Below are 144,179 nucleotides of genomic sequence, written 5' to 3'. Positions count from 1 at the left end.
TACAAGCAGCAGCCTGATTGTCAAGGGACTCCCTGCAGTGTCTGCACCGGTGTAGAGCAAAGAGCACATGTTCTGGCTGGTGCCCAACTTGTAAACCTCATGTCATGCGGGTTTGTGCACTGCTGATGACAGAGTTCACAGCATGCGTGTTAAACACTGCAGTCTGTCATTTGGTTTCCAGATTAGACTGTAGACTGCAGTCTCCCCTTTAACCACCAAGCAGCTACAGCACACAGTCTGTCAATGTACCTGGATTGTACGGTATGCTTTTCATTAGATTTGGTTACTGGCTTTTAGTTGCCAGCCTTACTGACATACCTGTGCCTGTCTGTTAGCACTAATTAGAATGATCATTTTGTGCACAGGATGTGCTGGAGTTGGAGGTCAGCAAACATTTTGCTTAGGAATTGACCAGGGTACCAGTTTCGTGCCATTTAGCTTTTTGTTCCCAATTCCTTGTTCATTTTTACTTTTTTAGTAGGCATATCATGAAGGAATTTGATGGAAAGAAGCTGAAGCACGTGGCAGTTCATATGCATTCAGAGCCAACTGCTGTTATCACTTGTTGTGGCACAAAGGCTCACCAAAGCAACACCACAACAGCTCAGAAGACTGAAACACTGAAAATAAGCTGTATCGACAAGGACACTGTATGTAAAGTTTTGTGTAAGCTTTGCAAGTACTGTGGTAGTTGTATCAAAACACTGTTGTGTCACAGGTTTAGTTGAGCATTTAGATCATTGCACACTTACAGTAGGTGTTTCATGAATTCCTACTGGAATGGGAATAATACACTAGCATGAAGTAGGTTTACATATAGGATTTAATGTAGTTAAGTGCAAGGAACTGTGTAACAGGACTTTTCTCTCTATAATTTAATGAAATAGTAAAGGTCAGAGAGTTTCCGTTTTTAGGTGGTAAAAAAGGTCCATGATCTTAAAGTGCAGGCAGACCAATTAGAGGACATTAGAAACTGTAATCTGAGGTCATATAGAGTGGTCCTGCAGTGTAAGCAAATGCTGAATTAGTGAAGTCGACAAATTGTCAGACTCCCATTTTTATTCTGACGCTAACGAGTCTGAGAGTAGTATCCATGTTTATACTATACTGCTTTAGTACACAAGTGCTACTGCCATTCAGAAGTGTGTAAGTAGGATCGTAAAGCAGGGCATAGCTGAACCCAGTAATATTGACAGTGTATATCCTTCTGCCACAGTAAAAATGTCAACTTCATTGTTCTAATAACAAAACACGTTGTTTAAGCAATTTTACAACCACATAACATCACATTGTTGATGCAATCTAAATGAAAACATGTGCAGTGTGTGACTGTATCAGAAACCTGGACAGATGGACAGTTGGACAGTTTTGGACCGGTAGCCATAGAACTGAAGTTTAATGGCCCCTAGTCAAAACCTGTCCTATTAACCTGTTTAAAAAATGGGACTTATCACGTACTTGCTCTGGTGGCATTCATTATTTCATACTCAAATGGCTGTGGAGCAGGCAGAGCACTGAGGAAATATCATACAAGAAACTCAGGACAAGCATTAGGGTTTGTATCTCCACTGACTTGCTCAGCTGTCAGAAGACAAACTATTATGTCAACATGACCTTTACCAGTAATTGAGGCAATCACAGCAAAGCAGTTTATGTGGATATGTGCTTCATGGTCTGTCAGACATGATATGTTTTTCACCTCCACCGAGCAAAGAGAGAGCCTCCAGTGTAGGTTATACTGTAAGCAGGAATCGGGCGGCTTCACTGGACACATCCATCAACCGCTGACCACACTGTAGCTAAGATACCCTGAAGTTGATAGATTTGGCCATGCGTTTTATATAAAAAATTATAAAAAAAAAAAAAAAAAAAAGTTAAATGTGAATTTCAACAGCAAAATGAAAATTATGCCACTTCAATTTATTATGTGAATTCCATTTGATTAACAGCCGCTGTTAAACTGTTGTGAAATTGCAGTAAATTGTAACAAATGCAGACTGCATTTACGGAACAGTCCAGCTACACTTAAAGGTGTGCAAATGTACAAGCAAACACAAATATATATATAGAATAATAGATGGGCGTCAGCGAGTTACAGGAAAATAATTTAATCCAGGGTTTCTGTGACGTCATAAATTACGAGTTTATATTTATAAACTGTCACAGAAACCCGAGATGGAATTATTTTCCTGTAACTCACTGAAGGCCCAGCTATTATTTTGTATACTACATGGATACCCTTGTAATGCTTATATTAAAGAAGACGAGGCTCAGCAGTACAGTTCGTTTTTTTTAAAGTAGTGTTGCAGTGCGTACAGACGTTCTATGTCATTATCCGTTTCTGAGATACAAATGTACCAGCTTTACATCTTTTTTTTTAACGTATTCTCATTTTTTTGATCATTAATGAACATTTCTCTACTGTGGGTGTTGTCGAGTGATTGGAAACAAGACATTTTGTGTTTGAATTGAAAGTGATGGTCTCGAGGAGTCGAATGTGTCAAAGTTCAAGTATATTTTCCTCTAGAGGAATTATCACTTTTTGATGGTACTTCTGTGGTATTATGCCTTTTTTTTTAGAATGGCTCAGGATGCAAATATAGCCTTCATCCATGTATTTATTATATATATATATATATATATATATATATATATATATATATATATATATATATATATATGTATATATATATATATGTATATGTATATATTTTTTTTATTATTTTTATATAAACATATAGATGTTGCCCACCTTGGGCCCCAAGAATGAATAGGGTTATCTGCAGTTTTGTACTTGAGTCAAAAACTAGCAGTAACTGCTGATGGGGATTGTCTTATCATGTTATACTGTTCGAAATTCATCATTTAAATGTGCCACATATAAAAAGCATCCCTGTTTTAGACTTGTTTTGTGCATAGGTTTGTGTCTGTGATTTTGACAGGCTCGATATCCTTTCGCTGCTATGCTTCTGCAATAGTTCTGAATCATAATAACCTTGAATCCCACTGCTTGGATCCACGCCAGCAAAGTGCTATTAGAGTTCAGTGAGGTCAGCTGAACTGAAAAGGTCAGGGTTTAATGTGTTCATTTGCATGAGCCATTACACTGAGGAATGAATACTGATGTGTTCATACCCGCTGTCACATTGTTTTCATTATCCTGGATTTCTAGATTGTCATCTCTCTCTCTCTCTTTGTATTTTAAGAGCTACTTTCCAGTTTTATTAAATCATCTACATAAATAATAGCATGGTGTACAAAATCGAATTACTAGTGGGGGGTTTATGGTTCATAGGTAATTTAGCTAATTAGGATCCCTTAATGCCAACCACAACTATGCTGAACAGTTAATTTTTATTTTATTTTTTTAAATCAAGTTATTGTATGTATTCCTTGCTGCATCTTGTAAGAAATTACAGTGCATGACGCATCTGCTTTGAAGTTAAATTAAGTGCTGGCCTGTTTTGAACCTCAAAACCTGTTTCAGGCTCTTACTGTAGGTTGTTGAAAGCCAATTTTAAAATAATAATAGATGCTCATGTCATCATTTTAGTATTAAAGTTTGACAGAACCCCCTGCAGTGTTCACAAGAAACTCATTACTTTACGCTTCTTGTGAACTATTTAAGGTGTTCTGTAACATTTTACGTTGCTGAAGTGACACTGTAGATGGCTAAAGCTAAGCATACTGTATGAAACAATAAGGAAAAATATTTCAAAATATTCATGGTGATGTTGAAGTTAGTAAGACTGGAAAAGTATCCAGTATCCACAAGCAAGCTCATTTTATGGCGACTGTGTGTTTTAACGTGCTACAGATTTTTTAAAAAGATACTTACTGTAGAAGATTTATTTTTATTATTATTATTGATATTTTATTTTAAAATGGTCATTTTCCAAGCTAGTACATTAAAATGGCATATCTCTAGGTACAAGTACTACAGTACCTGACAGTTAAATGTATATTGTCATAACTGATATCTGCGGTGAAATACTAATATTATTGCAGACCAGGCAGTATTCGCTCAGAAGGCCACACACGTGTAAATTCCTGGTAAACCAAATAAAAAGCTATGTGTGAAAGATTCATATGGACATACATACATACACTAATTGCTTTTTGGCTTGACAAAGCTGTTATCTTGAATAGGTTTTCAGTACCTGTATGCCTTCTCATTAATATTTTATTATGTTTTGCTGTGCCTCATAGTTCACAACTTTTTTCCATGATGCAACAGACAGGATATTAATTTTTCAGTACAACAGAATACAAAAACAGTACAGTGAGTATACACAGTGTGTATATGAAATTTAATTTAACCTGAAAAAGAAGGTCAAAAGAAAAAATGATATATATATGCATAGTTCTATTTGTAATTTAAAACCACAAATGTTGAGAACATAATAATCATAATCATAATAATAATAATAATAATAATAATAATAATAATAATAATAATAATAATAATAATAATAATAATAATAATAATAATAAAAGGCAGGGAACTGTTTTACCACAGAAATCCCTGGACTAGGAGACCTTCAGTAAAGCTGTCTTCCTTAGAATCATGTTCGCACTTTAGAAGAACCCCTGTTGTGTTCTTTCTTTGCCTTTTCCATTTCTCTTGATGCTGTGTGAAGGTTAGGATGACATTGTTCATTCAGTTGCTTGTATATACAGTGTTATAAAACTACAGTGTGGCTAATTAGCTCTCGATAACAAACAACCTATTTGGCAGGGAATTTCTCCGGGACTCTTCATGTGTTTATTAAAGGCAGTCACACAGGGAAACTGAATCTTTTTCAGAAGGTAAAAGGTGATAAGCTCAAAGCAATGGTGGCTTCAGTTTTTCTGGTGCTCTGCTCAGGTCAGGCAAGCCTGCTGTTAAACATGCTCTGAGGGCAGTTTGTTTAGTCCTAGGCCATTATGAACAAGGACAGTCAACTTGTCTAAATGGGCAATGGCACATTTTTATATGATAAAAGGACCTGTGTGTGTCACATGACTGTAAGACATTTGCCCCAGTTCACTGATATACTGTAAGTTATTTATTAGGGGTTGGGGGGTCTGTGGGGCAAAGTCACACAGCTCGGCTGTTCTAAATGTTGCTGACCTTACAGTTTTGGCACTGAGATTAGACCAGCAACTCATACAATATTTTAACAGTGTTCAAGATGTGAAAGTGTGTCAATTAGCCATTTGATCAATATTAATATTCAGTTCAACCCTATTTGAAAATATTAGTGTATGTATATTGCCTCTTACAAGGCAAATGCTTTCAAAGTATTTGAAGTCTTTCCCAGTCCAAACACAGTCCGCTGTACTGTAGAAACAGAAGAGTTGTGCAAGTGCAATTAATCCTGGGCCAGTTCATTCCAGGTGAAAGTTGCTTCTTCTGTGCCAATAGATTTACTGCCAGCTGCTGAAGGAAAGTCTCACCCAATTCTTCCAAGAAGTGGACGTGTACAGTATGCCACTGTCTCGTTTCCCACCTCTCCTTGGGTTGACATCTGATCAACATTCACAGATATTTGTTAAAGTAATTGAACATTCTATCCATGAGAATCTCAACACTGGAGAAATGAATGAATTATTGTGTTTGCTAAGGATATATATTATATGTTATTTACACATATTTAGACTAAATATTATACTGATGAAGGCACTAGCTGATGAAGGCACTTGTCTAGTAAACTTTTTTATGGTAGAATTTTAAATCAAGTTTTACATTAAAACGTTAGTGTCTGAAGTTGTGGATAAAACAGAAAATGGCACATTTTGAAGTTTGTAATTTGATCTCTGGATGGTATTCAATAGCTACAATAGGAATGCAACGGTTATGATTCTCCGAAACTGAAACCTAACAATACTGTAAAAGATAAAACCGAACCATGCACTTTTCTACAGGTAGACGGTTAATATTAAAATCCCTTAATGCGTTTAATATATACCCTTCAAAAAAAGAAACGCATAGCAGAGATTTTTTCTTCAATGTCTTAAATTGCAAAAAAAACTTGAAAGAATTGTATTTTATTTAAACACGTTTTGCTGACAGAGTGTCAGCAAAACGTGTTTAAATAAAATACAAAATGACAAAACACGTGAACATTCCCAAAATGAACACCATTTGCTTCAGACTTGCAATATTCACATGCTTTCACTGCACGTGCAACATGCCGGGATGTGGCTGTAAAAGTGGAGGGTTCTCAGCTTGCATGTCTTATTAGTGCTCACTGTAGACACACTTGAAGTTATGCCTGGACTTACCGAGGCTCAACGGAATAATGCTATTGGACATTTGGAAGCCAGCGAATCTCAGTCCGCCATGGGCAAGGTGTCTGAATGTTTCCCAGAGCACTATAGGACGACTTTGGCACCGATACCAGCAACGTGGTACAACACTTGACCGGCCAAGATCCGGTAGACCACGTGCAACGACTGCAGCCCAGGACAGATTTATACATCTATGTCATTTTACTTGACAGGTTCACCACTGCAACCTCTACAACATCTGCAGTACCAGGAATGTGTAGAATTTCCAACCAGACTGTATATACATTATTTTATTCTTTCTACATTGTGTCTAATTGTATAGTACATTTGTATGAGTGATGCAATAACACTGTTTTCAGCTTATTTGCCATAGTTTTTAAAAAAAAGACAACATGTATTTAATAATGCTATGTCCCATTCTCTTGGCTGCACAAATTCAGTCCGGTGCAGTGGTTTTAAATTTTCAGTTTGATTGGACTTCAAAAACAGCTGAAAAAGTTGATTAAAAAAAAACCAACCGATCATAACTGACTTGCATCCCTAGCTACAACTATATCCTCAACATTTAACAGACAGAAATACACAAATAAGGGAATGGAATGAAATGGTGTGAAGGACAGCACATTGCTTTTCAGTCTCAGTAAATACTGCATTCCTTCAAATTTAAGACGCCCTCACACTTAAGGTGCAGCCCACATTTCACACCCTCAATGTGAGGAAAAAATAAAACCTCAAATAAAGATGCATTTACAAAGATACAACCTCAATTATGCATATAAGAAAACGACGTATGGAGGCAGTTTGCGGCCATCTGCTGTCACACAGCATTACAGTTATGCGCTGCTTCTCATTTCCAGTCATGATTACTCACACATGTTTTTCTCCCTTTTTGTGAACTGTGGTATTGTTTGGCAGGTTAAAAAAATACGGGGGTCTGATCAGCATTTCTGATCAGAGCCTAATAATGAAATTATATGAAAGCTTCTCTTTGAATGAATGAGACTTCTTTGAAAATGGCTGCCTGTATGTCATGGGTGATTTGAGATCGGGCAGTGGCTACTTTTCTCAGCAGCCAGTCACGTTGCTGTTTGTGTACTCTGGTATTCACATATTTTTGTTGATTTTAATACACACATCACTATACTCAAGTTTAATACGCAGGCCATTTTTTTTAAAGAAAAAATTGGTTTAGAAAGTATGTATTAAACTTGGTAGTTAAAGCCTACAGCACTTCAAATGCTTTGTTATAGAAAGTAATATTTTTTTAGAAACGCTATTTCATGTGAATTCTTGTAGCATTCTAGGTTCCTGCTGTTTTATAAGAACATAAGAAATTGTACAAATGAGAGGCCATTCGGTCCAGTTCCTAGTAGCTGATTGATCTCAAAGTTGGGTCTTAAAGGATCCTGGTGGTTCTGCCTCAACAACATGACTAGGTAACACAATACATAACTTTATCACTCTCTGTGCTAAGTTTACTGTATCTGTCCTAAGTATATCTCCAGTCAATGTCAAACTCTCCTCTGGTCTTTCTCTAGTGTTGTACCCCCGTTTGGTATTTGAATCTTACATTTTTATGACCAGCATGTGACACTTGTCTTGACATTACATTTCATTTGCCACGTTTTTACCCTGTTCTGTATGCAGTCTCAATCTTTTTTAATTTCCTGGATGGCTGAAAGCGTGTCGGCCACTTCCCAAGCTTTGTAGCGACTGCAGATTTGACACGTTTGCTAGTTATTCCTGATCTAGATACGAAACAAGGGTCCAAGCTTTGTCCTGTGGCACCCCACTGAGTACATGGCCCCAGCATGCATTTCCTTGTATTCCCACACTTAAGGAATAGTCTTTCATGCGGCACTTTGTCAAAGGCTTTTTATAAGTCTTAAGTATATGATGTCATAAGTTATTTTATATCCATCCTTGGAGTGACTTCTTTAAGAGGTTTGTCAGATGGGAGCAGCCTTGTTCTGAATCCATGATGGCTGTTTCCTATGATACCGCTGCTACAGCACTAGATATTCATTGAGTTTCCCTATTACGATTGCATGCTATGTTTTTACATGTTATGGAGGTGAGGCTGATGGGTCTGTAGTTTTCTGGTTTCACCTTATCTTCCTTTTTAAAATATGGGTACTACATTTGCAACATGCCTGTCTTGATTGATTTGCCAGCAGCTTGGCGATGACGTTCTTTGCTTCTGCACTCTTGGGTATGTGCCATCCTGATTAGGGGATGTGTTAGTCTTGAGAGCCCCAAAGCCTGTTAGAACTTCGGCTTGATTAATACTAAATGCGTCTAAGATTGTTTGAGGACTCTGTGTCAAGGGTCATGTTATTGACATCCTCGCTGGTGAAAGCTCCACTACATTCCATGGTTTCTATTTTGCTCACTTGGTAATTTGAGAATACTAGGCCGAGGCAAGAGTCCTCCCTGGTAGGGGCATTTACAAATTGTGTTAAGAAGCAATCATGTGCCACTTTTACCATTTCAAGCTGGGTTGCTCTGCAATCTGTGGGGTTGTTCCAGTTGATACCCAGGAAGTTGAATTCCCCGTCCTTGCATGCATCTCTAATGTTGATGTATAAAAGAGTGCTGTAGTCCTGGTTTAAATAGCAGTAGGCATACACAGTTCTTACAAAAGATACATACAAAAAATTATTTAAAAGAGAAAACTTTTTTTTTACCGTAAAACTGAAGCAGTACGTTAAATCATGTTTTGTTTGGGAGTAAGATAGCTCCAAATTTGTGAGAGAGTCCTCAGAATGGAGCAATTATTGTATGATGACCTAAAAACATGCCCTGTTTGCTATGTGAATATAATCTACTTGAGAACAAAGCAATATATTGTACACATTATAAGCTTTTCAGAACACTAATATCCCTAGACTGAGACTGTACCATTCCATATTTTTACATTAGCCTTTACGAATCTTTGTGTTGTATGTTTCTACCACCTGTACAGTACCAGTCAAAATTAGCAATTTGCGAAGACATCTAAAGACATGTGGAAGTTGCTGGTTGTCTTTATACCATAGCTCTCCAGCAGTGTAACAGTACTGTAAGACACAGACAGAACTGAACATGGGTAGCCACAGCTGCCGCAGAATATTTCTAATTGCTTTGGGCAGGTCAGTGCCTAATATTTAGCCTGCTGGTGTCCAACCTTGCTGCCAGCCTCCCTGCGTCCGCCACCCGTCCGCTCCAGCTCATCTAGAACTCTGCTGCTCGCCTGGTGTTCTCTCTACCTCGCTTCGCCCACGCTACTCCACTACTCCGCTCGCTCCACTGGCTCCCGATCACCGCTCGCATCCAGTTCAAGACTCTTGTACTAGCCTACAGATGCCTTGATCAGACTGCACCCAGCTACTTCCAGACCCTCATCTCTCCCTACACCCCCACTCGACCTCTCCGCTCCGCCTGCACTAGAAGACTGGCTCTACCTCCGCTACGCTCCCCTGCCTCCCGAGCCCGCTCCTTCTCCACCCTTGCTCCGCAGTGGTGGAACGACCTTCCTACAGATGTCAGGACTGCCCAGTCCCTGACCACATTCCGGCGCCTCCTTAAGACTCACCTCTTCAAACAGCACCTGTAGAACTCCTCTGTTGTATCCTGGGACACTATCACCCTTCATTTAAATGTGCTTTATTTTGCTCTTATCTGCCCCCTATTTTACTGCATTTAATCCTGTACCTCAGAATATTGTAATCTGCCAAGTGTTTAACCTGTAGTATTTTGTACTTAATCATATCCTGATGTAACTATCACTATTTAATCATATCCTGATGTAACTTTCACTATTATCTGCTGTATTATTGAATTGTGGTTTGTCACACTTGAGAATTATTGTATTTCTTGTTCTTATTGTATGACTTATATTGTAACACTTGAATGTATTTGTATTTGCTTGCGATTGTAAGTCGCCCTGGATAAGGGCGTCTGCTAAGAAATAAATAATAATAATAATAATAATACACAGTACAGTACAGTACAGTATGCCTGTCTTACAATTCATTTGCATGTAGAGAGTGCTGGCTCCCGCATCGTGTTGTACTGATTAGTTGACTGAGCTGTACAGCCTTGTAAAAACTTGAACAGATGTGATTGCTTAAAATGTTATTGATCAGATGTGTTTGCAGAGGCAGACATATTTTCCAATTAGCCACAGACTATAAATATGGACAGTCTAGAAGGATTTTAGGTGTGCTCCTGTGATTAAAGTATATTTCATTTGGGTGAGCACTGTCGATATAGGTTTGCTGCACAGTTTCGTCCGTGTAATTGCTGTTTTCATAGGTCATTAATATGAACTGAAGGCCAGGCATTGTTAATCTGATAATAAACGTGTCATTGGTCAGCATCAGAGCTGCATTCTCTGTTTTAAAGGTGCCGTATCTCTACAGCATTCTGTCCCGTGTGCTGGGAACCTTTTTGCAGAATTCAGCTAAGGCAAGCATAAAGGGAAATCAGATTTACACTCTTTTTGTATTTCAATGAAAAAGGAAGTTCCGAAAGAGGAACTACAGATAGTTCCCTTAGTAACATTTATAATAATGTGAGCACACAGTGCACGTAGGCATACAATCATGTTGTTTATAAATCTACAGGTTGTATATTTATTTATTTATTTATTTATTTATTTATTTATTTATTTAGTAGAGAACTTCATCGAAGGTGACTTACAAGTGGTATAGGGCATTACATAGTTGCAATGCAAGGCAATATTTAAATACAGTATAGTTTACAGTAAGTGCAAATTCTACTACTACAATACAGTGGAAGATAAGATGCAACAAGTTAGGATTAAACAATATATGTATATACTTTATCAGCATTTAGTGAAGAACTAAATCCATCAGCTTCAGGAAGTCCAATTGTTATGCACACACCATCTGCTCAAAGATCAATCAGTGGATATAAGATCAATTAAAACCAGCTCAGGGTTTTGTACTGGGCCAATTCCTACAACCAGGGCTGAACCCCCCATTCATTAAGTTACTCCCACAAGCCTATATTTAAGCGGAGTTCTGAGGTAGACACAGCAGCACTACCAAGTCTGCACTGTCTAGCCACTGCAGTAAGCAGTTCCACATTTCATTAAAGACACAGTATCCCCTTTGTTGGCACAGATAGGGGCACTTTTTGTGCATTATGATCCTATCCCTGAAAATGCAAAAACTCTGCAAACCAGCTGTTGCAAAGTACTTCAAAAATGAAACCAACATGGTAAACCAAACACAAAAACCAGACTAACCACTTTAGGGCACGTGACTAACAATTGTCTTATTGTCTTAACTGTCTTTATATTGCTATATAATACTAAAACACATCAGTTTTCTTTCTTACATCTTACATTGGGTCAAAGACTGAATACATCCATTTTATGTTACCCTATGTACAATTCAAAACTTGTTGCATTACATGTGTTAACATGTTCTGTTTTGTGGACATTTGTATACCATTGTATGCTGACAGTTTTAAAAAAAACATTGTGAAAACCTTTTATTTAAATTCCGTTATAAGAGCACTCAGACCATTTTTTGATAACTTGAATTACTAGCATGTTGGGTTTCAAATTTTGGATTCTTAAAAAAAGCAAACTTGTGTACTGTAGTTCAGAGATAATTTGGTTGCCATGGGTACCCTGAATGAGTAAAAGTTTGGTTTATGTGTACTATATTTATCAGTTCATTGTGACACTACTTTACTGTATATACAGTAACATTCTGTAGAAAAGGGATAAGTTTTCTTAAAATGTAATTCCTTGTCTGAAATTGAACAACAGTGATACTTCCCCCCCTCACTTCTCCTCCATCAGCCTTGAGATGTCTTTTCAAAAGCATAACACGCACTTAATGTGATCAAATACAGGGCTCCTTCGATGTTTCATGATTTCATAATTCACAAATGTGGTTAATTTACAATTAGTCCATGTTGACTGTAAACTGTACCTGTGTGAATGTATACCAGCCAGCAGAAATAAATGAGTGGCATAAACCCTTTGAATATACAGCCACATATCCTTATCCACATACTGTTCAGTCTCATTGGTTATTGGTAAATTACATTTTAACTGTGCATTGAAATGAGCAAACAAATAACACCCAAAAGTCCAATTGGCTTTGTAATAATTTTCTAGAATGTGTGTTTTGTACTGCCACTCTGTGGTAGTGTCTTGCATCCTCCTACAGTGTCTGGCTTAAATAACAGCAGGTCATTTCAGTTCTTGGTATTTCCAGAACAAAACTACTGAATATCCCATGCTGATCTTAATGATGACTGGATGAGATAACTGAAATATCACTTACTGTATAAGATCCAAATTTTAGTACATTGGATAAAAGATAATTTGCTTTGCAGTTCGAGGGGAATTCATTTTTCTATGGTAGGCAAAGATGTTTAACTGTGTGCTGTGAATCGACAGGCTACCATATTTAATGGAGTGAAGTTAGAAAACCTTGTAACGGTTGGCTATCTGGGGTGCCAGGCAAATGCATAATCTACCATATTTAATTGTCACCAAACCGCTACTAGGACATAGTAATTCACTTTTCCATATGTGACACCACTACACCCTATATATACCCAGGGAAACACTATGTAATTGAAATAAATAATTAACAAACAGGACAGAAAAAAGGTAAACAGCTAGGAGAAGAAGCATTGAGGAACCATGCAATCCTCAAGCATTTATTACACTCTACAAATATCAAGCAGGCCTCTTGGTTACTGACCGTAAACTAACAAAGAAATGTACTAGTTAATTACATCAATTAACCAATCACACTATTAATTGGTTATACGAACACCAACAACAAATATATTGCACAGCATTGTTAAATATTGCACAGCATTCAGATGTTGCACAGCATGTAACTAATAAATATATTACATAGCATTTTAATTAGTTAGCAATAATAGATTAGTTAATCATCAATTAAAAATCATAAGTAGCATTTAAATTTCAAAATTAAGTGATCCATTAATCATGATTTAAACCATCCATTATGCTATATTGTTTAATTTGTCCTTAACTGACACTATTCTTAACTTGCAATAATCGATAAAACTAGAGTCAATGGCCCATTTATGCATGCAAATATAGAAATAATAAAACTATATAGCATAACTAGTAAGGTTGCAATGCAATACAGGAAAACAATTTACAATTATATAGTATATCATCCAACAAACAATATATTAACTAAATGGTGCACAAGAGTTCCAGCACGTTTCCAGAGAAGCAGGAGAAATGAAAGAAACAGAAATAAAGTGCATCGGTGTTTAGAACAAATCCCAGTAAATGTCCATTAGTTTAAGAGCAATAAAACTAGTAGTACGCTCTCCCCTTCCACCGCAATAAAGAATCAGCACGAAACAGCCAAGACAGTTCGATAAAAATGCAAATGTCCATATCAGGAAAACTATAAACAAAAGTTATTTTCTCAAACCCGATGTAGATTCGGCAGCAACACGTCTCCCCAGGTTCCACCCGCTCTCACCGCAATTCTGCAACACAGCTCACTCGAATAGTTCGTTATTTTTCTTTACTATTTTCTATAAAACATCCAACAGCTATACTTGCAAAAACAAACAAGACACAGCTACTTGTTGTCCTCAGTAGCGTGCAGCCATATTTTCAAAACTTTCTTCTTTCCCTGTCTCTCTCTTGCTCAGCTCAACCATATCTCCCGCGACACTACAACACACTTTTTTTTTTCCCGTCCTGCAACAGTGCTAGCTTTATACCCCTGCCACGACAATCCCAATGTTACGTAATCATTTTGTTTACGTAAAACAAGTAATATATAGACAAGCACCGACACATTTACCTATCGTCACACTCCCCCCCCCATACAGAGCTGGAACGTGGAGGAACAGACTCTTCCATCTCTTTTTCTACAAATCCCAAAAACTCCTCATCATCACTATCTTCATTAAAAATCTTCATCACGTTCCGCTTCTCTTGCTCCTCTAGTTCAGCTACAGTAGGATAGCAAGGCTTGAGGTTGGAAATGTGAATAACTCTGGCATCCTCACCAGTCTCCTCCATAACTACCTGGAAGTTCACAGGTCCCACTTGTTTGATAATTCGGTATGGGCCCTTCCATCTTGGAGCAAACTTGGCAGTATAACTGGTAGCAGCTTTAGATTGGGGATGATTACGAACCCAAACTCGATCCTTGAGGTTAAAGCTAACGTCCCTGCGGTGTTTATTATAATTTCTTTTCTGTCGTGCTTGTGCTTTACTTACATTTTCTTGCACAGCAGCACGTAACTTACTTAACCTAGACAGTAACTCATAACTAGGCACGTCAGGCCTCACATTATGTTGGAAAGCTTTCTCCAGGGGTCCACCAAGGGTACGTCCCAAATTCACTTCAGCAGGAGTGTAACCAGTAGATTCTTGTACTGCTGAGTTGATAGCAAATCGAAATTCGCAAAGATATCGATCCCACTTCTTATGCTGATCCGACACATAAGACGCCATCATAGGTTTCAGGGTGCGATTCACACGCTCAGTTAAATTAGTCTGAGGATGGTAAGCAGTTGTCAATTTTTGCACCACTTGCCATTTCTCACATACCGCCTGCAGCACATGAGAAATGAACTGTGGTCCTCGATCAGAAAGAAGATAATCAGGGGTTCCCCACCGAGTGAAGATCTCTCTGATTAAAATTTGACCAATAACTTCTGCAGTGGCTCTTCTTAAAGGGAATAATTCTACCCACCTTGAATAATAATCCACAATCACAAGAAGTTGGGTATTTCCTTTTGAACTCCGTGGTAGGGGACCCATGAGATCGATCCCTAGCATCTCCCATGGACGACCAACAACAGTTTGTTGAATCTTTCCTGCCAACCGTCTAGTTTCTGGTTTTAAAGTTTGACAAACTGTACAATTACGTACATAAGTAACCACGTCCTTCCACATCTTCGGCCAGTAGGCAAGTTTCTGAATTCGTTTCAAGGTTTTAAAACGTCCAAAATGCCCACTGAGAGGGTTGTCATGGAAAGCTACAAGGACCTTGCTTCTTAAAGCTGCAGGAACATAAACCTGATAGTGATTTACTCCATTCGGGTTTTTCACTGTTCGGTAAACCTTATCCTCCACAATGGCAAATTTGTCAGATATATTAGAGCCAGCCTCTTGTTCAGAAAGAAGAGCAGTGTATATTCCTTTTATTTCAGGATCTACGCTCTGAGCTCTCCAGATATCTTCATCACTCAAAGGGAATGAATCCACACGCTCGTTTCCTTCCAAACTACGAGTCTGCATTCCCAACAGGGTATTTTCTTGTGCCTCAATGGGAGCACGAGACAAGGCATCAGGAGCGCAATTTAATTTTCCTTTGCGATATTCCACGGTAAAGTTAAATTCCTGTAACCGCAACACCCAGCGAATTAACCGAGAGTTCGGATTGCTGGTATTAAAAATCCATAATAAGGAAGAATGGTCAGTAACTACTGTGAAATATCTCCCCTCTAAATAATGTCTCCATCTTTCCAGGGCCCACACAACAGCCAAACCTTCTCGTTCCACTGTTGAATAATTCCGTTCTGAAACTGTCAAAGTACGACTGGCATAAGCCAGGACGACTTCCGAGTCTGGAGAAACACGCTGTACCAATATAGCACCAAGTCCATAGGCACTGGCATCAGTGTAGACAATGAAAGGTAACTTATTATCTGGATGCCCTAACACTGGTGAAGAAGTCAAGCAATCTTTTAATGCCTGAAAAGCAGTCTGACATTCAACAGTCCAACTGAACTTGGCGCCTTTCTTTTTTAGTGCATTCAATGGTTCTGCAATTTGAGAAAAATTAGCCACAAACCTGTGGTACCATCCAGCAAGTCCCAGAAATCTTTGAACGGCCTTTATATTAGTTGGTATTGGAAAATTCTGAATGGCATCAGTTTTAGCAGGGTCAGCACACACTCCTCTCCGAGTTACAATGTGACCCAGAAATTTAATTTGCTGTTTACAAAACTGGCATTTCTTTAAATTTAAAGTAAGTCCAGCAACTTCCAATTGATTTAAAACAGCCTGAATATCTTGAAGATGCTGTCCAACAGTTGCCGAGTAGATTATAACATCATCAAGATATACAAAACATATTTTCCCTCTTAAATCTCCCAAGACTCTTTCCATTAATCTTTGGAAGGTGGCAGGTGCATTTTTTAATCCAAAAGGCATAACTCTAAAATGATACAGTCCAAAAGGGGTCACAAAAGCCGTTTTGTCTTTACTGTCTGGATCCATTTCCACTTGCCAATAACCACTCTTTAAGTCCAGAGTTGTAAAGATTCCCGCTCCAGAAAGTGATTCCAAGATTTCCCCAATTGTTGGTAAAGGATAAGCATCATCAATGGTTCTGGCATTTAGTTTCCGATAATCCACGCAAAAACGTTGGGAACCGTCTTTCTTTGACACAAGGACAATAGGGGAAGCCCAAGCAGAACTAGATTCTTCAATTACACCCTTCTCCAACATATCCATGACATGCTCTTGAACCACTCTCTGCTTTGCAATAGACAAGCGATAAGGTCGTTGTTTAATAGCAGCTTCATTAGTTATGCAAATTTTATGTTTAACAAAGGATGTTTTACCAATTTTAACTTCACAGACTTTCGTGTTATTGCACAATAACTGGTGCAGTTGTTCAGCATCAGTTCCCAACAGGTCGGCATTTTGTATCACCTGGCTGATAACATCTTCAAGAGAAAGAGACTCGGTCTTTAGCGTCCCAGAAAACATTCCCCCATAAGGTGAAATTGTAGTGTACAATGAGGTACAAACTCGTATTCCATCCCCAACTTCAGAGACAGGGAGCCAACTTGCTAGAGATCCCCCTCCTGGCTGGAAAGAGAACATCTGCTGCTTCTTATCATAGGGGAAGCTATATGTCTGACTTCTCACATCAATCACAAGTCCTGTAAGGGTAACAAAATCCAGTCCCAATACAAGAGCATAGGCCAATTGTGATTCAGACAAAACTAAAGTAGGTAAAGTCCATCTGAACCCATGCATTTGATATGCAAGGTTTACATAACCCAAAGGTAAGCTTTCTTCACCATTGGCTAAAAACAAAGTCACTTTATCTTGAGTCTGCAGCATGTCATGTGGCTGCTTAAGCTCTTTCCAAAGTTTTTCATTAATCAGGGTATACGTAGCTCCAGTATCCAAAATAGCTTTCCCAATCCATCCAGAGACAGTTACTGGTACAACCAATTGGCGCAAAGTAATTTTTTCAGGATGACCTTGTTCTATTTTCTTCTTCCAAGAAACAGATTTCCCTGCTACTTGTGAATCTTCAACCACAGCTGACAATGTGGTCTCCTTTCCAAAACTACCACTTTTTGATTTATGAAAAGCAGTAGTTTTATTCTGAAAATTCTGTGCAGTCTGATTCTTATACTGAGAACACTGACCTGGAGAATGACATCCATTGCATCTCCAACACAAATAACTGGATGGCTGGTTTGCTCTCACTGCTGCTTTATTATCCACTTTAGAGGAATTCATATTAGAACTCGTAGAAATAGCCATTTTCTTTTTCTCATATTCCTGTTGATTTTGTCTATCCTTTTCAAGTTGTCCCCCCAACCGTACCAGTTCTTCAACGCTCGTCACCCGTCCACGCAGTTGACTGACAAGCCATGGATTTGCATTTTTCAGGATCAGCTTCAGTACTTCAATCTCAGTTATACTGGGTTTCCATCTTTTGCACAAGGCCTGATAAGAAAAAGCAAAATCCCTTATATTTTCATTTTCTAATTGTACTTTAGTTCTAATTCTTTCCAGTAACTCATCTTCATAATCTTCAGAAAGAAATGCTGCTCGAAAACGCTCTTCAAACTCTTGCCAACTAACCACTTGTGTTCTGGTAATCTCCCACCAATCTCTCGCAGTTCCATGTAGGACACTTCGGAGAGTTGCAAGAATTTCTCCATCTGCCATAGGTCTTAGTGCCAAGTAATCTTTGCATTTCGCTAGATACAATAATGGATCGGAATCATCTTCCGGACATCCATAAGTAGGAAAAGTCAACTTAATTGGAAGGTTTTTCTCTCTCTTTGTAATAGGTGATACAGCGTTACCAGACACCTCTGACAGAGTACTTGGAGTGGGGAGTGCAACGATCGGCAGAGACGGCTTAAAAGTTTCTAATTGTTTTTTCAAATCAACCTGACCCCGGTTAATATACTCAACCAAAAGATCAATTTTTCCCAACACTTCCTGTTTTAAAATCAACATCTCAGCCCCCATCTGAGCTTTTAACTGACTCAGCTCTGTTGCAACTTGATGCACAGATACCTGTAAAGTACTTGAAACAGTGCGATATTCCTCCTGCAACTCCCGCTGCAATTGCTCCATATTCCATTTTAATTCCTCTCTTATATTTCCTGTTTCTTTAACCTCTTCATTTTGTGACTGCACCCAATGCTCCTGAAGCACTTGAGTTTCTTTAATGGCATTTTTTATACCCTCCACAGCATGAATTAAAGTTACAAGCTCCACCTGACTAACACCTGTAACACCCATAGGCAAAGGTACTAAAGGTGGTGCATTCACTGAAATATCCAAATCACTATCAATTAAGGAGTCGCTATTATCTAGCCTAGAGAGAGATTCGCCCACTTTAACAGAATCAATTAACTTTTCTCCTCCAACTAGAGTCAGCTCCTTCTCCGTCCATTTACCATATCCTGTTGCCATAATTACAATCAAATATAACCAATTACATATATATATATATATATTTTTTTTCTTTATTATTCAAAACGTCAGGTTCAAGGGTCCCATCTGGGGTGCCAAATTCTGTAACGGTTGGCTATCTGGGGTGCCAGGCAAATGCATAATCTACCATATTTAATTGTCACCAAACCGCTACTAGGACATAGTAATTCACTTTTCCATATGTGACACCACTACACCCTATATATACCCAGGGAAACACTATGTAATTGAAATAAATAATTAACAAACAGGACAGAAAAAAGGTAAACAGCTAGGAGAAGAAGCATTGAGGAACCATGCAATCCTCAAGCATTTATTACACTCTACAAATATCAAGCAGGCCTCTTGGTTACTGACCGTAAACTAACAAAGAAATGTACTAGTTAATTACATCAATTAACCAATCACACTATTAATTGGTTATACGAACACCAACAACAAATATATTGCACAGCATTGTTAAATATTGCACAGCATTCAGATGTTGCACAGCATGTAACTAATAAATATATTACATAGCATTTTAATTAGTTAGCAATAATAGATTAGTTAATCATCAATTAAAAATCATAAGTAGCATTTAAATTTCAAAATTAAGTGATCCATTAATCATGATTTAAACCATCCATTATGCTATATTGTTTAATTTGTCCTTAACTGACACTATTCTTAACTTGCAATAATCGATAAAACTAGAGTCAATGGCCCATTTATGCATGCAAATATAGAAATAATAAAACTATATAGCATAACTAGTAAGGTTGCAATGCAATACAGGAAAACAATTTACAATTATATAGTATATCATCCAACAAACAATATATTAACTAAATGGTGCACAAGAGTTCCAGCACGTTTCCAGAGAAGCAGGAGAAATGAAAGAAACAGAAATAAAGTGCATCGGTGTTTAGAACAAATCCCAGTAAATGTCCATTAGTTTAAGAGCAATAAAACTAGTAGTACGCTCTCCCCTTCCACCGCAATAAAGAATCAGCACGAAACAGCCAAGACAGTTCGATAAAAATGCAAATGTCCATATCAGGAAAACTATAAACAAAAGTTATTTTCTCAAACCCGATGTAGATTCGGCAGCAACACGTCTCCCCAGGTTCCACCCGCTCTCACCGCAATTCTGCAACACAGCTCACTCGAATAGTTCGTTATTTTTCTTTACTATTTTCTATAAAACATCCAACAGCTATACTTGCAAAAACAAACAAGACACAGCTACTTGTTGTCCTCAGTAGCGTGCAGCCATATTTTCAAAACTTTCTTCTTTCCCTGTCTCTCTCTTGCTCAGCTCAACCATATCTCCCGCGACACTACAACACACTTTTTTTTTTCCCGTCCTGCAACAGTGCTAGCTTTATACCCCTGCCACGACAATCCCAATGTTACGTAATCATTTTGTTTACGTAAAACAAGTAATATATAGACAAGCACCGACACATTTACCTATCGTCACAACCTTAATGTAGCTATCCAGTAGTTACAAATATATAAGAGTGATGCTTGATCACTTAAATTTAAAGGCCTTTAGACTGCAGATTGCTGCTCAAGCCATGTTGCAGCATTACCCTTGTTTGATTATGTTGGCCATATATAATATAAATCACCATTTACCATACTATACATTGAAGTCTGGGATATGCCTGCCACAGGTCAGGTATTTTATGTCAGAGCTGCTGTGACAGGATGGATGTAGTGGTGACATCAGGCCAGAAGCAGGAAGGAAAACAAAGGCAAGTACTGCAGGACAAAAGGCGTGGCGTGCGCCGTTTATTTAAACAATAACAAAAATAAAAGGTTTTTAACAAAAAACACTGCTTACAGAGCAAAATAAAAGTTTAAACAAAATAATCACAAACACCATAAGAAAATAAGTATTCCAGGTCAGGCTCTCCACAGTGTGTACGGCCTGCACTCTCTCCACAGTGTGCTGTAGCAGACACTGGCGGTTAAATCAAGAAACGGCCAGGGTTATATTTTTATTGGTGCTTAATTATAGGTTTATAGTTTCTGCATTCTCTTCATCAAAACTGTATAGGGGCTTATAAATCTATAAAAGTGTTGCATACAGCCTTAACTTCATATAGTCTTGGAATCCTGTTACCAATTGATTGGTGCCTCCTGCTAAGAGGAAAACCTTATTCTAATTAAAAATTAAACTACTGGTTTAGTAAATCCTGTTTCTTAGGACACTCAGCCCACTGTGTTGAAAGCATAAGCAGTTTACTGTAAGGGGCTGGGATTTACAGAAAAAGGAATTGCCTTTCAGTTCAGTGGGTTATTTTTCACATCTCTTTTTTTCCCATTTGCAGCATCAAGCTTTTGGCAGTTCAGGAGCTGGCTGACAGAGACGCACTGGAAAAGGTATTGATTTCTCACTCAATTCAATTAAATTAAATTCAATTCAATGGTGCTTTATTAGCATGACTTACAATAGCAGGTGTTGCCAAAGCAATTATACAATACAGACATGTATATATACAATGCATCATGAATACATATATATAAACAAACTGATTTTTAAAGTACAGTAAAAAATATATATATATATCACTACTAACAATAAACATGTATTGTTCAAAACATGTAGAGCTTTCATTGTGTGTCCCTCAGTCTGTGACACGCAGACACATACTGGGCTGCTAGTTGGGCTGTGCTTCTCTCCTCTCCCAGGAGGTTTGGGACTTTTTCAGGGTTGGACATGTTTGGGAGGGAATTTGCAAATTTTTTAAAATAAGTTTGTCTATTTTCTGAGTATTTCTTACATTGAAGAAGGAAGTGCATCTCTGTCTCGACCTCTCCTGTCTCACAGTGACTCTCACTCATTCAGTACACCATATATAATGCTAGCTAATAAAGCTTTAATATAAACGGTGTTTCCCAAAAACATCAATAAACATCTAAGGCCAGTGAAAAATTTGAATTCAGACAAGCACAGTCATTTAAAAGCTAAATCAACACACAACTGCTACAGTCAGGGCTTCCTTGTACTCTGTGGAAATTATTGAACACAGAGAAGTTTCTTACAGGACTGCCACATCCTCCTTACAGTCTTTGTCTTTCGTGAAATTTCCCATTGTTTAAAGACACAGTAATTTCCTGCTTGCCATTTAAGTCTGGTATACAGCTGCTCCAACTAGTCCCACATCCACCATCATGTCCCTGTCCCTGGCATACTCTTATAAATGTCATCCTATTGCACTGTCAAAAATATCTTTGTATACGGGGAAAGCCAGAAATATTAGTATTGCAAACTTTTTTGAAAAAAATACTAGTTACTTCTTCCAGTGGTATGCTTTATTGCTTTAGTTTTGGTTTTAAAATAAAATCCACATTTAGAGACACACAATTGTATTTTCAAAGTTTGTTTTTTTCTGTCTTTCAAAATGCGTATAATAGATTTTTTTTTCTTTCCCAAGCCTGTCACATGTTTTAAATTGTTTAATCTTTAACTAGATACATAGAAGCAGGCTTGAAGACTGTAGGCAATTACCTTTGTTGGTCAATTCAATACAGTGTAAGCATGTATACAGTAGAACAACAGGATCGCTACTGAAAAGCACCCTGTCTCTCAGATTTAAAGGAGCAGGAGCCTGTTTTGTTTTACCTGGGGAAGTAAAACTACCCCACAATGTAGCTGTAGCATTAGATTATACAATAGTTGCCACAGGATCAGGAAATACAGTACTGTGCACACATACAAAACATTATTCTTTATCCTTTATTTAAATATTTCACCAGGTAAGACACATTAAAGATGAGTGGTCTATTTTTCTGTGACAGTGACTGCAGACTTAATTCATCATGTTAATAGCATCAATTCACTCAGGCTGCATCGCAATGCAATTTCCCAGCAGGGAAGCACACATAGGTGTTGAATGATTTAGATTAAGGCACTTAAAGATCACTAGATGTATACTGTATAGTCAGTTAGATATATATTTATTGCATTTATATAGAGCTTTTTATAAAAAAGTATCGCAAAGCTCTGTACAGTACATAGCAGAAAAAAAGAACAAACCACAATACATTTGTATTGCATGTCACACATACAACTGCCGTAATCAGACCATTTAAATAACATATTTAAATAACAGTATATACATAATACAAAAGCAGCAATTTTAAAGTTACATTAAAATCCACTAAAATAAGAAAGACATTTTATAAAAAGTGTGTTTTTAGTCTCGACTTGAAAACTGTAATGGTCCCAGCTTCCCTGACAAATGAAGGCACAGCATTCCATAATTTAGGAGATCTACAAGAAAAAGCCCTACCTCCCGTGTTGCTTTTTTTGACTCTAGGAATAATAATAATAATAATAATAATAATAATAATAATCCTGCGATCTCACAGTGTGGTTTGGAAGATACAGTGTCAGTAATTCCTGCAAATAACTAGGTGCTAATCATTCAGGGCCTTGTAAATTAACAGCAAAATCTTAAAATCAATGATATACTGCAAAGGGAGCCAATGTAAAGAGGCTAAAACAGAGGTAATATGTTCACTTTTCCTGGTTTTAGTTTTAATGTGGTATTCTGAATAAGCTGCAAGCAGGATACCACACATTTTGGGACACCAGAAAAAAGTGCAATACAATAATCAATTCTAGATGAAACAGGCATGCATTAGTCTCTCAGCATCAGATACGGAAATAATTGGTCTAAGTTTGGCTATATTTTTCAAATGGTAAAAAGATACTTTAGTAACTTCCCTAATAGTCCCAAAGATGACCACCAAACTCTTAATTTCTAGTTTAAGTTTTGATGAGAGACTCCAAGGGTCAAGCTCATGTAATCCCACATTTCCTTTTAGTTGGTTCTGTAAATCCACTAGCATAACCTCTGTTTTATCTGAATTCAACATTAGAAAATTCTGTGACATCCAATGTATGATATCTGTAAGGCAAGTAGCTAATAACACCCAGGCAGAAGAAATTCCTGGCTTTAGGGGCAAATATAGCTGGGTATCATCAGCATAGCAATGGAAGTTCACTCCGTGTCTGCGGATAATGTCACCTGATGAAAACAGCAAGGGACCTAGAATGGAGCCCTGTGGAACACCACAGATAATTTCTGATAATGCCGATTTTACCTCCCCAATAGAGACTAACTGAAACCAATCAGAAAGATAAGATTTGAACCAGGATAGGACAAGGCCAGACAGTCCTACTGTGCTTTCAAGACGATTCAGTAGGATGGAGTGGTCTACAGAGGGGTGCACAACATACGGCCCGCTGACTGCTTTAATACGGCCCGTAAGGACTTTTATATTATAAATGAAAAACGGCCCACGCCTTTAAAAAAAATACACACTGGCAAAAAAAAAAAAGTTCTACGTCAGCCACCGCTCACTGAAAACAAGTAGAGTTCGAAAGAGAGAAGCCACACGTGACTCACACCCAGTCTACAGTGAGTGTGAGTGGTAGACACCTCAAAATGCCTTGTATCATGTTAGCCAATATAATTACAGTATAACTTGACAGAGGTGATAAAAGTTTAGAAGTGCTTGGAATATACACAAGCCCAGCCCATTTGGGTGGGATTCTGTCACGTTCACCAATAGTAATACAGTACAGTAGACCTTGGAAAGCATGACGCAAGGTTCGGAAACAGGCGCCAGCTAGATGCTAAACGGAAGACAGCGATTCACGTTTATGGTTGTTGCTCTGCGATTATTTTCGAGGTAAAATATTTTCATAAAATTATGGTAGGCTGCCTCCGTAGCGTCTGAAAACATGTCTCTGTCAAAGCCATGTACAAGTAAAAAAAGAAAAATTGATCTTGAACACAGAAAATTTAACCCAGAGTGGACAGAATTTTTTTTTTTGCTGAATCCAAACCTGGTGTCCATACGTGCCTCATTTGCCTTGAACGCGTCACAGTTGCCAAAGAATACAATATACGGTGCTGTTATGAGACAAAACATCCCAAATACAAATTCACGAACAGAGTGAATGTAAGTAATAACTTAAGTTCATTGTGAATTACCATAGCTTAAAACTGGTTTTAAATAATTATCAGATATATATATCCCCAGGCGGGGCAGACTCGGCAGCCCTAGGCAGGGCAGGCCAGGACCTTCTGGAGGCGACGGCAGGAGGGGCGCCCCCGGCCAAGAAGGTGGCAGCAGGAGCTCCACTTCTCCCCCTGGTGATGTATACAGGAATAGTGCTGGGGTTGGCCACCCTGGCAGGGGCTGCTGAGCAACGGCAGCATCACTTCCTGGTCCTTTCTCAGTTGAAGGGAGAGGCAGCTCCTGCTCCCCTCCCCCTGGTGATGAAGGCAAAGGCAGCTCCTGCTCTTTGGGCACACTTGGGCTTCCCCCTCTTGGGCTTTGGACGCTCAGGCTCCCCCTTCTTGGGCTCTGGACACTCAGGCTCCTCCCTCTTGCGTGCTGGACACTCTGGCTTCCCCCTCTTGGACACTGGAGACAGCAGCAGGGCTTCTTCCACCCTTTCTTTCTGGCGGACTGGGCCACGTTGTGCCTACCCCGCAGATGGGGCACAACTGCGGTGGCTAAAAGGGGAGGATACAAGGGACAGCACGTGCTGGAATGCCCGGACTCAGCACAGCAGTGACATAAGGGCAGCACTTCCTCCGGCTGTGGCTGGTGTTGCTGCTTATGTCTGCGGCTGTTCCAGGTTTTCCCGGGTACCTAGTCCTGGGCAGCCAACATCACCCCCTGGTATTGGGTGGGGCAGATGGCCAATGTGTGCCTGAACTTACCACAACCAAGGCACCACTCGTCCAAACTTCCTTCTGTTGCTGCCGCCGCCTTCCAATTTCTTTTTTTCTTTTCAAAAACACTCCTCTTTTCTTTTCAAAAACACACTCAGCACTTTTCTGTTCTGACTCCTGAAGCCATTGTTCATCCCATGCAGGACACCGTATGTGACAGGATGGCGTGTGTGGTGACATCAGGCCAGGAAATGAATGCACAAACAGGCAGTACTGGGTTAAATAAAAGCGTTTCAGCGCATTTAATAAAAGATTTAAACAAAACACAAAACACTGAAAGCAAAAGGCACGCTGGCCAAACAAACAGTACAAACGGAACACAAAACAAATACTGTGTTGGTACAGCGATCAGGTTGGTAGCAGTTGCTGTCTGTATTTCCTTCATATATCTCTCTGTTCTCCACTCCGAACACACTCCACCTTTGCAGCCAGAGCTACAGGTTCTTATAGTGGTGACCAAGGGATTAACTAGCTATTAATTATCTAGCCAACCCCTCGGTAACATTCTGCACGGGTTTACTAAAGCAAAACAAATAGCGAACGGCATTTCTGCCCGTCCTACATTTGAACAAAAAGGGTCTTTTCGCCGTTATATATTAAATACATGATTAATAATCATAATAATAATAACAATAATAAATACACATTTATATACAAAGGGGCGGGGCATCCTGCCACACTCTCATATGTCGTATTAGCTCACTAGTGTACAGTATGTACCAGCACTTGATGATAATTTCTCAGTCATTAGTAACTGGCTGACTGGTAGACAATGGTAATATGTGGAAATAGATCAAAAGCCCAAAACTATTGGCCTGCATTAGTTTTAATGCTATATACTGAAAGTACCTGAATGTCCAAAATTGCTACACATAATAAAAAGTCTCTACTTTGCAATGTGCCCAGAAAGCTATTACATGTAACTGCTAGTTCAGATGTAACGGTCTGTTTCAGTCCTTGCAATCAGCCCAGCGTAATCACAGTTGTTTATTAAAAATAGAAAGAAGTTAATAATCCCTAATAATTTAATATATTTGTAGATTTGACATGTCCTCTGTCAGAAGATATTACTTTTCAAGCTAAATGTGATTATGGTGGCTAAGGCAACAGTTAAACTGTTTTATTCTGTAGTCTAAAGGCCAAATATAATTCATAGCATTTTAGATTTAATTTCATGGATGACTCAGCTCACCTTTTTCAAGAGTTAATCCTTTATATAAAAATGAAAATGTCCAAGAGATGGCATGTGAGACTGTAAACCTTTTCAAATATATGTATTTTTTTTTTATCTTCCCTGTGTCAGTAGAACCATCAACCCACCATAAATAACCCTTGCACAATAGCCATGCAATGTTCTCTTTGGTTAAAGCATTGTCTTGGACTTGGAAGTATTAACAAATTCACTGAACAGGTTGAGTCTTACTGTACCTCATCTGAAACAAGGACCACATAAGGCACACCCATTATACAATTTAATACAATTTGCATTTTAAAAAGTTGCATTTTGTGATTTCCATGGAAACAGTAATGTGATTTTGTAATGCCATATCTTAGTTATTAGCACAGTGGTGCTCAGCAGAGGGGATTAATTGTGGAGAAACTGCAACCCAGGCATATCTCTCCTGTCCTTGAAGGTAATTTTGAGACATTGTTTAACGGGAAACGAAAGAAATGTATATTGAATGAGCACGTACTGTATTTATCTTGTTGTTTTCAAATAGCACTTTCTAAAGCCACTTCTGTAGTTAGGATTAAAACCCCAATATCTTGCGACCTTTAGAAAAGTCCACACACAAAAAAACCTTTGTTGCCACATGCAGATTTGTCGGTCCCTGCCACGTACCGTATCTGTCTCGTATTTATTGTCCTTTTTTCTGTAGATGACAAGGATGACCTAATTAAAAGTGAGTTCCCTCTTCTAAGAGGACCAGCTGCTCTAATGAAGTCTTGAGCGCTCCCTTTATATACATTTTCCATCAGGTGATTCTTTTTTTTAACTTGTTGTAAATTCCTTCCACACACACACACACACGCACACACACGCGTGCGCGCACACACACGCACGCACACACACACGCACGCACATGCACACACGCACACACACACACACACACACACTAAAGCTCTCAGTACAGTAAGTGGCATAACAGATTCTTGAACACAGCATGTGGTTTGACAGCAGCAGCCCTGTGAAGATGGACGTGACCAGGTTCAGTTGATTGCATCTGCTGCAGATTCAAATGGCAGCGCAGTTCATAGGTTAGGTTTGCATGCTTTTAATATGGTACTGTATACAGCACTTGTGCTTGGTTGTGTTCGTTTATGTCTGACTGTTATTTTCACCAGTACATAATTCCCCTTTAATGCAGAACAGGTAACATGCTGGCATTTAAAAAAGTCACAACAATCTCTGTGGTATCGTAAACTAAATAAAACCAACAGGAACTTGTAGCTTTCTGTCTGTACAGTATCCCTTAGAAAAGTTTACCCTGGTATTTTTGCACTGTATTGTTTGCAGTTTTACCATGTTTTTTGTCATGGTTATACTATTTACCATCATTTACCATGGTTTGCCATGTTTATTAATATGCTTTACCATACCTTGCTATCACGATTTCTGTGTAATGTACCCATTGCCTTCTAGTTCTGCATGGAAATTCCCATTTCTGAAAGACTAGTGGAAAGTAGAGGGAAAGATGGGGGAGGGCTAATTTTAAAACTGTTCTGTACACATTCTTATGAATAAAATATCTTACACACCCAAATATGCAGGAAAATCTTGATTTCAAACAAAATCAGTTTTCTGTTTATTTTTGGTAGGGTTAAGTAACTAGGGAACCCTAAATTTCAGTTTAGTGGTGCTGTCTTACAAATGACTTGCTTCCTAATGGAAAACAGTCTGCATACCTTTCACTGTTAATCATTCAGAACAGTCTGGAAATGAGTCATAGAAATAAACAGTAATGATAACCACAATGACTGGTTGTGCTAAACCATTATTAAAGGCTGCTATGATACTCATCTGCTGGAAAAAGACATTTTCAAAAAATGCCATATGAAGAACTGTTAGGAGGTTCAACTTTTCTGCATCCCAGCCAGACTAATACTAGCGGATGCCCTGCATTTTGAAGGGTACATGCTTTGTTCTGGATTACTGGGTTTCAATGCCACACCTCTCCCATGGTCTGCTTTTACTTCCTTTTAAACTGGAATCAAGAGGGAGCCTGGATCTGCAATCTAGAGAGATGTTTCAGTGACAGACTTGGTTATCTGTAAATGTAAAAAAGTAATTGGAAGGCATGATGTTTGGTTAATTTATTTACTGGTGCAATGCTTTGGATTTAAGTTTTAGATTTGTATACGTTTTCTAGAAATATTGTTTACTGTGATATTATTTAGGTAATAGTTATGTTTAGAAAGAAGGGTGGTCAAACAATATGGTTTAGATGTATTGCATTGACATTATTTTGATTAGTAAGTAATATGATAGATACAGTTCAAACCTGATTGAACTGGTTCCAATTTGTTCTGGGATTTACTTACTGGTAAGAGAGTGAATTTAGTTCAAGTGGCTGTAAAATGGGTTTTACTTCAGGAATGCAAGTAAGACTCCCATTGCATAGGGGCAGCGGTGTGGAGTAGTGGTTAGGGCTCTGGACTCTTGACCGGAGGGTCGTGGGTTCAATCCCAGGTGGGGGACACTGCTGCTGTACCCTTGAACAAGGTACTTTACCTAGATTGCTCCAGTAAAAACCCAACTGTATAAATGGGTAATTGTATATAAAAAATAATGTAATTGTATGTAAAAATAATGTGATATCTTGTAACAATTGTAAGTCGTCCTGGATAAGGGTGTCTGCTAAGAAATAAATATAATAATAATAATAATAATAATAATAATAATAATAATAATAATAATAATAATAATAATAATAAATAGCATATTGTTTCATAATGCAGGAGTTGCGAGTATGAAATCCATCCTTAAAATCAGGTCGATCCAATCCCAATGAACACTTCTTGCACTTAAGCAAAGAAGTGCACAGTTAGCTAAGGTTTCTTATCAGGATCGGGCAGATTTCAGATTAAATCATCTGAGGGGAGGGAGCACAACTGACTGAGCATGTTCTTTCTTATGAACACCTTCTCCTGCAGTGTCAATGTATCCAGGTGGGACAGAGATATATAATTCCATTCCCCCCCCTGCCTAGCACTGTGATTATTGTCATCTCATTGATATCCATTACATCTCGGGGGATGTATGCCTAAAGGCACCTTCATAAACACAGAGCCTGTAATTGAATGGTTGTCTTGCTGCTGTGTACCAGAGAGGCTGCATGTATGGGGGATAGTTCTGTATAGTATGTATGAAAGTCATGAAGGGCAAGTCACTGCTCATGCTTCAACTAATTTGTTACGTTATGTGTATTGTACAAATGAGTCATCGTTTGAAAAGATACCTTTATTTGAAATGCCATATAAAAAGAGTTTAAAGCATTATTTCCCTTCAGATTAAAATACTGCCTTCTTCATCCTCAATGACTGACTCAAGTATTCTCTGTGATTCACTGCTTACGTAAACTGCTTCTCTCAGCTCTTACATTTCTTACTGTAAGAACAGTAGCACCAGCAATTATTCAGACAATTACTGTAAATTTCGATTTCTCTGCAGTACTGTAACACATTACAGTCCCAGTCACTTTTATTCTTATAATAGCATTTGGCCTAACAGAATTAAGATTTATTTTTCCAGAACAGTTTAGATATTAAACAAGTTCAATCTGTTTATCTCTTTAATGTTTATGAATGTCAAAATGTGGTTTAAGTCCAAAAATTGTTAGACAGAGGTTTGTGGCACTAAACAATAGTGTCTGCTCAATGTCATTGAGTATCATCAGTTATCATCAGTGTCATATCTGACATGTCACACTCCACCATGGACTGCAGTAAGATGACTCAGACTTGATCTGAGGAGTGATGGCCTGTGTGACGAGACAGCTAATAATATTTGAGATAATGTTGTTGTTATTATTATTATTATTATTATTATTATTATTATTATTATTATTATTATTATTTATTTCTTAGCAGACGCCCTTATCCAGGGCGACTTACAATTGTTATATAGTATTTGGGTTACGTTATAAGTTACGTTATGACTTGTAGACATGGTTGTAAACATTAAACGTTTGTTGGACATTTATTTTAGCTCCTTTCTTTTTAAAATTGTTTTCTTAGTGCAGGTATTTGGTACATGAAAATAACACATTTTTTAAAAAAAAATTGTATTTAACCAGAAAGTCACATTGAGATTCAAAATCTCATTTTTTTCAAGAGAGACCAGGCCAAGAAGGCAGCAACACAGAAACAATCACACACACACACACATAGAACTACATAAATTAACATGAACATTTAAAAAATAATAATTAAAAAGTAATTAATCAATACATTTCATTGGATTATTTGGCAACTTTAAAATAAATTAAAACGAGTTCATTTATCAGAAATACAATTTCCAACCTGATTTTTAAACCATAATGGAAACAAGTGTGATTCTGAAGTTCTGTCATATCCATCCCAAATCCATGTATTGTCCAAAAATAGCTCACAACAAAATGCTGTATAATTTGCTTGATATTTGTTAAAAAAAAAAAAAAGTTAAAACTTCAGGGCTTTTTAGAGAAGCATTTCGTCATCTTTGTTCAGTGATTGTGATAAGCTGGAAAAGGTTCCGTGTTCAGATACTGTACTATAGAACAGACAACTCTGTTCTGTGTGCCAATACCTCTTTTTAAACAGACTTAACGTCTACCAATGAAAACACTGATTTTGGCGATTATTATAATTTTCCTGCCCTTATTATCAAACACTTTTCTCGTTTGGAAATCCACATTCTAAAAACGTGTGCTTGACTCCAGTCACCAGATTCTCGTACTGGAACCTTCATGCCCTTTTGGTGAGGTTAAGTAACAACTGAACTGAAACATCTGTTTTGCAGCTTTGTGCAGAGCTGAACCAGTCGACACTGCCCAGCGTCCGCAAGTGGAAGGGCCCCCGAGGATCCTGGAAATGCGCTGTCTCAGACAGGCCTGCAGGACAGTCACACAAGGTAAAGTCATTAGTCCTAAAACATGAGCAAAATAGATCCTGCGTTCCTGGGCGCTGTCTTGGCTACACTGACTTCCTTTTTTTAAGAAGCAATTGTTCAATTTTTAGGGTGGGATACAAAAATGTTTGCTTTGTCTGGCGGAGTTTCAGCCAATGCTGTCACATTGGGTTGCCCTTCGGTTTACATGAGGAGCCTATAATTGTAACACTGATATTTTTTACTAAACTTTAATTTAAATAATAATAATAATAATAATAATAATAATAATAATAATAATAATAATAATAATAATAATGTGAGCTAACCTGTCACCTGCTCTTACAAGCCCGTAAACCTCAAAACATATTTTATTTTTCAATAAAAGTGAATTGCGGAGGCACTTTACAAAACAAAAAAGCTGTATATACAGCCCATCATTGGCCATGATATTGTATTCCTTTATTCCTTTCATTGGGTCACATATAATGCAGTTTTATTACCCCCCTCACCCTCCCTCTGTTTTACTATTCAACCAACAAAACCGAATATTTATTTTATTTAAAAAAAAGGGAATAAACTCCATCTGCCTTGATTTACTAGACACAGTAACTAAACCAATACACACATACACACATATATAATACTAAAAAGCAGAAACCATGTACACGTTTGGTTCCTCCCAAATATACCAGTAGATCAATTTATTGTTTGACAGCATTGTGTAATGAAGTAAAATAGAGAACAAAACAATTGAATCAGATACGAAGTACAGAACTGAATCCTCAATAATGTAGCTGTGCTCTGGTGTCTTGAATCTTAGAATGCAGCAGCTGGATAACGGATATGATTTAATAGTAAATTCTCCCCCTGCGTTTTAGGAAAGTTTAATACAATGTTTCAGCTTTTGGGCTAAGTATACTACTATAAACTAGTATACTACAGCAGCAAAACAACCCCCTAAAACAAATATTTCCTATCAAATTCTCTATATTGATTTAAAAAGTTCATTCATTTATATGTATGAAAACTGGCTTATTGCATGTCTTGTTAATGCAGCCATGAGTCATTTAGCCAAGGTAGAGAGATCTGGTTTACCATCTCATCAAAATGACCGCCAATATTACAGGGCCCCAAATACCATGATGGGATCAAACTGCAAGGTCACTGTACACTGTGGTGTTGATCGACAGTATAGCTCGCATCTCTCAGTGCTTGAGTAGATTGTGATGGAGGTTTGAGGAATATGTCACCACCCACCTTTTCCAGCTGAGCAGTCCTAAAGCAGCAGCAGCAGTGACAGGCAAGGTGATTCAAGATCTCAGTGACTGAATGAAATAAAGCAGTGGTTCTCAACCTTCCTCCCCACCCCCTGCAACTCAATTCATCACCCTGCTCCAAGAATAGATATACAAAAATAAAAACAAGGCAGTACATTTTGTTTAACAATTTGATATAATAAACTGAAAAACAGATGAACTAGATTACAACTTAGTGATATATAAATAATGTTACAGAACCGCAGAAACAAGTTAGCAATTCAAAGGTCCAGTCAATTAGTAGGAAGGTTGTATTTGTTTACATTTCACCAGTTCTTGAATTCTCTGCGCACAATGAAGACCATCTTCAGGAGCTAAACGGCACCAATGCTTCCTTTTAATCATCAGCAGGCTTGAGAATCCAGTCTCGCACATATTAATAGTTGGGAATGGCAGCAAAAGAAGCATCTAAACACTTATCCAAAAGTGATTTAGAGGCATTGATGAAAACGGAGTGTTAGCTGTGCCACTATTGAGCTGTTCAATGACCTTTTCATGGGCATTGCCCGGGAATTTGGACATCACAGAAGTGGCTGGTATGAGGCACTGGGTAGGGAGAGCTCACTGTGAGCTGTGTAACTGAACTGTGACACACCGGCTGGTGTAGTCGAAACTACAGATTTGACCCCCTGAACACGTAAGCTACATATTATGTATTGAAAGCACATACTACAAAGAGCTTTATTTTGCTCTCACTCACTGAGAAACAAAGGAAGTGTATCCTAGCAACCAAGCACACAGTCATGCTGCACAATACGGCAGCTGTAAACATAACAGACATAAACAGCGGCCGCTTTCAGAAGTAATTCATCCTCCTTTGGGTTTATCCAGAAAACCTGTTTTTGTTTTTCAGATGAGTTTTATTTGTGACTGACAAAATCTGAATTACTGATCAGTTTTGATCACACACGTGCGCCTAAATCAAAACTGATGGTCGCACAACCAAGTTTTTGATCGCATTTGTGACCAAATTAGGTGGCACCGCAGACCACTGATATATAAAATATTTTGTCCATATTATAATTTTCCTGTCAATCTAGGGTACTTTGTACATTGGTGTTAGCATGATCAGCAATAACTCCTGACTTTCTTTATTTCCTGCAGGGCCCAGAGTATGCTGGATACCTGTGGGACAGCACTTTTGGAATTGAGCTGAAGGATTCTACTTTGCTAGAAAGTCCACAAGCCAATGGCAATGGAAAGCCAACCTACCCTAAACCATACCTTGCACAATTTAAGGTTAGTGTATTTATACAGTAGTAATTGCATTGTTACTATCATTTCAATAAACCACAAACCACTGGGGATTTTAGGTTAGACATTATTTCAACAACTGTCACCTTTATGATGGATATTTATAAACCTTGGTAACCTACTGGGTATGGTGAGGAAAAATAAATTAGCAAAACACATATTGTGTACAATTACCAAAAAATAATTTGAAGTAAACAACATTGTCCTGACCACCATTATTGAAACTTGTGCTGCATCAATAATAATAAGTAATATTTTTGTATCCGCCTTTATATCCTTTTCACAAATTAAATATCTCCTTGTTTGTGTTTTGGATCTGTCTCAACAACTTCATTACCTGATGTATATAAAAGTAACAACCCTTCTCATTCCACATCAGATCTGTAATTTTTTTTCAGTCCGCACACCTAATTTTTTCGAATGTTTTTTCATGAGCAGGCTGACGGGTGTCTGCCATTGGCAGTCTAATATTAAAACTTGTTGACTTTGCTTATTGGCAGCAGCATAGGACTATGAGTAAAGCCAGGAAACCAAGCCATGATAGAAGTTCTAAATGTCACAACCCCGTGCTTGTTTACATTTGAATATACAGTAGACTGATGAAGATACAGTGGTCTAGCACACAAAGTACTGTATAGACTTTCATTCTTATTTGAGGTCAATGTACAAACATGCTACACCAATAATGACCAACATTTGTGTTTCCACAAATGTGAGGCTAGTGTCTAGATGACAAATTTTTGTCTTGAAGACAACATTTTTTAAAGAATGTTCTATTCTCTTGTGTGTGGGTGGGAAAAACATAACACAAAACCTAGACAATACACATTTACCAGCACTATAGCATGGATTTGAGCCCATTTACATTCAATTGTTTAAACTGTTTTAAAGTGTTTGTTTGTTTGTTCTCTATGGTGCTCTCTAACAGATTAGAGTGTCTGATGTAACTCTAGTAAATATGCACCTGACACTGCCACCTGCTGGGGGAGAAGCCAATGGCAAGAATCACAGTGAAAACCACAAGCTGTCACTCTTTACTGAGACTCTACAGGAAACACTTAAAGGTACTTCATTGCGTTTGTTCTGGGTTTTTTTTTTTCTGGCCTCCTTTAAATCTAAATTAATTAATTGTTGTTACAAAGGAGACTGCAGGCACTTCAGGATACAAATTTGCCTCCAGTACACACAATACTGTACTTGTGAAACAATACTAGGACAACTGAAGATGGATACCGTATATGCACTAATTAGTAATTTCAAACATTTTATCCTGATTCAGCAATTCTTTGCAAAACATACAATTTCAGTGGTTAAGAAAATATATACCAATCTCTTCATTCTGTAGCCTTTTTATATTTTAAAAACAATTACAAAGTTGGTTGTGTGACTCTTGTGTTTGTTTACTTTCTCTAATAATACTGAAAACTGGCTCTATTTTTTTTACAAGAGATTGTCACCCTTTCAGAATATTACTGTGCCTCTGCAAGGATTTATATGGGAATAGTATGGATATTTAAGTTGTAGTTGCATAGGGAACAGAGATTCACATCTGACATTATTGTTTTATTCAGGAGAAAAAGACTTGATCATCCTTGGTGACTTCAGTCTGCCTCCGGATGGCAGTGAGTTTGATGTGTTAAGAAAAGAGAAGTTTTCTCCACTGGTCCCCACAAGCACTTTCACAAACATCAGCACCAAGAACCCCCAGGGATCTAAGTCTCTTGACAACATTTGGATCAGCCGCTCTCTTAAGAAGGCTCACACAGGTAGTGTGTGTGTGTGTGTGTTCATATTATTGCTATGTTCATGTTTTCTGCATTATATATATATAAGACCCACAACCAAAACAGACAGTGCAGCCGTATTGCTGATAATGTATGATCATCGGTAAACATTGCATTTTTACTGGAAATTCCAGTTTAATTACCAAGGAATATTCAATGTACCCCTCCTTGAATGGATAATATTTGCAGTGTTTTGCCCTTTTCTTTCTCTGGAATATAGGTCACTGGGTTGTCGTGAGGGAAGGCCTTACCAATCCATGGATCCCGGATAACTGGTCTTGGGGTGGAGTAGCTTCAGACCACTGCCCGGTGTTTGCTGAATTTTACACAGACTCCCACAAGAAGGAGCCAGTTCGCAACGGAAATGGAGTGACTGTCGTCCAACACAGCGAAGCGAATCCCAATCAAACGGTGACAGGATTCTGACTGAGGAATAAACCAAACAAGGATACTGTTCTTTTAGAGTTCTATTCAAGTTAGCATGAATGAAGTGTACCAAAAACGAATGTGAAAAGCACCGAGTTTGCCTTTTCTTTTTTCTTTTTCTTCAAATCCAATTTGGGTCTTGTGCTTCAAACATTAGATAACATTAGAGAACAATTATTTTAGCTGGCTCTTTGAGCTATATATATATATATATATATATATTTGAACGGACGTTTAGGAATGTGCCAAAAAAAATGCAATATTTATGGAACATTTTTTTCAAGAAATGAAGAATCTTGTACTATTTTTGAATCCACTCTGTTCATGAAGAAAAGGATTCTTCTTTGAGAAGGCTGGAGTTCCAATGCAGGAACAAGTGGTTCGAGGCCCTGACCCATTGCTGCTTTCATTCTAAACGGTTGAAGCCAGCTGTCTTGGGGACAGTATTTATATTGATTAGGCTGTACTTCTTCAAGCATACAGGCCCAGCCAGGCCTCCCAGATTCCAGTGGGATTTGCTCTAGTAATTCCCTATGACACGTATGTAATAAGTAGTGATTCAGTACATGTTACATTTGAAGATGTTTTTTTGTTTTTTTTTACCATTGAACTTCCCTCTAATATAAGGTACTAATTGTATTCTGCCAGAGATAAATGCTCCTCCTTTATTCCCCAGAGGAACACAAAGTTTAAAAAGGTTGGATGTAATTCAATTAACTTTGTAGCTTTGTTTTAACAACACTCTGAAAGTGGAATGGTATGTATCTTTATTTAATGGGCAATCACTAGAGAAATCACTAGAGCCTTGACAGTTCATTAAATTGAAGTCAAATGAAAACTGCTTTTGGAGATAACTGTCGTTATTTCTATTCCTAGCTATACCATGAGCTGTACATTTTAATTGTATTACATTCTCAGAAAGAACATATCTGTAACATATCCAGAGCTTTGTAAATATATCTTTAATTCTTTGGGTTTAGTAGTATTTATCAGCAAATAGAGTACAACACACAAAAGAATGCAGAAACCTTGCACTTACAGTGCTCCCTTGTTAGTATCTTACTTGCACATCAAAAAAATGTAAAATGTTGAAAACGGAATTAGGGAAGATACAGTACAGCTCATATACAATTTGCTGTCAGAATGGCCAAGCTTGGGGGTGACTGTACTTTATGACCAATGAAAAGCCTGCTGTCCCCCAGGCTTTAGTATTGATTCTGGAATACCTCACATTAGCGAAAAATATGAAGATTATGGTTTATATATATTCTCATTTGGGGACCACTTGCTGTTCATTATATAATTCCTTGTCTACCCATTTTCATAAAAGTTCATTCATCTACCCTACACAGCATCTCGGCTCTATGCTTCTTAACAGCATCCTAAATGCTGTTAATATTTTTCCATCTGCTACAAAGATCACATTTCACATGAGAATTAATTAATACATCCCCCCACCCCCCACCCCCCCACCCTACGCCCCTCCAAAGGAAAAGTTTATTGCAATTGTTAAGAATGTCATTTTTAAAAACAGTATCTAACTTTTTTTTTTTTTAGTTTGCAGAATAAATAAACATTTTTTAGTTACTTGTGGGTAGTGATCTGTGGATAAAATCCATAAACTCCAAGCTGGTTCCCATCTTAAAAAATAGTGAGGTAACCCCTGCTGTAAAGGGAGGTCAGCCACAATATTCGTTTTTATTTTTTTAATTTATTTTTAAAGCCTATTTTTAAAGCCTCCATTCATACTAATGCCAGACCCAATTAAATCTGATGACTAATAATGGTCATTGGGTGCCTCATCAATAAAACGATGGTTGGGAGTGACAGCCATGCCCCACGAACTAGGGCCAAGGAATCAAGTGCCTCAAAATACTGTTTGCCCCACATGCTTGAACTGACTCTTAATAGAAATTACTTAATAGAAATTATAGATGTAATATATAGGTATTTTAATATATAATAAGTGTATAAGTATTTTAATATATACTTATATATTTACTTTTTTTTTTTTTTTTTGCATTGAAGCAAAAAGGTACTGCAGTAGTTATTGATTTAGTTACAGTTCACACTGGTTTACGGGTCACGGAGCAATAGCTGAAGTGCTTTATCTAGCAAGTGTGCAGTTCCAGAAAAGCAATTGTAATTTCAAAAGTTTGTACTCTCTGTAAGTGTATAGTATAACCATGGAGACTGTCTAAACACACTACTGTTAGATTCTGAGAAATGCTTTAAACTGGTAAACTAACTCAATCTGAATCATTATATGTTATCTTTTTTCTTAAAACATGTCTTTCAAAATTATTATTTATGTATACATTTATTGTTGTGAAATATTTATTTCACTGTGTATGCGCATAGATAGATAGATAGATATACAGTATTTATACACACACACACACACACACACACACGTAGTCAAAAGTTTACATACCCCATGGAAATTTATAATTTCTAGAAATTTCTGAAAAAAAAAAGAATTATAGGAAAAATCTTTTATAGCAAAAGTTTTGCTTTTGTGGATGAGGAAAAAAATTACAAGAAATACGGTAGATGTCTACAAATATTTATTTCAGCAGTTTTTTTTTTAAAAACTCCAATACTGCTAATTCAAAAGTATTCATACCCTGACAAGAAAAATGAAATGAATAGCTACTTGAGGCATCTTTAGCAATAATAACCTCTTTTAAACGATTAGTAGGATATTTGTCAACGAGCTTTTGGCATGATTCTTTAGTGATTTGTGACCATTCTTCAACACAAAATTGTTCCAGTTCATTCAAATTCGGAGGACTTTGACTAGGCCATTCCAGAACTTTGATTTTATTCTTCTTTAACTATTCTGAAGTAGATTTTGATGTGTGCTTTGGATAGTTGTCGTGTTGGAATGTCCAGTTACGCTTTCAACCAAGTTTTGGAGCAGAGGATTTCAGATGATTGGCCAATATCTTTTGGTATGCTATGGAATCCATTTTACCATGTATTGGAACTAAATTTCCTGTGCCATTAGAGGAAAAACAGACCCATAGAAGGATATTACCATCTCCATGCTTGACAGTAGGTATGGTGTTCTTTTCTTTGTACACCTCACCAGACTTTCTCCAAACGTAACGACAATCAGTGTGACTAAATAGCTAGATTTTTGTTTCATCACTCCACAAAACCTTTGACCAGAACTCATATCCATCATTCAAATGTGGTTTTGCAAATTTTAAGTGATTGTCCTTGTGACGTTTTCCTAAGAGTGACTTTTTCTTTGGCCTACGACCATTGAGACCTTCACCATGCAATACTCGTCCTATGGTTGGAAACCCCAGTCCCCCTTGCAGCCAATTAACTTTGAATACCTTTGGCAGTCAATCTCGGATTGTTATTAACCTTCCTCACAATTCTTCTTCTTGTTCTTGGTGAAAGAACCTTCTTTCTTCCAGACTGAAGGAGTGTTGTGACAGTACCAAGAGTCTTGTACTTCTCGATAATAGAAACAATAGTTGAAATTGGGATACTCAAATCCTTGGAAATTTTCTTGTATCCTTCTCCAGCTTTATGACAATAAATCATTTTCTGCCTAAGGTCTTCAGATAGCTCCTTACTTTTCCCCATATTGACATATTGGTAATGACAGCAATCATCCTATGCTATTACTTGTATTGTAACGCTTGAAATGTTTTTGCTTACGATTGTAAGTCGCCCTGGATAAGGGCGTCTGCTAAGAAATAAATAATAATAATAATATGCCTAACCATTTTATACTCTCTAAGAATGTTCACCTACAATCCAGAATTTGCTAGACTTTTCTAGAATTAGGTTCTGCATTATCATATTGAAATTTCTCGCACCTTGTACACAATACTATCATGGCATCAAAGGGTATGAATACTTTTGAATTAGCACTTTTGGAGTTTTGCAAAAAAAGAAAAAAAAATGCTGAAATAAATAATTGTAGACATCTATTTCTTATAACTTTTTTTCCTCATCCACAAAAGGAAACCTTTTGCCACAAAAGAGTTTTCCTAAAATTCTTTGTTTTTGAGATATTTCTAAAAATTATAAATTTCCATTGGGGTATGTCAACTTTTGATGGGAAAGAGGTTTTATGGGGTTGACCTGACAAAGGTATTGGGGCAAATGTTCTTGCTTTTCATGGACAACCACCATCTGACAAAACACACACAACCTCTGCTTGTCTAATTGAACAGCATGCCGATGATCTATATAGGAACTGAATCTTGGTGAACATGCTGCTGAGAAAACAGTATGATGAGAAATTCCATGGACAGGAGGGATAACGCTTTGTACTGTTTTTTTTTTCAACTTGTCATAAAAACTGGACTTGTCACCACTAATTTCCAGATAGAAACAGCCTCCAGTTGCCAGAAAACATCAATGGATCTGTGTAGTGAATCAGTACATTTGATAACAGGTTAATAGTGTTCTAAGTTTAATGTTCAAGCTAAATTATTGTATTTGAAAGATGTTGGTCAGCTGTGGGAAATGTAACCTTATATGCATTCATTTTAACATAAGCAGGAAATTACATGAGGTAGTTAAAATAGGAAACCAGGGAGCAGTACAATTCAGTAAATGTTTGAATGATCTTAGACTTCGTTTCCACTGGAGGTAAGAGCTTCACTGTGTGAAACACCAGTTTCCCTGACCTTTAAAATATAGATACAAGTTAGCTGTACTTCTGCTCCTTTGGTTCTTCTGCAATTAGCCCTTATATTCATTTTAAAGAGTAATGTATACCTACTGCACTACTGCTAACCTATGGCTCAATAAAAAGGAATACTGAACTTTTGTGGAGTGTGCTTGCCATAAATGTATTGTGAATGGTGCTTGGACACTATCTTCTGGACATTATTGGTATTGCTGGCTGAATTGATTAAATACCGTATGTAATAAAGTTGACCCATGGTAGAACTAGCCTGCGTTTATATTTTCTGACAGACAAACAATAATGTATTGCTCCTATCTAGTATTATCCAAAAATATTGTTCTGGAGTTTTGATAGTTTCAGGCATCCCAAGAAAAGTCTAAAATCAGAATAACTGCTAAACTATACTGTAAAAACAAACAGTAATCTGTGTCTGCTGCACTATATCATACTACCTATGCACAGGCTGGAAGATTAGTTATGTGTATACTACCTAAACTTTACCTTTTACACTAAATGCCGAATTCACAGAGAAGCACAATCTACAGGACAAATCACACAATGAATAAAATAATTATAACTGTAAAACTATTCACAATCAAATTACTGTTATGTTTTTGTTTTGTTTTGTTTTGTATTCCTTGCCTTCAATTGCCTCTGCATTTACACTGGCTTCAAAATAGGGCCCTACCTTGCTGAAACAATACTCTCCATTTGCTGAGCAATACAGAATGTACAAAAACAAGATGTCCAAGGAAACAGTGCTGTGTGGCTTACGCTTTGGGTGTTTTAAACTGAACTGAAACCTAAGCAGCTCGTTATCCCAGTTCTGTACATTTCTGTAAATGTGTGCTCCCCAGAATAAAGCATTTGGAACTCACCTTGTCTCTTGGTACACTGGCTACCTTTAAGTTTTTTAAAAAAAAAATGTGATTTTTCCTGTTCGTGGCATGCATGTCATTAAAACAGAAACCCTATTATGAGCCCCAGAAATATTATTAGCCACTGTTGATAATTTGACATAATCAATCAAAAACCTGCATAGGCTATGTGGCACAACCCACTAATTAACCTAAAAATAAAATAAGCCCCAAGCTGTGTCTTGTTTAACTTTACACCAGTCTTTTATTCTACCACAGACCATAAGAACATAAGAAAAGTTTGAGAACGAGAAAAGGCCACTTAGACCATCAGAGCTCGTCTCTTGTTACCCACCCCATCGTCCTCTACAGGAGAGAACTCATTTACAAGCACAGGATCTAGTGTTTTTTAAAATGTGCCTAGGGATTTAGATCCTACTATGTCATCTGGTGAGCTATTCCATGCATTTATAACGCTCCGTGTAACAAATTGCTTCCTACCTTCTGTTCTAAACTCTCTTTTACTCAACTTCCACTTATGACCTCTTGTTCTTCTTTCTGTCCCATCCATAGCTATAGAAGCAAGGTGGTGTTCCCTTTCAAGTAAGAAATGTAACCATTACTGAATGGTATTTACCTCCTAAAGACACTGTGAAAGGGTTCTTGCTTGTGGGTGCGTGCATTCGCTGCTGAGTGATAGGCAGGAGACCAGACAGGTTGAAATTGACACGCCCCGCAGGCGCGCAGGATTTATTTACACACATACACACCACAGCTCACGTGACACTACCAACCATGGTAGCTCACTGAGTGCATACGGCCAGCGTACGAAAAACAAAATAAAACACAATACAAAAAACTATAAAATAAAAGGTGCCGTAAAAACGGCGTGCGCTACTCCCTAATGCATGGAGGTCCCGCTTGCTCACCTCGCTATACTTTAAAGGGATCTACCATCCCCGAACTAATCTTTATGTATCAACACAAACCTCGACTCCGGCTGTCGGCGGTTTTGGCAGCTTCTTTTGGCTCCAATCCCGGTTCACCATCACGGCGATCGGAGGATTTCAGCAACTTATTTCTCTCACTATGCTCGGGTAGCGTGGACGATCTTCAGCCCGTTGTCCGTGGCTTTGCAGCAGCCCCGAGGTGAACAAACAGGACCTCTTTATACCTGACGCTGTGCTGGAACACACCTACCCGCTGATCATCCACAGCTGGCAATCACACACAGCAGGCAGGCGATCCCAGGAGCGTCAGGTACTGCAATAAATTAAATAACCATTACACAATATTAAATTAACAATGTATTCACACACAAACCCCCTCTTCATGTGCAGGGCTCCTGCCCTGCTACAGACACAAATCCTGAATACTTTATACCAAAGCTGCTCACCGAGCCTGTGACGCAGATCTCAGCGCCATTTTTCCTTTCAAGACTGGCCTGACAGAGAGCCTTGTTCAGATAAGTACAATTGTTGCTTATATCTGTATATATTTGCATTTTATGTGTTTTTACACAATTTGTATGCGATACAGTCAGCACTCACATATCTGACCCTATAAAATGTTGACTTCAGTGACGGTTAAATGAGTGTGACGCATATCTGATTATTTCATTTTGGCCTGTTCCAACCCTTGTCCATTTTTTCAGGGAAAATAAAAAAGATACAATGCCAAAAATACATAGCTGAAAGGCCTGTGTTTTAAAATAAGTAGGCTTCCATTTAGATGTACTGTAGTTTGTTTTGTTGGTACGGTACAATATTTTCAGCATAAGTATTTTAATTCAGAACGATATGATTCTGAAAATATCACTTGCCAAAAGAGACGGACATGTGGACTGTAATACAGTACACATATTGTGGCGGGGGGTGGGGGGCAGCTGATTTGCAAGACAATGTGGAAATTGACCTGATTATAGACTGGGGAAGGGGGTGGGAGTACTCTGTAAATAATGTGTGTTTGTAAACTGTGTTATTCTTGTTCAGACCTGTTAGCATTCTCTGTATGTGCAGTGAACGCCCGGGCTCAGAAGGCTCTTTTGAGGATCACCTCAGAGACCCGGCACTGCTTGTTAGGACAGGCAGCTTCCTTGGATAGCAGCGTCAAATTAGGAGGCGCCTGGACCAAGGCAGCAATGGAAGCTTCAACCAGCAGAAAATAGGCCAAGCCCAGCTTTTCCATATCATGCAAACAGCAAGAGTTGTTGCTGGATGGTCTCAGGAAGACTAGATTTCATATAGAAATCCGGGTGAACTGGGGAGGATAAATGTCCTTGTTTCCGTTGCTGTAGGCCAGGGCACTTGCAAGGCTGTAGCGGTTTGAGCTCTGTTGACAAGGAAAGCTTCACTGCCTGGGACGTGCTGTCTGACTCCATGTCCAGACGAGAAGGCCAGTTCCTGTTTGCCCACCTCCTCGCTGACGGCAATGGACAGAGGCAATGCTCAAGACCGGCCATGGCTGCTCGCTGCGGAGACCATAATAGGCCCTGTGCAAAGACTATGCAGGCTAAGTTACAGGCAAAACAGCAGTCCTAGGAGTTTTCTACCACAGGCCCAGGGCCCTTTCTCGTGGAGCCATCTGGACTACTTGGCGCCAGTGCACCACAGGCATCTGGGTGCTTATTACCATTCAGACCGGCTATTCGCTACGATTCAAGCACAGTTCCCCTCCCTTTCGGGGCGTGACTACAACATTAGTCACAAACCCATAAGACGCTGCTGCGGTGTCTCAGGAGGTGACAGCTCTGCTACAGAAACGGGCTATTCGCATGACAGACCCCCTCATTGGATGAAGGATTCTACTCCAGGTACTTCCCAGTGCTGAAGCTGGATGGTGGCCTCAGACCGATACTCAATATGCTGACAAGATGTTGACAATGCACCGGCTGTTGCAGTCATTCAGGCCGGGCGACTGGTTCACCACGGTGGACCTCAAGGACGCCTATTTCCACATCCCCATAAAACCAGTGCACAGGAAGTACCTGCAGTTCGCCTTTCAGGGAACCACGTACAAGTTCTGTGTCTTGCCATAGCCTCTCTCTAGCTCCATGTGCCTTCTCAAAGTGCATGGAAGCTATTTTGGCCCAACTGATACTCAAAGTTAGATTACTCAACTATCTGGGTGACTGGCTAATTGTGCCTAGTCTCCAGCTTAGGCAGAGGCCCACACGGAACACCGGCCACCTTAAATGGTTGGGCCTTACGGTGAATCATGTAAAGAGCCAACTCACACCTTTCCAGACAGCTTCCTTTCTCTGAGTGTGCTTGGACTCCGGGTCCATACTGGCCACTCTGTCGGATGACAGAGCGTATAGAATAGCTGCCTGTTTGGAACGGTATTCCAGAAACTTAAAGTAGGTCTGATGGCAGCAGCTTCCCTACTTATCTGATCTACTAATAAACGTACCAAATGATCTTGCAGTGGAACTGTAATAAAAATAACATGATTCAATACTGAGGAGTAAGAGTAGATTTTTGGCTGTTATGCAAATCTGCAAACTCTTTTCTAAAGCCACAAGAGTTAGTAATAGTTCAACATAAACAAAAACATACAATAGCATTCCAGCAATATTAATAGCTGATGATGTAATAATTAGAAATTTGTCAATATTCAATGGTAGAGCAATGTGTTCTTTTAGCCAGCTGCCCAAGTTTGCACATGCAGCAATTTTGCAACTTGAATAATATTCTTAAAAGGTGTACTGTACTTAGAGATGTCTGGGTCTGGAGAAATCAGTGTTTACCCGATTACGGTGGGAACCACTAACATCCCCTCTATTAGCAGTTGTCAGACTATAAGCACAATGAAAAGGTAGCTCATTTGAAAATCTTCACTCGTTTTCCTGTGAACATTATGCTCTTGCTGCAGTTAGAAATAACACCATTTTACATGAATTCATGGAAATTACAAACTGATTTAAAGTATATATGCCTGCTCCCAGTAATTGCCAAGTGGCAGTGGTTTATTGTCTGTTATCATAAGAAGCACACACACAAGTTTAAGACGAACCAACCATTAACTGTTTTTGAAGAACAAGTCTAATATTATTGATGTATTTTTTTTAATTATTTTTTTATTTCCTTTACTCCTACAGGAAGACAAGTCAGCACAATAAATCTAATTTATTTTTTTAAATTTTTGTTTGAGCTGCTTTCAAGGATAATGAGCGATTACAGTTAAACATTACTATCAATTATTTTCCACAGACGTGAAATATTAAACACGTTTCTCAGTATGAACAGACAGGCATTGCTGATAACACAGAGCACACCATACTTGACATACTGTACTTCACAGTGTAGTACAATACAGTCTATCAAACACCATTCACAGTGAAAAAGTCATAAATCTATTTTTTTTTTTTTTTTTTTTTTTAATTTTGGAATCGCCAATTATTTTTCTTATTTTCCCCAATTTGGTAAGCCCAATTACTGTTTATTTCAACCCGGCTCACCGCTGCCATCCCCGCGCTTACCCGGGAGAAACAAAGACATACACGCATGTCGTCATGTGCCGTCAGCCGTCCGCTTCTTTTAAACACTGCAGGCCCACCATACAGCCATCTCCGAGCTACAGCATCGGAGGACAAAGCAGCTCTGGGCAGCTTACAGGCAAGCCCACAGGCGCCCAGCCAGACCACAGGGGTTGCTGGTGCGCGGTGAGCAGAGGACACCCTGACTGAACTAAGCCCTCCCCCCGTGCGGCACTCGGCCAATTGTGCGACAGCCCCTGGGAGCTCCCGTCCATGGTCGGCAGTGGAATAGCCTGGACTTGAACCGGCGACATCCAGGCTATGGGGTGCATCCTGCACTCCACACAGAGCGCCTTTACCGGATGCAAGCTATTTTTTAATTATTCAGAGAAATTCTTGGGAATGCACTTCTGACGATCATGGGGAAGCAGTGATGTAGCTCTGTACCATTTCTTTGATTGACATTTTCTTTATTTTAACAAGTTCCCTTGTCCCTTGCATTATTTATTTTGAGGCTGTGTGATAAGCATTTATTAACATGAGATTTGCAAATGGGAGATAAGGGACTGTCTAAGGAAATAAAAAATCTAGAAAAGTATAGTATGATGGCATCAAAATTCTAGAAAAAAATGATATTGCATTCTGTGTGCCAGAAGTCGATGTAAACATAACCACATAAAATATTTTTTGCTACAAATTCTTTGGAAAGGGGTTAGAAATGTTAAACAGTAAGCAAACTTTAATGAAAATATGCAGTATAGAAAGGGTTAAGCAATAATACATTATCACAGACTTGAGGATGAAAAGAGGCACTGTGGTAAGACACAATCATTTATATTATTTTGTTCACCATTATGTTTACCCTCTCAGCCAACCAGAGTGCAGAAATGATCCCTGTTGTGTTCTGGAGACCCGCTTATCCAGTTGTCATGAAACTTGGCATTAGCATTATTTACTTTAAGTTATTGAGAATATCAGATTCTAGAGATACATGGGGGTGTCTGGCTGTCTGTTCATCCATCTAACATTTTTGAATATGTGGGGAACAGTCTATCAAATTGTGATTAAACATTTAATTGCTAATGCTTACTCTATACTACTCTGTACATACTGTTGATCATGGTCAACAACATTTTCATCATCCTGATCACTATCATTTTAAATTTACAGTTTGGCAGGGGAGGATGCTACTGACAGGCATATTGACATTTTTATTTCATTATTAAGGGGAAAAAATAATAATGGTGTCAACTATAAAAACTATTTTCTATTTGTATTTTAAACAGATTTGGGGACCAATTTAAATAGTTTCCTTGACTATTTTGCCCATCCCTAGTAAGAACATTACAAAGGTTTATATTTCATATATTTTCATTCATTGCACAAAAGTGCTTTGCATATTAAAAAAATAAAAAATATACAACATTGCAAACATTGGCTCTTGTCCTGGGGGACCCCTAGACTTCCACAACAGTCCAGGGTTTTCTGTCAACCAGGAACTAAATATTGTTTTAAAATTGGCATTGCTTTCCAGTGCACATAAACAAAGCAATATTCACAGTCACAGACAGTCTAATCTGAAAAAGCCTGGAATTATATTATGTAGGCTTACACTAGACAAAAAACAGACTGGCGCTATATATGAATATATAAAATGTATGACTCTGTTGGATCAAATGGTAATGCCACAAGGGCAATCGAAACCTGATTAGGAAAAGGTTGTACATTCTTGAGCGCCTGTAAGCACGCTTAATGTTTGTTGCTGTAGTTTTACAGTGCAAGAGTCTGAAAGAGCAAATCAATGTAATCCTCCAAGGCAGATCGATAACGAAGAACACATCTTTCTGTGATGTCATGCACACGTTCGCCCACTCCAGTCGACAGTTTGAACAAAGATCTTCTATTATTTGAATGAGGGCAGTAAATCGAGATTGCGGTAGGAGAAAAGGAAGTAATTTTTAAATGTGATACCCCTACACAAATAATGTAATTAATATTATTAAAGTTTTTGATTTAAGTTTTTGAGTAACTTTTGGAGAAAAGAAGGTAACTGGGATTTAATGTTATACCGGTACCCATGCACAAAGAAATAAATAATTTAATGTCATAAAAGGGCGAAACAGCAATTTAGCAAGTAGGCTGCTCTTTTATAATCACCAACCCTGCAACAATGTAATAACCAGAAGGAGTCCCGTTCAATCAGAAGGCTGCCAGCACGTTCCAGCCTGGGGCAGCGGCCTTGTTTACGTTGGCTGCTGTAGACCCAGACTAATTCCCCGGCGAGAAAGTGCCATCCCCATCATACCGCTTCTGCCGGATGCCTGCATTGTCAAGCCGGTCCTGCAGGCGCCTGGCGTATTCCGGACTTGAGACATCAAATGTAGTCTGGCGGCCAACCAAACAGCAGTTCAGCCAGGGTCCGAGCTTTCCGAAAGTGTCCCAAACCAGGGGTTCCTTGGTTAGCTTGCAGCACTGCTGTTTTCAGGGAGCCTGGTACCACCACCTGCCACCTGACCTCCCCTCCCAGTCTGCTGGCCGTTGCCACCGCCACTGTAGTTCACCGTCTCTTATGGCTAGGCTGCTCCACTGCGACCAGTCCCTTGGTATTATTATTATTATTATTATTATTATTATTATTATTATTATTATTATTATTTTCTTAGCAGACGCCCTTATCCAGGGCGACTTACAATTGTTACAAGATATCACATTATTTTTTACACATTATTTTTTACATACAATTACCAATTTATACAGTTGGGTTTTTACTGGAGCAATCTAGGTAAAGTACCTTGCTCAAGGGTACAGCAGCAGCAGTGTCCCCCACCTGGGATTGAACCCACAACCCTCCGGTCAAGAGTCCAGAGCCTTAACCACTACTCCACACTGCTGCCCCGGTAGCTGCAGACTGAGGGGCGATCTCGTCCCAGGACGGGTGCTCGTGCACTTACAGCCAACACAAGACTGGTTGCAGGTCAGGATCCTGGTGAGACATTGTACAGCTCCCTGCAGGTCACTGAAGCCGCCTGGCTCCCCCGCACTGGATGGTCCTGCTCCCAGTGTTGTGAAATTGAATTAGTTTCTCCTTTAATGTTAACCCTTGAAAGTTGGAGGGTGCCAAATAGTGTACACCATAAAATATTATATATATATATATATATATATATATATATATATACATGGTTCTGAAAGGGAAACTACCCTTATGCATCAAGAGGAAAGTCTTCGACCAACGCCTGCTGCCAGTGCTAACTTACAGATGTGAAACCTGGACCCTCAATACAAAAATGTCTCAAAAATTACAAACGACTCAACTGAGTATGGAAAGATGCATGCTGGGAATCACAAGAGACAGGAAAAAGAAGGAATGAATAAGAGTGTAAACAAAAGTATGCAATGTTATTATAAGAGCGAAAGAACTGAAATGGCAGTGGGCCAGACATGTAGCAAGAAGAACAGACCATCACTGAACCAAGGAGATACTAGACTGGATCCCAAGAGATATAAAGCAACCAAGAAGGCGGCCGCCAGGAAGATGGCAAGATGAAATTAGGAAACACGCTGGAGCAACGTGGATGAGGGACGCAGCAGACAGGCTTTTGTGGAAGAATCTTGAGAAGGCCTTCATCTAGCAGAGGCGTTTCTGGTCCACAGCGAGAATAAATAAGAGAAACAGGTAGTAGTTCAAAGCTCCCCGAGCCCTACTGGTTCACACACACAATGGCACATTTACATATACACTGACCAATCGCTCAGATCCCTGGTCCCGCACAAGCAGCTGACTGGCGAAACCGAACACAAATCACAGTGCAGGCAACACAGACCCCTCTCTCATACAGCTGCACTGTGCACGTGACACCCTAAGCAGCAGGCCAGCACTGCCTAGACACGAAACAAACTTCCACTCAGACTCACGCAGGGTGACACACACAAACGGCGGGGAAGACAGGACAGCACACACACACACCTGTACAGCAACACACAGAAATACACCATTTACATGCAAAGTCATAGATAATAGAATTCAACTACAACAAATTACTTTACATGAAGATAATTCACTAAATCTATTTTGATTCATACCACTGTGCTTTGAAACGTTGATAACGATCTGTATTTAGGTGAAGTGAAAGAAAGCAAAGAGGTGTTCCGAAGAGAACCGAAGGGCGGCGAGTTGCAGAGATTGAGGGAATGCAAGATATTTCATAGGACCTAGCCGTCTATGGCAGTGGCTGCAGTCCTCCTCCACAGAGGGGCGAAAGCGTCGATCTTCCATCAGTGTGGATGTCCTCATAAAACATCGTTACACATAATGTGGTGATTAAGTTTTTATGTACCTGACTGATGTAAAGACGATTCAAATATGCAAAGGAAAACTGTTTATTATTATTATTATTATTATTATTATTATTATTATTTATTTTTTTTTTTTTTAGCATATTTGAATCCTTACATCAGTCAGGTAAATATAAACGTAATCAACATAACGATATTTTATATTTTGTGTATAACTTGTAACATATACATTAAAAAAAAAATCAAAACAGCCATATATAGCCCAAATATTACTGCGTATTTAAAATAATAAACAAAAAAATGTGATTCATTTAATTAAATAAACATTGTTAAAAACATAGAAATTGAACAAATAATGAAACAGATGGTTAAAACTTGAATTCACTCGATATTTATCATTTAAGATTAGTAAATAAATAACTTACCCGTTTTTTCTATGCATAGTCATAGCCTTGACAAAATTGCGAGCAATGTTTATGCGCATGCGACACAATTTGCCAATGTTGCCGTTTTGTTCTAGAGACCGTGGTCAAAAATGAAACTGACTATAAAAGTTTGATGCATTTTTTTAACACCGAAAATCTGCAAAATTTGACAACTCTCCATTTCGTCCGGGAGGAGGAGTATCTTTGGTTTACTTTAGTTTCTTTACTCTTTCAGGCCTTTGCACATCCCACCACAACAACACATCCTCAAGCTAGCGGTTGCCAGACAACCTTGCGTTTCGATTGGCCAATTGCTGGCCTTCGTCAGCGCGTTAGAGGACGAGTTACGTTCCAAATCAGTGTGCAGTGCGTGTGATGAGTCGCACCACATCAGCTGTATTTCTTACTGGAGAAGCAGTGGCGTACGGAGGTCTCATTTTGTATCAATTAGCTGCCGACTCACAACACTGCAAAATAGCTTAGTATTATTGATAATAATAATAATAATAATAATAATAATAATAATAATAATAATAATAATAATAATAATAATAATACAAAACAACAACCATGCGGACGAGGTGCTAAAATAAATAACAGCTGTCGACGTGAAATAAACTCAAGAAGGGTCTTCACATTATATCACTGGCTGTATTGTCAAACCACTGCTGCTTAGCTCCGACTTCTCCGACTTCATCCTCTTCAGCCAGGTGTACACAGAGTACAGTTTTAAGCCAGTTTAGACTGACAGGATGGATTTCAAGCAGCTAGTTGATATTGGAGAGAAGTGGTGCACCGGTACCCCCTTCGATCTGATTGCTGCAGAGGAGAGCGACGAGAGACGGCTGGATTTCTATGCAGAACCCGGACTTTCATTCTACGTGTTGTGCCCTGATCTGAATAATGGTGCAGATAATTTTGTAAGTGAATACCGATCTGGGAAGAAGGTGGGGGGAAGGGATGGGGTGGCTTTGGTTGGTGCATGGGGTCCGGTTACATCCGATGAGATCCATCTCGTATCTATTTGATAAGAGCGTTCGGCATCGTATGCTACAATAAAATAAATTATGTCATCATAACCTAATTGTGCTTTGTCAGACTAGTGTAACGACCTTGCATGCACGCATTAGAATCTGACTCAAAATGTGATGTTTCAGCCAGACATCATTCTTAGGGTAATAATTTGAGTGTGTGTGTGTTTACTCAATTGTATGTTGAAAAGTGTGTATGTGTGCAGGTATGACTGGTAGTGAAATATTGTATACTATTAGTATACCGGGTAGTCTGTGTTTTTTTTTTTTTTTTTTTTTTTTTTTTTCTTCCATAGGGTTCTTTAATACTAGATTTCACATGTATCAGAAGCACCGATTCCAATTACGTCATGTTAGACCGGTAAGAGTTGTAGGAATATAATAACACAAGCCTAGGTCCAAGATTTAATATCAGCCATTCTCGTTGTATGAAAGGGCTTCCGTGCAGTCATTGGTGGTTCTGTAATCAGGCATAAACTGGGTGTCCTTACAGTGCATCTCTGAAATGGGGGACAGGTTTTAGTGTTATTATTGCAAAGATTTGGAGGGAGGATGCCAGTCCTTTTCACACTTTATTGGACCAGAGTGTCAGGGAAGATGCAAGTCTTTATATTGTTGCTTGGTTAAGAGTTCTGGTCCTACAGTATGTCATGTGGTCTTCTACATTTTTTATTATGGAGACCAAAATTCCCTTTTTTTTTAGTTTTACCATTGTAAAAACATAGCAAAGTGTAATAAAGCATGGTGAAGAATAGATAAGCATGGTAAAGCCCAGAGAGGTACAGTATAAAGTATATTTAAAAAAAAAAACAACAACATGGTAACTATAGTAAATGCATAGCATAACCATGGGAGAATCATGGCAAAACTGTAAGACATCTGACCCTCAAGTCTTGTTGTGTAGGAGAATAAGGGTACCACCAAGGCATGCACTATCATGTATTATATATACATATTATACCTCCAGGGCTTACATTCTGATGGAATATTTCCCGGAGCCCAACCGCCACAAATCCTCAAATATGTGAATCTCAACTTCCACAGAGAAGGCCTCCGATTCCCAACACGTGAAGTAAATTGCATTGCTATAAAAAGACAAGCTTTACATTCCCAGTTTTAGATTCACAAATGACTATTATGAAAAACGTTTTAATTTCTTTAACTAGTGCTGCCAGTGTTCTAAAATCGTTTCTCTGGCCATTCAGTCTAGCACTTCAATTCGTTATAATGGTTCAAACTAGGTAAGCTCGTACATTCTCAGGCAACCAAACCGATATCTTGTTTCAGGTCTGCCGATAGTAGTGACTTATTTCAATCAGGGAACACACAGCACTAGTAACAGCCAGGGAAAGGAAGGACAGACACACACAGATTATTTATGGTAAAGTTGTATTTTGTATTGCTTTCACTACAGAACAGCCTCAGGCTGAATTTAAGCCCTGTATACATGTGACAATACATGAGATGGTCCTGATAGGCTGCTTGATTGTCTTACAAAGCAAAATGATATAAGAGGAGTATGTACAATATTTATACTACACATTTATACATCACATCCAATTGATGTACTATAAATAGCTAAAGCAGGCATACGTTTATATGCTGTAGCATAAAACACAAAGGTGCCAAAGAAATATGCACTTAGTTTGTGCTGTATGCCTATATGGCAGCTGGTCAGGTAGAGAGGATAATGAACCCTCTTCAGTGTTGCTCTACCACACTCTCCAGATGTGTAATATATTCTGGAGGAAAAAGAAAAATACTATTAATGACAGAAATGACTGTACTTTCATCTCAAATATTCTATCTTTTTTAAAATTTACCAATAAAATTAACAATAATGCACAGGGAGGGGGAGGGTGCACACCAATGAAAACACCTGCTATAGCACCGTGTATATTACAGTATGGCAGGGTTGTGTTTCTGTTCAGATCAGGGCATTGCAAATGCACATCATACACATTCACATCTCACTGATCTCAGTCATACTCAGTACCTTTTAAATCTTATGCAGAATAATATCTTTCTAGCTGAGAGTTAGAGTGGAGGACCATTAGAGTCCTAACCGGGATGGGATGATATTTATTTTGTATCAATATCGTTTATAATGTTTTTGTATTCTGATAAATTACTTTAAAAGAAAAACGCAATATATCAGAAAAAAAGAAATAGTTAATGGACTTATGTGGCAATGTGCCCCGCCCATGTGTGTATTATGTGTTCTATGTTGTGTGTGTATTGGTTCACGGAGTGTGGGTTATGTAGCACAGGTGATGTAAAATGTATAATTGCATTTAGACACGAGGATGGCACATCACTTCACAGTAAAAGGGGTATTTGTATGGAAGCATGGGAAGTGCACAAATTAGTTCACATGCAGATGTACCGAGATTCCAAATTGAATGATTGATTAGCAATCGAGTCTCTGTACAGCTGCATAAAAAATGCAGTGTTTCACTCACTCGGGGTTGGGTGTTCAGAGTGGAGAACGGGTTTGGAGAGGAGAAATAAAAAGTAAAAGAAAATAACAATTGCTGTGATGTGCTGGAAGCACCAGGATGGTCTATTTGTTAGTGTCTGTTTGTTTTGTTTGTCTATTTATTATGGCCCAAAGTTCCGTGTTTTGTCTGTTCAACCATTTATTTTCTGTGATCCATTTATTTTCTGTGAATAAATGCTGAGCGCAACCACGTGCTCAGCTTCACCCGTAAATCCAGTCTGTCTGTGTCCATTACTTCCTGGTTCTGAAGTCACCCACAAGCCAGCCTGTCCACAACTTACAACTAGACGGTTGTAAAAAATAATGTGATGAAACAAAGGAATTGGAACTCGAGTGCTCGCATTTGGAGGTCAAGTAATTGCACTTGCAGTACTCTGTTAAAATGCATTTCAGACTTGCTGTAATGGAATAGCTATGAAAACAAGATCAAGTGTGCCAAGTACAGGCTTGGTGACCAGCCATAATAAGCATGTTACAGCTCCTACAATAGCATAAATGATCTGTCTTCTGAGCAAGTGATTCCAAAGCTAAATAGAACAAGAATGTCTCCAGTTGAGATTTTAAAAACAGAGACTACCAGAGCTGGGATTCCTCTGTGGGGTGATGGTTCAATCCTACTATACATAGTTTTGATTATTCAAAAAGTCTTGGGTTTGCCAGTAGTCTTAATGTGCATGACTTATCCCATGTAACAAATTGGCACCATAGAATAATAACCATTAATTGCGGGTAGCTCTGAAACCCAGGACTCAGTGTATGGCCAGTGTGAGTTTCAAGCACCTTTATAATATCTTGACGTGCGTTCTATGCAAAATGAAAAATATTGTATTCATAGAAATCATACTTACAACTTTTTGGCCACTGGATGGGACTGTGCGGTATGTTAAAACTCCATTCCAGTGGGTCACAATTCCAGTCCAGTCCTCCTGGGCTTTGATCCACCTGTACCCTAAATTACAGGTTTTAATCAGTTCATTATTTAATAACATCTACTGAAGGTTCACCTTATGCACATGTGTGCCAGGTGGCTGGTCCTATTGCTCAAAGTGACTGTATGTTTCTCTCCTGAAGCACGTGTGGAGCGAGAGTGAGGACTGCCTGCCGTTTCTGCAGCTGGCTCAGGACTACATCTCCTCCTGCGGCAAGAAGACCCTCCTCGAGATACTGGACAAGGTCTTCAAATCCTTTAGACCTGTGAGTGCTCTAAGGCAATAAAATGAAGGCTATGGATTATGAGGCAACTTCCAGGTTACTGTTGAAGCTGCTAGCTGAATGAATGCCATTTATTTTAAGAAACTGCTACAAAATTGTTTTAATGTTGTTTGATAAACAATTAATGTCAGGCAACAACATTCCTGGAAATCATCCGGTTGTATGAAAAACGTTGCTGAACGTTGCCTTGTGTTGCATGAGAATGGCAAGCTGCAGTCTAGTCTGCACAAAAAACATTTTAGTTTCTTGGCTGCTATAAAGTTACTATAGCAATATATTAGTTTTGCTTTGGCTTTTGAACCTTAAAAAAACATGAAGACGGAATGCTCAATGTAGGCTAGTCTTGGGAATCATTAGTGTAGGCCTAAGGAGTTATTGCGAGAAGAGTCGAGACATTTATTTACACAATCGACAAAGCCTGCATTGTTAATTGTGTCAGTGCCTCAGTTATTAATAGAATATTATGTTTCTGGTGACTCATTTGGCTTAGTTTGCCTAGTGCAGTAGCCTCACCTGAAGACACAATCCATACACACCATTATTTTACTGTTTCGTTCTTGTCAGTTTGTGTCAACATTGTGTGAATGTGAATTTAGGCGTGTCTTGCTGTTTCTTTTTCTCTCCAGCTGCTCGGGCTTCCCGATGTAGATGACGATGCGTTTGAGGACTACCAAGCTGACATGGAGGAGGAGGAGCCAGAGGCGGACCACCAACAGATGGGCGTCAGCCAGCAGTAACGCAGCCGAGCCGAGTGGAAGGGGAGAGGTGGTGGAGAAGAGTATCCCGTGAAGCTGTTCCCAGACCAACTGATTCGAACACACCTCTGCAGGGATTCGGTGGAGGAGAATCGGGAGCATTCCACACACCCTTTACTTTAAATGTACAACAGTAATGCTTCCAAGTAGTACGGTATCGATAAGCTTCATTTTCCAGGAATCCTGAAAGTTTTAGTTGTATACATGTATTATCAGAGTAACAATTTGGCAGATTTCTACTGAAACTGAACCTTAAAGTCTACTATAACTGGTCGGCCCAAATGTTTAGCAGCACTTTAAAAGACTAATCCGTATGTTCCCCGAAGACCATTCTGAGCAAATTTGTAGGATGTTTACAATGTGTGTATACATAGAGGACCCTCCATGGATGTTCATGGGTTGCTGTAGTTGGGATGGCTATTTTACAGCCATCCGCGCGAGTCGAAAAAACACGGCACTCTGCAAACTTTCATGGAGTATTCTGTTTATATTCTGTTACAATATATAGAAAAGAAAGTATGTTTAAACCTAAGTTAAGCAGGTTCATTGTGAGAATAATTTTGCTTAGATCAAGCTCAGCAATGCGGCGTTGCAATGTTGTGATTCGTCCAGTTGTTCTGCCGTTGGATTTGATTTAATGCAAGATGGATTCCAAAATATGATCTGGTACAAAAAAAAAATTCACTCCAGTGTTGAAAAGTAAAACGTTATTCAAAGCTAGAACACAAAAAAGCAACAACAAAAAAGAGAGGGTTTTGCAGAACTTTTTAAAAAGTTAATGTTGTATATCAATTTAATACCAAATCATCTGATAGGTCATTATTTTGACATTTTTTAAATAAACATCATGCAAATTTGCTCAGGGCATCTCGGACAGAAACTAGACGAGGATGTGTTTGCCACTTGCTCATAGGTTAATTTAAATGTAGTAGTTACCTTCTAACAGATAGTATTCACTCTGTGTTGAGGTTTTTAATCTTGTTTAAAGGTGCACTGTCAACCAGCTGAAACATTGGTACTGCAGGTGATTTTTGCTGGCTGCTTGTTTGTGTATTGATCAGATTACAGCTAAATCTTTGTTTTTATTTTAAGCATACTCCAGTAAAGCTGAGAAAGTTACCAATTAACAGTGATTTGGAACATAAACTGTGGGAGTATTTGAAGTACACATAACCTTGAACAGGACAGTAACCCGAGATGTAACCAACAACGTAGTACACAGTCTAAAGACCAGCGTACAAAGAGTTGTGTGTAGAAGTTGATCTGTGTGTCTTTTGTAGTTATGGTGAGGGATTTGCTGTCTGTTACTAGCTTTATCTTGCGTGATATAATATACTGTTACAATCTTTTAAACAGAGTTAGCAAAAGACTGGAGACAATTTCATTTGAAAATGTACACTAAAAGGTAAAATCATTTCTCGGTAGAGTTTAAATTTTGTAAAACTGTTCAAGCTGGACACATCAGATGTAGCTCGCTACATGCAGGAGTAATTGCGTACACTGGGTAGGGGTTTGCAGATACTTGTAGCCGTACTCGTAATTGCCTTTAAGTATTCACAGATGTGAGGGATGGGCAGCTTGTTCTGGTTTTTAATCAACACCTTAACAAACTGATTTATTTAATACCTGCAGATAAATACCTCTGAAAGGCAATTCCGAGTATCGGCACACCCCTAATATTGTCATACTCTCAATAGCTATTTGTCACAATGGAAAACAGATGTCTCCAGATACATGTAAAAATACATGGTAAACATCTGTATGGACAGGCGTCTCTAAAGTTTTACCAGATTCTGATACTCCTAAGAACTTCAGATGCTCTAAAAAATTAATTTTTGTTTTAGGTTTAGTCCATTAAAAGGCAAGCACGTCATTCACAGGGACACCCTGATGTTCACAGGGATATTCGGACAGGTCATTATAATGAAGAAATGTGACCTACAGGTACCTCAACTTTACCCCTGATGCTGTAGAAATACACATCACATAGGAGATGCTAATTTTAAATAGAAGTGTAGCTCTGAATAATGGAACGTTTTCTTCTTGGTAATGCTAAAAGATTTTTAATTGTAGTACCCCATTTTGCTTGGGGTGTGTAGTAATTTAAAGTTTTTTATGAATGCATTTAAGTAGGTTTTAATTACACATACAAAGCAGGATAAAGATACAACCACATGGTCCTGGCTTTTTACCGTTAATTGTGTATTGATGAACAAAACCTTCAAACTGTTGTATTTCAGTGACAACAGGATCTGTTTTCTAACTGTGGTGTTTCCTTTGTGATGACAGGATCTGTTCTTTCTAACTGTGGTGTTCTTCCAGGGAGTTGTTTGAGGCTTTCTCTGATTCCCTGGTGGAGGGACAGGTTTTCAGTGCACCTTTAGGAAGAGAGTTCTTGTGTTGGAGTTCTGATATAACATAAGTAACCACAAATACATGGCATTTTTAATTGGTATTTTGCTAAAAGGCACTTGGATAAACATGCTAAGGTGCCTGACTTCTCTTGATCAGCTTTATTATGCAATTTATTAATGAACTGCAGTAGGGGTGTCAATTTTAAACCAGTATAGCCGTCAGTGTAAGTTACTAGTACATTCAGTACAACTTTAAACTAATAATGCAGTACATTACTCATTTATAGTGCTATTACAGTACTTTTAAAGTTTTAGTACCCTTCTGTATTGCTACAGTAAATGAAGAGTTTTGTTTTAAGTGTGGTTCAATTACGTCATTTCTGAATATCAGTCTTATTTTTCCATCGCTTGCGTTGGTTCCCAGATGATGATGTTTTGTGAATTTGGCTAAATCATTAAGCTCTTTTAAGGGAGGTGGGGGGTATTTTCATAGCTTGGTAACATGTGGAGCAAATCTCTGTCAATAAAGCAAATCAAATTTTGTTCAGCTTCTGTCAAGGTTCTGTTATCATACCAGGGAAGGGACGCCAACTGTGTTCTGTTGTCATAAAATGGAAGGGACGCCAATTTTTTGATCAAACAAAAGCTTTCAGCAAAGACAGAACAGTGCAACTGTGAAACATTTTCAAAACAGCAATTGCTGTATTTTATTTGCTTTGCTAGACTACCTAATGTTACTTTGGCTAATGTAGTCCAGGGTTATTGTGAACCAGGATCTGGCAAACCAGCTGATTGGGATTTCTAAATTAGGTTCATCTTGAAACAAAAACCTGTCAAGCACTTTAAAGAAGGAACAAACCTGTTTGTATAATTGTTTCTCTGATAATACTCAACCAGAACAAACTAGAACTATGCTAATCTGGCCTTAATGAGCTAAACTTAATGTACTCTGACTTCTTCAGCAGTGGGAACTTGACCTCTAACCTCTGCTTTATGCATATTGAGCTGCAAGAGTAACCTTGCACATCACGTTATGTAAATTTAAAGAAATAAATAACACTGTAGGTCTAAACTTAACTGTTGCTGGTAAGCTAGCTCAGTCGGATGTCATTTCATCAGTTGTTCATAGACTGCTCTCATCAACAAGGCCTCATGCATCTAACTGAACTGTTCTGCAAGCAACAGCCTTAAGGTTCTCACAGATCTGTGTCATTATATGTTTTTACTGTTTTTTTATTTTGTTGTTTGTTTTTATAGTTTCTTTTTTTTTTTTTTTTTGCTTTACAGCACCTGACAACCAGCCCTGAGTGTATACATGTTCATGTTTTTAATATTGATCAAAGTACTGAGCATGGACCTGCTTATGGCTTTTATGAACGTGATTAGGGCTGTAGGGCTCAGATTTGGGGATTTCATTTTTTATATCTGTTGTACATGCTTTGCTTCTACAGAATATTTTTCTGCTTGGGAGGGCATACTGTGCACTCCAGTCGTTATCTCTTCTTTTGGAAGAAAAAAACAACTGTTCATTTTTATGAAAGGAGAAACAACTTGCTACTGATCTACTAAACAAAGAACATATTTATAATTCAAAGCTTCTATTTACCAAAGTAAAACTACAATAAAGCATAGTAAAAGCATGGTAAAGCATAGGTAAGCATTATAAAGCCCAAAGAGGTATGCTAAAGCATATTAAAGTGAGCAAACCATGATAAGTGCATGGTATAACCATGGAAAAAATCCTGGGAAAACTGGTCAATTAACCATGGTAAACCTTTAAAGGGTCTATTAACATGTCATTTTCTCCTTTAAAAAAATAGATGTTTGGTGTTGTTTTTCTCTGTCTTAGGACTATGAATGAGCAAAGTGTTTGATATAATAAAATGACACTAGCTGTGTCAACAACAAGCTGAACATATTACTGCAAACCTGTCAACCAGTCAGAGCGAACTTGAATGTGATGTTTCTTCAAATGAATTGGATATTCAAACTTCCTGGCAAGGTCTGTTCTCATGGTAGCTTCAAAAACAGAGAAAAAACACCTTCAACCCTTTGCAGAGGCCCTGCCCCAAGCTACAGGAATGGTTTATGATTAAGGGCAATATGGCGAGGGACTGATTGTCTTCATCAATAGTTGCTGTAGGGTTTTAAAAACATCCACAAAGCGCATCTGAGCTTAAAGTTGAATATTGATTGGTTTACAGACTGCTAGACAGGCCAAAAAGCTGAGTAAAGATGTACTTTATAACACATGTTCGTAATATTTCATTTATTACCTGTTTAATATGCCAATGTCTGTCTGCTAAAGTGTTTGTTAGATGCATGATGATAGTAACATTGGGCCAATCCACATTTAAACTATTTAGTACCCATGGGGGCCCCAGAGTGGCGCATCCAGTAAAGGCGCTCCACATGGAGTGCAGGATGTGCCCTATAGTCTAGACGTCACGAGTTAGAGTCCAGGCTATTCCTTTGCCGACCGAGGACGGGAGTTTCCAGGGGGCAGTGCTCAATTGGCCGCGCGCCGCACTGCACACCAGCGACCCCTGTAGTCTGGCCGGGCGCCTGCGGGCTTGCCTGTAAGCTGCCCGAGAGCTGCGTTGTCCTCCGACGCTGTAGCTCTTGGGTGGCTTCATGGTGAGTCCGCAGTGTGAAAAAAAGCGGTTGGCTGACGGTACATGCTTCGGAGGACAGCGTGTTTTCATCTTCGCCCTCCCAAGTCAGCACGGGTGGTAGCGGTGAGCTGAGCCTAAAAATAATTGGCCATTTCAAATTGGGGAGAAAATAATAAAAAAATAATTGGCAACTACTAAATTATTTTAAAAAAATAAAATAAAAAACTATTTAGTACCCACAAGATAACTGCCAGAATGGAGAGAATGAAAGGGTAGACCTGTCTTACTACCATCCACACCAATGCGGCTTATTAATCCTAATATCCACTATCCGAGTAACTAGACTGAGACCATCAGTTCTCATTTCTCATTACATGTAGATCCATCAAATGGAAATAAGTCACAAGAGAGAGAGATCAGGGCTGTCCAGAGGATAGCTCTTACTGACAAATATTGACCGCTCTGTGCTTCAAGGAGTGTGGTGTATACAGTTACCTGTAAAAATGGGTTGATCTTCCATTCAAAATCCATCATTCGTCATCTTCATACCAGTTTCCTGACATCTACAGACTGTGCTTTGAGAAGGCAGGGAACTTTTTTGATGTTTCAACTCGCTGGACATTCAGTCATGCTGCCTGCCTCAGCTGGAATTAATTAACTGTTTACTGTACATGAGACGCTGCTTACCGCAGTGCTCAGCAAACAAAGGCAGGATTACTTCCTAAACCAGGCAGAGCCCCAGCCTAGGGAATTGTACACAGTGATTTGAGTAGCTCAGCGGTAAGAGCACAAACATGGTAACTGCCATGTAGAAAACCATTTATGTTGCATTGGTATAAAATATATTTATGACATACTGTGTAAGGGATGGCAGATATGTGGGGTATAGGGGCAGTAATGCTCACACATCAAGTTTCACCAGGTGCTATAAGTCTGGAGCTTTTCTTGAAGACACTAGCAAGCCTTTTAAAATAGTCCCTTCGTCTGGGTAACCTAAACTGCTCAATCATTTCCAACCCCAGTAAGTGAGCATCTCAGACCTAATATTCTAGTTAGGGAACCCCTGTTTGGCCTGACCCATCCCTAGCCCTTATATTGTATATATAGATTTTACAGAAATGCAACATACTATACATGGTTTTCCACCTGCCAGCTGCCAATCTTCAGTTTTACCTCTGCTTGTAAAAATGATATTCGAATAGTTCTACACTTTGATAGGGGATCTATTTTTAGATTATTTTTGGAAGTTGCTGCTCATGGCCATCCAGTCTAGAAAACTGTAATGCTGGGGATAAAAGTTTGAATACCCCTGTCATGTAGTATTCCTTTTGGTAGAACTATAGTATGTTGCAATATTATCTTCCTATGGGATGCTTTACTTTTCAACCAGAGGGACTTCTGTGAAATATCTGTAGGTCCATCCTGTGCAAATAGCCTGAAACAGATCTATACGCTCTCATTTGTGTCCATTGTGTCTCTGCACTGGAATGCCTGGGTCCTCCATGCTGACATGAAGGCTGCTGTCTCAGCACTGGCAGCATTCAACTCAGGATGAAATGTACAGCGTGGGCAAAATGAACAAGCTGGAACAAGCCAGTAGAGAGCCTCCTCTTCATGGGCTGCCTTTGAGTTCTTATGATAAAAAGATCCAGACACTTTATTAAGAAGGAAGCCACACCCTCGCCATTAATCTTGCAGGTGTTTTGTTTTTTTTAGTTTTTGTTTTTAATGAATTTATTTTATAAATATTTTCTTTTACCAGTATAATGCCTGACCTAAGGGGACTATTTTAATCATATAATCCTATTATGCTTAATAAAAAAGCAAGTTATGCAATGTAACCATAATGTGTAACAGGTGTATCACGTAGCGGTATATCAAGTGATGTTTTAATAAATCACATAATTGATGCAGTTCCAGTTTGAACCAGCAGAGGGTAGTGGTAAATAGCTCAAAAAGTATTGCCAACACCCATGAACAAATAAATATTGATAACACAAACATTGCTTTTGTTTGTTTGTTTTTAAGACTTGGGCCCTTAAAAACAGTTGCAACAACAACAACAAAGTATTTGTAGACATAATATTGGCTACAGATAGTTGCTTAACAACACAATCCTGAGTTGTGTTGACATATTTACTTTCTGATTACTGATTACCAAGTTTGCGACTTGTCTAAACGTTTACCTGACCAGAAATCATTGATGGGTGAAATGGAGTTAACGATTTAATTCCTGCATTCCTACCTGGAGTTATGCTTCTTTGAAACACAAGTCAAAAAATAAAAATGATCAGAAAAGCTTTTGTTCGAAATTCTTTAAAAGTCTTATCAGTTTAATGTTCTACTCCATATTTAAAATAATGATCGTTGGAATTTCAACGTGTTATTTCAACTATGACTTAGGAATTGAGCTTCTAATGGCATCTTACATGTTAAAAAAAAAAAGAATAAGGTGTCTCAATTTCACCAATTTCCGAGAGCATTTCTTTTTTGTATGAACAGTATATCTATAATCAGTATGTGCAATAGCAGATTTTAATGTGGTCACTGATACTGTTTATATATATATATATATATATATATATATATATATATATATATATATATATATATATATATATATATATATTTAGCTCAAAGAGCCAGCTGCCCATATATATATATATATATATATATACACACACACACATTTTTATTAATATTAATACAGTATATGTTGTTTTTTACATACTCTACTGAATTTCTAAAAATAAAAATAAAAACTCCTAATTTAGGGCAGATTTACAAAATCCATCTTAATAAAGCCTACAAAAGGCTGACACCTCACCATTAATAGCAAACAAAAATGCTGAGCTAGACCTTTACTTGAACCCATTCACGATTTCTAGATTTCTATGTTTTATAGCTCGGATGCTGCTCTTAAATGAAGCAGTCATTATTTTATACAAACGCCAAGGCTATTGCAATTTTCAGAACAGCCCCTCGATATGCCCCTGATTAGAGGGGGAAAAAAAATAAGTTTAAGGTCTTTAAGGAATGATCTGCTTGACCCCTAGCCGTGCCAATCAAACACCACCAGCAGCTGGTACAGTCAGGATTTTGGAAGGGAGTGGGTGTGCATCTCCTGATGTCACAAACACTTGCCAGTCCAGCCGAGTTTTAATGGGCAGTTAGAATAAAAACCATTATAGAGCATCATTGGGTGTCCACAGTGTAATGTGTCCCTTGGTTGATATGTCTTTGAATGAATGGTAAATACAGGGGTTTGATATAAAACACCTAGGGGGAGCTACAGAGTGTTGGAATAGTGAATAGACCCTTCCACTAAGATAAATGCCTTATACCACCTGGGAAGTCTCACAGAGTTATCAGTTTTAAGACTGCTCCTTGTGAAAGAGCCTTCATTTGTGCAGTCTTGAATTTATATGCACCCAGCAAGTGCCTACTATCAGCTATCAAAGTCTGCCAGACTGAAACTGACCTGCAACAGGGATATTTACATTTGATGTATTACAGAATAGATGTCAGGGAAACCATTTATATTACAAGTGAATCACTGATATGAGGAAGGGGAAGTCCATTTACTGTGCATACAATATATATTTGTTTAATTTGTGTCCCAATAGTTGGTCATGCTAATGGAGACAATTAGGGATTCAGTATTCAAATTCAGTTTTTCTTTGGTTACTTTAATTATTTAAATTCGGATATTGCACTCATTTTAGCAGAAACATTTTGCATGCATATGTGTGCATGTGTTTTATGTTACACAAATACCTCGTTTCCATAGTCAAGCCAACTCGAGTGCACTCAAGTGCTCCCAGGATAGCAGCCTGAATTCATATATACTCTGCGGAAGGGATTTCTTCCCTAGTGGGGGATAATAAAACTTTTGTCCACTTTTGGGCATTTCAATTACTACGCCAGCATTTTTTTTTTAAACTGAGTCTACTTCTGAAGTCTTGGTTTCAAAAATGAACATTAAGTGTGTGCAGCTGTCATTTCAGTCTCCTGTGTAACTGTATAGAGCTAACTCACAGAGGGGGCAGATATTACAGTTGCACACCTTGAGTGGGTATTTCTAAAACCGCCTCACTTTTCGGAAGCAGCCATTCTAGTTGAAAAATAATCCAGAACTTTAAAATGCTCAATCAGAATTCAAAGGTAAAACTTATAATAAATAAAGTCAAGTAAGCTAACATTTTGGCTAGTGCCTTCTTAAGGCACAAGTTTTACCTGAAAAATGGCATCATAAACAGCAGAAACAGCAATAGAGAATGATAGAAAACACATATAATCCCATATTAAACCCATATGAAATTACATTTTCCAAAAAATATAGATGGCATAACGTATCCCTTTAATAATAATAATAATAATAATAATAATAATAATAATAATAATAATAATAATAATAATAATAATAATAATAATAATAATAATAATAATAATAATAATATCATCTTTATTTTTAGATAGTGCCTTTCATAGTGGATCACATCACAAAGTGATTTACAGAGGCAGGCCATGAACTATATGTAGAGTCACTTACACTAGGACATTGATTTAACATCTCATCCTCAGGATGGAGCACAAGGAGGTTAAGTGACTTGCTCAGGGTCACACAGTGAGTCAGTCAGTGGCAGAGGTGGGATTTGAACCAGTGACTTTCTGGTTACAAGCCCTGGACTTTAAGTGAAGGTAGTCAGCATGCCCAAGATTAGTGGTAATCGCGGTCAGTGAAACAGAATGATAATGTAACAACCTTTCTTAAATATGTAAATCAAATATTGTTTCAGCAGAATGGGGCACTACACTTTTAATGGAGAATAAATATTTGTAACTGAGAGAAACTGACTCGTAAGTATACAGATTGTTATCTTTTACTTAACTGAACCCACGTGTAAGACTTTTGCTTGTTCCACAGCCTTGTGTCCAAAGCCGCTGTATTTAACAAAGAAGGAATTTAACCTAAGGGCCTATTTTCATAATGTGAAGTCTCTTAGTCAAGCCCAGATCCTTTCAGTAACCATGGCATTTATTCACTGTTCATTTCACTTAAAAACCCAGACGGTCTCTGATGTGTAAACGTTCTTCAGTAATTCCATGTTAGGCCCAACAGTATCTTTTTTTGTGTAATTAATTACATTGAGTAAAAGCTTATGTTGTAACCCAAGGTTATCAATGCTGGCCAGCTGGAGGTATTGAGGCAATGTTCACAACTAACATGGTCCAACTCAGGAGAGATGCAGCCACCAAAGTGGCTTCAGCACAGAAAATCTTCTTGATTACACAAAGCATTTGAATCAACAACAAAACAAAACAAGTAATTGATATAAAAAAACAGTAACACTTTCAAATGACAATGCACATACTGTATTACAGATACCAGTATGTGCCCATTAATCAAGTTAACGTTATCCCTTATAGCCTTACTAAGTTGTTATCAAGTAACACTAAAACATTTATAGTTATAATGATTACTTAATACTTGCTGTGTAATACAGTATATGTCACAATTAAAATATATTTTCTTACCTCTAATTAGCAATAGCAACATTATCATTGGTATCCTTTTTCTTTTAAATATATTTTGTTTCATACTATAAGTGGGTAAGTGCAGATATTTCAAAGACAATGCTATAGAATTATACCTAGGTGCTTCCTGTGCTATATATCAATTTCTATCCAATCAGACCATGTGACCTTTGGCACAGGAAATTAATAAATACCAGCAAGAAACAATATAATGTTTTTATTTTTTATCTGTAGCGTTTAACTTAAAAAAAAAAAAAAGGTATATTTCATGAAGTGAAAAAAAGCTAAGAAACAGAGGCCATTGATAAAGGTTCAGTTTAAAGCCTTGTTTACCTTTGTTTGTTTGTCTTCATTTCTGTATTTAATGATTTGCCTGGGTGTATCTGTATGGGTACAGTGAATACCCTTCTAAATGGCAAGTTCAGGGTCAGCTGCCCCTGGAGTTGACATTTTAAACTGCGAGGACAAAAGGAAGAAAGATGTTTAAAGCAGTCTGTTTGAACTGTTCAAGGAGGCAGTGTGGTCTGGTGGTCCCCAGTTCAAATCCCAGCTCACTCACTGTGTGACCTTAAGCAAGTCAATTAACCTCCTTGTGTTCTGTCTTTCGGGTGAGATGTTGTTGTAAGTGACTCTGCATAGTTCACACACCCTGGTCTCTGTAAGTTGCCTTGGATAAAGGTGTCTGCTAAATAAACAAAAAATAATAATAACAGAGGGAGGTACCAGTCCCTCAGAGAACCACATCCACACCTTGTTTAGCTTTGATCTAATCAAATAATACAATGCAGGAAGGAACTGCATTGTGACAGCAGATAAGGGCAGATACATGAGCCACCTGCTTTTCCTCTTCGTTTTAAAAACAAATTAAACTAGCTGCAACCTGCCCAGTTCCCCTGTGAAGAGATCAGCTTGTCTCACAGTTTGCTGGGTGGGACATGGCATCTCTTATAGCGTTCAGAAATACTTCTCTATGAAGTACAGTATGGAAACTGTTATGGCTCAGTTTGGGTGAAAGTTATATGCAGCTATTCAGGATGTCAGTGATAGTTGGTGCCCATGCTACCATTTCATCCATCAATAAAGTGGCTGCATTGTACCAATGTGTGTTGAGGCAGTCTCCTGGTTGTCCTCTGAATGCCAATGTTTGCTGGAAAAAAAATTTTCTATGACATTGGGGCAGAAGAGCACTGCACACACAACAGCACAGATTTCCAGGGGGCAGTTCAGATAGCATACCAAATTCAGACATTGATAAAGACTTCTTCCAAATGTTTGTCGACATGACTTTAACTCAGTGGTACTCAAGGTTTTTAGGCCACGGGAACATGTGTGTTTCTACTATCAAAAGCTTGATAATATTTCTCTCTCTGTACATTAAACTAATTCCAAATTCTCTAGCCCCCTGTGATAGACAGACACTGTTAAAACATATAGTGGCACATCGTAATTTACAATAGCTTCTGAGCTCCCAGTAATTTCTATGGTTATGGTAACTATTTCAACTGCAGTAATGCCTCTCCAGGGATCAGTAGCTATGAATTACCATCTTAGCTCTTAAGCACATTGTACTCTGAATGCTGTTTTCATAAATAATTACACCTCCAGCAATTTTTTTACCTCCCCCCCCCCCCCCCCACCACCACCACCACAAGCAGCCCCATTTTTTTTATTAGCTGCAAAGATGAGCAGGGAGCAAGTAATAAAGGTCTATCAATACTACTGCTGTAAACAGAAGTGGGGGCTCACAGACTTGGATGACATCAAGGTGCTCTTGGAAGTCTGGCCCTGGTGATGACAGACATGCCCACTGCAGCTGTCGTCTCCACACAGTACATGACTTTGGGCGCACTTGTTGATGACACAGGAAACAGGCTTTACCACGTAGGACAGCCCTGCTTGTGCAGCACTTGCAGTTGCTGTAAATCTCCTCAGGTTCCCTTTCATCTTGCAATGTTAACCACTGCATTATGGAAAAGTCAATCTACCCAACTCAGTCAATGTATTCTGGCTGCCCTACATAAAAACAGAATATTTTACAAATGGCAGCATCTTATTTACATTTTCTAGACCAGGATATTTCTGGATCAGCCATCAGTCTTAAAATAATATAATTATTCACCATGTGGGGAAACCAAAAACATAAACCTTAAAAGTCACTTACTTGTTTACTTGCAAATTTTACTTTAATAAAGACTCTCTGAAAAATCAAGCCTAAAACTAAAGAGAAGCCTCGCTGATGACAGTAGTAGATTCAATCTTTGTTTCAGTGTTTAAGTTTAAAAAGTAAAAGCATCCAGACTGATTGACACATTTAATATAAATGTATCTTCTTCTCTTGACTAATGGGGATAATGACAATTCATTATTTAATTTATTCTGAGAGAGAGAGAGACAGGTATGACTAGACTGATGTGTTACAAAATCAAATTGATTAACAATGACCTGCAGCTGGAACAAAGTAAAAGAAATACAGGAGCTAAACTTTTTACTATTGACTGAAAAAGCTTGCTACAATAATTTCAGTGTATTACATGCACCCTTTTACTCAATAGTTATTATTGCTAGTTTGCCCTGTGACAGGCTGGCTACCGGCAGGAAAGAGACCCAGAGACAGAAAGCTGCAGTTTAAGAGCTGGGGCGCACGTTTATTAACAAAACAAACACAAAAACAGGAACAAAATAAAATGCTCAAACAAAAGAATAAATCACTTGTAAGCTGGGCATTAGCCTTCACTACAGATACAAAACATTACAAAAATCACAGTACAAACACTCACCCCCAAACTCCACCAGCAAACAAGGATTTTTGCTTCCTGTTATACATGTGGCCACACCTGTGATTGCTGGTAGAGACCGATTAACCCCATCCCTGCCAAACTTACATTTCCACATACACATCAGCAGGGCTTCTGCCCTGCCACATGCCCAAATAACTTTATCGTGGATTTTTTAAGTTTTTAATTGGAAGTACACATTTTTGTGTTAGTCATGTTTTCGGTTTATCCCAGGTGTATTTATTTATGATGACAGATTTATTCTGAGATATGAAAAAAAAGGTTTTGAACACACACACACACACACACACACACACACACACACACACACACACACACACACGCTTAAATGGACAGTCCATACCCTGTAAAGGGTATTATTCCCTGTAGCAACTGGTAATGAAAATACTTCCTGTTTTTGAAAGTCCACTGTTTAATGTAAAGGGAAAGCACTACAGGATGCCTGGAAGTACCTCCCTACAAAGCTGCGTGCTTGCGGCTTATAAACCAGCATAGGAGACCCTTGCTCTTGAGTTTATCCGTTACCCAGCCCTACTTGTTGTGTGTTTTATGATAATATAATGAAATCGAAATAATAATCAGGGCCACACTATTCCAGTGTGCAGATCAAACTTTCCACTAGCAGGGCAATAATGTTTATGTCAAATACATTACCTGTGAAATATTGCTTACGTCTGACAGTTGCTCTTGAACAGTAACATTTTCAGATGGCAGAACTGAAAGAGAGATGAGGTTTTGTATAATATATAATAAGAACACACTGTATAATATATAATAAGAACATAAAAACACATAGGGGACACTTCATGACTCATAAGGTTCCTTGTAGCTGATTGATCTCAAAACATTGTTGGGTTTTAAAGGATCCCAATAATTCACCCTCACCACTGTCTCTGTAAAGAAGTATCTCCTGCCTTCTGCCTTGGGATTAGTTACAATAAATACAACTATAATGAAAAGTTATTGTGGACTTTAAGTATCTCGCCAATGTGGAAAAGCAATTCAAATGTGAAACAGAATGCTAGGTTACATAGTATAGTAGTGCTTTACTTGCTCTTATCTGCCCCCTATTTTACTGCATTTAATCCTGTACTTTAGAGTACTGTAATCTGTCAAGTGTTATTTAATCTATAGTATTTTGTATTTAATTATATCCTGATGTAACTATCACTGACACTGTTATCTGCTCTGTTATTGAATCGTATTTTGTCATACTTGTACTTGCTAGAACCAAAGTCATTGTATTTATCTTGCTCTTAATTGTATTATTACTTGTACTGTGATTCTTGGAATGTATTTTTGTTTACGACTGTAAGTCGCCCTGGATAAGGGCGTCTGCTAAGAAATAAATAAAAATAAAGTAGTGTATGGCAAGTCAAATTATCATTTAGAGATATCTCAAATTAACTTACAGATATCTCTAAATACTTGAAGATATCTCTAAATCATTTCCAGATATCTCTAAATATTTGAAGAGCTATAAAATACATTTAAAGATATCTCAAAATGAATTCCATATATCTTTAAATTGAGCTTTAAATGCATTTTGAGATATCTTTAAATCATTTTAAGATATCTGAAATAACTTCCTGTTCATTTACAGATATCTCTAAATCATTTAGAGATATCTCTAAATAACTTCCTGTTCATTTAGATATCTCTAAATGTACAGGAAGTCCATTCACAACACAGAGCATTTTCACATGAAGTCATTTAGAGATACAGTATCTTGAAATTACTTTATTGAAGTCATTTAGAGATATCTCTAAATTAATAGGGTATAATTCAGAGATACCTTAAAATGATTTAGGGATAACTTTAAAACCCTAATTTTAAGATATCTCTAAATGACAGTTTGGCGTACCGTGCTAGCAAAATCCACATGGTTTACATATTATTTAAAGATATTTGTAAATCAATTTGAGATATCTTTGTTTCATTTTTAGATACCTCTAATTGATTTACAGATATCTCTAATTGACTTACAGATATCTTCAAATTAATTTTAGATATTTTAAAAACTGCACAATTAAAGATATCTGGAATTCAATTTGAAATATCTCGAAATGTTTTACAGATATCTCTAAATATTTAAAGATATGTTATAATGCAATTTGAGATATCTCTAAATGATCATTTGGCTTGCCATAGAGGTGCTAAATTATATATTGACCCCACTTATAGAAACAATATTACTGAATTGAGAAAATAGCAAATTGGCTAATTCCAGGACTTAATGAGTGCAAGTTTAAATAATCAAATGTGGGTAAAAGTAATTTCAGAACAGAAGGTAGAAGCACTTTTTTTTACAGAGATATAAACGCATGGAACAGTTTACCAGGTGAAACGATAATACATTGGGAACATCTCAATACAGTAGACACTCTAATCGGAAATAGCTGGGACAGCACTGTATTCAGATGAGTGATTTAGAAGGAGTACTGACTGTAAACTGTACCATAGTAAAAATGTGTTGCCTAATGCTTGTTTTATGTATGTGATATTCTCCCAATCAGTAATAAACCTTTGGTCATGAAAATATTATTAAACATGGAATGTATCATTAATGTGAGCTTAATATGAATTTGTTTGTAACTGCTAAGAAGTTATAATGCAATTACAAGGCTCTCTTTGTGCCTGAATGGCCCGAGCTATAGATTGAATGCCATTGTCTATGACCCCTGTGTATGAGGTTTGAATATAATAGATTAATCGGTCTATGGCAAGTGGGGAGAAAGCAGCAGAACCCAGTTACAGATAGTTTGCAGCAGATAAATAGATATCTAAAAGTAATGTAACTAAATACACTTCTTTAATGATCAGTACAAAGTCCTCCAATGAAGAAGATGCACTAGTATCAAGTTTCCTTGGCGTGCCTTGGTCTGATAGCATTCCAACAGCCTTACGACAGAATAAGGCCATTTTTCCTGGTTATCGGCTTTTAAATGTACCACTTGCATTCGATTATGTACAGGTGACAAGCTTATACAAGAAATTCACCTTCCACCACCACCTGCTGCATCTCCTTTACCAATCAGGACTGAATAGCAACGAGCAACCTCTACTCATCATTTTACCCCCACTGAAGCAATAAATATGACACTCCTGATCACTGGAGGCAAGGGCCAACCTGGGAAGCCACCACGTGGACTCTTGTATCACTGAACCCACTCTATCCTATTTTCCACCCTAAGCCAGTGGAAAGGGCAAAGTCCAGGGCATTGTTCCCTTTGGGTCTCAAGTCAAGACCAGCAACTTAGCGAAAGCAAGTTCAAGCTAAGCATGTGTGACTCACCCTGCACTCCGAACTATAGTTTTTTTTTTCTTCAGCCCATACATAATAAAGAAATAGAATGAACTATTATTTATGTGGGTTTTAGGTTATGGGAGAGATCACTATAACACTCATCCATTACATTTTCATTGTCCTTCACAAGCAGTGTTTATATGGCACTTTAAGAAATCTAATTTCAGACAGCAGTGAGAGGTATATTGGCTGAAACAAATTCCTCTGCTTTCCAATTAAGCAGAGTAAGTAAGCAATTAAGTCCTGAGGGCCATGAGATATCGCCCCTCATTTATTTTGTGCAGGCATTTCCATGAGCAACAATCTGAAGTTCATGCATTCAGAGCCTTGGAGCTATTCCATAGCACTAAATCAGCTTCATCCAGTAATAGGAATGGTGACTATATTCTAGCCCACAGGTGACCACAGACTACATGAACAGTGTGTTATATGTTTTGGCAAAAACTGCAGAGTTAACAACATGTTTCTACCTTTAGCCACTTGGGCAAATGTACAATGCAAAGAGGAATTGCGGTACAGACCACGTTTTAAGCATCTGGTAGTATTCATGTAACTCACTAAACAGCTCCACTACTCATGTATTAATAGTACAAATTACAATTCCTCTTTCCTTGCGCTTGTGTGCTTCTGTGTGCATGTAATGAACTAATCTTCTTGTGAGGCTTTCTGTAGCAGATAATCAGCTGTATTATTATTATTATTATGCAGTTTGTATTTCCTTTACTGTAGTTATTACTGCATTGTGTAAGTACCTGTTTCTGCTTGTATACCTGCAGGGTGTGGTTACTTTATTACCAGATCGCTCTTTTCTCATAAAGTAGGACAGCAATAGGAAGGTAAGTATAGAAAGCAGTCAACTGGAAAATCCTATAAAGCTAATGTTAGTGGAGTCTAATCATTTGATCTAAACAGTGGGGTTTCTAAATATCAACCTCCCTGGAGTTTCGCATAATTATTTTTTCAAGAGGCTCCACTGTTAGATGTTTGATTTTCCTAACTGTGGTGTACAAAGAGAACCATTTTAATGACCTTAACGGCAAATTTAGGAATATCTCCTCTTGACATGTGTAATGAAAATGCTGTCAGTTAATGTAATTTTCAATGGCACGGGCACTACAGAGTTGCTGAACTTAATGTTGTTATGTCAAAGAGCACCACTGAAAGAATGTGTGTAACACATATAGCAGGGCAGAGGCTGGGCGTGAACCAGGCTCGTTTGCATCTGTGGTTTTAGAGCTTTTAACCTCATCTCATCTCACCGACAGTGGACTGGACAGAATAACGGCAGTGTATCACACAACACTGCCTGTTACACACACACACACACATATATAAGACAAGACACCATTTACAGTGTAACTAGCATCATCAAATTAGTTCATTTGTTTTATTTTGTCTTGCGGAACAAGAAAATATAGGTCTGTGCTAAAATGGAGCAACCAACAAAAACTACAGAAACATTTTATTCGCTGAACTGCTGGACAATTTAAATGTTAACAATTCGTATGAATAGCTCTACATCACATTATAGAAAGCAGCTAACGGCGGTTAGTTTTAATTTTTTTTTTTACTTATTTAAATGGTTTGACTTGTGCATACTATCAATGCAAACAAATCAACTCCCATATTACAAACGCAGTTACTGTACAAATCTCCACTGCACTTACAATAAGTTATTTAATGTGGCACAGGCCGGTGCTGTATTTTTGTAAAGACTGCAAGATGAATTTCACTTAATCTCTTGAAAGCTGAAACAAATCAGCAGGCAGTGGTTTCAATGAGATGCACGCACCCCATGTGTGTGAGTACTACTCCTCAAAGCAGTGTGCGACTGCCTGTATCCTGCTCAGGCAGGTGGGTCTCAGGTGCACTCACTGCACTGTTAGTGTTGCCCTCTGCTAAGGTGTCCTGCCTTGCCCTGCTCACTTGCTCAGTCTGTGTATTTTTTATTGTTTTTCAGACTATATATTCATTGACTGGCACAGCACTTAAACACAGCTCTTACAACTAAATGTATTTCCTCTGCAACAAGCATTAGGCTCCCCACCTGTACCTCTCACTCAAATTCTAGTGCAGCACAGACTGTATGTGGGCCTAGGGGCTAGTAATACCTGCTGCACATGAAGATCAAGAAGTGAGCTTCATGTACAGCAGAGAAAAAAAAGAAAAAAGAAAAAACCTTTCTAAAATTCAAAATGTACCTTTAAAAAACCCTCTGTCCATTTCTTACGTCCAGATTGCCGTGAACAGAAACAGAAAACCTTGACCTGGAGGGAAAACCTCTGATCTGCCAACACTGGTTGGTTTAGTACATTGTTGGTGCCGACGTCATTTGACGCACAGGCTGACTCTCACACACTCGGTAACCAGGCAGGACAGCCACACGTAGACTGTCTCACTGCTTTCTCGTCAGTTTCTGCTCTCTGCTTTTCTCTGTCCACCCCCTTTCCCTTATACACACCCACGCCGACAGCTAAAAAAAAAAAAAAAAAAAAAAAACCTTCCACAATGACAGTTTCTGTGTCAGTACAGTAGTAGCAAAAGAAGGAAGTGTGAGCAGTGTCTGTTCACTTTCACAATAAAGAAGAGTGATGGCGGACAAGACGTTACTAAGAAAACAAGAGCCAAATCAAATTAAGCCAAATCAAGCAACTGAAGCGAGAACAGCTTTAGGATTTGGAGTACAGCAGCCAGAAGTAGTGGAACGCGATTCTACATTTTGAACACTTCTGTTCCGTTTTTTTAGTAGGCTATTTTCTTTTTGTTTTATTTTTTTGTCTACTCCCCTTGTTGGTGTTTTTCAGTCTTTTGTTCTTATTTCTTTCTTTTTGTTTTATTTATTAAGTTTATTTTTTCTGTACGGGATATTGGTTTGTGTGACTCTTAACGCAGAAGTAAACTCTTACTTGTTGTGGTGCTTATCGCCCATATCGGTACTTAAATAATTAATAGCAAATCTCTGGCTATACTAAATGGGTGCCAAACAAAGTACCAGTAGCCCATCTGCAAACGGCCGAACCAGGGCTTATTCGGGGTCGGATCTACCTTCCAGCACTTCTAGTCGCAATGACACCAGTCGAACTGCAGCCCTGGCGATGAGGTACAGTCATTATGGCCCGTCCACCCATGGGGCCTCGGGAGCCACTGCCGAGGTCGCTCATCATCTTGGACCAAGGACCCGGTCCATGGGGGGCGGTGGAGGTGGGTCCGGAACCCGAGCCCAGGCGCTCAATCAGTCCGGGCTCAATATCCCCAACAGCAGTGGTACTTACAGTTCCCAGGAGTCCGGTAACAGCACCCCAGAAGAAAATACTGGTGAACGGGACAGGTCAGGCGGAGGTCATGGGGGGCCCAGGCTCATGATAGGCTCGCTTCCTGCACACCTCTCGTCTCATATGTTTGGAGGTAAGATCGTTTTGCTTTTTATTTTCTGTTTTTTATTGCATATATTTATAGATGTACACTGTTTGCCGTTTCATTTCCCGATGTTGTCATTACCCCATATTGTAACTAGATTAAGCTGTTCCCTAAGTTTTAACCTGCCGTTTGGTGATGTGTTATTTGGAGTAGGCTAAACGCTAGAGATAATTCCACACTAGCTGTCACAGAGAAATGTTGCCAGTACTGTTTATTATCTACCGCAGTACTTACGGCATGAACTTTTTTTGTTTGTTTTTTTTTGTTTCCGTGTGAAGTTAGTTCTGGAGCGAATGAAGCGTTTAGTAGTACAGGAATAGTAATTGTAATTTCCATTTTTTATAAAAAAAAGTTTTTCTTTTTTTTTTTTGTGTTTTTTTCCTACTTTGTCTCCAAAAACAGTCATTATAGACACTACTTTTCCTACTTTGTCTCCAAAAACAGTAATTATAGACACACACACACACACACAGACACAGACAGATAGATAATAGTCCACGTTTGAAGGGATGTATACATATTTTAACAGTGCACACTATATTATCTGTGTAGGCTACATGAACACGAAAACCCATCTCGCATGTTTGGCATGTACAGCTATGGACAAAAGTTTTGCATCATTCTATAGAATTAACTAATTGTGCTTCATAAAGTCGAATGAAACCTGCTGAATAATGTTAACATATTGAATTACATACCGCTTTGTAGTTTTCCATGTACTTATCGAAAAAAATGACAATTTGAAAAATGTGACGTTTCGAAATCTAACATGAAGTTACTTTACTACTTTTATGGCTACCAGTAGACTTTTATGATATAATTTAGTAGTTTCTTTGATTGCATGATGTTAAATACAGTATCTAAATGATAGTCATATATTTTAAATGATGTCTCAATCCTAAAATTCTAGGTGAAGTAAAACTTTTGGCCACAGCTGTAGACACAGAAAACGTATTTGCAGAAACTGTAGAAATAAAGACATCAGTAAATCACACAAACTGATTCCCACAGAACTCCACTGTAGATGGAACTTATTTATTTAAATGGTATTAGGTAGGTAAAACTCACTCAGTAGTATGTTAAAGAAACAATACTGTAGACCAGAGGTTCTCAAACCTATTCTGTGGGTGGACCCCTTTTCAAATGCAATAATAATCAGATACCGCCCCCCCCCCCCCCCCCCCCCCCCAACTAAATGATAATAGTATAATACTCATGATGTAAGTGTACTGCATATAAAGATGTATTGTTAGTAATGCCTTTAAGAAAAATGGTATTTACTTATAGCAGTGAGATGGATGTGGTCCAGTGGTTAAAGAAAAGGGCTTGTAACCAGAAGGCGCCTGCTAAATAAACAAATAATAATAATGTGGCTGCTTCTCACTGCAGTCTGTCTGTCCTTGGTGTGATGGCTGACAAACTCCTAAATCATTCTCCAGCTGCCATATCAGAACATTATGTTTCACAAGTATCTGTTGTTGGGAAAGGAAGCAACACTTGCATTGCTTCTGTTACTAAGGCTGGGTACTCAGCAGCAACAAATGGCCAAAACTGGCAGGGTGTCTGTTACTGAAACTTATTTTTCAGCCAGTGGTCACAGGACCAGCTGTGCTGCTTTTCCACTCAAGCCACAGGATGACTAGCAAAATTTGAAAATGGATCCTGAACCCAAGCCTATTCATCCATGTTTATATGTTCAAAGTAAATGCTGTGAGCAATGGACCTCTCATTCACACACTCAACTGTCGTGGTGTTTGTATTCAGAAATTCTGTCAGCAGCTGGAACATATCTGAGATTCCATTGCTCAGTCTAGTTTTCCAAATCTCTGTTTTCTTCCTAAATGCTGTAATCTCGTCACTCATCTGGAGTATGGTTGTATTGCCCTCTTGTGGATAGGTTCAGCGCATTTAACAGGTTAAAAATACCTTCAAGTTCGGCTTCCATTCTCTTTCATGCAAAGGCCTGCCGATGCAACATACAATGTGTTACGATTACCTGTGGGTTTATGGCTCTTATTCTTGCAACAACAGCACAACTATTGCCTGTCATAGCGGCAGCACCGTCTGAGCAGAGGGCAACTCACTTCTCCCACTTGAGAGATTCATATTTCATGAAATTATCCAGTAATATTTCCTCACCTGATGTCCATGCTGTTAACTCCTGACAGAAAAGAAACATTAACATAATTTTATCAAGCCAAACATAACAAACATAAACTAATAATTGGTGTCTCATCAAGCAGAGCTGCAAACTGCTCACATGCATGTAGCCTTTCCGTCAGTTTACATTTATAGCCTTTGAATGATCATCAGTTCTCCTTCTAACTGTGTCGTTAGAAAGTGGTATGGCCTTCAATTTCTTTGCTGAGTCTTCGTTCACCATCACTTCGCACATTTCTACAGCAGCTGGAAGAATCAGTTCTTCCCCAATAGCCTGGGCCTTTTTACTTTTTGCAATCCAAAGCGTTAGGAAAGATGCCTACAGAGCCTTTTCCTGAACCGATGTTATGTTTGTCATTCGAGTTTTCTGACGACTGTATTCTTCTTTCTTTCGATGAAAGAAATCTGTGGTTTTATCTTTATACTCCAGGTTCTTTGTTGTGAGGTGTTGTTTCAATTTTGCAGGTTTCATTGCATCGTTTGATAACATTTGTAAGCATACAGTGCATTGCAGTCGTCCATCACTAAATTCCATAAATCCAAAATCAATATAAGTTTTGTCGTACTTTCTGTTTTTTGTTTGCTGCTTACTAGGTCTTCCATTGATGCAACTTGTAACCGCCAAAGACGTCTCAGTCCCCATATACTCCGTTTTCACTGCCAGCCGTGGCCGGACCTGGCCCTAAAAAAGGACGTTTCCACTGATGGCCACAACGGCCCTGACCGGCCGCAGCTGCTTTTTCTGGTTGCTATTTCTGGCCTGGTTGCTGTCGTACCTGACAGGGCCCAGACCTGGCCACAAAATAACTTCAGCATCACGTAGCAGGGAGGCGTGTGCTGGACAAGAAACTGACAGGGGAACAAAGCTGCACATGGCTGTTAAGAATTTGGCCAAAAGAGATAATTGTAGTGGCATATGGGAGAACGAACAAAATTATTTTAACAATTTGGGCTGACTGAAATCCAGAAACAGTTAAAGGGTGCTGTGCAGAATATACGCGTGTTCGAGAAACTAGCCAAAGTCCTTGGCGAACACGGATTCAGTAGAACAATGCAACAGTGCCGAGACAAAATTTAAAAGCTGCGAACGGAATACAAAAAAGTGAAAGACTCCAACAACCGGAGCAGGAAGAGCTGATGTTTTTTGTTTGTTTTATTAAAAAATGGATAGGGTTTTACTGTAGGTAACTGGCCCGTGAACTGCCGGGTCTTGAGAAGGCTGTCGTATGTAGAGCGAATATATATATATATATATATATATATATATATATATATATATATACATAGCGAGAAACATTCTTTCAATTGCAGCATCCATTGCTCGGGCAGTTTTCTTTTTCTGAATGTAGTACTGCTACAGGTTTCTTTAAAACACAGCACAATGATATCCCACAATCCTTCAGTGACCTTTTGACGCAGGACAAGAACTTCTGAAGTTGGACATTTTTCATGTCTAGGGCCGGCAGTGCTAATGAGGCAATAGATGGCATCCCAGCTGAAAAGTTGGAAGCCCAATTTATTTATTTATTTATTTATTTATTTATTTATTTATTTATTGATTGATTGATTGATTGTTTGTTTGTTTGTTTGTTTGTTTGACCAGTGATTTTACACATTACCAGCACATGACCTAAGTAGGCAGAGAACACAATACAAACATAAAAATACACACAACAAAAAATATGACATTTTCTATAACTGAGTTTGGGTTTCAGTTCTTATTTAAAAAAAAAAACAAAAAAAAACAAACAAACAAGCAAACAAATAAATAAATAAATAAAAATACTGCCTGCTGCTATAGGAACTCTTATAAAGTCAGATTAAGTTACTAAGCCAAGGGGAATATGATCTAAAGCACCACCACACTGTGAAAATATATGCAACCAAACAATACAGAGACAGGCATCCTACACCTAATAATAAATAGATAATTTTATTAATGTAGAACTGGTTACATTAATGTAATTACGTTGTTTATTATGATTTATGAGTTTTCTTTGATATCCTGTGTTTGTCAAAGTTATTGATGGAGATGGAGCTAGTCATCAAATGGTTTGGTTTACATATCTTTTCTGCATTAAAGCACAAGTACTCTGATTCGCTACTCTATTAATGTTTCACTTTGTGATTTATCATCACCAGCAGCACTCCAGATAAGGTTTTGGGTCTAGGAGTAACTTACCCTCTAATTTTAACACAGAGAGTAAAATGTAATTTCAGGAGGTAAAATGCAACTACCTTGAAGTCATGAGTAATCTAGATAATTACTGTACAATCTTTAATGGTAATGGGGTAGGCATTAAAAGAGAGCCTTCAATTTTAACTGCTATGTTACTTTGAACTACCGTACAACCACGCGTGTGTTCTACAAGGTTCTTTATCGGCTCAGTGCATTTTTTTCGAGGTATCACACTGACTGCAAATTAATTATGTTACTTATATTTTAACATTAAATTCTTAAACTCAGTCAACATGTTAAAACTTTAATATAAAGCCATACAGATAAATAAAATACATAAATACATTAATACGTTATAAAAGTTTAATATTACATGCACCTCTTTTTAGTGGTTGCCTCTGATGATGGCTCCAGTTGGATTTGTAGCTGGACTGGGGTGTTTACGCTTCAACCTGTGTAGCTTTGAATCTTTCTTATTCTTACTGTGATTGGCTGCAAAAACAACAGGGCTAACCAGAGACTGGATAATGTTTGTTGGGTTGTTTTTTCCTGTGTACAGTTTCCTAGTAACTGAAGACATTGTATTCTGGGAGATGTTGGTGGAAGTTTTAGGGGAGGCGGAAGGAGAGGCTGACAAGCTGTGCAGCAAAATTGATATGCGTATTTGTATGCATTCAATTTAAATTTACTGCGTATTTCTGATTTTTAATACGTAAAAACGGCAGGTATGCAGCTTATCTGGACTGCTGATCACTAGCCTTCTTTTTACTAACCACATACAGAGAGAGCATGTCCCCCCACACTTCTAAAATGTGCGTAAAAAAAGAAATATGTTTGATTGTTGACAGAATATTAATTGGCTGCATTTATTTTCACAGCATGGTGGTGCTTTAGATCATATTCCCCTTGGCTCTAACAATGAAAAACAGTAACTTAATCTGACTTTATAAGTGTTCCTATAGCAGCAGGCAGTATTACGGTACTTGTGACGAGAGTAAAACAAGTCTGGAATGAATTTTTGACTTATTTAAATAATGTAACTTTTTTTATTTATTTATTTATTTATTTAAAATAAGAACTGAAACCCAAACTCAGTTATGGAAAATGTGTGTATTCTTTTGTTTGTATTGTGTTCTCTGCCTGCTTTAGGTCATGTGCTGATAATGTGTAAAATTACTGGTCAAACAAACAAACAATAGAATGGAAGGATGTGCAATTTTATTTATAACCTTTTTTTGTTGCAATATTAATGCTGTATAATAATAGATGTTCTGTTTACACATAACCTCTGTCTGTATGCTTGGGGCTTTCCAGTTCTTTTCACGCAGTTCATATGCGTTTCTTGGACCTTTGTTTCAGGTCCGGTAGAAATAAATAGGTCTGCATACATGTGATATAGTAATAGCCTACAAGCCTTTACATGTTTAACTGCAGTTTGAACAGAAATCTACATAAGGATATTGAGAAGAAATTATTCAGAATAGTTAGCATGTTGTGTTTGTGTTTTCTGTTAGGCTATGTGTCTGACATGAAGATTATTTGTAGTGTTTTTGTAGTATTTATGTACTAAAATATTTAAAAATAAAAACAATTATTCCAGTGCTGGTCTTTACTTTTATCATTTCTAGTAGAACACTAGCTTTTTATGGAAAACGCTGTATTTCATGTTTGAAATGTTAAACAGAAATGCAATATGCACAATGCAAAACAATCAAAATTTCAATGCAGGTTTTAGTGTAGCACAACCTCTGATGCCACAATTTAGTAATTCCACCCATCAATGAATGTATGTCATGCATGTTTGAGTTTAGTAAATATGCCACATGCTATTTATTTTCCAGTGTTTTGCTAAATTCACTTCTGACAGAATGTACAGTATAATCTATCAAAATACATACAATAACTAAAATATGTGATGTGTTCAGTTTAAATAAAAATAATTGGGGGAAAAATCTGTCAGAATCTGTATCTGCCATTTATTGATATGGAATATCGGTAATTGTAATCGGCCCAAAAAAACACAGTCGGTGCATCCCTAGTTAAAAGTGACTGTCACCTTGAGCTGTGCAAGCTATGTGGTTTGCAGTGCTGTTCTTTAGAAACAAACTTTAAGTGCTAAATATACTATAGTATACTACTGTAGTTTTGCATATTACCGTTTTTATCTATTGACCGTAATGTATATATATTTTTAATTTTGTGTTGCAGACAACCAACGATCTGCCTTGCACTTAAAATCCTGCAGCATACTGTAGGTTAGTTCACTCGAAATCTGACGTGCAAGATAACCACTTTGGTGTTCAATCCTTATTCTCGGTCTTTCGTAACAGTAGGGTACTACCTCTTCATGTAAAGATCTGCTGCTGATATTACTCTGTGTAAAAACACTAGAAATATCACAGATTTTCTTGACCAGACTGGTGGGAAACCGTGAGAAGAGACATGCAGAGGAGTATCAGGGACAGCACTTGTCATTTATAATACAATACAGATAAAATGTGGCCTGCATGGTCAACCAGGGTACCGTAACATTGACTGATTGACTTATGTAAAACCCTCTGGGACAATATGTTCATGTTGAAGTAAGCTTGGATAGCAAACACTTTATGTGACTGCTTATGTGGGAAAATGTAAAGTTCATTCTTTGGATGGTTTGGTTTAGAAAGATGAATAAGGAAAGCAACTTTTGCCAAAACAATATTATATTGTAATGTACAGTTTGGCCTATGAAAGTAATAATAATAATAATAATAAAAAAAACAAACTGCAGCAGCACCCATGAGCAGGTAATGCATTGTAACTGTGGCCCAGGAATCTCCTTGGGAGGAAATCTAGTGGTACCCTTCCCATTGACCAGTGACATAAGATGGCTGCCATATTGCAGTCATACTTTGGATGTGTACAAGCTTGTGTGCGGTTGTGTTTTCCATGTACAAAGTGCACAGAGTGATAGCACTCGACTGATTCGTTCGTAAAATGAGATTGATTGATTTGAACTGACTGACTCAAACATTTATTCGATTTTGTGCAGTTTGTCTGTTAAACTGTGTTCTATGCCTGACACCTGCACAATAAGTATAATAATGTCCTTCGTAATCCTCCCAATGAAAATGTAGCTAAATACTATGGACTGTACTGTATTTGATTATTATTGTGAAAAATATTGTTTTTGAGATTGAATATATTTTTCTGGAGGACACCTTTTTTTCGGCAATAGAAAAATTATTGCGTAGTTAATCATATTTTCCAGTATTTTGCCCATGTTTGTTATTGGCAGCCAGATTTAAAGTAATTTCAGCTGAATGTTCTGAAACCTGCAGGTGAAACCTGTTTACAGTGCAATAATTAACTGGCTAATAATCTTATCTGACGTTCTGAACACTCAAAAGCTCTGTGTCCGTGAATGTGCATAAACCAGATATATGTGCAATGTAACATAAACTTGTATGTGATTCCCAAGAAACTGGGAAAAAAATACTTTTGTTTTGTGAATCATACCCGCTTAGCAGGAAGTGCTTAAGTGTTGCTGATTAGGGCACAGGGAATTCCAAAATCTGTATAAAGAGGGTTTAGAGGCATGCCAAAAACAACATGAACACACAAACAAAGTCCTTAAATGTGGCAGCCTGCCATCAGAGTAGCTGAGTGTTTTTTTGTGTTTTATGTGTAGTGCCGGTAAAGGCAAGCTATCAAAGAGAGCTCTGGTAAAGAAACAAAACACATGTGGTTGTTCAGTCGGTACAAAGTATCCAGGTCATTTATATTGTAAAAAACAAACATAATTTTAAAAAGTTCAAAGTGATCATTATTTAAATTCTGACACTGTTTGAACAATTTTACAAAAGGGTGTCAGGTTAAGAAATCAAACATCCTCCGGTTAGTTTCTTTAGGTCAGTGCTTAAACATTATTTAAGTTTATCAACGGAAATGCACCGAACGCCCTGCCTTGCTATTTACATTATTTCTGCCAGACAAGCAGTGGGTGTTCTCTTCTTTTCCTGCTAGTGTTAACTAGCATCTGATTTGCTGGTCCCATCCTACCAGCGAATCAGTTTTGAAAATGGTTTGTAAGTACACCCCTCTGTGTGTTCGATGTAAACAAACAAAAAAGCGCGCCACCTTGAATCCAGAGCAGGTCGACAGGCTCTTCCTGGCAAACAGCCTGTAAATAAATTGTGCACATTGAAGAAAACTGACTGTATATAGTTTGTGCTTCTTTGGAGTTTCAAAATAAACTGTTATATAAAGAATATTTAACAATATTCAATAACATTAAAAAAAAAAAAAATTAAAAAAATGATCAGTCATGTTAAACTCAATTTTGGAGTAACGATCAGCTTGAACTATAGCATGTTGTGGTAAGTAAAACAATTTATTATTATTATTATTATTATTATTATTATTATTATTATGTTTTAGGCAGGTATTTCCGCATTGTGTGTTTCACAGATAGTGAAGGTTAGGTGGTACAGTATTAACAAGATGCAATGCGTGATGCTGCAGCTGTCACTGAATAAAAATATGTTTTTTCATAAACTCGTGGCATTTATGTAGATTACATTCCAAAGTACTGTAATCTGTTTGGAATAAATATTTTAGTAACACTCCTGTAGTATGTTAAACTTGCTTTAGGCTTGTTGCGAATGTTGTTGTTTTTTTTTCTCTCCTGAGGCTACCAAGGCGTAATTACCCCTCACATTCACAAGCTTTTGCTTAACTACAATGATATTAAAATAATCACGTCGGGGGGAGAGGAATGGAGCGAAAAATGTATGTGGGCGGTACAATCATCGATATTTATTTGAACGATTTGATTTTCTGTGCCCAATTAATCGATTGTGTGTAGCTACAGTGATTGATCTGAAACTGATTGAAACAAAAACATGACATTTTGGGGGTACTCGAGGACCAGGGCTGAAAACCATTGCTTTAAGTAATTTCTGTCTGTAGAATATGTGTGGAACAAAACCTAATGACTTTAATGATGGCTGTATTTAGATGTTTTAGATCAAGGAAGGAAGACTGAAATAGAACTGCAAATGGACGAGAGACTGAATTGAGTTATTCAAGTGCCACCAAGATAAAAGCTGAAAGCTCTCTGTGGGGGTTAGACTTCCTTTTACCCTTTCAGTGTTCACTGAGTCTTGCTCATTGCATGGATTTAAGTCAAACACATTTTTCCATCAGGGGCTTTTCTTCAGCCGAGGCATTTTTTCGTAGCCTACATCATTTGAGTTTTTTTTACCTGTTTTTTTTAGTTTTTTTTTTTTTTCAAAAATTCTACTTTTTTTTTTTAGATGCAAACCAATTTTATAGTAACTTTGGAAAATGTACAATCTAATCTTAGTAATGATGCAAAAATCATTTATTTTTCTCAATTCTGCCTGGAAATTTTTCAAAGATGTATACATGTTAACTGTGCTACAAATTAACAGTTTAAATAATTGAGTATTTTTAGTTTTATTTTACAATTGAATCATGTGATCATGTACTTCTCTTTTTTGGCAGTTTCTTTCTGCAGTTTGTTTTTTTCTAGATCATGAAGTTTTGATTCCATTTTAAGTTTTATTTTTTTTCTTATTTTTTTCTCCTGAAGCTTTTTATCTTGATGGTGCAGCATTCAAAGCATCTGGTGCTGAAGAAGTATTTACTGATATCTTGCTTGTAGTTCATTAGCATTCTCTGGGCTTTCCGTGGTGATATAGGTAATAAATTGTTCTTCCTTTTTCTCCTACATTCTTGTTGTTTTAGTTTCCAATATTGACACTTAGATCCGACTTCCCTAGGTGTAATAGGCTTCTTTACCTTTCCTTCAAACGCATAATTTGTGGAAACAGTAGTTCTCGGTTTCTTGCATCATGTTACTTTTCTTATAGGATCTTTGATTTTTGCCTTTTGTTCTCTGTCTTCAAGTCTCTTTTGCTCAATTAATTTATTTTTCTTGGGTCTTGCCTTTGTTTCTCTTTCAAAGTAAAATACTATGTACAGACATCATTCACTTATTTTATTACCTTCAAAAACAAATAATTCATGAAATTATTGTTTAGTGATTAAAATGATTTTATAATACAGTGAATAATGCACAATTTAAACTTCTTTGGAGTGTGGGGAGGTCTAACAATCAGCATGCCTACACAATTGCATGGTATCCACAGATAGGAGTTAATCGAATGCTCCTTTAAACTCTTAGGGTACCCTTCTGCTCCCCCTTCCAGAAATGTTTAAGGCCTCTGGAACAGTAAACTGTTTCTCCCCCTCTCTTCAACGCCCCCCCAAAAATCTACCCCCTGACATAAAATATCCTTCCCTCGCCTCCCTTCACCCCACTGTTGATTTACCCTTACTAATATTTCATTTACTAGTCCTAATTGCACATAAATAAATGGAAATCCACCTGAAAGATGAATTCCTAATTCAGTTATATGGTTCAATTAAGAGAAGATAGAATAGGTCAATTTGGTCACAAGGCAAGTCAACTTGGTCATACAGATTTGCATGATAAACTGTGACCAAGTTGACATTTTTAAAGTTACCCGCCAAAAAATGCTGATTACAGAAAAGGTTCCACATTACTGTCTGTCCAGGTTCAAATATACAGATAACCTTTCACTTTTCTGTATACTTTGAATATTTCAAATAATTCAAATTCAGACTATGGGCCAAATTTACATGTTATGGTTATCAATACTACGTACATTACATAGATATTAAAAAATATATTAAAAGTTCAAAATGTACCAAGCATGTTTCACCTTAACACTGTCAGCAGGAAGATAGGACCCCAAGATTATAGCTGCCTTCTTTAAATGCCTTACTTAAATTGGCGAAAGTCATAAACCGTGACGAAGTAGACCATTTTGTGTCACTGATCAAGCAGAAGCATCTCACAAAGATGCAGAAGAGGAGTTACTTCATACTGTAGATGTCGAGAGGGCAATTTGTTTTTGCATTGACAGGACCAAAACGATCAGAGACAAAGGATCTATTTTTGTGTCTCTTGTGACAAAGGAGGTGCAGTTTCCAAGCAAACTCTTTCTTTCTAGATCAAGAATTGCATAGACTTCTGACACAAGCCAGCTGAGATGACTCCTCCTGCTAAATCAAAACACACTCTACAGGGGAGTAGCAACACCATGGGCAAATCTAAAATATATTTGCAGAGCAGCCACTTGGCCATCCTTTCATACTTTTACCAGACATTACAATATGGACGTTACGTCTGGAAGATTTCCTTTTGGGCCGGCCATTCTGTCTGTGGCCACTTCTACCTTTATGCTGTATAGGTTTTTTTTTAACACATTTCACTGTGCTCTGGTATAGGATATGCTCAGCGTGGAATTGATCATTCAGGTAAGGAAAAGGATCATACCGTGAGTAAGGATGTTTTTTTACTGAATGTGGAAGATTCCCAGCTGTATCCTACCCAATCTCTTAACCCCCTGTGACTATGTATTTGTTGTCTGTCTGTCTTTAAACTAAGATTTATTCTTTTTTTTGGACACTGAGGGAGGGGCTTATGCGTCCTTTGTAATCGCTTGGTGATGATATCCTGGAAGTGACTAGATAAGAAAGGGATAGATTAACTGAATACTTTTGAAAAGAGTAGGAAACATCCTTTTTTTTTTTTTTTTAAATACCACAAGTGAAATGCAATTTTTATTTAACTGTAGTCATTTATCAGTTTATTCGACATACAGCATTCATTTTTAGTTTTTATGCACTGTTTGGAAATGACGATTTTATGATTTAGCAAAAGTTCAAGTACCTTCTTTAGGAAGGATATTGGCTGATGATGCGAATGGTGCAAATTGTCTCATTATATAAATAAAACACATGTTTACTAGACAAGGAAACTACTAAAACCATAACAAGCTGCAGAGTTACTGTATTATCAAAAGTGCTGCATATCCGACCAATAAACTTATTAGCTGTTTTGTTAACAAAATCAAGATCAAAGTCTACCACTGGAATCTCAGTGACCTAGATAATAATACACAAACGGATCATGTGAACACTCGTCAAGGGTGATTCCACCTCGGGGTATAAAATATGAATTTTTATCAAAGAAAATTATAAGATAGGCATCTGCTGAGCACACAAAAGTTATATATATATATATATATATATATATATATATATATATATATATATATATATAATTATAAAGAATATCATAACAGTTTCATGCATTCAGTGAGTAAACGCCTACAATGTTATTACATGTCTAGCCAACCATGAAAGAAGCAGTGACATAGCAACAGATTCCTTCCAGCGAGTCTGCCAGGACACAGAGATCACAGAAGGGGCAGTTGCTTGTGTAAAGGTACTTTACAGCAAAATAATATGTACAAGCAGAAAGAACCAAAGTGTCAAGCAACCCCCTATAGTTTCTGGGACACTGGAGCCAAGAAATGCACAGGATTGAGTGAGGTCTTGGTTTTGATGTTGCAATTATGGAAAGTGTAAAAAGTAGCTACCGAGGTGAAGCCAAGGAGCATGACTAGAAATTGCATGACTAGATCACACACACACCATTGATCTAAAGAACATTAGGAACAGGAGGATTTTTTTTTTGTGAATAAGAAAAATGAACAAACTGTCAACCAGATTTGAAATAGTAACATACTTGTTATATAATAATTATTATTTTATGTATTTGATGTAATAGTGTAGGGAGTCTAGGGACTGTAATACCAACACAACATGTAATTAGTAAGCCCCTTGGTTGGAACACATGTGATTTAGATGGAAAACAACATGATCGCCAGGCATTTTAGATACCATAACCTGTTTTACTGCCTTAGCAGGCAGCTGTCACATGTACTGGAACGGGTCGATAGCTTTTATGTTGGTCAGCATCAGCAGACATAAATTTGCTTCTGCTGATATCAACAGTTCAAACGCCACTACTTCATGGATGAATGCCCGCCAGCCGGCACATTTCCTTTTCATCCCTCAAGATATTTCATCATGATGAATGAACAACCTCCCTCCAAAAAAATGCCATCGACAGTCTTAAGTGATTGGCAAAATTGTATAACGTTTAGTGAATGTGAAAGGTCCCAGATTGACGTCACATACTGTATTCTTTTAGTTATTTGCCCATTCAGTGCTTGGCCTTTCACTATTGCCCTATTCACAAATAAAAACTCCACAAATAATATAAATAATGTTTTTAAAGTATGTTTTGTGATGACTTATCTGCACATTGTTAAACAAAAACACCGACACATAGTGTATTAACACATAGCATTTGCATGCATTTAGTATTATCCGTCCAAAGCTTTACATTTTTGGCTCCTTCCTCTTAAGCTAAATTGCAATACATGTGTGATATACGTGATTGTACATAGTATTGGTCTTTCTAACATTACTTTCTGGATGAGAGTTGCTTTAGTCAACCTGCATACAAATACAGTGAGTGGGTCATCTGATCGTGTATTCTAAATATTTGTCAAATTTGTATAAAATCAATGCTTGTTGGATTATATCCAAGTGCAATCCGAGATCAGCAATAACTTAAAAATACTATAATTGTGACAGTTGACTTCACCCTAAAGAGTATGACAGGACAGGACAAAAATCTGAGCCGCTCGCTATTATTTCATATTAAGTTGTTTTATATTAAATTATGTTATATTAAATCTTGAGGGATCCCATGTTAATGTGAGCCAGAAACTTTATATCCATTAGAGGGATACTTGTGTTTTAAAAATATCTGTACAACTATCAATTATTAAAGCTGCAGTGTCCCAAAGCCCTTTCAGTTTTATACTTTAATGCAATTCCATCTACAGCAGTCTTTCTAGACTTCTATAGTTCGGCCTTCTGTTCTCTGAAAAATGAAGGGCTTACTGGTGGTCTAATATTTGTTTCTCTAAAGGTAATATGATATCTGTAGGGACACGAGTTGCCCTCCTCTCACCCCAGCATGAAACCTGCTTGCTATTATCATATCACTCTGTGAGCCAATAGGCAAACTACTGCTGTTACTTATAGTGCCAGGAGTTTAGCAATAAAGACATAAATATGTTTTCAACATGCACTAATACTTTAAAAAACAAAATGAGTGGGACATTTTAATATAAACAAAATAAATATGTTCAGAATGTCATTGTAAGTAGCAGCTCTATTTTTCCAAACATATCAGTGGTTATATTTAAACATTTCATGTCCTTACATTTTTATAAACTTGTCATTAGTACTGTACAAGGACTCACCACAGTGAGTTGCCTATTGGGTTATAATGTTGGCTACTGCTTTACTCTTTCAACCTCCAGCCATTTTGATAGTTGTTAGTAGTGGGGTGAGAATTGTTGAGCAACACAGTACATATTCTTATTGACATACCTGATGTACCCTGTTTTCCTTGTTGGAGCCAGCAGATTTAACAATTGAGTTAAGTGCTACAAATATTTATCAAAGTACTCCAGTAGTGCAACATTATTTACAAGTAATTCTTCGGAAATGAAGGGTATTCCAAAACATTTCAACAGATTTAGTTATGTTCAACTAACTGTATTTGGATGCTTAGGTAAAATGTTGTATGTTATATTATACAGTAACAACAGATGACATGGGGGACCAGTGCAATCGTAAATGAAAGTGATAACAGTCCGTTCATAAAGTGGTGGTTCTTGATAAAGTGTTAATCCTTTCCCAGGTCCCCAGGTATCTCTTTAAAATGTGATAAACAATTCAGTTGTATTTATTGTATTGCTTTATTGAATGCTGAGACACAATGCGTGTCCCCCATCCTGAAAATCCTTAATAAAATAACCATTAAAATTTAGTTTTTCCTATGAATGGAAAAAAATGGCCTAAACAAATAGTTTCAAGCTAGAGCTGTAGAGTTGTGCTAGAGCTACTGCAGTACCTGTGTGTTCTGGTATTGCGTAACCGCATAAGGGTTGTGAAAAGCTGTCATTTTGCAGCTTTCTCCTGTATTGACTAGTGGTTTGGACAGGAGAAGGGTTATTAATAGCTTTGTTGTCTTATTTCCCCAAACAAAACAGATGAGTTCCCAGACTCCCTCTCCAGCTGAGAGAGCATAACATGACGGGGTGTGGGCAGGATCTCCTGAACTTCACTGCTGCCTTGTTTATATCTACGGAGCAGAAATGTTACGGGTCCTTTAGAGGTTACAGTGTCAGAAAAAATAATGTGCCTGCTACAGTAGTAGAAGTTTGTGAACTGCTACAGTGTGCATTCCTTATCTATTAAAATCAGCTTTGCCAAATATTGCAGTAAGTATATAAATAGGCCTACTTTTGTGAGGGATAGACTCTTTACACAAAATTGTATGCTACTGATAGCAGGCTCTTTTTTTCCAGCCTCTGTGAAAAAAGCAATATCCAAATTATGCCAGGTATTGCTTTTCTCATTTCAAAAATTAGTTTCCCATTTCTGAAATCAAATATAAGACTGAATAGCAGAAATTTGTTCAGTACGTCCGTTAGGTTTGACCAAAACAGTTCTCAATTGAATGTAAGAATCTGTCAGTTTGCAGCGTACAATTGTGCATGCTTTACATTGTTTAGTAGGTCTGTCAGTTAAGCCCGGAACACAGTGTCCGATGCGATTGTCGCATCTCAGGCCCTGTCCACACTATGCCTTTAAACCGTATTAGTTGCCTTTAAACTGGCTTAAAAGTGCGAAATACGGTTGGCGTTTACACTACACAACATTTAATACCGTACTCGAGAACCCCTTGTTTCAGCGGTCTCTTGCATCAGGAGGGTGAATTTCAGACCAGACCCTTTTCTGCCCATCACAAACATATTGGGAATTTTTGTAACCAATCAAAAAAGCCATCATGAGAAGACCTCAATGGAGTGCGGTTAAATTTGTATGATAAACTACAGCATTAATGTGTAAGAGACTACATTTGTAAAACATTTCCATGTTTATAAACAATATTGAATAAACTTGTATCCTATATCCTATCTTTGACCAGTGGTTAAATGTTTAACACTGAAAACATTTCTATGTTTAAACTACTTTGACATCCCTGTTTTGGGCAGACGCATTTGTATTCAAAACCTGCATTGAGCTGTTTCTAGCAGACATCTGAATGCATCCAAAACAGGACTTTTTGACACTTTTATGGATGATCTGGCGAAAGCCTTTTTTTTTTTTTTTTTTGGTTATAGAGAATTCCATTTTTTCTATCGTACTGCCACAAATAGTTTCCAGCCACTCCATTCTCTTGATAGGGCTGCATGATGTAATCAGAGCCGCTCACAGCGAAGCAGGCATTACAGAGCGCTTTTTTATGGCTTTGTGGCTCTCATTTAAAGCTACAGCACATGGTGTAACTTGTTCTCTTACAATTTTGTTTAAGGATTTTACAATCCCACAACATTTAAATAATAACATTAATTTATATTTGTGGCGGTGGTAAAATATCAGAGACCTGTAGTAGTTTAAGAAATAGCCCTGACCAATAGCCAATTGATTTCAGATAAATAGAGAAACGCACTGGATTACAATGCACTGGAGTCAGTGCCTGTTCTGGCTGTTCTTGTCCTTGAACTTTGTTCGTTTAGACTCACTCAAGATCATAAGCAAAGATATTTTGATAGATGTCATGTGTGTCATAATGCAATCACATGAGATCAATAGACCGATTGTCATTATGCGTGTTGTCATGGCTTGTAAGTGACTGGGAATGATTGCGTGATCTCATGTGTTATGGCAAACATGTAAATTATTTTCATTTCCAAAGCTAAAATCTGGTACACCAGGTTAAATAAATGTCTGTTTGCAAGTCTTGCTTTCAAGTAGTCCTGCACGTCCTTAGAAATTTCAAGTGTACTGTATGTGCATTGTTTTTCGTTATATGTGCATTGTTTACTATATTGTTTCATGCACACCCATGACATTGGGTATCCCGATGAAGGACGCCCACCCAGTGTATCCATTTAAATATCCTTTTTTTTTCTCCTTACAATCAGTCCATTTTGTTATATAATGGTACATGCTGGCATTGGAATTGAAGATCATAAATGCACACGGTAGTCCTTTTAATTATTACATTTGAAATCACCCCAAGCACCTTAAAGCTGTGTTCAGAAATAATGATCATCCCGTCCCCAGTTTGGAAACCCTATTAAATCAAACATTCAGATATAGAGTAGGACCCCCACCCTCAACACACCACTGTATAAGCAAAAGAGTCACATTCTTTTTGCCGCCTTGATTCAAAGCACAAATGTACAGCGCTACCGCCCCAACCCCCTTCCCAATGTATTAATCAGTGTTATTGTTCTCTATTCAATTGTATGCTTCCACAGTTGCCGTTACATTATGTTATCTGGTTCAAAACCACCCTCAGAACATTCTTTTTAAACGGCTGCTTCTGGGATTGTACCTCCTAATTGCATTTCTCTTCATGGATAAATATTGTTCTTGGTGTAATTGGATTTTACTTCATAGTGCGGATTCCCCTGAAAAGCCCTTTGTGGCACAGTCAGTTAGAGAAGTTATTAATGTTCTTCAATTCATATCATGCATTGTGCTCCATTCCTCTGTTAGCTTGGTTTTGGCAGTGCTTATCTAATCCCCAGTATGACCTACAGGGTCAAGCAGCTGCAGTATCTCCCCCATTTCCAGGACACAAGATCAACCAACAGTACACAAGAGTATGCATTTTAGACTTGAAAAGTAAAGCTGAGTGAGTCAAAACAGGCTGTGCATTTTACCTGTCCTGTGACCACTAAATTCTCAAGTTTAAGAGGTACACTGAATAGCTGATGATCAGCCACTAATATTCCTTTCACTTGATGACTGTAAGGGGCTTACTTTAGACACATCATTATTATTATTATTATTATTATTATTATTATTATTATTATTATTATTATTATTATTATTATTATTTGTTTATTTAGCAGATGCCTTTATCCAAGGCGACTTACAGAGGCTAGGGTGTGTGAACTATGCATCAGCTGCAGAGTCACTTACAACTACGTCTCACCCAAAGGACGGAGCACAAGGAGGTTAAGTGACTTGCTCAGGGTCACACAATGAGTCAGTGGCTGAGATGGGATTTAAACCGGGGACCTCCTGGTTACAAGCCCATTTCTTTAACCACTGGACCACACAGCCTCCCCTCATGGGGATATATTGAAGTACATAGCTGTTTTGCATCTAGGGAACCAATAATTAATTTGTTATGAAACTTGGTTAGGGCATTCTATAGCACAGGTTATTGTCAGTACCAAAATCTTGGAAAATTAATTTTGAATTTAGAGCCGTAACTAGTGGATGAACTGTGTGTTACTAACATACTGTACTTCATTTATACTGTAGAAAGAAAACGGAAATGAGATTCAGAAGATGCTTTTCTTGTGGGCTTTCAGCGTCTTTCTGAAACAGAAAAAAGTGACTTTCCAGTTCTCCAGTGGTTCGGGCATCCCCCTGATGTTCCCACTAAAGCACACATCTGCCTCCCAGGGCTTTGGTTATCGTTCGCTTTTTTTAAGAACTGTTTTGAAGAACTGAACAGATTTTTTTTTACTTCATCAATAAATAATTCCAGACTTGCCAAGCTGACGTGCTACACCTCCTTTATATTGGGTTCTGCAATGCTCGGATAGGTTTGGGCATTTCTGATGAGGCTCTCACACTGCGTACAATATTCAGGAAGGCATATTTTAGATTGTAGGTCAGAGGGAAAGTTTCCTTTCCAGAAGGTTGCTATGCTGACAGTATTTCTTCTAACCAAGTCGGCCATCTTTCTACAATGGGTGTACTGTATCGTTCACTTGACTATATGAGCTAATCTACCCCAACTGATTTAATAAACCACTTCTGAAGTGAAAATTAATAACATGGTTGCTGTATTAGCTTTTATCTGATCATTGTAGCACTGACTAATCCGGCTAATAAGATATCTATCTATCTATCTATCTATCTATCTATCTATCTATCTATCTATCTATCTATATATATATATATATATATATATATATATATATATATATATATATATATATATATATGTAAGAAATTAATAAAAAAAATGTGCTGCTTTGCAGGAAAATGCTAATATCCATTATCAAGTCATTTTTACCATTTCTTCCTTAATGAAAATGACCATTTGATTAGATCAGTTGATCATGATGTTGCCAAGGGCTTGCGGTTGTGAAGTTTCTCTGTGGCTTAGTTCCCAGTAATGGAGGGCAAAAAGAAAAATTAATTCCTTAAGTTGAGTCCTTAAGTTGAAAAAATAAATAAATAACATAACATAAGTCATAAATTACACCTTGGTGAACCAGAATGAAGGAGTCGGATTTTTAATCAAATGCAATCTTAGGCAAACAATCAGTCTTGTCTCCTTGCATTCATTTTACAGGACGTTAGACGAGTGTCAGAAATGACTGTACCGTATGTTAACTTTTTCCATGCCACAGTAAATATAATGCTATTGCAAAAAAAGGTCATTTCTTCTGAAGCACAAACCTTTAAACAATGTGGCTCAATTTTAAAAGGGATTACTTAAAATCCGAGCTTATTAAAAAATGGAAGAAATGAAGCACATTCAAGGTGATTAATATTGGCTAGTAATGTATGGTGCCAGCTAAAAAAAAAAACACAAGTTAGTATTATTTGCAGTAGCAGATTAATGAGATGAGTTTTGTAGTTGCAATACTGTATGCTATCAAATATTTGTATTGCCTACATGCTTATCTGTGGCTATGGGGATATAGTGGAAGTGGTTGTACGGTATCCGTCCATAATACAAATGTCACACTGCAATTTTACATTTATGTCAAGGATAGCGTCCAGATGTGAGGAAACCTGCTAAGAACATAATTTAGCACAGGCTATTGTCTGTCTTGGTTGTTTGTATGTTATACAGGCTGATCAATCAGAATCTTGGAATATAAGGCTCAGATGCCTGTCCGTCCATCCATATATCACACTTACATTTGTATCTTTACACACAGTAGATGTTGGTCATAGTACTCTACTTTTTCATACCAATGATGCTCATTTTGTATTCACAGCTGAGGCGGGGGATGTACAAGCTACAGTCCCAATAGACTTATTTGGAATGTCTATTCTGAGAACAGTACAGTACCAGCTATACTGCAAGTCATGGTTGTTCTTTTGTGTTACAGATTCATACCTAATTAACTGTCAAAGAGAAACCGCAGTCTCAGAGTATTTGAAACTGCTTTAGTGGTATTTTATACTGTTTATCTCCTAACGTATCATCAGCAGGACCCTACCGGCTCTCACAAACCGATGTGCAAGTGCACACATTGATTGATTTGTTCTTTCTAATTCTTTACCAGCTGCTTCCAACCCTAAGGTTGCATTTCTCTAAAAAAACAAGACATTTGCCAGTTTACTGTTGTGTATCCTTTTTTAAAAAACAAAGGGAATAGTATAGCTGAGGACTGGAGGCATTGAAATGCTCAGTTCAAATTCCTGATCATCTGCAGATTTATTTAATGGATCATTTTTACTTTTCAAAAGGGTAAATGTAGTCGTCATTTTGCGTTCGCAGTTGTGTGATTTGTGAAAATAATAATAGACAGCTGATGAAGCCCCAAGCTATTTATTAGTGTGGATTGAGCAACCCAGCATGACTGTTCAAGTATTTTAATTTGACTGTATTTCAATTGTTCAGCTGTGGAACAGAATAACAATTTTGTAATCTGATATCTGCTACTGACTGAAGTTTAGGAATAAGGTATAAACATTTATGTACAGGTAATATTGTGTGTAGATGCTCCTGAAGGTATACAGTAGGTGTTCCCAGAGTATTTGGCTTTGGAGGAACCAACGAGTGTGGCTGTGTGTCACCCCGCAGCACAGGCTTGGCACTGCCAATGCAAACCTGTGCCAGTGTAACACAAGACGGGAGACCACTTGCACTGTCACAGTGGCTATATCCAAGAAAACTAAAATAGCTATATTATGAGCATATGTTCTGCGAAGGAAAACGTGTTTGAGACATACTAAAACAGTTAATTACCATAATAATTACCATAAGTAATTTGTTTGACTTTTTAATCGAACTCAGGTTTACTACAATGACCAATCTAAGTCATTCATATTAAACAATAGCCTTGAAATTATTTCCTCCACTCTTTAAAAAATAAAAAAGTAACTTGCTGTATATGGTTGATTTAGAGTTCTCTATTATCATACAGTCTGTTAGAATGAATAGACAGCAGTTGAAAAGAGATTTAAGAGACAACATTTAAATTGATTCAAGCCAGTTGCTAAGAATATAATAAAAATAAGCTAACAGAGCCTTTGAATTGTCAAGCATTTAAAAATCTTTGTGCTTGGAGTTACAAAAGCTCGGCTTTCACAACTGGCCCTGATAATTCTTTGGTCCCATGGTGTGTTTTTTATTTTTTTATAACTACTGGAATAGGACCCATACCATTCCAAAGGCAACACGCCCCTGACTGCTCTATTTTGAACCCCAGTACTGAACCTGCAGTTCATAGGTACTGTATTTTGCTGACTGGAAAGACTGGGTAGTATGTGGCTATCAATAATGCAAATGAGTAAATAATTAAGAGTTAATGTCTGACACAGGGCTAATTCCCTGCTGGACTATTGACCATGGCAAAGGTAAAGGGTCCCAAGCCAAAGTCACTTAGGCTAACGGATGCTAGGGGATGCAAAGGATATTAACGCTATTGTAAACCAAAGAAATGTATTTGCCTGGATTGGATCGTTTAGGTTGCTTGAAATTTTTGTTGCTGTATAAAACTGGTTTCTAAAGTTGACTTCAGGGCATCGATCTGAGGGATTGTGACCATTCTTTTGAGAACCTACAGTACAGTAACTGTCCGAGGTAATCAGTGATTATACAGTGAGTTCCATATGTATTGGAATTGTTTCCTTAAACAGATTCCCTATATTACTAATATTTAACACAGTGTTGTTTTTCTCATTTTAGAATTGTGCCTGACCAGCGATTTATATCATATGCTGTAGATAGTACTGTATTTTCTTTCAAAAGAGGTGGTAGCTACCTGTGTTGTTCTGGATAAAAGGGACCTTGAGATGGACAAAGTAAAGCATTTACTCAGACTACATTCATACCGTGTATGGCATTATCTCCTGTTACATTCTGTGTGCGCACGCCATCCAGTTTGCATAAATACAAAACTTTAAACTTGCTTATAATATTTAGACAACCTAACCAAGGACTGTGTTGTGGCAGGGATGTGCTGCTGATGTCTGTGGGAAGGGTCAGTTAAAATTCAGCTCTTCGGAGGCCAGAGTGGCCAGGGATCTGTCCTAGAAATGATTTTCGGAAGCATTTGGCTTTTTTGGATGTAGATTAATGTTCTTTGTTTTTCTACTTACCCAGCCAGGCGGACGCAGATTGTCAGAACCCTCCAAAATTAACAACTTGTACAAAATATAATAAGCGTTTGGATATAATGCTGTACTGATCAAGCAAACGTTCAAAAATAACATTTTCTAATTAAACGCCAGATCCACAGATGGTATTTGCAGTGATTTTATTTTCTCGATTCCTCTTGAGTACAGTTGTTATTTGGGAAAGCATTCAGTACAGTAATACTTTTTTTTCTTTTTTGTTGTTTACAAAAATTAGTGTATCCTAAAAACGCACTTCCAGAAAATGTTTGTGCTATTAAAATGGGTAACAATTTGTTTTGGAAAGTCAGCTCATACTTGTGAATAATATTTGCAGATGTTTCAGTTTTGGGAACCCCCTTCCCTTCACCTCCTTTGTTTATGATGTCTGAATATGTACAAATGCGGAGGTGTTGAAAGCAGTGGATAATGCACCACAGTACAAGAAAAAGAAAGATGTTGCTGCAGATTTCAACATTTTCACAAACACTATCTCAACCATTCTGAAAAACCGGGATACAATATTACAGGCCTATGAACAGCAAACCGTGGATGCCAGTCATCAGCATTTCAGAGTATTGAGCAAATCTGAAGTTAAGGACGCCATGCTTTTGTGGTTTAAAAATACCCATGCAGAATTCAAGTTGCAGTGTACAATTTTAAAAAAAAATTCACTTACAACCGTATTTTCAATAAAATACACGGTACTTTTAAATGTATAATACGTTTCAATGTACTGCAATTGAAATTTGATTTGTGTAACTGTAATTTCAATAAAAACTGACAGTATGCATTTGGCTTAGACTCCTGATAATACGAATTGCTGATAAGACCAATTTTTTGCCAAGTCCATTAAAATTTGTGAGAGTTGACTGTATAAGGAATAACATCTTGTAAAAAGTGTCCATGCAAAGTGTAATCACATTTGGGCAAATGGTTATGTACCCTTTGATGATTTGGATACCCCCAAGCACTTGTGCTAATGAATGCCGTTACCAAGTTTCATCACAATTTAATGAATGATTCTCAAGATATACTGTAGTGAAACCAAACATAAAGGCGTCTCTCCTGTATCCCTGTTGCCAATGAGAAGTGTAAATAGAAATGTTACTGAAGCTAATGAGGTACAGGAGCAACATTTTAAAACCACCCTTAATAAAATATATTAAAAATGTTTAATAGCAGATGACCGGGTGAGCTGTGAACATGTAATTAAATTGATTTTCGCTGCTCCCTTTATCGTTGTTTAGTGAAACTTTTCCTTGTTAAAGGTGTTGTTAAGGTTTTAATTTTCTTACCTTTTTGTCACTGCTCCCCTTATCATGGAATGCTACTTTGTCCATCAGTATGCATGCTAAGAGTCTAACCTGGATGGAGCTGAGCTATGGGTGGTATGGGCATTTACTGACTTTTGTGTCTTCATGCTGCGCCATTGAAGTTCATTTAATTGTCATGGCTTCAAGCTTAAACCATAACTATTTTTTATGAAGTTTTTGTAATTAATTTTATTGTATGTAGTAATGTTACTGCTACTACTAATAATAGTTAAATGGTTGATGTATTTAGATTTGCTGCGGTTTAGATCATAAAATAGATGTGTTTGTGTGTGTGTGTGTGTGTTTCTGTTTTCATAGCCGATAGGAATCCTATTTAAAGTGATAAAAGTTATTTTAGGATTAAGCACACTTGTAGTATATTCAAGTACCCAGATCCAGGGAAGTGAACAAGCAAGTGTCAGGGATTGAAGGAAGGCTTTGAATTAAGAAACAGGGCCATATTCTATGCTTAACATTATTTTGTGAGACTGTATTATAAACACAAACCAAGCAGTGGACTTTTGGATTTCAAATTAATCCCAGAGCTGTCTGGCCCCCTCGGGGTGAAACAGTACAGTACCCTGTTTTAGGTGTAATGTTTAGAATATGTATAGGAGCATTTTATACAGCTGTGTGAACTGTCTTACCTTGCACTCTCATTGTCTAGGGTAATTCAGTGCTTAATTGTTCCAGAGGTATTACGTGCCTTTTGTCCTTGTACTACAGTAAAGAGTCCTAACACGCTTATAAGCACTCTGGAACAAAAGAAAACAATAGCTGTCTGTTTCTAAAAGCATTGCCCAAGGCAATTTTAGTGCATAAACTTTTACATATTAGCTGGTACAAGTTAGCTGGTACTTTGCGAATGTTTGGGTAATCGCTGTGCTGATGGAAATAGTATCTACAGAAGGTATGAACATGACATCAGCACAAAACAAGCCAGGTTTATTCACCTTGAAATTATAAAAAGAAAAGAAAATTAGCAGAACTGGGTGGTGCAAGCCATCGGGAGACGAGTCAAAAATCACACCGGACATTTACATAAATGCATTACATATAGGTTTACCAACTAAAGCAAATACTCTGGTTTGTTTGTCTGGAAATAAGCAGTGCTGTTAAGAGTGTGAACAATGTGGGGACAAGAAAATTGAAACAAATCCTAGAAATGAAGACCTCACAATGACAGAAATAAACTGGAAAGAATGGACTACACAAAAGGAGATCAAAGAAACTAAGAATGGAGAAAGCAAGTCTGTGACTACAATATTCAAGCGTACAGCACGGGGAAAGCTGGAAGAACTAATATGCGCTACAAATCCCTGTTATTCTGTCCTCTCACTCCCGTCCTCTGTCCTCTCTCTGCCGCTGCTCCCCTAACCCCTCTAACCCCTCTCTCCCCTCCCACAATCTCTCTGGTGCCCTCTGGAACTGTCACTCTTCTGCTAACAAAGCTGATTTCATCTCTGCCTTTGCCTCCCACCTCTCTCTCGATTTCCTTGCTCTGACTGAAACCTGGCTCTCTCCTGATAACACTGTAACTCCTGCTGCCCTGTCCTCTCTCTACGTCCTGTCCCATACTCCGCGTCGCACCGGACGGGGAGGTGGGACTGTTCTTCTCCTCTCTCTCTCCTTACTCTTTTCTGTCCCCCCCTGTACCTCTCATTCACTTTCTCGATGAACTCGTCTATCTCCTCTCCTCCCTCCCCTCTCTACCCCAACTGTCCTGTTAGGCGATTTTCAATATCCATCTCTCCAACCCCAACCACTGCCATATTCCTTCCTCTCCTTCACTCCTTCAACTCTCTCGCTCCATCCCCTCCTACCCACAAAGCTGGCCGTCAACTGGACCTCACCTTCTCCTTCTTCTCTGTCACCCCTCTAGACCTCTCTGATCACTATTTCATCTTTTTCTCTGTCTCTCCCCTCTTTCTCTACTCCACCTACCACCACTGTCACCTCCCACCGTAACCTCCGCTCTCTCTCCCCCTCTGTCCTTGCCTCCACCGCTCTCTCTCACCTCCCTCCTATTGACTCCTTCTCCCAACTCTCTGTAGACTCTGCTACCGCCACCCTCTTCTCCTCCCTCACCTCCTCCCTCGACTCCCTCTGTCCCCTCACCGCCCAACCTGCCCGCCCCTTCCCTCCCCAACCCTGGCTCTCCTCTGTGCTCCGCTCAGCAAGAATCAAACTGCGCTCTGCTGAAAAGAAATTGAAGAGAACCAAACTCCCTGCTGCCCTAGACCTCTACCGCTCCCTCCTCTCCTCCTCCTTCTCCTCTACTCTCTCCTCTGCTAAACGCTCCTATTTCCAAACTATTATCCAATCCTCCACTAACAACCCCCGGAAACTATTCTCTACCTTCTCCTCCCTCCTCAACCCTCCCCCCCTCCTCCCTCCTCTATCTCCTCTGACGACTTTGCCTCTTTCTTCTCCTCTAAAATCTCTGATATCCACAAACTCTTTAACACCTCTCCCTCCCCCCCACCCCCTACCGCTCCAACCCCAACACCTCCTGTCTCCCCTACTAACTCGCCCTCCTTCTCCTCCTTCTCTCCCCTCTCAGACTCTGACCTCTCCTCCCTCCTCCAGGGCCACAAACCCACCATGTGCTCCCTGGACCCCCTCCCCACTCACTTCTTTCAAGCTGCTGCTCTTGTTCTACTCACCTTCATCTCCTCCCTTCTCAACACATCTGGCCTCTTTCCCTCTGCCTTCAAACAAGCCTCTATCACCCCCTCCTCAAAAAATCTACCCTCTAACCCACCTCCCTCCAGAAGTACCGTCCTGTCTCCCTCTTACCCTTTCTCTCTAAAACCCTCGAGTGGACAGTACACCACCAGCTCTCTGCTTCCCTGTCTAACCACTCTGTGCTCGACACTCTCCAATCTGATTTCCGCTCTGGTCACTCCACTGAAACTGCTCTCCTGTCTGTCACTAACCCGCTAGACCCTGCCCGTGCTGCCTCTCTCTGTCCTAATTCTCCTTGATTTCTCTGCTGCCTTTGACACTGTCGATCATTCTATTCTCATATCCTCTCTCGCTGACCTGGGAATCTCTGGCACTGCTCTGGTCTGGTCCTCCTCCTACCTCTCCGAGCTCAACCTTCACACCTCACCCTCTCTCAACAGGAGTCCCCCAAGGATCAGTCTTGGGTCCTCTACTGTTCTCTCTCTGCACCGGCTCCCTGGGCCCCCTCATCACATCCTATGATTTCTCATACCATTTCTATGCTGATGATGCTCAAATCTTCCTCTCCTCCCCCCCCCCACTGACCCCACCATCACCTCCCGTATGTCTACCTGTCTGTCTGCTATCTCCTCCTGGATGCACTCGCATCACCTCCAACTCAACTTCTCTAAATCTGACCTCCTTTTCTTCCCCTCCTCATCTTCCCTCTCCTCTGATCTCTCTATCTCCATTCCTCTGGAATCTACCATGCTCTCTCTCTCCTCCTCAGCCATGAACCTCAGAGTAATCCTGGACCCCTGCCTCTCCTACTCCCACCACATCTCTACTCTAGCACGCACCTGCCGGTTCTTCCTGAGCAACATACAAAGAATCCGACCCTTCCTACTCTGCGCAACTCCTCGTCCAGGCCCTGGTACTCTGCCGCCTAGACTACTGCAACTCCCTCCTGGCCGGCCTCCCTGCGTCCGCCACCCGTCCGCTCCAGCTCATCCAGAACTCCGCTGCTCGCCTAATGTTCTCTCTGCCTCGCTTCTCCCACGCAACTCCACTGCTCTGCTCACTCCACTGGCTCCCGATCACTGCTCGCATCCAGTTCAAGACTCTTGTACTTGCCTACTGATGCCTTGACCAGACTGCACCCATCTACCTCCAGACCCTCATCTCTCCCTACACCCCCAGCCGACCTCTCTGCTCCGCCTGCACTAGAAGACTGACTGTACCTCCTCTACGCCTCTCTGCTTCCAGAGGCCGCTCCACCCTCGCCCCGCAGTGGTGGAACGACCTTCCTACGGATGTCGGGACTGCCCAGTCCCTGACCACCTTCAGGCAACTCCTCAAGACACACCTCTTCAGACAACACCTGTAAAACTCAACTCTTCCCTCCTGGACAATATAGCACTATGCCTTTAATACACTTTAACTTGCACTTATCTGCTCCCTATTTTACTGTATTTAATCATGCACTTAACCCAATCTGTAGTATTTTGTATTTCACCTGCACTAGTATCTAACTCTAGCACAAAAAGACTGTACATTATTGCCTTGACATGTGTAACTATCAACACTGTTTTCTGCTCATGAACTGCCCCGATGTTGTATTTGCTCTTACTAAGACTGAAGTTATTGTATTTTGTATCTTGCTCTTAATTGTACTGTAATTCTTTTTATGTATTTTTTGTACTGTGAGTCACCCTGGGTAAGGGCAGCTGCTAAGAAAAAAATTAATAATAATAATAAAATAAGGAAGCTGCAAATATGTGTACTCACACATTCAGTATTCACAATCAGTTCAAAATGAGGAAACAACTGAAAGTAAACCTCACAGAAAACAAAGCTGTAATTCTTGTTGATTTCTTAGAAAATTACAATTGTAAATCTAATAGTCAGATTCAAGGTGCTCATTTTGGCGCATCCCACAAACAGGTGTCATACCATACAGTGGTACTGTATATAGGAGATAAGCTGTTTAAGAAATGCTTTTGCACAGTGTCTGAAGATCTTCGTCATTGTGAAGTGGCCATCTGGTCTCATATGACACCAGTCATAAAATGGTTGCAGAAAGAGTTCCCCAAGGTGAAAACTCAACATTTCTGGAGTGATGGACAAACTACCCAGTACAGGAACAAAGGCAACTTTTACTTGCTTTCGACTGCCTTTCCTCCATGGCTTTGTAAAAGTGTACTGGAAACTCATGGAGCTGGCCCTCATGACTGTGCTGGAGGCACAATGAAGTCCACAGCAGATAGAATTGTGGCAGAGAAAGAGGATATTGAAGATGCAAAAACAATCTTTATCAAAAAGTTCAACCACACACAAGTGTTGCTATGGATCTCATCACTACAGAAGACATTAGCAAAATCAAAGAACAAGTGCCGGCTAGTCCTCTTAAACCTGTGAAGGGTACAATGAAAATTCATCAGATTTTCACATGTGAAGTGGGGGTTATAAACCACAGAGTTTTGTCGTGCTTTTGTAAGATGCCTGAGTTTTGCTCCTATAATTCAGTCCTGTGTAACAGTTCAAATGATTCCACAACCAGCTGAGTGTCATGTGGAAAATGAAGGGGAATCAGACATAATTACACCCCTTCAAGAGATGATCTTGTAGGCCAATGGTTTGCTGTGTGCTGTGATGGAGTGTATCCTGGAAACATTACAAGAATGGCAGCAACTGAAATGGGTGATTGCATCGAAGTGAAATGTATGAACAAATTAGGCAAAGACAGATTCTACTGGCCGACAGTTGGAGTTCAGGACACAATTTATTATCCTCAGTGCTTAATATTTATGTAAGTATTGTTTATGGTACATAATGTACATAGTTATTTGAAAATTGCCCTACTGCCTACTAACATGAAACATAAAGTTCTATATCTGTCTGCTTCTTTTATTCATGATTTTTTAGGGCTCTAAAGCCATTTGTCTGTATCCGGTTTAAGGAGGTTGCTTGATTTTAACACTTGTTTATGTCTTTAGCTTGTGATCAGGAAAGTATGGTGGGATCAGGCATGCAAATGTGAGATGATGCGGAACTATAGCCACTGAGCATTGCATGCGTTTACTGTAGGCCTGTTTTATTTTGTCATTATTACAGTATTTCAATAGTACCATGTTATATAGAAATACATCTCTTTCAACTTTACAAGTTAGAAAGCTTTTTACAGTTAGTCGCAAAAAAAGGGCATTGCATTTCCTCTAGTATAAAAAAGTGGCTACAATGCAGTACTGTGAATCTGAAAAGCCTGGTTTTTTGTTATGCCTTGAAGCTGCTGTTGTACAGTAATCCGCTTTTTTGTCTATTTTTTGTCGCCCAAGGTTCCTTGGGGGGAGAAGGGGTGATTTGCACAGAAAGGCTGGGCTTTGTTGTTTATCCTCCATGTCTCTCTTTCTTTGTGCTACATTGAATGCAGTAGTCAAATCTAGTAACCGTGCATGCAGATTCCAGCTGTCTTGGCAGTGCTAGTCATTCTATTGAGTAAGGAGGGCTTTTCATGCAACAACTAAGATGGGCAAATGAGCACCAGTTCTGACTCCAACCTATTGGCGCCTGGCAAAAATGTGGTGTGTTAAAAATTGATGCCAGACAAGCCTTTTCAACAAATGCCTGTCTAGGACAAGGGCTCCTGGAACTTCATATAAATTGATAGCACCCCCCCCCCCATAGTTACAGTGTACAATTTATAATAAAATGTACTGCAATGCACAGCACACTTTTTCTATTGTCACGTACAGTAGTTTACACTAGCAGTTTCAGGAAGCATGAGGCTTTAGTTACAGCGGGTGTGTCTGACTGACCATTTACAAGGATCAGACAAAGTCACAGGTGTAGGAATAAAACCTGCACATTGCACAAGCTGTTGTATGTGTGGTTGCCAAGCTTTATTTTTTAGTTTACAGCAAACACCCCCTTCAAAAAATGGTGTTTTCTTTTCTTCTATTTATTGTGATACAATAACAAACCTTTAGGCTATATCTTGCAGATGGTATGCTGTATATGGAAACGCAGAGTAAAGAATTAAACAAAACAAAGATATGTTGGAAGTCCCTAGTAAAAAAAAAAAAAAAAAAAAAATCAGCTGCGTTTTGTTCTTTGCCAATAACATTATAACTACACAAAATGGTCTTCCAGCACAGGTCTGTCCCTGACATTCTCTTGGTAATCATACACTTATTGAGTGACTATTGTTAAGCACCTAAGTAATACACATTTAGAAAAGCTACTGTATGTTAATATAAAAACTGAGAATTTGTGTTTGAGCAGGGGTTAGTTTGTAAACAAAAAGGCACCAGATCTTAAGGAAGAGGGTCACGATTTTTAAATTACATTTTTAGAATTTTTAAAACAGTGTGAACTCTGTATAATTCAAGAAGTTGACCTGCCATCTTTGAATAAAACATATATGCATTATAAAATTAGACCTAATTAGACCTAATTTGCTGACCTTAAATGATATGTATGCTTCAAGTTCTCATCTGCTTGGAGATCAGCGTTTCGTACCTTATTGTTTGAACAATACCAGTGGTGGGCTGACTAATCTGATGAACAGGAGCAAAGACACTGTTGATATTAAGGGGCCGATGTAAGGATACGTGCAAAGTGATTTGCTGCTGCAAAACACCCATATTGCTGCCGAAATTCATCAGATTTTCACATGTAAAGTGGGGGTTATAAACCACAGAGTTTTGTCGTGCTTTTGTAAGATGCCCGAGTTTTGCTCCTATAATTCAGTCCTGTGTAACAGTTCAAATGACTCCACAACCAGCTGAGTGTCATGTGGAAAATGAAGGGGAAGCAGACATAATCACACCCATTAAAGAGCTAGCTGATGATCTTGTAGGCCAATGGTTTGTTGTGTGCTGTGATGGAGATGTGTATCATATTGTTTAGCTGGCTTAAAGTGGGACTTTAGCAGTCACTAACAATGGCTGGGTATGTAAAGAATGGTTTTCACCTGGCGTTCTGTACCCGCTATCAAATTAGCACATTGCCATCATTAATCCATTTAAATGTTATCGAAATGTATTCAAATGAATAAAAGAGCATGAAATTGGTCGGGAATCTGGAATACTAAGCAGGCGCAAACATTATAATGAGATGTAAGGATTTTGCCTTGCACTTGGGCAATTGCTGACCCTTCAAAAACTTTGCACCTACTCTGACAAGGTGCAAACCATTATAGAAGTGAGTAATTAAGAGCTGTATAAAACCACACACCTTTAGAGACTTGTCGTTATTTTTTTTTCATCATTTAAAAACTCTTTAATTCTTGCCTGTCAGACAAAAAGCCACCGGATCTGGAATCCGGTGTAATCCGGCGCAAATTAACCCTTGTGTATGAGAGAATACATTATACATACCTAATGATTCAATATACAGTATTTTTCCCATCTTTTTTTATCTTACTACTGTAGTCTGCATACAGTGCATAATTACAGCAGTCTGTTGCCCCCAGCATAAAATCAATATTTGCTTTTGAATGCATTACGCTTCACCTTGAGGGTATTCTGTTTACCATACAAAAATGATGTGCTAAGCTGCTTAAATATTCAATTAAAAACTCAAGGTACTGTAAATCCTTAAGAGCACTATACAAAGTTTAGCTCCTTTAACAAACTGTTTGTCCATTTTCTGGGTGCAGCCTCCTGTCTTGCAGGGTGCAGACGCTCTTTTGGGATGTGCTTGGTCGCTGGTTAACCCCAGCCACTGCCCTGTTAAACTGAGGTGTTGGTAAAGTAAAAGGAGTCCATGACACCCATTAAGCCACTCCTACCAACACCTAAAGTTACTGCAAGTGGTGAAACCGGTAGAGTTGATTGAAAATTATACGGATGCTGTAGTCCCTGCTGGGAGAATATTTCTGACATTTCATGACATACAAATGACTTCAATCCGTGGTTGTCCACAAATTCAGTATTCCTGTTCGACAAGTTGATACACTTTGCTGGTTCCCTTGATCTCCAACCTAATTCTGTATTATTTTAGTTAAATTATTGGATTTTTCAAAAAAAAAAAAATTCAATAAAAATTGATTGTTTGCCTCTCTTTATGTGCATTGAATGTAATGGTTTAAATTGTTTCCAAACAGTCCTTTCCCCAAGCTACCCTAATGAATTTCTGGTAAGGAACTGCACATGCTTTGCACTCGCAAGACACTAAAGGACAGCTAAATATTTGTATGGTCCCTGTGTACCTAGTGTAATGTCTGGGCTGGAGGGGATTATTTCCTTTCTAGAAATGTCAAAGGTTTTGACCTCTACAGACGTTCTCATGGAGGCATGCCAGAAAGTTTTCAACTAAAAAACTTACACAGAGATTATTATTATTATTATTATTATTATTATTATTATTATTATTATTATTATTATTAATTCCCTTGTGTTGGTTGTATTCCAGTGGGTTAGATAATAAACTGTGTGTTAATTCTGTAAACTAGGTCCAATTAAATCATGTTTCATTTGATTTATGTCTTAGTTTGTACAGTATTGTAGGATAGCCCATATTATTACTTGTGTTGATTTGGGATGCTTGGGTAAGTGTCAGTATTCTGAGATATGGGTTTTGTCTTGCAAAACGCTTTTGCATGTTTTTTGTTGCTTTTTCTCCACAAACCAAAGCAATGTTTTGTAATGTTTTTTTCTGTTTGGTAATTGTAACTACTGTAGTTTGGTTTTTACTTGTTGCTGTGATTGTAAATTATACTTGAATAGAAAAGATTCCCTGAATCCCTGAGAACATTGCAGTAGTGAATAATTAAACGGTATAAGTACTTTATTCCAGTAAAATATAGATTTTAAGTTTTGAAACTGGTCACATGAATTGGATGATCATCTCGATCAAAATAAACTATTTTTAGAGTCCATGGTCCAAAAATGGGGACCTTTATGCGCAGATCGTGTCTGTCCTTCCTTCCATCCATCTGTCTATCACACTACATGGTGAATGTGATAACTGCCTTTTATCATATCGTACACTCCTAGCCTCCTATAGAGGTCTCAGCAAAAACAATTCAACCACTGGTTTTCAATACAACAATTGATTTTCAGAATCTTGCTTCTTGGCTTGACTTATAAGAAACCGTGGGAGATGCATGCTGATTTTGTAACGTACTAACACACACCCTTCCTATTCCAGAGGGCGTTCAGGCAGCAACTGATTGATAATTCATTTTATAATGAATTTTGAACCAACCAAGCAGAAAGATTTAAAGCAAGTTTTGTTTTAATGCATTTAATGGTGAAAACTGGGCAAAAAGGGAGACATCAGCGTTCTTTGCAATATTCGTATCTGATGGTTTAAAATGCTGTTGATATACTGTAGAACTAAAAGTCAGATTTTTGAAAAAAAAATTAATTTTCAATAATATATCAATATAGTGTTTCTTTTTTACAAAGGGTTAGTGTGGATAGACTCAAGAAGCAACATTAGAAAGGTTTGAAAAATTGTCTAAACTAATGCCTTAATAAAACTTAATTCTTAAAATACAAACTAGGCCAGTAGTTTAGGGTGCAGTCAGTATTCATTATATACAGTGATCTTAGGGAAAATATTCATTGTCACCAATGAAATGGCCAGAAGGTTAAGTTACATCAGAAGTTACATCAGAGTAATGGAAATAATTATGCTTTCATGTAGCAGAGATTAGACCTGTTTAAGAAGCATTTTTTAATATTGAAAGCCATTGCATATTGTGCAGTTTCTTAGCATTAATACTGTATTGTGTTACCTCATGTGGACCTGTTCTTATCCAGTTTTGACTTTAGCATAACAGAGGCAGAAGTGTTAAAGGGACTAGGAGCTCTTAAAATAAACAAATCCCCTGGGCCGGATGAGATCCTCCCAATAGTACTCAAAGAAATTAAAGAAGTTATTTACAAACCGCTAACCGAGATCATGCAACAGTCTCTTGACACAGGGGTTGTACTGACAGACTGGAAAATTGCAAACGTAATACCGATCCACAAAAAGGGAGACAAAACCGAACCAGGTAACTACAGACCAATAAGCCTGACTTCTATTATATGTAAACTTATGGAAACTATAATAAGATCCAAAATGGAAAATTACCTATATGGTAACAGTATCCTGGGAGACAGAGCATGGTTTTAGGAAAGGGAGATTGTGTCTAACTAACCTGCTTGATTTTTTTTGAGGATGCAACATCGTCAATGTATAATTGCAAAGCATACGACAAAGTCCTGCATAAAAGATTAATTCTCAAACTGAACGCAGTAGGGATTCAAGGAAATGCATGTACATGGATTAGGGAGTGGTTAACATGTAGAAAACAGAAAGTACTGATTAGAGGAGAAACCTCAAAATGGAGCGACGTAACCAGTGGTGTACCACAGGGATCAGCTATTAGGTCCTCTGCTATTCCTAATCTACATTAATGATTTAGATTCTGGTAAAGTAAGCAAACTTGTTAAATTTGCAGACGACACAAAAATAGGAGGAGTGGCAAACACTGTTGCAGCAGCAAAGGTCATTCAAAATGATCTAGAGCGTCTGGACAAACACATAGCAGACACCTTTATCCAAGGTGACTTACAGAAACTAGGGTGTGTGAACTATGCATCAGCTGCAGTGTCACTTACAATTACGTCTCACCCGAAAGACGGAGCACAAAGGAACATGTCTACTGCCGGCAGAATTGAATGTTGCTGGCGCTATATGAGGTACCCTGGCGCTAGAATCTAGCGCCGTAGCGCCAAATTTGCACCCCTGTATATGGCATACTGTAATTGAACTGGGAGGCTTAGGGTTCAAAATCAAATGATTGACCATCAGGTCCAAAATAAATATTCTGAGGTAGGTGTAAAGTAGTAATCTGTCATCTGTGTAAGCCCAATAATGAAACTGTCATAACATGAATAGGTGGTTCATAGTTCAGTCTTGCAACCACCAGAAGATGGTCATGCAATGTGACCAGCTAGCATTGAGAAAACTAGCCCGTCGGTCATACCACAAGAAAAACTAGTGCCGTGCCCCCCCCCCCCCCCCCCCCCCCCAGGGATGACTACATGATTGATGTATTGAGCTACCCTTAACTATGGCTTGCAACTTAAAATAACCAAAATAACATAAAGGCATTATGTCAAGTCCTACATTTAAATAATCTCATTCCAATAGGGAGCCAACACTGTACTCTGTGTACAGCACAAGTAAATCCAGTCTGACAAAGAAACTGTCTTCGACAGACGTTTCAACAGGAAAACATTATCAATGTTTTAATGCCACAAAGACATTTTATAGAGACTCAAAATGTTTGTTTGAGTGTAATCTTTAGTACCACTAGATTAATCTGGTGTGACCCTTAAAAAAGGTTATAGTCATGAAATGCAGTTTTTGTACTGCACTGTTTGTTCCCTTTCTATCAGTTTATAAGTGAGCTTTATAGTGTATATCACAGGTTATTGACTGTTTTTTTGTTTTTTGGCCCAGCCTATACAAATTACTATACATTTAGTTTTCATTTCCTAATCCATTCTTGCTGCAATATCTGATCCAGAGTGCACCCAGGATCAGATATTGCTGTTAATTCAGATTCAGGAAAGTGCTGTGGAATGGTGAAAAAAAAAAAAATACACACACGTAGCCTAATTCTACTGTATATGGAAAATATGAATTGATAAATATTACTGTTGCTACACATAAGGTACTGTTCCCTCATGATGGATGTTTGTGATGTGGTGGCCCACTTCCTAAATAGAAAAATAAAAAAAAACACTGAGAATAAGATCCGCTCAATGAGTGGTTCAGGCTAATTATTTTAATGTAATTTTATGTTTTTATTTTTTAACAAATGCCTTTTTTTTTTTTTAACAGAATTCAAGTGCCCTGTCTGTTCCAAGTTTGTTTCTTCAGATGAAATGGACTTGCACCTTGTTATGTGTTTGACAAAGCCAAGGATAACATACAACGGTAAGAGCATGTGTCTCTACTCTATTTAATGCTATGAAAAACAAGCCTGATCTTCAGACCCGTTTTTACCTGTTCCTCCCAGCGAAGAGAACGGTGATTCACATATTTATTGACAGGTGTGTATTTTCCTAATGTTTAATGACCTATCATTTATCTTTGGTGGGATTCTCTATTTTGCTTCTGCTTGCTGTAGTTCATTACGTAATAAATATTCAAGGAGTCTTTTCATAAATAATTTTTACTGGAAGCATGACAAATGTACAAAATATAAAGTCTTAGTTTTATGAATGTATTTATTTTGAATAGTATTTTACAAGAATATTTTAAAATACTGATAATAGGGGCTCCCGAGTGGCGCATCTGGTAAAGGCGTTCCGTGTGGAGCGCAGGATGCGCCCTGTAGCCTGGAGGTCGCTGGTTCGAGTCTAGGCTATTTCACTACCGCCCGTGGAAGGGACTTCCAAGGGGGTGACACACAACTGCCCGAGCGCCGCCTGGGGGGGAGGGCTTAGGTCGGCCAGGGTGTCCTCGGCTCACCGCGCACCTGCGACCCCTGTAGACTGGCCAGGCGCTTGCAGGCTGCATGGCGAGCCTGCAGAGTGAAAAGAAGCGGTCGGCTGACAGCACACACTTTGAGGACAGCATGTGTTCACATGTCTACTGCCGGCAGAATTGAATGTTGCTGGCGCTATATGAGGTACCCGTAGCGCCAAATTTGCACCCCTGTATATGGCATACTGTAATTTTAAGTGACTTTGCTCAGGGTCACACAATGAGTCAGTGGCTGAGATGGGATTTGAACCGGGGACCTCCTGGTTACAAGCCCTTTTCTTTAACCACTGGACCACACAGCCTAATACAATTGGACATTTCAAATTTGGAGAAAAACAGGGTAAAATCAATTGGCGATTACTAAATAAAAAATAAATAAATAAATAAAAATATACTGATACTAAAAAATATACTGATAATAAATTGTTGGTGGATTCATAGGTTATTGGGCCAAAACATGTCTGAAGCTGTCACCTGCATTTTTTTTTTTTTTAATCTCTTAAATACTGTACATCACCCCTTTCGCTGATGGAAAAACAAGTGAAACAGGGCTTGCAGTACAATGTCAATTAAAACTTCAAGATGTTTATAGTGCCGTATGATTTATTAGTGCTCTCTCGCTATACCTCCAACTATGGGACATGTACCAAACTCAAGAGGCAGCAAGAGTGGCAGTACAAATCCAATAAAGTATCAATCACAATAGTGTGTTATGTACAGTATACAACACGGCAGATAATGTTTCAAAGAGTAAGTCATTTTCTGCATTTTAATTGTTTATAAGTGGTGGTAAAACAAGGTAGACTGCAATGCATTTGTGTAAAACCGAGGTCCTATTGTAAGTGACTGCAGCAGCAGTTGTGATACATAGTTCACCCTCTAGTCTCAGTAAGTCACTTTGGATAAAAGCCTCTTCTAACTGACTAATTCATTAATAATAATCTTTCTTGATACTACAGTCCTTTTACCATGACTGAATTAGTCTCAGTAGTGATTGTTGGACTGGGTCTTGCAGCCAGGGAATGTGGTGCACAGTCAAGAAACACAGGCTTAGGAGGAAAGTAGCTACTGTAATCTTTGGGGTCAATAGAAGATGTTCTTTTTGTACATTTCATCCTGTTAACTGTATAAACGATCTAGTTTGGAATTAAACTAATGCTGCTAGTTTGGAGTGGGGAATTGGTTGTCTGGATTTATGAGATTTATGAGAATCTATAAACACATGTGCAAATACAATGAAGCAGACTAATTATGGACTGGATTTGATTTTCACTAGCCTTAAAAGTTTTAGTGTTGTACAGTAGTTACAGCCCCTTACATCATTCGCATTTTGAATACTTAAAGCTACAGCTCATGGAAACTTCTTGGTCATTTTTATTCAGAATGAAAGTCTGAACATAGGTTTCTGACAGATTTTGAAAACTGACCTGTTTTATTCAGACGTGGCTGCTGTACACAACCCTTGAGCCGTGTCTACAATACAGCTTTTTGACCATGCTTACCTCGCACACTGGCACCTGTATGCAGCAAACAAAGGTTTTTCTAAATAAAAACAGGAAAACAAGGAAAACAAAAACTCTCCAACATCCGATCAGAGATTGTCTACCTCCAGTTTATCTTCTGAAAACAGGATTTTTAAAAGGCATTTGTTAAACTCATGCACTGTCAGTATAATGTACCCTGCTGGTTTATTACTTGATGGGTTGGGCCTTTTTCTTTTTTGCCTGTTTTACCCCTCTCTGAATGCTTGCTAATTAATATACCCGAATAAATAATAATCTTCCAAAATGTATCAGTTTACTGCTACTGAGTGGGATACTGAATTTGTTCATTTCACCCCCAAAAATATGTTCATCCAGTGCTTTGACGTGTCCTTTATATTTAGGGTGTTATTCAGCCATTCCAGGTAATTGATTCCTGATCCAAACCTAATTCTACACATGCTTATAGATTGATCCTGGGAGGGCATTTTTCATCAACAGTAAACAGATCATCTTTTTTGTGGTGGTCAGCATTGTTACTCGTTATAGAGGACAGTGATGTATTTACAACTCCTGAAAAGTGCGAACATTATACAAGGAAAATAACCTAATTTGTCAGAGACATGCAGAGAAGCATGGCAGGCACATATTGCCTCTTATTTCATCATTCAATTCTACTGATGTCCCTGTGACCTTTAGTGTGTTTTTTTGTAGAAATTAGATTTTGCCAGGTTGTAATCATTGATACTGCTAATTAAATGAATTATTTATTCAGAGAGCAATCAACACCCAGTGAATCATTATGTTTCCCACATCACTGTATCCCTTTTCACACATGTGACATTTTCAATGTGAGCCAGTCTATGCTTTTCATTTTATTATAAAGTTGATGAGAGCACTACGAAGTAGTCACCATGTGCCCTGCCGCACAGTGCCCCCCTCCATTACACAGCGCATTACTAAAGGACACATTTATAACACTAGTCGGGAACCATAGTTACAAGACTGTGCTAATGGTGTCAGTCTTACAGCGACAATGAAAGTGCTAGTGGAATGGCATTATTGGGCAAATGGGAACTACGAACACACAGCCTTATAGCTGGTTCCACGGTGTTAAGGGACGCCTTATAAATATACCTCACCATGCATTACTTAAACACTTTTGTAAGGCTACACTTTCTGTTTGGAATTAAGTCAAGCAGACAAACAGTGTGCACTGGGTTCTGTTATCAACATTCTACAGATGGGAAAGACTGGATTATCTACTCATTTACCAAGTTCTTACTAGAATGGCACAAAATATATCTCCTGCTCAGGACCTGACAGCCTGTGGTGACGAGTCAGCTGTGAAACTGATGTGTGCCATCTGTGTGCGTTTAACACTAAAGTGATTCCTCCCATTAACAGGATTGGATTTATGTTACAGTAAGCTGGTGACATTGGTATTTAATAAATGGAATTCAGATTTTGAATGCTATCAGCTGCTGAGAGGACACAAGAGGGAGTTTCTACACGTGCTTTATTGCTGTACCCCATTAGGAACAGGTGCGCTGTCATTGACACACTGTATACAGCACAACCTCCAAGAAACTGATGGTGAAGAAAGCTCAGATGAAGTGATGAAAGAAAAGCCTTAAAGAAATACACTGTGCCTTTTTTATAATAACCTCATTCATTTTTCATTACTGTTATTCTATTTAAACTTTGTAGTTTTGTTTTGAATAAAACGTTTTTGGCATTTTGATTTGATACACGTGTGTAATGATTCTCTAGGAATAAACAGTATAGATGGTGAATTCGCGCATATTTCGATTAGCATCTTGCCAAGAACACACCTTCTAAAAGTCAGAACAGTCACTTTTATATGCTGTAGCCACAGTTGCTTTTTACCTGAATGTTCCATGCATAGCTTCTGCCTTGGCTAATGCTACAGAACTATAAAATATTCATCAAACAACACAATATTATTTTAAAACTTAAACATCAAAGAAACAAAAGACCATACAAAGTACTGCAGTAGGGTTAATGTATTATATAAAACATTTAGTGATCAGCATTACATCAGTGCCTGACTCCTGCACTGCTGTCTGCTGTTCCCTCCATATCACAGAAAACAATGATCTCTTCTATGCCACAGAATAAATCTTTTTTAATCCATGTGTATCAGGCTGTATTGTGGTATGCCCAGCACAGACTACGTCTAAGGAGATTGAGTTGATGTACTAGAAGAACAGGAAGCAGTGAAGGTTGTTAAAGTGAGGGTCAATAGAAAATCTGCACACAGGCTTTCAATGGTCTAAAATACAAAAAAAACACAGATTGCGCAATGTGCTGTAGCACTGGGATGAGGGATGTGTGGAGGGGGCAGCAGGCTAATACAGCAGACTGACCAAGGCACAGGCCTGAATGATCGCCAATTAAAAAAAGACCCTACATCTCAGCCAGCTAGTTGTATAGTGTTAGATGGAACTAAGCGGCCGCTGGATGCTAAAGCCCAGGGTTCAGTACTCTGGCATCATGTGCATTACCTGCAAACCTGACAGATGAGCCCCAAAACAGTCCCTTGCCATCCATCACAGCCTGCAGCACAATTGAATGCCAGCCTTTATGATTAAAATAATTGTGGTAGTACTGTTCAGGGGCAATAATAGGAATATGCGAGCCATCATAGCTCCAACACATTGTGGCACACCCAACCTCTGCTCAGTGTAGTTGGCCATTTCTGAAAATTTCTGGGGGCTTGGAATTTGTAAATGTTCAGGCAGCAGTACTGTGTTAATGGCATGACAGACTTCCCGCACACATCTGCATACAGTTGTTCGACTCGCACCAAACAAGTGTCCTATGCTTCTGTATTCGGAGTTGGTTGCAAGCTTCCAGTGGGTCATTGCAACCCACTTTTCCAAGGGAACACACACAATGAAAGTTTGTGTCTGTCCTCCAAATTCCTGGAGCCACTTTACTACAAATATAATGAAATGTTTCCCTTGAAATTCTGAAGTTTTGTATCCACTGTGCTGCAGAGAAGTTCAGAACTATTTTTGGAAATAGGGTGTAGTAAATATTTAACACCAATATTTTATGATTACTGTAACGTTGACTCAGTGTATTCCATACATCAGTGATCCATACACTTTACCTATTTACATAAATTAGTATATATATACAAAAATACATCCTGATTTGAAATTCAAATTAATACTGATATAACGCCCATGTACACCTCTTTCCATTTCTGGCACAGACAGAATCACATCCCTCTTTGTTCCTGTATAATCAGTGTAAGTCACAGTACTCCATAAAGTAGTTGGCATAACTTTGTTTTACCGTAACAACTTACCTCACAAAGCAGTACCCCCCTTACGTTACTGGTGCATTCTTAAGTGGCCACCTCGAAACAAGTCATAACGTAGGGCTATTCCTCACTCCTTGGGCGGCCTCGCATGGCGGGTACGACAGTGGAAATGTGGTGATTGAGTGTTTGGTCCCGAGCTTACTGAAAAAAAGCTACTGTGGTAGATTTTAAACAGTATTAGGGGAGCGTGATCGAGTCGTGACCTCAGTGTGCTTGTGTGAATGTTGTCCAGTCGTGTTTTGTTTGTCCCTCGTTCGATTTTTGGGGTCCAATACTATGTCTTAATGTGTAAATGTTACAGTGAAACGAGATGGGAAAGTAGAGTTGAAGCAGTGAAGTTCATCCGGTATCAGCTTGGGGAAGTGTACGATGCCCTGGTCTCAATTGCACAGGATAGTACCCTCTGGAAGCAGCGGTTTCAAATCACGGACGGAAGCAAAATGTATCACAGGTAATTGAAATGGCGCTCACACATGGAGATTCAAAAGTCATTGACGCACTTGGATGTATTGGAATACATTTGCAAAAAACAGTATGTCTTCAGTGGTTCCAAATGCATTTATTTCACTGAGAATACTGCTGACGCTGCCAGTCACAGCTACAAGTGGGGAACGCAGTTTCTCAAAGTTGAAACGAATATAAAACTACCTGCTGTCCACAGTGACACGTGATCAGTTGAACGAACTAGCAACAATTTCAATTTAACATGAAAAAAACCTGGATCTGAAGGAATCCCTGCATGCCTTATGTTTTCATAATCTGCAAGATATTTTTTCTAAATTCATTATCATTTCGGTACATTTTTTTTAAATTAGTAACTGTGAGTGTGCCTGTGAGTGTGAAGGAAAGGGGGGGGGGACGACATGTTTATATTTTGCAGAGGGCGGCAAAATGTGTAAAGTCAGCCCTGTCTGAGATGCAATGAAAATTAAAAAAAAAAAAAAAAAGATAAAAAAAACTGTGCTTTTAAGTACAACTTTTTTTTACTTCTTTTAAAACCACATTATGACAGTGTATGAGTACTAACATATTTACTTTTTAATCCATCAGGGAAACCACTGTTCCATAGCTAGATGTGCTGAGCGACTTGCGCGTTGTAGTTATGGTGTCGGTAGAGTTATCTGCATCGACCAATACAGGAACAGAGAGCTGATTGTCTGCCCTCCTTGTTTTCTTTGTAACAGTGCAGTATGTGTAGACTGTTATTGGTGACAAAAAACAATCTAATGATATGATGAGGCTGCAGACTTGGCGATAACAGAATCTCATTCAAAGTGCTGATTGTAGCCATGACTGAAACACACAGTGCTCAAGGAGTCTACCTGTGGAGAAGCGAGTTCTTAGACACTAGCAGAAGAGACACATGTGCAGTTTATCATTTTCTATCTCTGCACAGAAGGTAGAGGGCACCTTGGACAGTAATACAGTACTGTACGTAATAAAATGTCCTTTACCTTACAGTAATTGCAGTACCGAGTTTGATTACAAAACTCCTTCCATGGTAAATGGGGAATTAGGGTTACTTTCCAACCCTCTGCAAAGGAATTAAGACTAACGCATTCTTCCAAGGAGGATCATTTCTTACACAAGATAACCCAGGGCAAATGTTTTACATTTTAAAGTGGGCTTTTGTACCTGTACTGTAGGTCTCTTGGTAGACTATAGTCTACGATTACAATTGACCACAGTGACTGTTAGAAGCTTACTGGTACCCGTGTTTTGAGTGGGCAGGGACACTGCACAGAACTGCTTCAAAAGACTTGCCCAATAAAAGGTGGGTTACTTTTTTTAATTTCCAGTATTATCCTATCAGTATTGGCACACTTGTGATACATTTATGGGGTAGGGTGGGATTGCTAAACATACAGTTCTTATAATTGTAGTATTGTAAACATGTGTACCTTACAAAACTGATTTTTGTATATTTTTTTCATTGTGCATTTTTTGGTTGTACATAATCAATACATAGGCAACAGGAGGAGACCTTGTTATAATTTATTTAACTTTTTTTCATTTCTAATTCGCACATTCCTTTTCACAATGAACATAGTACGCAGTCAGCACTTTCTGATCCTTTTTGTATCCTTATAGAATATGGCCTGTACAGTACTGTGTTTTGTTTCTTACTGTAGATGTACAGTAAGAGACAGTTAGAAGTTAGATGAAGGGCACCTTGAAAGGCAAATGCTTCCTATCCAGCCCTGGCTAGCATTACTTTCCAACTCTCTGCAAGGAAATGGTTTGTTATTAAAGGGAACAACAGCTGGAAATCCTGTCATGATTTAGAGGAAGGTCAAGCCTAAAGTAGTAGGAAAGGAAAAAGTGAATATTGAAATAAAAGCTAAATTGTACACAAGAAGATTGTACACTTGGTTGCTTCTTTGTGTGATTAAGTAAAATATTTAAAAATGTTCTGTTAGCTAATGGTGTATATATTTCTTACTGTCCTCTGACACACACAAGTATTTTATTAAATTAGAAGCCCTGCCTTGCAGGCAGTACTTGTCCTATTCATCAGGATCAGGATTATCCCCTGCTTAATGACGCATGTCCATCTGACTGTCCGTCTGTGTTACACTTCCATTGTACATATCTCTAGAAAGCCCTTTTTCCAATTCTGATTAAACTTGCTATGGACATTCTTATTTAGTTAATCATAATGTGAAGATATGGAGTCTGTCTTTCTGTCTGTCTTCCAGCTGTCTGTATGCCACAGCTTACATTTGTACATCTAGAAAAGTGCTTATTCAGCTGTGATGAAACTTGATCTGGACATCACAAGTTATTAAGAGTGTCAGAATCTGGGGATCTATGCAGGCACCTATACGTTATGTCAGAATGACTTTTTTTTTGGTGTGTTTTTTACAGGTGCATCAGTGGATGTTGACCGTGATACTTTTTTATGTTACTGATACAGTGCAGTACCTCTAATTGTATATTTACAGCAGTGAGTTGATACAGTACTATGACTTGCCACTGTAACCTATTGCTTCTCCATGCACAACAGCATACGGTTTCTATATTCCATACTGTAGGCTCTTGCTGACTTGGCTTGCCATGAGATTGTCAAAAGGAAAGCAAACACTTATTTAAGAGCCGTGCCAGTAGCGGATTTTAGAAAATCTTTTAACGATGCGCGATTACAGCACAGCTATTTATTTGTAGTCTGTGTTGTCAGTGTATAGCCAAGGTAACACCTAATCTTTTCTTCCCCTCACTGTTGAGTTAATGTAGCTTTGAGAAAGTGGCACACACATACTGTATTACATTTCTTGAAGACACTTGTCTACTGTTTTCTTTTTGTGCCAGCCCAGCATGTTAGGGAAGCTATTGACATTCAGACAAGAAAATGCTTTTTACTGAAGCTTTCGGAGTGAAGCGATCTCTTGGAAACTTAATGGCAAACCCAAGACAAATCAATATCGCCATTATTAAAATGGCTGTTTGTCAGCGGTAAGTGATCTCATGAGTTTTGTATTCTGTAAATGCTTAATATACTACAGTGTTGACAACATTGCCCAACAACAACTTGTGAGAGATGGAAAGATGTTCAGTACACATTTCTGGCTTTTTATCTGTGCTGGAGGCCCTGTGTAGAGGATATACTATAACAGAGGCCCCCCGATACTGTATGTGCACCGGTCGATACAGACCACATACACAAAAAAGGAAGTGTAACTTTAATAATAAAGTGCACATGCATTGTATTCCTAAAACAATAGCACCACCACTGCAGAGTATTCCAAAAGCTTTACAAATACGACACAGTCAAGACTGGATTGGGTGTAAATATATCTAATTTTAATACAGTGTAAAGATATCAAGAGTATTGAGGGTTTTTGGGGGGGGGGGGGGGGGGATCAGAAATTCAGAGCAGCTCTTTCTTCCTCTGACTGAAATCTTAGCTGCTCTGAAGCCAGTCCTCTTGTTGCACACACTTGGGATTACAAGCCTCTTATTGCAGTTATGCTTTCTCTGGGCACAATCCACACACATCTATTATCTTTGATGATTTGAACTGCTTTCTATCAGGGAAGCGTAGAAGGGGGAGCATATATCGTATGGAAGGAGAAGACTACAGTAGCAAGCCAGATTGCTCTGGTCATGTGTAACAGTAAGAGAGCACACTGTACAGTACTTCTGCCAGAATTCCTGTGTATCTTCCGCTCAGCAAGGTCACTCAGAGGGTGACATAAATCGGGTCTATAATTGCTGCAGTCTTGTGACTGCTGGAGATGCTGCGTCAGGTCATGAAATCCTGGTGGTTCAATGTCCGATAAGTTCATCAAGTAGGGTGGTGTTTACATGCCACTGCAGTACACTGTTTTTTGCACTGTGTGTAGTTTTCTACTACCCTCATGACATTGGCCTTGCATCAATACTAGAGCTTTTCTGATGCAATGAAGCTCAAAAACACAGGAACACTGTTAAGCCCTTTAATTTTATATACACTGACAATGTAAAAAAAAAAAAAGAATTATACAATAGATTTTGAGGGACAGTGTGAAGTTGAGGTTGGAAGACATTGAAAATGTAATTTCTCGAAAATTTTGTCTGTTGTACTTTTACTGGGTTGTTAATCCTGTTCTGAGGAGGTGACTTGGGCTTACAAGGACATATGTCTTGTTTACAGTGCAGTTTCGAAATTAATCCATCTCTATCTATCTATCTATCTATCTATCTATTGTTTGTTTTACTGTATAGTACCTGGGCTGGGAAGCTTGCATGTTAAATTGGCCTATATATAGTATAGCTTTCAATGTGAGATTTGCAGTACTGTCAGTAGGACAAACATTAATAAGACAACATTTTGGTGTATACTGTATATTGTGTATGCACTTACTGACATTTTATTTTCTGGTGAACCTAATTTCAGGTAAGGCCAGTAGACAACTAAAAATAACCCCTTCCTCAGCTGATGGGCTGGCTGGTAGTTCAATAAATCTCTCTCTTAACCCTCAGAATTATTTCAGTCTTTATGCTTGTTCTAGACTCAGTGGTGTCCTGATTGCCTGTTCATTTTTAACGTACAGTATATTTGCCTGCTTCTGTCTATTGCTGGCCACGAGTTTCTAATCCTACCTTGACACTGATCCTTTAATTAGGTCACCCAAGGTACACATTGTTTTCAGGATGGTTGTCTGGCATTTGATTTGTGTCTGCAGTATATTGTTAACTATTAATAATACTGAATGGTACTGTTCTGTACACACATGGTATTCTCTGCTTTAGTGGCACTCAGAGGAGTTTGTTTTATGTGGGGGAGTTTTAGTCCGGTGTGAACCAGGCTGATGATGTAGATTGAAAAATCTATCAACAGGAACATGCTGTTTTAATAAAGAACCTTCACTATTATTAACCAAACAGTTTAAACGACCCACATTTTTCTTTTTTATTGAAGGTCATGCAGATTATTTCATCATGTACTGTAAGTCTACAGTAAACACGGAAAACGCAGTGTTTGCCAAAACCGTGTTTCCAAAATGTTTTCTGTCAATAGCAACTTGTTCCATTACTCATTCTCTTCACATATTGTAAGCAATACTGGATGTGGGGCAAAATATTGTTGTTAGAGTGTCATCCGTTCTGGAATTTGCTCTTATTAATATTGCTTGACATTTTTAAGTCTCCTCCTTAATTGCAATTAGACCTTAAACAACAGTGCTACCACATTCTAGTTGATAGCAGAGTACAGTAGCTCCCCAAAAATAGTCCGTTTTATACTTAGAAGTGTTGGGTTCTTTGAAAGCTGATCAATCCAGTATTACACCGGGTTTACCCTTACTTTTGCTTTATATCCTGTGGAACACTGGGAGGTGAAATATTGTTGGATTAATCTCTTCTCATGTATTACGTCACACCATTTGGTCAACTTTGTTACAAAAAACAAACAAACAAAAAAAAACAAGTAACTGTATGCTGGTACTGTAGATATTAAGTGAATAAAATATTCAGGCCATGAACAAAGAACCAATCACAATTTCGGATCCATTATCATCCAGTAATGGTCATGTAGTTGGCTGTTTGATCAATGTAGTACAAATGTTGTGAAGTATATAATAACATGCTGTACTGCATTGTACTTTCCATTGAGGTCTCATGTAGAACAAACACAGTACCTCCTTTGACCAAGCTTTTAAGAACAGCAACACTGGACAGTGTGGAAACATAGCTTATTGTGTTCAGCAGGTCAAGTTACAACAAAGATTTCCAATTCTGACTGAGCTGCTGTTTTCAGCAATCTAGCCTTGAAAGGGTTTTATATGTACTGAAGATCCTTCTGTACTGTACAGTAGCTCTGCACCAGGACAGTCAACAAAACGTTCCCACATCTTTGCCTGTTCACAGAGCAGGTGCTGTTACAGGTGTGACCTTGTACAGTACAGTAACACACAGAGGGGGGCGCAAGTCACACTACTTGAATTTTATACCAATGAGTTCACTATAGGAGTGCAAGTACAGTAGCTCTTTCTTATATTGTTCTCTCAGAAATAAGATGGTCTACATTTTGATCCGATGACAAACACAGTATTCAGTCTTAGTAAAAACGTTTTTTGTTTTATTTGTGAACAGATATATACTGTATGTTTTAAAGTCAAGAAATACATTAAAATGTGTTCTTTTCAGTGGGAAGCCTTGGAGGTTAATTCTCTGTGCTCTCAGCATGCATTTTTGTCGCAGACAGTATAGAGTAGCATATGCTGACTTGGTGGCAAAAGATACAAAATACAGTGATAGGTTGCAGTTAAATGATATGCTCGATATAGTAGTTGACTTGTAAGCAGTAATAAAATCAAGTGGTTTCAGATGATTTCCTAACAGTGTCCGTTGGACAGGTTACAACAAGGGCAGCCAAAATCCTGAAAGGGTGTTGCTGACATTGTGTGTCATGCCAGCAACTTACTGTACTGTACCTGTACAGTACTGGGAAGAATTTCAAAGTATCCAACTGTATACAATAGTTTAATCAATTTCCTTTTGAATATTTGAGATCTGTAAAAGCTGGAATGGCTTTAAACATGTACAATGCTATATTTCATATGAATCCCTGATACTACTGAGTACGGTATTGTGGATCAAACTCTACTCTGTTTCATCCATATGATTTCATCCATAGGAATGAATATGCAAAACTCCAAAAATGCTGATTCAAAAGTATTCATACTCTTTGATGCTATGATAGTAATGTTTACAAGGTGCTAGAAATCAGGGTGCTGGAATGGCCTAGTCAAAGTCCCGATCTATATCCGATTGAGAATCATTGGTATGAGTTGAAGAAGGTTGTGCACAAGAGAAGTCCTCGGAATTTGAATGAACTGGGACAATTTTGCATTGAAGAATGGTCACAAATCACTAAAGAATCATGCCAAAAGCTCATTTACAAATATCCTAATCGTTTAAAAGAGGTTGTTATTGCTAAAGGTGCCTCAACTAGCTATTAATTTAATTTTCCTTGTCAGGGTATGAATACTTTTGAATTAGCATTTTTTGGAGTTTTGCAAAAAAAATTGCTGAAATAAATAATTGTAGAAATCTATTTCTTGTGACTTTTTTTTGTCATCCACAAAAGCAAAACTTTTGCTACAAAAGATTTTGCTTATAATTTGTGTTCGAGAAATTTTGAGAAATTATACATTTCCATTGGGGTTTGTAAACTTTTGACTACAGCTTCACATATATGTGTGTGTGTGTGTGTGTGTGTGTGTGTGTGTATATAGGGTACTCGGGTATCCAGGTTACCTTGTGTGTGTGTGTATAGGGTACTCGGGTATCCGGGTTACCTTGTGTGTGTGTGTGTGTATAGGGTACTCTGGTATCCGGGTTACCTTGTGTGTGTGTGTGTGTGTGTGTATAGGGTACTCGGGTATCCAGGTTACCTTGTGTGTGTGTGTGTATAGGGTACTCTGGTATCCGGGTTACCTTGTGTGTGTGTGTGTGTGTGTGTGTGTGTGTGTGTGTATAGAGTACTCGGGTATCCAGGTTACCTTGTGTGTGTGTGTGTGTGTGTGTGTGTGTGTGTGTGTGTGTGTGTGTGTGTGTGTGTGTGTATAGGGTACTCTGGTATCCGGGTTACCTTGTGTGTGTGTGTGTATAGGTTACTCGGGTATCCGGGTTACCTTGTGCGTGTGTGTGTGTATAGGGTACTCGGGTATCCAGGTTACCTTGTGTGTGTGTGTGTGTGTGTAAGGTACTCTGGTATCCGGCTTACCTTGTGTGTGTGTGTGTGTATAGGTTACTCGGGTATCCGGGTTACCTTGTGCGTGTGTGTGTGTATAGGGTACTCGGGTATCCAGGTTACCTTGTGTGTGTGTGTGTGTGTGTATAGGGTACTCTGGTATCCGGGTTACCTTGTGTGTGTGTGTGTGTATAGGTTACTCGGGTATCCGGGTTACCTGGTTCTCATGATATTACCTGAATCCATTTTCAGGATTCGATTCCTCTTCGAATCCCTTTTTGCTAACGAACGTCTCAGTTTTTCACGCGACCTGTTGTAGCAGAGCCACTCCACTTGACCGGCTAGACCAGTGCTTTTCAACCTGTGGTACGCGTACCTTTACTGATATGCTACAGGCTTGACACTTGTACACGCCTACAGTTCTTTATGACGATATGATTCCTCAAAACACAATGCTCTGTCAATCGCACCATCGTGTATCAATCTGTTTGTACCACTGAGGCACAGAGAAATGAGAAATTATAATGCAGGGCTCCAGACTGCCATTAACATAGTTAGAAATGCAAGAACAACAAAAAAAAAAAAAAAACACATTTTGACAACTTTTTCAGGGGTTAGACACAAATATTCTGCATCTCCCTTTAAAAGCAAGTGTCAATGTTTACAGATGCGAGATGAAGTCGGTCTGATATATATATATATATATATATATGTATATACATATACATATATATATATACACACACACACTGTTTCACTGGGGTATAAAAATGAGATAACACACATATCAAATCCATTTGTCATCCATCACCATGGGGAAAGGCAAAGAACTCACAAATGAAAAGAGACAAATGGTTGTTGACCTTCATAAATCAGGCAATGGGCACAAAACAATAGCTAAAAAACTAAATATACCACTTACCACTATTAGGGTAATAATTAAGAAGTTCAAAACCACTGGTACAGCTCAGTACTGGTATTATTTACCTGATACAGTCTTTTTTGCTCATCTTTATCAAGGGTGCCAATAATTTTGGAGGTGACTGTGTATATATATATATATATATATATATATATATATATATATATATATATATATATATATACACACACACACACACATACAGTACTGTGCAAAAGTTTTAGGCAGGTGTGAAATAATGCTGTAAAGTAAGAATGCTTTCAAAAATAGACATGTTAATAGTTTATATTTATCAATTAACAAAATGCAAAGTGAGTGAACAGAAGAAAAATCTAAATCAAATCCATATTTGGTGTGACCACCCTTTGCCTTCAAAACAGCATCAATTCTTCTAGGTACACTTGCACAAAGTCAGGGATTTTGTAGGCATATAGTCAGGTGTATGATTAAACAGTTATACCAAACAGGTGCTAATGATCATCAATTCAATATGTAGGTTGAAACACAATCATTAACTGAAACAGAAACAGCTGTGTAGGAGGAATAAAACTGGGTGAGGAACAGCCAAACTCAGCTAACAAGGTGAGGTTGCTGAAGACAGTTTACTGTGCAGCAGTGTGGAGTAGTGGTTAGGTCTCTGGACTCTTCACCCCAGTGGGGGACACTGCTGTTGTACCCTTGAGCAAGGTACTTTACCTAGATTGCTCCAGTAAAAACCCAACTGTATAAATGGGTAATTGTATGTAAAATAATGTGATATCAGTATAATGTGAAATAATGTATAATGTGATATCTTGTAACAATTGTAAGTCGCCCTGGATAAGGGCGTCTGCTAAGAAATAAATAATAATAATAATAATACTGTCAAAAGTCATACACCATGGCAAGACTGAGCACAGCAACAAGACACAAGGTAGTTATACTGCATCAGCAAGGTCTCTCCCAGGCAGAAATTTCAAGGCAGACAGGGGTTTCCAGATGTGCTGTCCAAGCTCTTTTGAAGAAGCACAAAGAAACGGGCAACGTTGAGGACCGTAGACGCAGTGGTCGGCCAAGGAAACTTACTGCAGCAGATGAAAGACACATCATGCTTACTTCCCTTCGCAATCGGAAGATGTCCAGCAGTGCCATCAGCTCAGAATTGGCAGAAAACAGTGGGACCCTGGTACACCCATCTACTGTCCGGAGAAGTCTGGTCAGAAGTGGCCTTCATGGAAGACTTGCGGCCAAAAAGCCATACATCCGACGTGGAAACAAGGCCAAGCGACTCAACTATGCACGAAAACACAGGAACTGGGGTGCAGAAAAATGGCAGCAGGTGCTCTGGACGGATGAGTCAAAATTTGAAATATTTGGCTGTAGCAGAAGGCAGTTTGTTCGCCGAAGGGCTGGAGAGCGGTACATGAATGAGTGTCTGCAGGCAACAGTGAAGCATGGTGGAGGTTCCTTGCAAGTTTGGGGCTGCATTTCTGCAAATGGAGTTGGGGATTTGGTCAGAATTAATGGTCTCCTCAATGCTGAGAAGTACAGGCAGATACTTATCCATCATGCAATACCATCAGGGAGGCATCTGATTGGTCCCAAATTTATTCTGCAGCATGACAACGACCCCAAACATACAGCGAATGTCATTAAGAACTATCTTCAGCGTAAAGAAGAACAAGGAGTCCTGGAAGTGATGGTATGGCCCCCACAGAGCCCTGATCTCAACATCATCGAGTCTGTCTGGGATTACATGAAGAGAGAGAAGCAACTGAGGCTGCCTAAATCCACAGAAGAACTGTGGTTAGTTCTCCAAGATGTTTGGGCCAACTACCTGCCGAGTTCCTTCAAAAACTGTGTGCAAGTGTACCTAGAAGAATTGATGCTGTTTTGAAGGCAAAGGGTGGTCACACCAAATATTGATTTGATGTAAATTTTTCTTCTGTTCACTCACTTTGCATTTTGTTAATTGATAAATATAAACTATTAACATGTCTATTTTTGAAAGCATTCTTACTTTACAGCATTATTTCACACCTGCCTAAAACTTTTGCACAGTACTGTATGTGTGTGTGTGTGTGTATATATATATATATATATATATATATATATATATATATATATATATATATATATATATACACAGTCACCTCCAAAATTATTGGCACCCTTGATAAAGATGAGCAAAAAAGACTGTATCAGGTAAATAATACCAGTACTGAGCTGTACCAGTGGTTTTGAACTTCTTAATTATTACCCTAATAGTGGTAAGTGGTATATTTAGTTTTTTAGCTATTGTTTTGTGCCCATTGCCTGATTTATGAAGGTCAACAACCATTTGTCTCTTTTCATTTGTGAGTTCTTTGCCTTTCCCCATGGTGATGGATGACAAATGGATTTGATATGTGTGTTATCTCATTTTTATACCCCAGTGAAACAGGAAGCCATGGGAGGCCACAATACAGTTCCTTAAGACTGAGATGAACTTATAGAAGTAGAATGTTAATGCAGATTTAATTTTGTTTGATTTTATTTATAAGAATCTTTAGGGGTGCCAATAATTCTGACACCTATCTTTTTGAGAAAATGTTATTACTTGTTAATAAAAAACTTTTTCTCTGAGCAATTGTACTAGAATAAAAGAATATGGTTTTGCCATATATTTGAGCATAAAATATAGCTCATTACCTGTGTTGTTTATTTTATACAGCCTTTTTTGCTCATCTTTATCAAGGGTGCCAATAATAATTTTGGAGGTGACTGTGTGTGTGTGTGTGTGTGTGTGTGTGTGTGTATATATATATATATATATATATATGTATATATGAAAGTAGAGTCTCTACGGCAATGCAAGCATTCATATTTCTTTCAGCCAAACTATATTTAAATGGCTTACCAAACAAAATTTATCATTTTGCTTGGTTATATTCTTCATCAAAATCTTTTTATTGATTTAAAAAAAGGACATAGTTGTAAAACAAACAACGCGTTTCGACACCAACATGTCTTCATCAGGTATATTAAAACCAGCAGAATACATGAACCCCAGTTTCGTGCAACAGTTGTGAGTAATGTTGTGTAAAAAAAAGTAGCTTATAATAAACAGTTGTTAAGGAAATGTAGAACAAGAACAGCAACAAATTAAAATATACTTAAAGTTTGTGTCTTTTGCACACATGCCATTAACAAAATGCCCTGAATACTTCACTGTGACAGTCTGGCTCGCAGTGGTGTGGTGGATGACGTCACGGACCAGGAAGTAACTGACTCCAAAACAGTGGATGGGCGGGTGAAACCGAGTGCAAAAGCACTCAGCGTATTTAATAATAAACAAACAACAGATTTAAACAAAATACAAACAAAAGGGCACGAGGGCCAAACGAATAAATAAACAAACAAGTAAGTGCCGTGCTGGATAATCCAGCACGTATTAGCAATTGTTTTTAAATGTTATTCCTTCTCTCCTCTCTCCGCTCCCCGTACTCTCTACTCCAACACCCCAACATCAAGTGCAGAGAGCTGCAGGTTTATATACTCTGGCCGAGGGATTAACTAGTTGGTAATTATCTTATTATCCCCCGGCCAGAGTCTGCACGCGTTTGGTAAGGATGCATGACTGTCAGCTATTTAAGTAATCAGTAGCTGATCAGCCATGCATCCTCACGGGGTTTTTAAATAATAATAAAAGACGCGGCGCTTTTACCCGCGCCGCAAACAAAAATACAAATAATAATAAATAGGGGCGGGACACTCCGCCACACATGCCCCCCCTTGTGCGCAGCACACATGGCCCCAACGGCCACCTCCCCCCTCAGTCTTAAAGTCCCGGAAGAGGGGGAAGCAAGTTACTTCTGGGGGGTGGCCATGGTGGAATCTCTGGCACCCCCCCATTCTTCGTGGCCGGCAGCTCCCTCTTCCGGGGCTCCCGCCACACTCTATCCTGCCGCGAAAGTGCGGCTGGGGGAGCTGGTCTCCTGACCTCTCCCCCCTTCCTCATGGCCGGCAGTTCCCCTCCGTGGGGCTCCGACCACATGATCTCCAGCCGCGAAAGTGCGGCTGGGGGAGCTGGTCTCCTGACCTCCCCCCCTTTCTTCATTTCTGGCAGCTCCCTTTCATGGAGCTCCGGCCATCGTGTAGCGACCCCAGGCGAAGCAGGATCCCTGGCGACCCCAGGTGAAGCCGGACCCTCGACGACCCCAGGCGAAGCAGGATCCCTGGCGACCCCAGGCAAAGCCGGACCCTCGACGACCCCAGGCGAAGCAGGATCCCCGGTGACCCTAGGCGAAGCCGGACCCTCGACGACCCCAGGCGAAGCAGGATCCCTGGCGACCCCAGGCGACGGCAGCAGCAGCGGACCCTCGGAAGGCGACGGCAGCAGCAGCGGACCCTCGGAAGGCGACGGCAGCAGCAGCGGACCCTCGGAAGGCGACGGCAGCAGCAGCGGACCCTCGGAAGGCGACGGCAGCAGCAGCGGACCCTCGGAAGGCGACGGCAGCAGCAGCGGACCCTCGGAAGGCGACGGCAGCAGCAGCGGACCCTCGGAAGGCGACGGCAGCAGCAGCGGACCCCCGGAAGGCGAACTCGGGAGGGGAGCCCCTGGCCATGGAGGCGGCAGCGGGAGCTCCACTTCTCCCTCGTACCCTGTGTCCTGTGGAGAACAAAAGGCAGCCCCAGGCGATGCAGAACAGCCATCCCCAGGCAATGGCGATGGTGGGAGGGGAAAGCAGTCCTCCCACAGCGGCTGAGACGGAACCAGCAGGTATTTACCCTCTGCTGGTGGAGCTGGGAGTGGCAAGCAGTCCTCCCACGGCGGCTGAGGCGGAACCAGCAGGTATTCACCCTCTGCTGGTGGAGGTGGGAGGGGCAAGCAGTCCTCCCACGACGGTTGAGGCAGAACCAGCAGGCATTCACCCTCTGCTGGTGGAGGTGGGAGGGGCAAGCAGTCCTCCCACGACGGTGGAGGCGGAACCAGCAGGCATTCACCCTCTGCTGGTGGAGGTGGGAGGGGCAAGCAGTCCTCCCACGACGGTGGATGTGGAACCAGCAGGCATTCACCCTCTGCTGGTGGAGGTGGCGGAGGCAGAGGCGATGGGGCGGATGCTGGCCACTCAGAGGGAGGCTGTGGCGGTGCTGGCTCCCTCTGCTGTGGCGGCTGGGCTGGTGTGTGCCGTGCTCCCTTCAGCAGCATAAATAGAGGCTGCTGGGGAACACCAGCATCCTGCCCTTCTCCCCCCCAGAAAAATTCAGGGGGTTGAGCCTGTAACTCCTCCCCTTCTGGCTCTTGGGACTGCAGCTTGGGTCCTAAGGCTGTGGAAGCGCAGACTTCCACCTCTTGGGCTATGGACGCACCGACTCCCCCCTCTTTGGGCTGTGGACGCGCCGACTCCTCCCTCTTGGGCTGTGGACGCACCGACTCCTCCCTCTTGGGCTGTGGACGCACCGACTCCCCCCACTCGGGCGTAGGACGTTCGGGCTCCTCCCACTCGGGCGTAGGACGTTCGGGCTCCTCCCACTCGGGCGTAGGACGTTCGGGCTCCTCCCACTCGGGCGTAGGACGTTCGGGCTCCTCCCACTCGGGCGTAGGACGTTCGGGCTCCTCCCCAGGCTGTGGAGGCGAAACCAGCAGGCATTCTCCCTCTGCTGGTGGAGACGGTAGCGATGGCTCCTCTCCCTCTGATGCTGGAGACGGTAGCGATGGCTCCTCTCCCTCTGATGCTGGAGACGGTAGCGATGGCTCCTCTCCCTCTGATGCTGGAGACGGTAGCGATGGCTCCTCTCCCTCTGATGCTGGAGACGGTAGCGATGGCTCCTCTCCCTCTGATACTGGAGACGGCAGCGATGGCTCCTCTCCCTCTGGCGCTGGAGACGGCAGCGATGGCTCCTCTCCCTCTGACGCTGGAGACGGCAGCGATGGCTCCTCTCCCTCTGGCGCTGGAGACGGCAGCGATGGCTCCTCTCCCTCTGGCGCTGGAGACGGCAGCGATGGCTCCTCTCCCTCTGGCGCTGGAGACGGCAGCGATGGCTCCTCTCCCTCTGGCGCTGGAGACGGCAGCGATGGCTCCTCTCCCTCCGATGCTGGAGACGGCAGCGATGGCTCCTCTCCCTCTGACGCTGGAGACGGCAGCGATGGCTCCTCTCCCTCTGGCGCTGGAGACGGCAGCGATGGCTCCTCTCCCTTTGGTGCTGGAGATGGCAGCAGCAGGGTCTCTCCCATATCCGCAGCCAGGTAGTTGAGCACCATGGCTGCGATGTCTGGGAGGGATGCTGGGTGGTGTTGCTGTTCCCAGGCCTCCCAGCGCTCCCCATCTCTTGCCCACAGGAGGTTGATCACTGCAGGGAGGGCTTCCTCATAATCCCTCCCCGGCTCCACCAGCCAGTCCCAGACTCCCTCAGAGGAGAGTGCATTCGTCCTCTTTGGAGGATGCAGGTCCTCCCTCACTGGATGCTCTGGCTCCTCTTTCTCCTGCCATGGAGGGGGTTGGTCGGGTGCTATGTGACCCACCTCCCCAACAGCGAAGCACCACTCCTCACCTTTCAAGCAGGTGGGGCAGACGTCCAGCATGGTTGAGCTACAGTGGGACCTGCGACCGGCCCCACGCTGCTGTAGCTGCTGCTTCCTCCGTCCGCTTCTTCCCATATTTTCTTTTTTTTTTTTTTTTTTTTTTTTTTTCCCCCAAAAACACACAAAAAACACTTTGGAAAAAAAACGAACAAAAAAAACGAGCTTTCCTTTCCTGGTCCGGCTATTGGAGGCGTTTGTTTTGTCCCACGCAGGACACCATATGTGACAGTCTGGCTCGCAGTGGTGTGGTGGATGACGTCACGGACCAGGAAGTAACTGACTCCAAAACAGTGGATGGGCGGGTGAAACCGAGTGCAAAAGCACTCAGCGTATTTAATAATAAACAAACAACAGATTTAAACAAAATACAAACAAAAGGGCACGAGGGCCAAACGAATAAATAAACAAACAAGTAAGTGCCGTGCTGGATAATCCAGCACGTATTAGCAATTGTTTTTAAATGTTATTCCTTCTCTCCTCTCTCCGCTCCCCGTACTCTCTACTCCAACACCCCAACATCAAGTGCAGAGAGCTGCAGGTTTATATACTCTGGCCGAGGGATTAACTAGTTGGTAATTATCTTATTATCCCCCGGCCAGAGTCTGCACGCGTTTGGTAAGGATGCATGACTGTCAGCTATTTAAGTAATCAGTAGCTGATTAGCCATGCATCCTCACGGGGTTTTTAAATAATAATAAAAGACGCGGCGCTTTTACCCGCGCCGCAAACAAAAATACAAATAATAATAAATAGGGGCGGGACACTCCGCCACATTCACGTAATTAATGAAGGGCTGTAATGCAGCAAAAACAGCAAGAATTAAACAAACAAGAATGTGAATAGGTTACAGTACCAAGCTGAAAATAGTTGTCTTTGTGAACTCCAATAAACCAATGTTATCTTTCGCCAGTCAAATCGTAGAGTGCCTAAATAAAGTTTCGAGTCAACACGAATAGATTTTTTATATTTTATAAAATATAAAAAATAAAATATAAAATCCCTTTATTTAATGAACTTCTGATAACTTAGGTTTCCATTGCTCTGTTTAGAACATAATTTGAATACTGAGCTTGTGAGAAGCAATGTGGATTGCCATTTAATCAAAGTTACTATCTGTGTCAAAGACTGTGCTTTGAACTGTTGTGAAAAGCCCAAGAACTTATCAATGTGGTCGGAACTCATTTCTCCTGCACTTCCCATTCCAGGTAATTGATTTCCATGACTACCTGTTGTGTCCTTTGACCCCTCAGTGACATTGCTCTAAAAAACAATCTGATTCTTTCAGTTATTGCTGTATCTGATTAAACAAGTACAATGTGGAATGGACAGTAACGTATATGGTGTATAGTAATGCAGAATAATAATATTACATAACTACCCATTACGAAAATAAACCTGCACTAAGAATTGCAGAGGTTACAGGGCTCAAACTAAAAGGACATTGTTGTTAATGTAGCCGTAGAAATTCAGTAACTGGAATGAGGACGTGCGAGAGGAACCTAGTAGACCTGGCAACTTCGATACGTTTCTGAGCTTTTCAAAACATCTCAAAGCACTTTCCCAGGTGAGCAAAACTGAAAATTCGAGCAATGCCACTCAAAGATGCAAATGTCATAAAAAGGTAAGGGAAGTCAATAAAAACTGTTTAAACGTCACTTGAAGCTCCTTGTTCTTGAACAAAGTGAGGAGACTAATCTGTAGTCACTCAGCTTCTTTTCAGTAGTATAGGCGGGCTTGATAGTGCAAACACTACAGTTGCTGGGTTTACCAGCAAGCGTTTGTCAATTATTTTTCAGTAAAGGTTGATTGGACTGTTAGAGATGGGATGTGACCTGCTTTGATTGTGTCATTGAAAAAGCTCAGAACAATTTAAACAGCTGCTGTGTTTAAAGGGTTTCATTTCACTTTGAGTGCAAAGCAATACATCCTGATACACTGGAGAGCAAAGGAGGGAGTGGGATATTAAACAGCAGCAAATGAAGTTTTAAATTATTTTATTATACAGGGTGTCCCATAAGTAAGGCATCATGAGCATAATTGTTAATATTGCTTGTCTTTCTATTTCAGGTGTGAAAGAGGAATTAATGCAGATCATTTTCATCTGTAGTGGCAATTTAAACAGAGAAGCAGGGGTACTGTATAACACACCCAGTAAATGAGCCCCTGATTCTCTGTGTGTGTTTACAGAATGGAAACATACACTTTTCTCAACTGAGTAATGCACTAATACTGCAGCAACTGACTTTAAATACTTACCGGCAAAATAAAACAGCAGTACTGGACGTTATTACTGCTGTGTAATGGGATAACTGATGAAACTGATAGATGTTATTTTTCTTGTACTACCCAGCTGAAAGTATTTTTTCCCTTCAAATACTATATTTAGAGCACTTAGGAACACAGTGGGGGATGCTGCTGCTGGACTATTTTACTGGAATTTATAAACTGAAAAGGACCTCAGATCTGACATGGTTCTCACAGCACCACACAGCCTATAATATAAAGAGGGAACTTATCGAAAGTTTGCTTTTCCAGGTTTCTTAACAAATCATGCAGTCAAATCCCACTGTTTCATCTACTGCGTAACAGAATTATCCAACATGTACCTAATGAAACAGTAGATTTATGGATATTAGTATTGTAAGGCTGGATGTGGAGGGGAGTAGGGATGAGCACTGGCCCTGCTTAGAACTAATTAAATATTTAGACCTTGGCTTTCAAAACCCGTTGATTTTGTTGTATTTGAGTGCGTCTCTTTTTTTTTTTTTTAATTCATATTAACCACAAACATTCTTTGTTTGTGTATTTTCTTATTGGTACATTTTCCAAGTACAAACTAGTTCTAGACTGCCCTCTGCAGGATCAACGCTGAGATTATCTCTCAAAGTACTGTAAAGTCATTTTATAGTGTTCTAGGTTCTATTTATGCTGATCTATGCACGACTGCTGTAGTGTACCGTACTTCCAAGTAGCAGAACTTCCAATCTGGACAAATCTTGATGTTTTAAATGCCTCACTGCTTACTGGATTTTTACTGCACTGTAATTGTTTTTGTTTATTAATTCTGAGTGTTTGTGAAAACCTGGGACCCAAAGGGATACAGTCACCCTTAACTAGGCGGTGAAGTTTTTAAATCCATACATTTGTAAGAAACAAACATTCATTAGCTCACATCCCTTACTGTTCTTGTCAATATGTCATCTGTTTTATTTGATTATGGAGTATAAATAAACATAATTGTCATCGACTGTAAGGATACAACCAGGTAGATATTAATGAATTTTATGATTTTACTTATACTATGTAAATATTCAAATACAGTATGTACAGTTGTCACAGTTCTAGCTTGAACTTAAGGATAATATATCATTCAAACTCCATGGGTTACCTTACTGCTATTAGTGGAATGACAATGACATCATAATGCAGTGACTGCTTTTTTTGTGTGTGCATTTCTTCACAGTGCTGACATATCTGACAGAACTAGGTGTGATCCCATAGGATACTAAATCTGAATTTCTCTGCTCTCTCCCCAGAGGATGTATTGACTAAAGATGCTGGGGAATGTGCAATATGCCTGGAGGAGCTGGTGCAGGGAGACACCATTGCACGCCTGCCATGTCTATGCATATACCATAAAGGGTAAGTGTTGGGATCACACGCTGTCAGGCCCAGCGCCTTGTAGAGCAAGGAGACTCGTAATTCAACTCATTTTGTAAAGTATCATTTGTATCATTGTATCAGTTTGTGTTCCACTGTCAGTCACTGAATCCTCCTGTTTTAAGCTGCTCATTGGTTTTACACTTTAAAGTGCCAGCTGAAAGATTTTTATTAAAATGAATTCACAGATACAATGAGGTGTCCCTCAACTGCACGTTAGCTTAAAGAGCTTTTGAGTGAACATGTGTTTCGCTGCTTACATTAAAAACACTGACTGTAGGTCGCTGTTGATTTGCAGCAATAGAGGCTTTTTTTTTTTTTTTCTAAAGAATGATCTGGAAACCACACTGTACTTGAATGTGCATCTCAGGGAGGCGGAGACTGAGACATGTTACTCATACTTGTCTCGTTTTGTGCTTGTTTCTCTTCCTCAACAGTTGTATAAATGAATGGTTTGAAGTGAATCGGTCGTGTCCTGAACATCCATCAGATTAAAGCGCTTCATTTACTTTTTGCACAGGTAACTGCACAAAGCGCTTTTGTCTCTTGTAGAGTATGATGCCATGTTGTATTTATTGATAAAGTGCAGTATGTATTATGTATTATGGATTTACTCTGAAAGATCTGCTTTAACATATAAGCATAACTGTAAAGGTGCTGAGCCCAACCTTGAAGGGGCAGAGCCTCTTTGTAAACTGATACTGTATCCTTTATCTAATAATAATAATGATAATAAGAGCAGACCTATGGGAATTGCATATTTAGATTTTATAAATACTGCAATAATAATAATAATAATAATAATAATACATTGCTAATTATGTCAATTTTATAATAAAAAAAAAAATTGATTAGTCAAGTGTATATTTAATTTTTTTTATTTTTTTTTACTGATTTGTTATAATTTTGCCTTTTCTCTTCTATAGGTTTCCTACTTCCCTGTTGAAATAGATCTGCCCTAATAACGAGAGACTGCAATCTTTTTAGGACTTATGACTGAATGACGGCTAGTACACAAACTGCAATTAATCTACACTGTCTTCAAGAAATCATCCTCACAACTCAAGCCAGTTGCCACTGCACTGTGGTGTGCCAAAACTTATTAAATCAACCTTCAGGGATTACACGCAAACAAACACACACACACACACACATGTATTGTTTAAAGCCATTCTGGATCCATCACTACAATGTCTTCATCTATTTGTGCATCCTTGTGATAGAAGTAATTGTTTGGAGTGGCTATCTTGTTTTTGGCTAGCTATATGTATATGTATATGTATATGTATATGTATATGTGTATATATATGTGTATATATATATATATAAATATATAGAGATAGATAGATAGATAGATAGATAGATCTATATAGATATAATATTATAAATAAGTCATCGTAGCAGCATACATATCATGACATTCAGTATTGGTCTTGATATGTGTGTACATGTACACAAGCACATTCGCTACATAGAAAAACAGGGGCTTGAATATATCTGTGCAGAAAATCAGTTCAGGACTGATACTGGCTATTCATACGTTTGCTCCTAACACAGGAGCCGTCTCCCTCCCCTGCTGTCTCAGTGCCTTCACAGTCAGACCTAAGGGCATACAAATATAGAGCATACCATAGTGCTTGAACGTAGAATATGTTGCCGAATGCAGATTCAAATCAGATCACTGTTCTGTAAGATGGGCAGCAGCAGCAGGGATGCATTTGAGAGGTGCACCCTGTGCAGAATATAAGCGACAATGAATGTGATGGTGTGCATTTTCAATATAGCGAGCATCAACATTTTAGCCACATGAGCCAAACTCTCGACCTTGGATAATAAACTGTGCCAGTACTTATTTCTTTAGGAAAAAAAAGGTCCATCTTTGACTTGAGTTTGCGGTTTTATTTTCTTTAGGCTTGAATTTTAAAACACAGCAATGATAGTAAATTGACCTCTTCTACAGTGGTGGAGAAGGCTGGTACTCCTCTTATATCTCAGAACCATTAAGCTGTAGCAATATCTGTTTGGGACATGAAGCAAGGCTGATTCTAAACTCAAACCTTAAAAGTACAGGGATAGATGTACACAATCTAACCTCAGCAGTGCTTCTTGCATCATAAGTTTGTTTTAGATGCCTACATTTTACTTTTTAACAAACATTTTTCAAATTCTCTTTTAAAAGTCTTTTTTTTTTTTTTTTTTTAAGAAAAACAATGTTTAATAAATATTGTACACAGGTGTTATAAATATTTATATAACAGGATCAAATATTGCACTGAAAAAAATGTGCAAAAAACATCAACATTTCTACAACGCCATCCTCTCAAGCAAAAAAAGGCAGCTTGAATACAATCATGGCTTTGATCTGCCTTTTTGGGTTTGCTCAATCTGTTTTTATCAAGCTACTGTATGTGTAAATGTTAATTTAGATGAACACCACAGAAAGAAAAAAAAAACAAATCAGTGGCTTAGAGTAAGTAGTGGGGTTCCGAAAAAAATATAGCGTTACACGTCCCCACTTGATGCTATACTGTTTAAATAACATCCTGATAGGGGCTCCCGAGTGGCGCATCCAGTAAAAGCACTTGCGTAGTGCAGGATGCGCCCTATAGTCTGGACGTCCCGAGTTCGAGTCCAGGCTATTCCTTTGCCGACCGAGGACGGGAGCTCCCAGGGGGCGGCGCTCAATTGGCCAAGCGTCTCCCGGGGGGAGGGAGGGTTAGGTCGGCCAGGGTGTCCTCGGCTCACCGCGCACCAGCGACCCCTGTAGTCTGGCCGGGCGCCTGCGGGCTTGCCTGTAAGCTGCCCGAGAGCTGCATTGTCCTCCGACGCTGTAGCTCTTGGGTGGCTGCATGGTGGGTCCGCAGTGTTAAAAAAAGCGGTCGGCTGACAGCACATGCTTCGGAGGACAGTGTGTGTTCGTCTTCGCCCTCCCAAGTCAGCGCAGGGGTGGTAGCGGTGAGCTGAGCATAATAAAATAATTGGCCATTCCAAATTGGGAGAAAAATAATTAAAAATTAATTGGCAACGACTAAATTTATAATAAATAAATAAATAAATAAATAACATCCTGACAACTTTTTACACTTGCAGTGTTCCCTCGCTATAAGGCTCTCGGTAATAACGCACCTTGGATATAACGATCCTACAGCATGTCCCCCAATTCACTACACTAGTGATTCACGCAATATTTCTACAGCAAATACAGTACCGGTGTTGTTCAAACTATAAACAACGCTGCGCTGGCACTTTATAACAAAGACATCTTATTCAACATTGGTTTTATAACTAAATAAATATTAGGCCTATTATGTGGTTATCTTTCCTAATGTATTTACTTTTTTGCTGTGAGAGGAGCTGCGGCTTTCTCCGGGAGATGAGACACTTCAGCTTCGCTTCAGCCCCGCTCCGGCAGCCAAACCTGGGGCGAGCCCATTCCCTCTCCCGACCCGCTCTCCTTCTCGCACATGGTTTGTTTGTCTGTTGCTTCGAACTGAACTCCCGACCGCCATTTAGCCAGGCTATTTACAGTTTAAAAACTGCTAATTAAAATGATCCATGAGTGGGAATGTTACCTTTTTTTTTTTTTTTTTGTAAAAAAAATTTGCGTTGATTACATGGTGCTTTATGCATGGTTAATTCACGGAAAGTTACATTTTTTCTTCACTATCTGTGCATTATAGAGAGGGAGTTATTTTATTTGTATTTTAGTGAGATGTGTGTTATGTGTTCTGCGGCGCCTCCCACCCCCTCCCCAGTTTATAACGCTCTTCGGTTACAACGCTCATAGTGTGTGTGCCCGAGACCAGTTATAGTGACGATGCACATTATAACTTTAAAGTCTGTTACAAAGCTCTTTTCAAAATGTCCATTCTAGTGCACTAATAGTGTAGGATTATTGCCCACATTGTCAAACAGGTAACACAGCGATAACGATCCATGATGTGGTACGGAACAGAAAAGCCAGAGCACTTGTTATGTTTTTAATCGCTCTTCCTGAAGTGATATAGAGGACAGATCTCAAACCACAGGGCACTAGAGTGGCCATTTTGAAAAGAGCTTTGAAACAGACTTTAAAGTTATAAGTCTAAAACGTTGTCAGGATGTTTAACAATGAAAAGAAAAATTACAAGTGCATTATTTAAACACGTGGTGACGTATAACGCTTTACTTTTCGAAACCCCGCTACTTACTCTTTAATATGTGGTATTTGGATATTTAATTTGAATCTACACAGAATGCTGTCCCGAGTCCAGCAGCTGGGTAAGACACATATTGGATGCCCACTCTGAGTCATTGTGTTGTAAATGGGTATGAGAAGGCCCATGAAAAAGAAGGCAACATTCTGACCATTTTTGAAGCAGATAGTTGCAGGGGACATTTTACAAGCGACAAAATCCAGAAGCAGACTTGATTTTGAGCCACACGGTGGTGATACTTGAATAAAAATGTCTGCAAAGCCTGGCTGCTTCAACAGTTGCCTGAAACTTGTATTTCATGGTCCTAACGCAGTCTGGTGTAACAATGTCTGCATCATGACCTTTCTTCTGGAGCACCCATCTGCTCTGAAAGAGTTACATTAAAAATAGCAGTCAAATAATAATGAAATCCAACCTATATGATTATCATTATTGTTTGAAAATATTATTTTTATTTGCTGCTTGTGCTAACAATTGCCATAACTGAGCCCATATATGTGAAAGGGTCCCTTCAGGATTTTTAGGAACATAAATTATCCATATGTTTAAAAAAAAAAATGCTGATATTGTGCTGGCGGGGGGTAAAATGGAGAAAACCACAGAAACAACTTTTGCAGAGCTATATGCAGTAACACACTTGAAATGGCTTTAAAATGATTTGTTACTATGTGGTAACAGGTTGTTAATGAAATAAAGGCAAACAAACGCATGTATTCCATTTAATCAGAAGAGCAGAAGCAGAGGTGTTCAATGCTACAGCTCTGTGTACATTTTGTAATTAAATAGACTTCAAACTCGGTGAGAGAGAACCTTCTCGTTAAGATATGCTATGGTACTTTTTGACAAGCAAATAGTGCACAACTAGATGATCATGAAATATTTTTTTAATGATTTAGGGTGTATGTGGTATAACATTCCATGTATGTAAAATATGTACAGATATTAGTAAATAAATAATATTGTTACCTGCTTTGCACATGTCTACAGCAAGATGCTTATTTTTGTTAACATTTGGGGTTTTCTTTGGCTTTAAAAGAGACTTTTAAAGTGTCTGTGTTAAGGTACTTTTCAGCTCTGTTTGCCTGCCATAGACATATGTAATGTAGGCTGGAGCAGCCAAAGCCTCTTAAAGTAGTAAGCACCAGCACCATCTAGTGCACAGCAGTGTATTGCCAGTATAAAACAAAAGAAAATGTGTTAAAACCACCTGTAGTAACTGAAGAGCAGCATTTAAACAATGAACAAGGCCTTCTCAAGCAAAAATAATAATACAGAACAGAGCATTAGAGAACATTAACATTTTAAAAAGCTTTGCTGTATATTTGTTTCAACTACATTCCACCTACACGTGACTCTCGGAGTATTCATTTGGAATGAAGTGGCTGGAGCTTCTTGATGGTAAGCATACATGTACTGGTACTTGCATAGCAAGTTTGTATAGAAAAATGCAAATACAGACAATCTTTACAGTCTGGGATGTTTAATAATGGATGGTCATTGAGTCAGTTTGTGATTCAAAGCAGAACAAAAACAAACCAGACATAAAGTTTATAAATTTTCTAGACAAAAATGAGTAAAAGTAAATATAAGTTGTTTACAGGTGGGAGGATTATTTCAGCCCTTATTGGCCTTCTTTGCACAAAATGCCCACCACTACTGTAATTTATGTTATGTATCCCACAGGCACACCCCAGTGCACATAACAGGATGCTGCTTCAGTTATCTGTTATGGCTAAATGTAATGACTCTGTACTGAACTGGGATAACCTGTTTGGAACAGGGGCCAATATGCAAA

The 144,179-nt window shown here is 38.8% G+C and overlaps 3 protein-coding genes across 3 annotated transcripts in view; all 3 read left to right on the top strand.

The window, feature by feature from the left end:
* Window positions 1–41,558, top strand: part of LOC117400720 (endonuclease/exonuclease/phosphatase family domain-containing protein 1-like) — a 60,225-nt gene extending 18,667 nt beyond the window's left edge. Inside the window, exons 2-7 of the mRNA XM_034001016.3 lie at window positions 21,337–21,388; window positions 31,766–31,876; window positions 34,276–34,410; window positions 35,354–35,489; window positions 35,997–36,191; window positions 36,430–41,558. Of these exons, the coding sequence (XP_033856907.1) occupies window positions 21,337–21,388; window positions 31,766–31,876; window positions 34,276–34,410; window positions 35,354–35,489; window positions 35,997–36,191; window positions 36,430–36,635 (835 nt within the window). The 3' untranslated portion in view covers window positions 36,636–41,558. The remainder of the gene's footprint in view (window positions 1–21,336; window positions 21,389–31,765; window positions 31,877–34,275; window positions 34,411–35,353; window positions 35,490–35,996; window positions 36,192–36,429) is intronic.
* A 10,088-nt stretch (window positions 41,559–51,646) lies between these two features.
* LOC117400467 (maturin-like) lies at window positions 51,647–64,089 on the top strand. Its single transcript, XM_034000494.3, has 3 exons — window positions 51,647–52,270; window positions 55,953–56,075; window positions 56,720–64,089. Exons 1-3 carry the CDS (start codon window positions 52,103–52,105, stop codon window positions 56,828–56,830), a joined length of 402 nt encoding a protein of 133 aa, XP_033856385.1. The 5' UTR covers window positions 51,647–52,102; the 3' UTR covers window positions 56,831–64,089.
* Window positions 64,090–75,785: 11,696 nt separating this feature from the next.
* Window positions 75,786–143,358, top strand: LOC117399904 (E3 ubiquitin-protein ligase znrf2-like). Its single transcript, XM_033999338.3, has 5 exons — window positions 75,786–76,862; window positions 113,403–113,498; window positions 138,065–138,170; window positions 138,626–138,708; window positions 139,115–143,358. The coding sequence occupies exons 1-4, from the start codon at window positions 76,430–76,432 to the stop codon at window positions 138,681–138,683; spliced, it is 693 nt and encodes a 230-aa protein (XP_033855229.1). The 5' UTR covers window positions 75,786–76,429; the 3' UTR covers window positions 138,684–138,708; window positions 139,115–143,358.
* Window positions 143,359–144,179: the final 821 nt, after the last annotated feature.

This window comes from Acipenser ruthenus, chromosome 4, assembly GCF_902713425.1.
Source record: "Acipenser ruthenus chromosome 4, fAciRut3.2 maternal haplotype, whole genome shotgun sequence".
NCBI lineage: Eukaryota > Metazoa > Chordata > Actinopteri > Acipenseriformes > Acipenseridae > Acipenser > Acipenser ruthenus.
The sequence above is the reverse complement of the archived record's forward strand: the minus strand, read 5'-3'. Positions and strand labels throughout refer to the sequence as shown.

What these genes read in the sequence shown, in the direction of transcription:
- LOC117399904 (XM_033999338.3), top strand. Translation starts at nt 76,430, where the DNA reads ATGGGTGCCAAACAAAGTACCAGTAGCCCATCTGCAAACGGCCGAACC. An exon ending in CTCGTCTCATATGTTTGGAG is followed by an intron (nt 76,863 to 113,402) that starts GTAAGATCGTTT and finishes TTTTTTTAACAG; the next exon opens with AATTCAAGTGCCCTGTCTGT. An exon ending in GCCAAGGATAACATACAACG is followed by an intron (nt 113,499 to 138,064) that starts GTAAGAGCATGT and finishes CTCTCTCCCCAG; the next exon opens with AGGATGTATTGACTAAAGAT.
- LOC117400467 (XM_034000494.3), top strand. Translation starts at nt 52,103, where the DNA reads ATGGATTTCAAGCAGCTAGTTGATATTGGAGAGAAGTGGTGCACCGGT. An exon ending in ATAATGGTGCAGATAATTTT is followed by an intron (nt 52,271 to 55,952) that starts GTAAGTGAATAC and finishes TCTCTCCTGAAG; the next exon opens with CACGTGTGGAGCGAGAGTGA. An exon ending in TCTTCAAATCCTTTAGACCT is followed by an intron (nt 56,076 to 56,719) that starts GTGAGTGCTCTA and finishes TTTTCTCTCCAG; the next exon opens with CTGCTCGGGCTTCCCGATGT.